The following is a 109,955-nucleotide window of genomic DNA, read 5'->3' on the forward strand; positions in this document are numbered from 1 at the left end:
TATGACACACACACATGTGATTAATGTGTGGTTTTGTGCATGTATGCATGCTTAAATATAAACAAAAATCACAAAATTGGTTTTACAAAAGCACTTCTGAAACATGAATCACCTAGCTTAAGAAATCACAGTAAAAGCAATTATATAAATTTTCCTCCAAGCTCCAGTTCAAGCTCAGAGAAGCCAAGTTGTACACTATTAGCTGGAAGAAAAACAACGTACTTGTATATTATTAGCAGGATGAAATTAATACCTTTTTTCCTACCTTATTTATTTTGATAACAGCTGTAAGAATAGTTTTAACCAATGTACATACATACATACCCTGAAGCTAACCTTGTGAATGTACCCTCTGCATTTGCATACAAGTTGTATACCATTTTTAGACACGGAAAAATATTCCAGGCCTTATTTCATTTCAAGGGATATTTGGTAAAGAGCTCTGCATAAATGCTGGGATGAAAGCTGCTCACCTTTCTGAATGGACAGTCAGTATGGCTGAAGGAAAATGGAGGACAGTGGGACGTGGCACACATCACCTAGTGTTATTTATTCAGGGAGACCTGCCTGACTCAGTGTGGCCTCACTGGCCCTAAAAGAACATTCCTGTTGCTCATGAGCAGCGATATCCCAGCCCATGAAAAGCTTTTAGCACCACACCCTGCTGCAATAGTGTGCTGACACAGCCCTCTGAGTGAATCAGGAGATCTTCCCTGGGTTCTGAATACCAGTGGTTGAAAATACATTGTAGGTTGAGCCATATTAGGTCAAAGACACATGAACAAACCCTCTTCAGCCATGCGAGCAAGTTCTCCTTCATACGTTACATCCTTCATGCTTTATCTTATCTTTATCGCTTTATCTTAACTTTGTACTCATCTTCAAGACCCTGAGACAGTTGCTTCTTGAGTAGGCAGAAGCTGAAAAATTCTAGACTCGCTCATTTTTCCTCTGCTTCATACCAGATCAGCTCTAATGGCATAGATGACAAAAAGAAAAACCAAGTACATGAACTTCTAATATATAAGCAATTCCTGTGAAATACTGCTTAATCTGGTACACGCTACTCTGTAGTTTCTCTTACATGGCTGTACACAGAGCACTTGAAAATAACAGACATTACAGAGGTGTTTGTAGGTATGACTGCTACATTGGGAAGGTCTATACAGCTTTGCTAAACCCACAAGGATTCCTTCCTCAGTTGTCATGGGCCTGGTTTAAGTGAAAATCATTTCCATGTTACAAGACAGATGCTCCCTGTGGGATGAAGATCTGGAAATACTATATTCTGCTTGAGAAATGTTCTTCTTTCTTTCCATACTAAAAAAGCTTTTTGACAGCAAGAGCTTTTCTAGTAACGGTCCTTTTTGGTCTCATAGAGCTAAATGCTCTTGCTATGAGTGCAGAACATGAGTATCATACAATGTACTGAGGTGGCTTTTGTTTAAAATATCCTCTGTGACAAACTCCTTAACAAAATAATCTCACTTTGCATCTGAGAGAGATGAAAACATCACTAATGTGAAGAGGTAGCAACAACATACCTGTAAATGTTACATCTGGTGCTTGGTCTCACGGATGAAGTGACTGAGATCTCCCAGGATGATGATCTGTTCTGAATAGCCAGTGTCTCCTAAAAGGGTGATCCAGCTCCTGCTTGTCCATCCTCCACTATATTTATGCCGCCTGTACACATTTAAGTTGTATTTCTCCATTTTATTTTATTTTATTTTATTAAGTCTCTACAGATATTCCCCGTCACTAAATACAACAGTACAAACTGCTGTGCTGCCATGACACTATCCAATCCACTCTTCAGCTACACACCATCAATAGCAGGCTTTTCCTGTATTAGACAAAAGACAAAGTTGCTTAGATTCCACACATCTGCAAGGAGAGGGAGGCTCAAACGAGGAAAAATCTGTGCTAAGAAAACATGAAATACCACAGAAGAGACACTCTAGAGGAGCAGAATGACTTTTTCATACGACCACTTGCTTGAGAGTTGGATATCATCATGGCTTAAATTCTGCCAAAAGATCTAAAGAGGACTGCGAGTTTTCTGCCACCAAATCATTCCATGTCCAAACCCTTCCCAAGAAAATTTAATCCTGGTAGCAATAAAACAATTTTGAAGATTTTTCATCTCTGTGAATAAGCAAAGTCATATAAAAATATAACTTTAAAACAACAGGAGTGGTGTGATTCCCTCAAAAGCGATGGTCCATTTTTTGTTTAATTCATGCAGGGCCTTCACTACGTATGTATGAGCAAAACGAAAATATCTCCAGCAAATTCACTCTGTGAAAACTTTTATGTCTCTCCTTAACGAACCATTTCCATGAAATAGTGTTGTGCACTCAAACTCTCCCTCACGAGCAGGTTTGTCCTTTGTTGAAACGATAATTCTGTGGGAGCCTCACATAAAAATCCCGGCAAGTAAACAATTCATTCTCCATTCTTAGCAGCTTTACAGGGATACAAAGCTTTACAAAGACGTGAAGACGCGTTCACCTTCGAGCACTGAAATAACACTCCTTTACTGCTGCTCTACACCCCGGCCCGACACGCGCTCCCTCACGCCCCAGCGCCGCCACGCACCGCCCGCCTCATGGCCGGTCCTCGCCTCAGCGCCTCACCTATGGCGGTGGCTTTGCAGCTCCTGATTGGCCAGCTGCAGAAAGACGCGCCCTCCGATTGGCTGTGCGCCTCGCTGCTGAGGGTGGGAGGCGTCAGCTCCCGCCTCCGCCGGCTGGTCTTCCAGCTCCTCCGCCCCGGCACCTCTCGCGCTGCATGGCTCGCACCGTGGGTGGGGCGCCGCGCGGGGCCTGGCGCCGCCCGCGCCATGCGCTCAGCCAGAACTAATCCTCAATAATCGCCTTATAAACACAGCCGGCTCGCTGCCAGAAAATCTGGGCCCGAGGAGGCAGACGCACGACTTCGTAACGCTACAAGAGCAGATAAGGATCTTAAGAGGTCTATTATCTGAAAAAAGCTCACCACAAGAATAGCAGTGTTCGGAAAAACGTTTATTAAGGCTGTAGTTGCTTTAGAATTGTTACACTTCATCAGTAAAAAGTTGTAACAAAACAAATACATCATTCTTGTGTCCCAGACACGAAATCTGGTCTGATTCAGCCCTGGTCCCTCAGCTGGTTGCTCAGTTCCTGGAGTTCAGCAATCAAGTTGTCCATAGTCGTCACCTCATCAGCGATCTCACTGCAAATCTCATGGCTTCCTACCTCTACAAAGCGTTGCTGTGCAACAGAGAGAAACGTTAGTTTAAACTACATTTATAGTTTCTCCGTTTCAGGGGAGAGAGCTTAGGAGCCTCCCCACCACTACTCCGCTGCCTTTCACACTGCTATTGCTCTCCCTGTGTTCATCCTGCGACTAATAAACAGAAGGTGCCTCAAAGGGACCAAATCCCTCTGAGGAGGGGAAGGTTGGGTCTCTGATCTGACTGCACTGCACACTGACTCCCAATTGCACGGAATGTTACGGATTTTGCTGTGAAACTCAAACCAAAAACAACTCCTCAGACTGCCAACTACAGCTTACCAATTCGCCTGCTGATTAAATATTATCTGTGGATTTTAGAGGCCATCTTCTCAGTGTCTCATACTGTTGTGTCATTTTCTCCAAAAACCCAAATAAAACTTGTGTATTTGGTGTCAAGACATGTATGAGCAGAGACATGCATCTGTGCATAATTATGTCATATAAGAGAAGACAAAATACTGACACATAATGAAAATAGTTTGTTCTTAAAGACTAAGACAATAAAGAACACAAACAGCACCTAACTCAGAAGCCATCATAAAATTCACATCTTTACAAGAAAACTAAGGGGGAGGTAGTCTGAAGCCTTGAGACACACAAGGTCTGAATGGAGATAAACCAGAATAAGTTGCTATTGCAAGACCAGAATCTGTCACTTGAGCAATATGGAGACTTTAAGAGCTATTGCTCCACATAAGCATAGCAGGGGGACCCAAACATATGTTTCTCCCTTATTATGTAAAAGGGAAGTGAATCATACTTCATCTGTCATAATAAGAAGCCAACATGTAGAGACAAAAACAAACCCAGAAAACAAAAGTTGTTGTGGAGTACATCTGTCATCGTTGTATCATCAAAACATAATGGAACAATACAGATATATATATCAAGTACTTTAAAAGCCTGAACCGAAGTCGTCAGTGTGTTTCAGAATGTTCCTTGGTTCAGTGACAGGACTATCTTCCACAAAAATAGGAACATGTTTCTGATACAAGTCCAGAGACTTCTCTGACTTTCAGCCCTCAAACCTCATGTGACAGAAAAGTTCGGTTCTTTCTGGCTAAAACAGCTCAGTAGAACAGAATGATACAATTATTTATTCTTTTTTCCCATGCAGTTAAAGCGTTCTATTCAACTAGACGCAGCCTGGGGAGACTTCATGCACCACTGCTCTTTGGGCTTGTGCCTCATCTTTTCCCACAACAGTACCCACATTTCATGCATTTACAATACAGCTCCAGGACCTCTCTCCTGTTGGAAGACCCTGCCTGTCAGATCTGAATGACGCATGGCGCCAAGGTGCAGAAGAGCGCCCAATGTGCTCTACTTCAAAGCATGCGACTGCCCAGAAAGCTCTTTTCAGAAAGGAGCCTGTTAACAACACATTTTCTAGGGGCAGCCTTTAGCAGAGTCTGGCTACATTATGGGAGCGGCATTAAGCTGGGACTGGATCCGCAGAGCTGGAGATCTAAGTAGAGGTCAGAAATCTGAGAAGCAGTGTTGTCTCACCAGTCCAAAACCTCCTAATATGGTCCACCTGCATGTCCTGACAATAACATTTTGGATTGTTGTTGTTTAAAGCCTACTTTCACTGCTCCTTCATTCTTTCTGAAATCGTAACTCCTGAGTCAGCTCTTAGCCTTTTTTGTGTGTTTTTCTCTCTTGAAAGAAAAAATTAAACACAAAACAATCACACACTGATGAGGTGGTGAGGCAGGAAAAGAGGACTCTAAAGCAGATTTTGAACACTCCTAAACACCTGTTCAACAGTTCACCTTACAGAAGATGGCTGAGTTTTCAAACCACAATCAACACAAACACACTTTAGAGATTCAGTTAGACTTCAAATAAAAAATGACATATCAGAAACTATGCAAACACAATTAAGTCACACTAACAGCTTTTTATTTAACATGTCAGCTTTCTGCAAAATGGCATAAAACTCAGAGACACCATTACCTGCCAACAACATAGAAGCACCTTCAGAAATTAAGAAAACAGTGCATTAGATTAAATTATTCTTAATCTTTCAAGACTGTGTTATGGTAAGAAAAACCACCAGTAGATCTTTTTATCATCTATGTCAAGTAAACTTGTTTCTTCTATAGTCATGGCCAATAATCAGACTTTTTTTTTTTTTTTTTTTTTCTTAAATAATGTTGTGAATCACAACACAACATATAAATCGTGACTTTTTTCCAATACATTCCTATGACTTACATATATTAGTATCTGTAAGCACAGTTAGTTATGGAGCTCACTTATGTCTGCTTTATATAGCTTTCCTAGGTCCTTATCCTTAAAATTGCAGGATTTAAAAGAAAGCAAGTGAAGTTTAACACACTGATGATGGATCAACACTTTGTAACCTAAGCACAGGTTATAAAACTTACACTCTGTAATTCACATTTATAAAACCCCACACACAGCCAGGAAGAATAAGATATTAAGTGTACTTTGAAAAAAATGTGTTCTGTATCAGACCTCAGTTAAACAACGGCAGTGTCTCATGTTGAGATACACTGTAAAATTAGGATAATAACGATGCAGAAACAGACTTGGCTCTTTGACTATGGAGGACAAGCTACAGCTCCAAAAGCTAAACATAATTCAAATGCAATAACCTTTTCTAAATAATTACTAGCTGAATTGATAAGACATCCATAAAAAACAAATTAAAATGAGTTTCTTCCTAAATAAATAACTGCGATACAAAGTAGTCTGGACACACTTCTCCCCCTTTTAGAGGCTTACAAGCCATTCCTTCTCAGACTGCTTCACTCCTCCCCATGATTACTCACACTAAGGAATAAGTCTTGAAAATGACTGATTTTTTCCAAACATTTCAGTCTGGATGCCCAACACTAAATAAAATTCTAACTCAGTCTGAAAGATAGCACTGAAATTTTATAATAGTAGGTTTATTTCAGTTAAATTGTAGTGGGAAGGTTAGTAAAAGTCTATGTACAAATGGAATCCTTAGCGTAGAAGTAAACATCTCTCTGATGACTGACCAAGACAGAAAGATATTATTTTGTCTGTAAATGACATAAAACCAAAAAATGGGTACCAGTAACTGAATAAAGATACATAATTCAAACATTCCTACCTTTGCTTTGGACGACAAGCCACGTAAGTTAAGCCGAGCTGAAGAAAGTATCTGCAAAGCCTCCTGATTATTGGATTTGTTCTGACTGCATTTTATAGCCACTAAAATTCAAACACAGAGGAGAAGGCCCCCAAAACAAAAACACATTACCTCAACAGCAATAATCCTTAAGCAACTGCAGTTATTAGAAGTACTTCAATATCATCTATACTTACTGGTTGCAGTATTCCTTTTTGGGATATTCAAAAAGAACACTAAGTAATTTTGGGAAAATCCAAAACCAGTAAGTCTGTAAAAGAATCCTTCTCAAATACATACTACAGCACAGTTTACTCTTACTGAGTATACATACAAGTACCTATCCTGGAGATGCTGGCATGGCACTGGCAATCAAATGTCATAATTTGAGAACTGAATTACTGACGCATTTACACTTGAGCTATACAATTGCTATAAGACATTGCATAAACTATAAGTGCTACAAGATATTGGAAAGCAAGGAATTATCATTTTACCATTCATGTTTGCTGACTCACGTAACACAATTTCTACCTTATTCCAAGTTTGGAATGTTCTATGTTAGAAGACTCCAAATAGTAGGAATAAACATAATAAATGAGGCAAAATTTTATTACTTTCCTTAATAAATACTGGCTACAGTCATCATGCATAAGCTCTTTTCAGGTAGGACATACCATATGCAATCTCTATGGCTCCTTTTGCTACTTCCTTAAAAGAAGAAACATCTTTCTCCCAGTCACTTGATTGAATTTCACATTTATGTGCCTTAGTAAGACACTGAAGTGACTGCAAGGAAGGAAAGAAAGGAAAATCAGTATTCATGAAAACAAACTAGAAGACTAATTTAGTTTTAAATGGCTATAAATTTGTTGATCAGTCAAGAAAATAAACATATCTTTACAGTGCTTAATTTTCTGCAAGTTGAAGTAGCATCCTTTTCTGCAATGGTAAGCACCAGCTGTAATACAGATGTTATTCACCAATATTGCATCTCAAGTATGACAAGCATATAAAGTAACATGTATCTCATTTTTATCTTCTAAAAATCTGTCTAGACTGATGGATGTGACCCATATTTGCTAAGGCATCATAATTGAATGCACATGAAAAGGAAAAAAGACTTGTACTCACACTGAATAGTAATTTTGTAACAATTAAATGCAGAACTGAATACATCAAAGCATTCTTTCTATGTATGTATTTTTGGTTAGTATTTTACAGACATGACTATTAGTTGCCATACTGTACCAGTTCTCAGTGTGAATAAAATAAACTGAGAATGTAAACAAACAACACTACAGGAGGGTTTCCCATTAAGAAAAAGCATCTAACAAGGAGCAGGAAGATGCATGGAGAGTAAAGGAAAACAATTGCTTTCTTCTAGCACAAGGACAAGGAAAAAAATCCACCAATTCATCTCATTATTGTAACTTCTGTTAACTTTTGATAACTAGAGAACAAATCTCGTAATGCTGTACTGGAATCAGTACCCCAGTACTCAGAAGAAGAAATAAGCAGTTCATGAATGAAATTAAAAGTTATGTTTGAATGTAAGGAGATTGTGAATTGAATGTAAGTCAGGACATACAGCTACTCCAAAACAATAAGCATTGAGCATTCATAGAAAAACCTAAAAAAATTTAGTGAATCTCTGAAATCTAAAAATCTACTTAACTAAACCAAAGCACATGGATCAGCAAGAAAAAAAAAAAGAAACAAATTCTTTTTTTTTTTTTTTTTTTTTTTTTTTTTTTTTTTTTTTTTTTTTGATCTTTCTACAGTGAAAGAAACACCAGAGACAAATACACGTGAAAAGATGCATGGCTTAGTTCAAAAACAACTCTTCAATCACTTATTTTTAAGAAGTCTAAGTATTATACAAAGGAAGAAAAAGCTGTCAGTGCAGTACATGTACAACAGCACAACAAAGCCTTCTGGCTGCTGAACAAGGATGGATGAAATTTAGGGACTGTCAGCCCAAAAGCTTCTGCCTTCTCTCTCCCAGCAAGAGTTCCAATCACTAGTGCCCAGGTGACTGAACTGCTCATGCTGAATGGCTGCAAGTGGCAATAAAGGTGCATAAAGTCAAACTAGTGCAGATTATTTCTTTTTTGGAACAACCTAGGTTCTAATTGCTGGTAGCACTAAGCAGCAGAAGGAAAAACTTCCAAGAGAACAGTTTTTACAGTAGCCTGATTTTAATCTTGTTGAATGTGTCTGAGTCAGAGCAACGAGCTAGAGCGTTTTGTTGTCAGAGATGGAAAAGAATTCAAAACCTTGTTGGTTGGTTGGTTGCACTTCTGGAACCTGAATTTATCCTGGAAGGAAAAGGTTCTGACCTACCCAAAGGTTATGGAATAAATTTTCAGAATCCAAGTAGGCAGCTTGGAGGTTGGAAAGAGTCCTTGGTGGGAAAGGTGTGTACTGGGTGTAGGGCAGCAAAGAAAGAAGTTCTCAATGAAGTGGCAAGTCAGCTACAAAAAGTCAACTACTTACAAAGTGTGAGTGTAAATATATTCTAGGTTAAAAAAAAAAAAAAAAAAGTTAATAGTTTTTACTCCTAACGCCCATCTCACTGATTCAATGTATATAAATAAACTGCTGTAAATCATAGCTGTAGATTCAAGTGATTCATGGTGTCAGATATGACAGCAGAACAGAAAGGTAAGCAAACAAACAAAAACCAACAACAAAATAACATCTCTACAATAGCCAGCCAGACATTATTTCAAATTAAGTTCTGGGAAAAACATAGGCTAAATATAATTAGATATGCACTAAATAAGGCATTACAATATGGAATAATGGTCAAACCTTACATTTGTAAGGAGAAACACAATCCTACGACAGATCTTTTCCCATCTCTTTGTTCTATGTTGCCACAAAACAGAAAATAATACCTTTTCAGAATCATGGACCTTTTGAACAATAAAAATGGGTTGAAAATTGCAACAATATATCTGGAATTCTTCTACATATAATTATATTAACTTAATATTTGACATTAAATGATACTTCTGGCAAATAAATACTCGTGTTTTTCACAGTTATACTTTATAATCTGATATCAAAGAAGCTACAAGTGACTATCTAGTATATTTAAATTGATTTTTATACTAGTTTGTGCTGTGACTGTAGACAGTTTTGCTTTTCCACGATTCATCTCTGTGCATCACACTAGAATACTTGGATTTACATGGGAGCATATCATAAGTATTTATAAACATGACTGCATTCTGCAGGGCAGGCTAGGCCGTATGTTCCATAACAAGTCTGATTAGGAAAACTCAGTTAAAGTCATGTCTACTCCACAAATTGAAACCATGTTTATAACTGGGTTAGTGAAGAACACTGTGATGTAACCAGATTCTGAAATGATTACATTTATAGTATAGACAGAGCCTCTCCTAGTTTGCATGTCTGAGTAAGAATCTGTGGATATATTACCGGATATTGCAGAGTCTGTATTTCTGAATTCTAAATAGGCCAAATCCCTTTTATTGTTTGGTAGTAAAGAAAAACAGGGAAGGAAAAAAAAGGAGAAGACCTGAAGTTATAATGAACTTGAGAAAGGACTAAACAAGGCATTTCACAGGCACAGCCTGAAAATGAAGACACTGAGCAAGGCCCAAGTAATTCCAATTTTAACTGTAAAGGCATACAATTTGTGGGCCCAACCATACGCATAATACACTTGACATCAAGTGACAAGCAACCTTCCAGACAGACATTTTTGCCCTGGCCAAAGACATACCCCCATTAGGAAACATATTCTGATTGCTGACCTTGTGTATTTTCAGCTGCAGTGAAGATCTCATAACCTGTAAGTATTTTTGGAGTATGCAAGGCTATTTGAATTTTGGAAATTCAACACCAAATGCAAAGTAGTTTCTTGCACACACAAAAGTAAACACTTGCAGCAATACTGAGTGGTTAATTTTGGAAATGAAATCAACTCAATTTCCTGGGAAATGAGAGGAAAAAGAGATGGAAGTTAACATAGCTAAACCATAGAGAGGTAATCGGGGGGGTCCAACAGTTTAACAGGTTAAGAATTACAAAATTGTATTAATTTCATTTTAAGCTGTGTAAGCGCAAAGCGCTCTTACACTGGACACTCTGAGTAACAGATGTTCTTAATGTTCATTTTCTCTTTGTGGATCCAAAGAAGAATTTAGATGGCTTATGTTGCCATTGGATCATGCCATTATGATACATTTTTTCCCAGAAGGCACTATTTTTTCTTTTCAGAATCAAAGATTTCTATTAAAAATAAAAATATAATATAGCTATCAGATTGCTGCCAAGAAAAATTTCAGACTACGAATCCAGGACAATGAACGTGTATTGTGTTAGGATGCTTTACAATGAAACACTGATAAAATAAATAATTTTTTTTAATTTAAAAATGATGTAAAATATCTTGCTTTTGTTGGATAATAAAATGCATGCTGTAGAAACACGATAAGCTTATTGGAACAACAGCATGTCTTATTATAGTACTTAATTTGCTGGAAAACAAAGTTTGTATAGTGTGCATCCATAACACAGAAATCAGAATACATTTACCTTTTCAATATCTTCACTGCTATCATTCTGTCCATTTCCATAAAGTCGGGCATAAAGTCTCCAGATTTCCCCATCATTTGTCACTCGTGAAGTCACTCTGCCCAACAGCTCTTGCAATTTCCCCTTCAATCCACTTGCTGCCTCTCCAGTGCGATCTGCCATTCCATCTACTACTGCCCTGACCAGAATAGCCAAAACCTTAAAAAAGCAACAGGAAAGAAGGTTTACTTCAATATAAATCAACATAAGCATCGGTATAAAAAAACAAATGAAGCACCACATAGCAAATACAGTATTTATTAGGGGAATAATTCAGCTAATTTAAACTTCATCTAAACTCCAACTCCATGGTTGGAGAAGATAAAAGGGTGAAAGAGCTAAGACACAAATGACGGGTTACACTGATAGGCTCATGTGAAAGAGAATGGCATAGAAAATTATGGCAGCATCATGAAGATGTTTTCACCTTACAATATAGCTGTAAAAAAGATCAGTTAACAGGCTGAACAGAGCAATGAGGTAATGGAAGACATTGTTATTTACAGGACCTCTGTTTAGTTGCCTTTATATATATGTACTGGATGAGATTGGAAACTGGAAAGCAACTCATGCTGCCCTGGAAATTTTGTTTAATGCATTTCTGATGAAGTCAGTCAGTTCAATGAAACTTTTTACAAGCACTCATTTGATGACTCTACTATCTGAGTCACTGACTTGAGAATGTGGGATCTGACCTGAAGAACTGCTGAACACTTGCACCTGCTGGTGAACTGGATGGGAGCTGCTCTTTTCATGTATGAAATGCTACCCTGTCCCAAAAGCAGAAAAACAACAAAACTTTGTGTTTTGAAGAGGTGGACACTCAGAATTAGAAGACAGTTTCACTGAATCGTGTTTCACAGGAAAACTGAAACAGCAAGTGTAAATCCATAAGTCACTGAATTAAATCAGAAGAAAATAAAACCTGTATAAGCTGTGGCTTACTGAGAGCTACTTTTCTTGTGTAGCACAGAAGAGAGAGCAACAAATAAAAATACATGAAAGTCTCCTAATGCATGCATTCATAAATGTAGGTAAAAAAAAAAAACCCACTCATTTCCCAACTTTAACACTCCCGAATTTTTACTTCTGAAAGTAAAATAAAAATTAGCACATCAGAGTATATTACACGTGAAATAAAACATGTGAAGTTTACTATGATACTTCATTGTTCTAATACAACTTTTTTTTTAAATTACTCAGTTAACTTATATTTTATGAAATAATTACTGACTTTAATGAAAAACAGACAAGAAAAACATTCTTATCAAATTGAAATAGCTGACAATGTTATGAAATAGATACATATATAACAGAAAGTAAAAAAGCAAAACAAAACAAAAAAACCTACAAGCACCATAAATATTTCCCCAGTTTTTTTCACAGGCATTACCAGAAATATCTGAACATCACCTAAAGGCAACCCTCACTCCCAAAGCAAAATAGCATATTCTTCATAAAATAAAGTTTTGAAACTCATATTGCATTTATGTTTCAGAAACTAAAGGAATAAATCCTATCATTAAATGTATCAGGTATTGTTTAAATATTTGCTAGAAAAACACCGAAAATATTGACATTTTCATTAGTATAACATAGAAGAGGTGTAAGAAGAAACATTGAATTGTGATCTGTTTTGAAAAGGAAGTAAAGCTGGCCCTGAGGATTCATATATGTAAGCATGACTTCTCAATCAATTTCTCAGTCCACAGTATCAGAATTGCTCCTCTAAATCATGAAAATTCAGGTATACATCACCCATGGTTAACAAGAGCTCTATAGACAGTATTTTATTTGGATGTGAAAAAAGTTTCCTCAGTCAGTAGGATTTAACAACTGAAAAGTAACTCTTATTCCCATAGAGTTAATGATTTGCTTTCACTTTAATCGTAATAATTTTTATCTTATTTTATTTTTGGTTATTCAGCATACAAGCATTAGCATCACAGCAGTTAAAATACAGCCAGTGTGAAATCCAAAATTACAGGGCACATTAAGTACTAATTAATGATTAACACTACTTGGCTGTGCCCAATTGTTAAACAAAGCTGTTAAGAATAGCAAGTGAATTGTGCTAATTGTCAAGAAGTATTAGCAGTCCAACACAGCTTTCCATTTTAGACACTTGCTTAAGTGTTAGATGTTAATTTATACCTTTGAGGGAGTTAAGCTGCCATTGGGCTGAACTAATGAAGCAATGCTCTGCTGCCCAGGATCCTACACAAGTAGTAGGGTTTGTTTCTTTTACCTCTGTTAATAAACTATGCCACACAGGATCAACCATGCAGAATATCTGTTTAGTATGTCACACCACTTATATTCTTCTTACTACTTTTCTTTTGTGAATGCTAAAGACACCATCTGGTCACACTAACAAATATAATTGTTTTTAAATGCTATGACTGGTATCAATCTTATTTCAGAATTGCTCTCCAAACAGTTCCTTTCATATAAAAATTCACTTTATCCAACTACTTCCGGAAGCTTAACTAATGCAAATAAGGATTGACAGCACTCAATAAAAACGGAACTCTCAGATACCAGATCCAAAATGACAATGAGCTCTCCCTTGTGCCCTCCCAATCCCCAAATTAAGGATTTAATATAAAGGACAAAGCATCAACTCCTGTTCTCTTTCCTCAGAATCCCCTTGAAACATGCCTTCGCAGCCTCTTATTAAAAAACAGTCTGACAATATGAAAAAAGGACAATATGTAATGGAAAAAGTAACAGAAAAACTTTTTGTCAGTTTCTCAAGAACACGAAATTGTGGAGGAACCACTTCTCCATATTTCTGAACTCATTTTTTTCACAGTGCAGGATGGAGATCTGGTTTCTGAAAGCAATGTAGGAAAACTGCTTTTCCACCTGCAAAACAACTTTGTTATTCGCAGAACTGCAGCTTTCCAAGTTAAAAAAAAAAAAAAAAAAAAAAAAAAGCCTTGGCTCCAAGAAAGGGCATGTGGTACAAAGCAACATCATTAGTAGTTGCAGAAATCTCTCAGCTGTATTTTACAGCTCAGACTAATAATTCAGAGGCTTAATTGACAGTTACAACAGGTAAGGCTTTTTCATCAGGTATTTTTCAGTGACTGATCCACCTGCTGAAGCTGCAAATAATTCAGCAAGTCTGTACGATTTATTGCATAACAATAAAAAGTGAAGTCTTCAAGTTTTATTTCTCAGTAAGTTCATGAATAAAAAAACAGTTAAAGAAATTCAAAGAATTTTAAGAACTAGTAAGAAAGGAAGGTAAAGAAGCATGCTTTAAATATTATAATGGATTATGAGGAAACAGGGACTTTTAAAGTACTTCCTCTGCCATAATCTTTTATTGTGGTGTTCAGGTTGTTCAAGCTTTTCCTTATTAAATTTTGTCTGCAGAATCTGAACATACATCAATTCATTTTCATGATATTTTAATCTTAGAATCTTTGCCACAATGATAACATCATTATTTAATAACTACAATAATTTATTCTCAAAGCTCCTTTCTGAATTCAGAAATCTGGTGGAAAAAGACAGCAATGATCCAACAGAAATCACAAAGATAGGAATGTGTTACTTTTAATAAAAGAAAGCAGTGATTTACAAATGATTGCTCTAACTACACTAACTGAGGACATTTCAAATTACAAATTCAGTTGCACACCCTTATTTGACGCATTCTGAGTTCTAGAAGAAACTCAGTTGAATAAGAGTATTTGTATACTTGCTTTCCAAATTCCAACCTTCTAATTTACTACTATATAGCTTAATAGCCTATCAGTTAAAATCTGTGACTACTACAAATAAGAAGTACAACCCAAGAGAAGATTGCTCTGTGTTGCATGGAAATCGAGGTGCATGCTTCCACTTACTCGAGTTCCTGATTGTACTTCATTAAAATACAATTGCACAAGAAGCTCACAGCGTATCTTTGCTTACAGAAGGCTAGTTGGCAAATGGGAGAGGCTCATAAATTGAGCTTTGTAAACAGTCTCAAAAGTTTTATGCACTTCATTTTTGATCTTGTTTTGTTATGGAAACATTCTTCTCTTTCTTGTGAAGACTACTGATTAAAGTCTTTCTAAAACTCTTAATCAGGCTCTCAGTTTTTCCTTGGCCAACAGTAAAATGCTTCAACATAAGTAAATTGTATTAGGAGCTATACTGGGAGTCATAAAGCATATCGCATAACAGCAGACAAAGTGAAAACCAGGTTATAATTAAAAAAATGTAGTATAGATAGTACGTCTATAATTCTGGGTAAAAATAGTAATGCAAGATTAGAAGTCTTAGGGAAAAGAGGTGAAAAAGTTACAGAACAAAACCAGAAATTAATTGGAAGCAATATCCCCAAATACTTTAATTAAATATCCTACATAAAACTTGATAATAACCACTTTAATAGGAGCATGTATCATCTCCAAATATCTAGAATGAGCAGAAACAGGATGCTTGATTCCTACTCAGACATCAACCAGAATAAAGAATAAAGATATAGTACACCACCTCTAAAACTATTTTTGAATTAGCACATAAGGAAACAAGCCATAAAAAGCATATTATTTATAAAATGTTCCCTGAATAATCACAGACCTCACAAGAATCACAATATGCTAAACAGACTAATCTTTACCTTATATGAGACTGCTTTTCATATATACTTTTTAATGCAAAGAGTTTCAGTGACCTTCAATGTTCAGCCGTACAAAACTCAAAATATTTAATTTATATATAATGCTATCCCATGTATGGTTGGCTTCATAACAGTACTGTACTCATGTACAACATACTCAACAGTAATCTGAAAGAAGCTTTAGTACTCCATCTCCCCGAGGCCTCCCAAACCCATGAACAAGCGATACATTTCTGCTATCAAAACTAGTCAGTTCCCTCTCCTCAAAACCGAACTCAACCACCCAAGATTTACAAACGCTCCTTTAAGTCACTTTATGGAAAAGAAAAGAGACATACCCCTGATTCCAAAGACCAGCTACAGCTGGATTCCCTAACCTTGGAGCTACAAATAAAATCCCTAAATGCTCATATGCAGTTCACTGATAATTCCTCAAGGCACTCTTCAGATTTCCTTTCAGATTCACCTTGCTGTTTTCACTGAGTGCACAGAACCCCGCTTAGATCAGAATCTGGTTTTAGGCCAGGTAATTTGTCACTGGCGACCGTTAAAGTAGGCTTTCTGGATTTTATCTAAAGCATTCATTTACAGACAAAGAAATTAACTGAACTACAAATGAAAGATGAGCAAAGTGCTGCCAATATTTTCCTTTGTTCCAGATAATTAAGAATCGATGTTCTACTAACGCATTCAATCCATTAAACATAACTTGCTTTCAGGTGACCTTCTGTAGAATTTTCAAACACATGGGAAAAGCTTGCCTTTCTGTATGCTAAATAATGTATACGATTTCTATGCGAGATATGCGACAACAGTGTGGACAGATGGCACCTTCGGTTTAGGAACAGACCTGAAAACTGCCAGTTTCACAGTTACCCTTCTATAAAACCTGAGGCAATCTGAGGATTTCCTGAGGAAAAAGCTTTCCTGATCATTTTTATTTTAAATACTTAAGTCTTACAGTGCAGATAAATTTAAATAGCTTGACTACATAACTTCATTGGTATGTGCACTATCATTACTGATACCAGTATCAGCAGTAATCTGTCTTACAAGAAAAAATATACAGAATGACTTAATGTGAAAACTTCCCCACCTGTGTGTCCTTATACTTTTCTCTTAAATCCATGAGCCGATGATAAGCTTTAATTGCTTCTGAAAACTCTCCAACATCTGTACTGGTGAGAAGATAATTCTCCCAAATTTGCCAATGCTCATAGTTGCATTTGAGTGCTTCCTGGAGGGTTCGAAATGCTTTGGTTCTAAACAAAAAAGAAGAATGTATACAAATACATTAACAACAGCTGGCACAGCATCAACTAAAAGGCTGTCTATTTAAAAAAAAAATCTGTTTAAAACCCAGTGTACAAGTTAGAGTGAATAATTTATAATATTGATACTTCCTCATTTTCTCTTGCCAATTTCCTTCTGGTCAGTTCACTCCTCAGTACGAAGTTTTCTTTATGTTAGCTCTCAAATACATTTTACTGAAATTATGTATTACAGAACACAAAAATTCAGTAAAATGCCACCTAAATATTTTTTTTTGAATTTTTAACTTAAGCCATGAGAAAAAAACCTTACAACAGTGACAGAGTACATTACAAAGAATTTAAAAAGCCAACTTCAGAATTCTTCTTTTCACAACTAAATTCATGGCAAGTACAGTTGACCCATTTTATCACATAAAAGCTACTTAAAAATAAAAGCTTTTATTTTTTGCACATGGCAAATGTAAATACTCATTGCACAGAATTCCAGTGTTTTTAATTATTTTTTCTTATGTTAGCTGGAAGCTTTACTTACACGCTCTATTTCCTTATGCTACTAAGTGCAATTTTGACAATGGCCTCAAACACTTTCAGCAGCCTTCACCAAACGTGCTGCTCACAGTGCACACTTTTTTAGAGGCAGGTCAAAGTACCGTGGAATAAAAGTGACCAGAATGCTTCCTGAAAAGTCAGTGTCAAGTCAAGAAGCATCTTCTACATAGCTTTTTTCCATATGGATCCACTCTAGGCAACTCTTTACCATTTCCCACTCAAGGAGAGAGAAATGATATTCTCTGCTGAGTAACATAAGACAGTTTGGCCAAATCAAGTGCATGAGTAGAAAGCTACTGACATGCAGTTTACAGAGGTTATGACCTCCTGCAGTAGATGTGGCCAATGCTGACAGAGGAGGAAGAAGGAATAAGAGGCCTTAGTACAACCTGAAGCATACGTCAGTACGGTCTGTGTGCCCACTTCAAAGCTTTATATGTATTGCCAAAAGTTTCAATAAATTTGAGATTTTAAGAAAACCTTTGCTAGAGACAGGATAATATGGTTCTTATGACGTTAAGAGATTGAAGCCTGCTTTCAGCTGGACGGTTGTAAAAAGCAGAAAAAGCACAAAGGAGTAATTTTCCTGAGATGAAAACCTGAGTAAAAAACCCGAGTAAAAAATCTTTGCGTATGACATAAATCTCTTTTTAATAAAGACCATATAAAGTTGGCTTATTATCAAAATTTGCAATTTGCTTGCTGTATCACTGAAGTTGCTAAAAGTTCTTTTTCTGAAGAATGACAGCTCAAAGAAACTGTTGGATGAGTTTCAAAATGAAGGTCCAGGGAAGTGTAAATATCCCAACCAGGAAAAAGGGCTGACTAACCAGTGGATCATGAAAAGTCTGGAGTGGCTCAATCAGGGAAAACTCTGAGGAAGTGCCAATCTAAATCCATTGTATGAAAAGACTGACTACTTACACCCAAGGAGAGCTGAGTGACAGGGCAAAATTGTTGAAGAAAAGCAGGCCATTTGTTTTGTAACAGCTAAGGCAAATTAGTCCATAGGCCAATGAAGTCCTCTACATTCTGTGCTTAAGATAACATATAAGGATGGAATGTCTTTATCCAGTGCATCACCTGAACTAGTTCACATCCAAACAGGAGCCAGAAGACAGCACCAGTTATCCTGTCTTGGAAACTCAAAATCTTTCACCAAAAAAGAGCAGAATGGTGAAACCATTCTGCTTTAAAGATATTTGAGATCTACATTTCGGAGACCTCCAAGCACTCAGAAAATTATCTGATGAACTGAATGGTAGAGCCTGCTTTCATCACAATTAATTTTTTCTTGAGGAAATTCAGAATACAGAAAACTTGCAAACTTTTCTTAAAAAGCAAAGAAAACCAAAACACAACAAACTCCCATTCATTTAGGTGTCAGCAACTTGTTTGCATACAGTCTTCAAAAAGACATATACGTTTTATATTTGCCTGTTGTGTGAGACTCTGCTAAGCCTTACCCAAATGCACAACTGAAAACTGATGGGACTGACTTAAGAGCCTGGCTGCAGCAAAAGCAAGTAATTAATTTTGGTATCTTTTTTTCCCCCCCTCCTTTTCTCAGTCTTCTCTCTCATCGTATTTTTCTTCTCTTCTTTATCAGGCTTGAACTATAAAAATCTAAGCTTTCATCCCCTCCAAAATAGATCATCCAACAAATATCCTCTGGTCTCAAAGTGGATTCAACAAAATCACAGTCTTCATCTGTAAGTGATTGCACAGCAAGTTTGGAGAAGCTATTGCACAGCAAATACAGGCTGCACTTCTCTATTAGCATATAATGCTGACTTTACACATACTCCTTTCCCACATGATTAATGGGGAAAACAAGCTCAAAAGTTACCCTCCTTTACCGTTTTAGATCAAAAAAATCAAATAGTTCGCAATTTTTTAATGCATTTCTCATGTTAAATCACAAGTAGGTTCACAATTATAAAATTAAATAAAAGTGAAACCAATCACCCGTTGGTTTATCAACCTCATAGTTGATGAATAGGCAGAAAAGCAGTTTGGATTTTATGTACATACTTATTTTACGTATAAGCCAATCCATTGAGCACTTATATCTCCTTTTGAACTTCACGCAAAAAAAAAAAAAAAAAAAAAGGAGCAATCTATTACATGCACTCTTAAGAAGAAACAGCTTCCAGTGAGGAGAGTTATTTTGGACTAAGTCATCTTATTTTTATAATCATCTTTTATATAATCTTGTTTTTACAAGGCTACAGAGAAATTAAAAGAAGAGTATTTTTATAATTAAATCATGCATTTTTAAGGCAGTGCTGAAGATGTGAGGAACTACTGAAAAGGTAAAAGAAGTTTTTTATTTCTACAACTCTTTCTGGTCATAAGCAGTCATTTAACCTTCACTTTCTCCTCCTTCCTGTTCCCATTTACATCTTGAATCATTCATTGAATTTACATACAATATTAGCTCCTCCACATGTTCCTTCTATGAAAAACTACTATTCTTTGTCACTTTTCTGTTTTTCCTCACAACTGCATGACTGTGTAAACTGTTACCAGATTTTGAGTAAGCTTTTTTAAAAAATATATATCCTATTTTATTATTTCATTCACTGGAGATAAGTTATAATGTGAAAACTTTTCTTAAATGCTAAGTTATTTCAGGTATTCCGTGTATGAGCAACTTCAATTATACTGAGTTGAAATGCAAAATAAGAAAGGCAGTACATTTAGGACAAAGCTTCTTGTACTAATGGTTGAATTAGCAGGAAAAGAACAAGTGAGCTTTCATGTGTGTAGATCTCCATCTGCTTTCATTACATTAAACTGCCTCTTTTTCCTTTAACTCTCCTGAGATTAATGTAGTATGAACTGACATATGTCTGAATATATGATTTGTCTGAAACGGATACGTCTTCTTAAAATAGGCAAATTAGCTTCCAAATTTAATATAAATGTTTTGCACCAGTTATAGATAGTACATCATAATACAGTGAACAAGAAAAAAATGTAGGGTGAGAAGTTGCTACTTTTATAAAGTTTATGAAAGTGCACTTCCTGCAAAATAAACTTATTAATGTTTCAACCCAGAAGAGAGAACTGAAAGGATATGAAAAATGAGTTATCCACATTGTAAGAATAAAAAAATCAATTTATTAAAAAAAAAGAAAAAGAAAAAACAAATATTTATTTTGGAAGCAGTATTTTCTAATTGTTTTGGAATACTTACTTCTGCTTTAATCTGATGTACGCAGTTGATAAATTGTTCCAGGCCTCAGCATTCTACAATGACAAGAAGAGAAAAAAAATACTATACTTGACAAAAATATGTAAATGAAGTGCTTCAGAGTATCATGCATATTATCACACATTAACATATCATATGTAATACATGGCAAGAGGCAAATATATACATTAAAATAAATATTACATAAACATAAATAAATATAACTGATTATCAAATGCTTTGGCTGAAAAGGATTACACAAAGCTCAATCATTCCTCTGGTAAAACCAGCAAAGCCACATGCTGAAGTAATACCTGCCCATCACCTTTCAATGCTGCCAATTTAAAGCCGCACCACTGATTTCCAATGGTAGAATCCAGGTATTGCAGTGAAATGTACTCTTGCTCAAAGGCTACCCTCAGAATTAGGAAGTATTTAAATAATCTTGGGAATGAAAATGGTCATGATGTTGTTGTAGATTACTGTATAGAGACAGGTTTCATCCCCTGTAACTAGGTGTCAGCTGAGCTTTACTCCTTTACTCCTTTACTCACAAAACCTGCACAGAAGTCAGTCAGCCTGCTCATAGGAACGCAGTCAAGTACAGGAGAAATAAGTGAACACAGTTGAGGAGTAAAATCTACCGTATCGAAACAAAAGTGCCAATACATGAAAAAGGCAAATTTCCAGTTAAATACAAGGTTATCTGCACTTTTTTTTCCAAGTTCTTTCAATTTTGTTAATAAACTACTCTATCACCATCTGTTGCTCTTTCGTTCTTTTCCCCAAGAAAAAAGAGTGCCTGCCATATAACCACTTATTTGACATTTTTTTCCCCACAAGAGCTTTTGATTACTTAAAGGATTAAGTATTTCTATTCAGTGTTTCCTCTCTTCTTACCTCTCCTTGTGTTCCATTCCTTTTTTTTTTTTTTTTTTTCTTCCTGCTACAGCAACGTATGGAAGCATACAGGAATTTTCTGCTCAAACTTATTTTAACTTTCACACACACATACTTGGACAAAGTATTAGGTAAGAATTTTTATGATGCCTGATGACAAAAATATATCCTTTATGCACAAGTTTAATTTATTTAGAGGGCTAAAGTTTAAAGAAGTTTTTCATTATTGCTCTGCTTGTTTATAATGCAAACATCCTTGTTGCTTTTAGATAAGCCATCTGAATCGCTTGTTGAAATGTACATACATCTGGTTCCAATGTGACACAGCGCTGAAATGCTTTGGCAGCACCTTCATAGCCTTCCAAAGCAATGTATGCGCAGCCCAAGGAAAACCATACACCTAGCTGGAGAGAAAAATGCATGATTACATATATACATATATATTTCTGCATGAAGTAAATCACTTTGCTTTGATGCCCAAATCCACACTATTCTTGGTGGTTTTACCTGATTTTCAGTTACAATATATTACATTGGAATAAACAATATCCCATACAGAGAACATAGATAAACTTTAGGTTCAAGTTTTTAATAAATATCGACAAACAAAAATGTTGACTATACTAAGACCACTTAACCATACATGAAGTGCTCCTTAACAACACATCTGCAAAAAGAATGGAACAGTTATTCAAAGGTTTGAATACTTTGCTTTATCTTATGAAGAATTCCTGATCACATTGTAGCATTACTAAGCCAAATGGCAAATACCAGGAAACTTATTTTGAGGAAACCACATTTTACAAGAAATACTATTTTTCTGATCAAGATGATAGCTCATATGATAGGACAAAGGGGAATGGTTTTGAACTAAGACAGGGGAGGTTTAGGTTAGATATTAGGAGGAAGTTTTTCACACAGAGGGTGGTGACGCACTGGAACAGGTTGCCCAAGGAGGTTGTGGATGCCCCATCCCTGGGCAGCCTGGTCTGGTGCTTGGGAACCCTGCACATAGCAGGGGGGCTGAAACTAGATGATCACTGTGATCCTTTTCAACCCAGGCCATTCTATGATTCTATGATCTGTAAGGCACTATTTACTTCTAAGAATAACTGTGACCTCTATGGCAGATATTTTATGCAACTCTCTCCAAATCAGTCTAATTTTACTGTCTTTCAGCCCCAACTTAAAATCAGTAAGAATGTCTGATTCAGCTGGATTAATCTGGGTTACTTGCTATGGAATTTATTGTTAATCTGGTTCAAAACCTAGCTGAGATCCCAGTATATAAATGTATTACACTCATCCTTGCCATATCTGGCACCCAGGTAGGCAATCTTCAACACATCAAGAAAAGAACTAAATAAGACTAGCAATAAACATCTTTTTGCATTCAGGAGTTTACGTGGGATGACCGATCCTTGAATCATGTGAATGCAGAGGTGGTTCTGCCAATTATTTCTCATCCGTGCAATCAGGAATATCTACTTTTCAGCATAGTCAGCCTGTTGCTTTTCTTTCCACAATCCTTAAACTCATCTGCATACGGATAAAAAACAAATTGTTTCCCAAATCTCAGAGGGCAAAATTAGAAGGAAATAAAATTAGTGCAGACTCATTTTTTTAGTCTCTTGTCCACTCAGTTTCCAGGAGACAGCACTGTCAATAGCTGCTACCTGGTTAACTCCCCTTTCTCTTCTTTCTAGATTGATAACTCCCTGGACATGAAAAGCAGAGTAAGAGAGTAGAATGATCAAAGCAAGGCAGAGTAAGGGAAACTTCATCCAAAGTTCAAAAAAGGTTTTGTCAAGACTTTGGAACTAGGTTAACGTTCTTTTTTGGAAATTAAAAAAAAAAAAAAAAAAAAAAAAGCATTGGCAAAACTGCTGATTGAAAAAACACATGAAAATGATCTGTGAAATTTTCTCCTTTTCAAGACTGAAGACAGTGACCAGCAGAGGAAGAAAATTTAAGCTTAGACTCTGTTAAAAGTAGTCATCAGGAATTTCCAGAAAAGTTTTTATTAAAGTCTATATGATTATGAAATTATTTAAGTCTAAATACTTCTCTTATATTAGTGGGAACACAGTTCCAAAACAACTGGTTAAAAGTATAACTGAATATTTTAAAAAAAAAAATCATTGTAAAGCAATTTCTACTATTTAGATAAGAAAAGTACATGCTTTTCTGTTCTGTTTTGTTTAGAAACTAATAAGTTCTTTATTATAATACTTGTATGTTGATATTAGCGTTAATTCAGAAACCATTTATCACCTGCAGAATGGAATTAGCTTTTTGAATTAGTAATTACAATTTTAAGAGCTCTAGTTGAGTGAAAGCCTACCTGAGTACCTTCTTAATTACTCAATTTTGGAAGTTTATCTGCCTTGTAATTTAGATTGCTTTGAATGCATCATGCTGACAGAACATACTGCAGTTTAAGAAAATACAGAGACTTGATTTTATCTTTTCCAATTAGAGATTCCAGCCAACTCTTCTTTCTGTTGCTTTTAATATTAGAAGAGAAATGAGAAAGAAACTTGTTGTGAATAAGGCTCAGCGAATTGTCCAAAGCTTTAAAATACCAGACACAGTTGATGGCAAGCTGATTTCTAAAATATGACTGTCTTCCCAAAATTGAGAGAAATCTCTTGTTTTGCCTCACACCCAGAAAATCATCCTGAGAATTTGTGAGCCAAATAGTCTAACACAGAATATGATTATTCTTTTCATGTAGACTGGAACACAGTGGAAAATAGTACGGACATAAAAAAGGTGCCATGAACGTGATTTCCAGAAAATTCAAGCGTGAATTGACCTGATATACAGAACCATACATTGTTCATTACAAAACCTAACAAATCTGTAATTTAACAATCTGTAAGCTTTGTTTTACACAGCCTTTCTTTCACATTTGGAGAACTCACTGCATGAGCTCTTTTATCTCCTTTCCCGTTCTCCTCCACTAACCCATTGGAATTGTCTCAGCCTATCCTTGTAAGATGCTCTTAGTGAAAGTGCAAGAGAAACACAGCTGTCACCTATTAGGCACACACAGAAACAAGTCATTCTGTGAGCAGCAGTGCTCATGAAGATGGGTTTCAGATATATTTGAACTGTGAGATTTTAATCCCTTTGTTGATTCTCCAAAGTCTAATATTGTGGTTGCCTCATATTGCAGAGACCTACCTCAGAGACCTCCACCAGTTTTGGTTGATAAAGAGTAGATAGGTTTAAAGGAAGTCTCACAGAATGGTTTATCCATCAGATATTCTGGGGAATCACATGCTACGGTTTAAAATGACTTCTTCCAAAAAGATTTCTGACAGCCATCCAAAAGAAAGTCTTTGTGACATAGAGTCCTTATTTTCCTTATAAATTATTCCCAAATCTTTAAACAATTAATGAATGAATTTTCCTAGTATTCCCTTGTAAGTTCTTGAATTTAAAATCACCTCCCTCTCTGCTCTTTGTGTACAAGACATTCCAGAACAGGAATCAACAATTCAAATCTCCACTGACAGAATATACATAGACTTTAGAAGACAGTGATATGCCAGTTCACACTAGTCGTTTACTCAACCTATTTGTCTGAAACAATTAATCTGAATTTTTAATAGATCCTTCCTTTAATAGAACTTCTGAATCTTTAATAGCTCTATTACCATGAGCAACAAGAGAAGGAAATGTTCACTTTTTTATATGGACTGGACTATTTGTCTTCCATTGCCTTTTACTTAAAACTTCCTTTGGATAAGACATAAAATAAAATTGCATCTTAGCAGAGTATTTCTCAGTTTTGAGCCCCACAGGCCAACTTCTGCAGCCCTTCATTCTCTGTGAGTCATCTTGATTTCAGTAAGTCTTGTATCTGAGTAATAGTACAGATTTGGTTAGCACTGGCATTTCCTGAGATATTTAGAGAAGCGGAAGATAAAGGAAGAATTTATGTTCATTTTGACGTCCATTCTAAAGGTGTTTTTATGTTATCTGAAGTTCATTTGAACAAGCACAAGACTGAGATTCATTGGAAAAAGACACTGAATTTAAATACCAAACAGGTTCTGGATATAACATTTTCAAGACTGAAAACCTTTAAAATTTTTCTAAAGTGGGAGTGTAGTAATTATGCGGAACACAAAACAGTCATTTTAACATTTTTTGCACAGAACTGCCTTTTTTAAAAGTGTAATCCTTCAAAACACACCAATGAAGATATAGCCATATCTGTATCATTTCCTGACCTGCATAGGGTTGATCTGCACGGAACGTTCAAAGCACTCTACACATTCCCTGAATTCCCGGTTGCGGAGATGGAGGAGGCCTTTAGAGCGTTGTGCACGGGCACTGCGGTGCCTGGAGAGCTCCCAGGCCTTGTCATAGCATTGGTGATCTTTAAGAACATCACCAAGCAAACAATATAATCCTGGTGTTTCTTTCTTCTCTAGCTCTCGCCTCAATATTTCCTCTGCCTGTTAAAGAACAAAGATAAATCAGTTAATTGCTGAAGAAATTTATTTTCAGTTTATCACTTATAGCAAATTCTATTTTAGTACCTTGTAATCATTAATTAAAAAATAAGAAATGGGAACAGTTGGGATATCTTGATCCAACATAGCATTAGAGGAAAAGTCTAGAGCGAACCAAGTTCCAAGCTGTCCTTCAAAAATACATAATAAAACCACAAACAAACACAAGACTCCTGTATCAACATAATATAGTGGCCTTTGGTTTAATGGTAAATCCTAATTTTCAATCTTATGTATCTATTCTCTCTCAAGACCAAATATCAGTCCAGGGCATCAGATTTACACTCACCATATGACAGTGCAGTATCACAGTTATTGAAGTATGTGCAATTCTGTTAGTTTATCATCTGCAATTATCATTGCAGTCTATAATCTGCAAAGGTTGTAATTCCTTTTTCTTAAATTACTCCTTTCTAATGACAGCTATTTCAATTCTGCAAGAACTGCTCCAAAAGTAATACCTCTTATTTTGTTACGTTGGCCCACACCATCAGAGGCAGATGTTGGTGGTATGGCAGTAGAGGTTGAGATTTCCAGCCAATACTTTGTTACATTTTGTTGCTAATATGACAGATGGCAGCAGAGAGGCAGTCTGACAGAATGGTGTCTGACCCAGAAGTGCACATGAAGCAAGGGTATGAAATTGAATTATTCCTCCATGCAGAAAAAATGGCACCCATTGACATTCACTGATACTTACTGAATGTTCATGGAGCCTAAACAGTGGATGTGAGCACAATTAGGTGGTGGATGAAGCTTTTCGGCAGAGTTGACAGCAACAGTGGGTCACTTGTGCTGGTGCAGATTTTTACTAGTGTGGCATGCAGGCTTTTGTTCATCACTGCTGAAAATGCAGAGCTAATGGTGGTGACTGTTAAAAAACAGAGCAAATTCTCAGCTCCGAACAGTATCAGATAGCGTTATCATGCTCTTTATATCTATCGAGTTTTCATGGAAATAAGAGGCATTACTTTTAGAGCAACCTACATATTATGTACTTTCATACTCTCATATAAGTATATAAATGCTTGAGATTAAGTATGTTGAAAATATGTACAGTATTACTGAAGAAAAGACAAGCTGGGTCTCCCAGACAATTTATTATGATCTGTAACCAATTTTCAAAAGCTCTTTATCTCAGTGTTGCTATCTCATTCTAACAATAAAATTATTGTTTCTCTTTTAAGAGAGAGTATGCTTTCTGTGGCTTTTTGAAAAGATAAATATGCTAGACAGATGATCTCTTGTTCAGTCCAAAATCTTACCTCAATCCTCCAGTGCAAAAATGTCACATGTAATTCAGCTCAGCACAGATTTTCTATTCAAAAAGATCTGTTTGAACCATATGAACCAAGAGCTTCAATACAGTCTGTCACTGAATTAGAGTTTGACATCGCAACACTTGTCATTTTTCTATCATAGCTAGTTTATCTAAAAGGAAAGCTGTGTTCATCCCTACATGGAAATTATTGCTTTTCTTGCTTTTATGAGAACTGTTTTATTTTCTATGCAGACGGGGTGTCAAAAAACAAATGTCTGCTATACAGTCTTCTACTCCTTCTCTTCCAATCAGTAAAATTGATTGATCCTGTCTGAAAAAAATCATCTTCAGAAAAATGACTTCTTCAAATGTTTTGTTTTTGAAGGCTTTAATGTATATTAATGATAACACTTCATTCTTAATGTATTTTTAAACTAGCTCAGTAGGAAAAGTCTGCAAATATTGGAAGTGTACAAAAAATGAAGGATTTGTAAAGGGATCTTTTGCTTGTATTCTATTCAGAAAATGGAATCACATTAAGAAGAAAATTAAGAAATGAACGCTAGAAAAATAACTTACTGATAAGTGTTTTTTTAATGACTTTGGAACAGTTTTCCCAAGAAAAGGAAATCTGATTACTCAAAATTTAGAATTAGCATTAGTAATAGCATTAGACAATCTAGACCTACAGGACTGCACTTGCAGAGAATGTGGTTAAAAGCCAGCTTACTCCCTCCTCTCTGCCTCCATTAATTGCCATGACAAGCATTAAGGAACTAACAAAAGATTTTTAAGACAACTTTTTTCTAGAGCAAACCAAACATTCGTTATTTGTTTGTTATGTATTTTGTTATACAGTAATCAAATTAGACACCAAAAGGTAAGGGTTTTCATTTCTTCAAATAAAGGAACAAGATCCTAATTCTACGGTGCGAACAGCAGCTGTGAGGTGAAAAGTGCATTGCATTCTGTTGCTTCAGTAGGGCACTCCCAAATTTAGATTGTTATTCTGTGGCCATGCCTAGTACTAATCACGCACTAGACTAGTAAGCCAACCATGCCCTAATTGCATTTCACATTTAAGAGCATAAAGACATCATGTTCTGGTCTAAGCTTACAAGAATTCATTGCCAATGTAAATATTTCAGTGCACAGATAAAGCAGAGAATTAAATAAGCAGAAGTCTGATTTTGTCTTCATCTTATTAGCTATCTGATCACCCCTCTGGCACGTTACAAACCTTTTAATTACTTAAATCTTTAAATGCTTATAAAAGGATCATAACTGCAAACTAGAAGTACCATTTTTTCACAACATTTATCATTTCTCTTCTATGAAAACAGATAATACCTCAGGATTTCTCTTTTTACTAAGAAAAAAATATTCCTTTCTTCTAACTTTATAGTAAACTATTTCAAAGAATGTACTTTTAATCTCTGATAAGAGCTTTGCTTTTGAAAAGAGCAAACATTGTCTTAACAATGAAGACAAGATCAAGGAACCTTTTTCATTCAGTACATGCAATGTACAGGAAAGAAATGTAGCCGTAAGATTTATTTTTACCCATTAAACAGATTAAAGTACTGAGATGCTTAATAACTGGATATTTTACCTAAAAAAAAAAAAAAAAAAAAAAAAAATCAAATCAGTTAAAAGCTACTAAAAAAGATCAAAAATTGAAGCTGCATAGCCCTTGCCAACTGAAGAGATTTAACTATAGTAGCACTGTTGTTCACAGAACGGTCTACACTGCAATGAATGGAAATGAAAACTCGGTTCTAAAGTCAGAGGATTTTCAGATGAGAAAGATTTGTGCTGTTATCTTACTTTCTGGACTACTACAGCATATACAGGCATTAAGTAGGAAATGCTTGAATAAAAATTCACAATCAATAAGGAGGGCTCTTGTTTAAACAAAATATTTGTATTTCTCACTACAGAGAAGCCTGGAAATCAAGCTCAAGATAAATCCTACATTTTGCTACCCAACCCCCCAACCCTAAACTTTCACATGCAATACCCTCCATGTGTTCCCTTTTTTTCTTTTTTTTTTTTTTGTGTTTTGTTTCCTAAAAGCCTCTATTAAGCCTCATTCATTACAAGGATCTACTAGTTCCATTATTTGACAATTCATTCCAAGTTCAAAGTATTTCCTAAAATGCTTTCATCTTTTCTGCTAGCACATTCTTCGCTAGGCTACCAGACAAGTATGAAGAGACAGAACAGATAAGCATGGAAATGAATGGGAAAAGGGATCCTGAGTTTTAATTTTGTCTTTACCTGCAACTTTATGAATGACCTTGGGTAAGCCTCTTTTTCTGTTTTGCAGCTGCATAGAAGGGATGCTTACCTGCCTTAAAGGTCTGCTATGACATATAATGAAAATCAGTCGAGATCTTGAACCATTCTTATGCACTAATCAGGGTAGTACTACTTACCTTTGCAAATAGTAAGCATTTTCTGAATTTAAAAGTAAGCTTCTAATATTATACTGTACATGTATTTCCTTGTTCAAATATTTTTAGAAATCATTCTCACGTTGTGACAAGAAAAATAGCTTTGCAGAAGGTGAATTGCTGGATATGTTGTCTCCAAATAGGCTTCATGCACTGTTTATTCTGATGAGACGATGGGGAAAAGGCTGAAAATGGGGCTGAAAGAATAACAGCTCTCTCGGTTTTACCATGGGGCAGCAGCTACAGCCCTCTAGAACTCCTGCAAGGGAGAAAGGCCCAATTCTACTGGAAGAACTGAAAATTTGCATCTCAAGGTCATCTTCCTTATTGTTTTAGCAGAGAAATAAAGCCACTTTCAGTGCGTTATTTCAGGTGATACTGGAGAGAACTCACCTAGACCGAATAAATTTGTTCAATGTAAGTAATACTTTTGAGATCTCTGGTTTCCTCTCAGAATAGAGAGAAGAGAGACATTTTTCAACATCACTTTTCATTACAAACATGGAAAGTAGTGTCTGTTTTTAAGTAGGTCTGTTAAAGGAATACAAGTGAAATTGTAGAAAGACAAGACAACAGTGGCCATCAATGTAGAATGCATTCAGATCTTATAATACCTTTTTCATTTGCTTTGTGCCCTGCTTTGCTCACTACTTGGCACTCTTTTGTTTGACTCGTTATCACTTTTTTTTTTTTTTTTTTTTTTTTTTTTACTAATTATGAAACAAGTGAATCTCCATCATATTTGAAAAGTCGTGGCTGTCAGGTGAGGTCCCGGATGACTGGAAGAAGGGTCACATCACTCCCATTTACAAGAAATGGAGCAAGGAGGACCCTGGGAACTACAGGCCAGTGAGTCTCACCTCTGTGCCTGGGAAGATCATGGAACAGATCATCCTGGATGACATGCTTGATCATATGAGGAATGAGTGTGTGATTTGAGACAGCCAGCACAGCTTCACCAGGGGAAGGTCATGCTTAACCAATCTGGTGGCCTTCCATGATGGAGTGACAGCATCGGTGGACAAGGGTAAGGTGACTGATGTCATTTACCGGGACTTGAGCAAGGTCTTTGACATGGTCCCCCACCACATCCTTATCTCCAAACTGGAGGGATGTGGATTTGATGAATGGACCAGTCAATGGATAAGAAATAGTTTGAAAGGCCGCAGACAGAGGGCAATCATCAATGGCTCTATGTCCAGGTGGAGGCTGGTAATGAGCAGCGTCCCCCAGGGGTCTGTCTTGGGACCGGTGCTCTTTAACATCTTTATCAATGACATTGATGATGGAATCAAGTGCACCCTCAGCAAGTTTGCTGACAACACCAAGCTGAGTGGTGCGGTTGACACGGTGGAAGGAAGGGATGCCATTCAGAGGGACCTCAAGAGGCTAGAAAGATGGGCCTGGATGAACCTGATGAGGTTCAACATGGCAAAGTGCAAAGTTTTGCACTTGGGATGGAGGAATCCCAGGCATCCATACAGACTGGAAGGAGAAGTCCTTGAGAGCAGCCCTGCAGAGAAGGACCTGGGGGTCTTGATAGATGTAAAGCTTAACATGAGTCAGCAGTGTGCCCCTGCAGCTTGGAAAGCAAATAGTACCCTGGGCTTCATCAAAAAAGGGGTGGCCAGCAGTGACAGGGAGATAATTGTCCCCCTCTACTCTGCTCTTGTGAGGTCTCATCTCCAGTACTGTGTCCAGATCTGGAGCCCCCAGTACAATAAAGACAGGGAGCTGCTGGAGAGGGTTCAGAGAGCCACAAAGATGATCAGGGGCCTGGAGCACCTCCCCTATGAAGACAGGCTGAGGGAGCTGGTCTTGTTCAGCCTGGAGAAAAGAAGGCTGCAGGGTAACCTCATTGCAGCCTTTCAATACCTAGAGGGAGCCTACAAACAGGAGGGGGAATCAACTCTTTAAAAGGGTAGACAACTGCAGGACAAGGGGAAATGGTTTGAAGTTGAGGGAGGGAAGATTTAGGTTGGATGTCAGGGGAAGCTCTTTACAGAGAGAGTGGTGAGGTGCTAGAACAGGCTGCCCAGAGAGGTTGCGGATGCCCCGTCCCTGGAGGAGTTCAAGGCCAGATTGGATGGGGCCCTGAGCAGCCTGGTCTGGTATTGAATGTGGAAGGTGGCGGCCCTGCATGTGGCAGGGGGTTGGAGATTCATGATCCTTGAGGTCCCTTCCAACCCTGGCCATTCTGCGATTCTGGGAATATAGAGCCATATCTAAAGAACAAGAAAGGATCCACAAAAACGTTTGCTAAATGTTAGTGATATCTTTCGCTGCAAAGTCTGTACTGCTATATTATTCTGTTAAAATTCTGAACTATGTATTTCCCCAGTGCATACTGTGGAGCTGTGCATTCCTTACCTATGTGCCTTAGTAGGTTTTGATTTTTTTTTCAGTGGAAAATTCTAAAGTAGAAGGAAGGAACACGCTACATTCGATGTCCAAGTATTCAGACTTATTGACATTGCTGATTTCTGTCAGTTTTGTTAGGTCTTCCAGTACTTAATGCTTTCTATACAAAAGCAGTTGTGAGCAAAAAATATTTGTATATTTACATGTCTACACATCTATTTAACCGTTTATTCTTTGAGGCACGTGTATATGAAGTTCTTCAAAAACATGTACATCTATCTTGCTTCATTATATTCACATAAAAGAAAAATTAAGCTGTTTAAAAACATAACGCTTTTGATAAATACAAACAGTTTACACAATTAAAGCTTTTTGATAAGCAGCACAAATAGTTATTCCCCTTGATGTATATGCAATGTTTCTAATTTCCTTTTTTTTTTGTTTTTTTGGAATCTGAAGCTGACTTTCTTCCTATCACTACTCTCAGTACTTGCATAACATTTTTTCAAAGCACAGCACAAACCCTCATTCTGAAAGCATTTCTAAGCAGTTTCCTGTGTCAGATATCCTGTCCTATTCTCTGAGTGCCATTTTCATAACTCCCTAAGGGTGGTTTGTGAATGTAACTGGGACAGAATGCATTTCCAGGAAATGGAAAGTATTGACCTCTACTTCTGCTCAGTACTGAAAAGATTGTGATATTAGCATACTGCCCCCAAGGCATGCATAATGTGACACAGAACTGACAGCAAAACATAACTGTTAGTTTATAACGAACGACATTTGGAATTGGTGAATAATTGAAAAAAAAAAAATCTGTTTTTTCTTTTTTGTGTGTGTGTGTTAAGTTATAGCTTTCTATCCAAAAAGCTTAATTAGTGTAAGCGCACATCTCTGTAAAGGCATACATACATTTATATACTTACACAATGTGCTAAACAGAGGAATAGAACAGAAAGGAAAAGAAACAAGATAATGGATATTTTGGTTCTGAAGGTAAATATTTCTGAAAGCTATATAAATTCTGAAAGCAATGCTTGATATCTTAACTTCCTCTTAATTACAGCCCCTCTGCCCAAGAGACTGTACCAGAAAGAGAATATAGCTACATTTCCATAAAAATAGGCATTGTTTCCAGGAATCACTGAAATCCTTCTACCACAGCTCCAATAGCAATAGTAAAACATTCAATAATAGGAAGGCTGCTACAGTTTGCATTTTTAAACAATTCTGTCATCTATACATTCAGTCAGATGATGGTTTTAAAGCTGTTTTTGCCAGGAGCTGACTGCATGTGACTAAAGCAGTTTTAAAGAAACAGAGAAGTTCAGAAAAATATTAACGCAGGCTTAAAAAATATAAGATAAAGCTGTCTATGTCATGTCTGAGATTCCATCGAGATATACTCCCCAAAGCGTATCCCTAGTTGTTGTAGCTGTTAATTTAATTTTCCTTTAATATTTTCAAAAATCACTCTCACAATCTTCTCTCTGAACGTAGACAAGAAGTTTTCTTGGCAGATTTTTTAACGTGTTAGACTTAACTGTCTTCTTCTTTCCTAAGTTATTTCTTATTCATTCATTTCTACTTCATGTAGTCATTCTCCCAAATCCCCCATTGTAGCACTCACAGGTCATAACAGATCTGCACATCCCGTGTCCTAAATGGACTTTCCTCACAATACCCCTATAGAAATGCATGTCATCAGTGAATTGACAGGTTAAATCAGACAGTCTTTCATATTTCAGATCTCACTGAAAGACTGCCATCTGTAAAAAACAGTTTTTCTTACCTTCCCATGCTGTCCTGCTCTTTCATAGCAGATTACTGCATCTTCCCACATTTCCAGCTCCTCATATATCTGTAAAGCAGAGCTGGTGCACCCAAGCTCAAAGAGTAAGCTTGCAAGCTGACGCTGGAAAAATAAGAAATGCCAAAATTGAAAATAGGTGCACACTATCCTTTACAGTTTTTTAAGATGTTAGAAGAATTTCTGACACCAACAAGAAGCAAAGAGAACATGAAATTACGCTCTTGAAACCCCTTGCTGGAGCCTCAGAAAATTTATGTACCTCAAAAAACCAAAACAACAGAAAATTAATTGCTTTGATTTGACTCCAGCTCATGCCAGTAACTCAACGACTTTGAATTAGTTTACAATAATATAAAAATTGAAACACGCATGTGAAGCATGAATTGAGAGAGAACTTCCACTCCTCAAGTGAAGCAAATGGGCTGTGTGGCTGGAGAGCAGCTGCAGCAGATGCTGTAAACACTGAGTGGGGGAAACTAAAACCTAAAGGAAGGCATTAAATCTGCATCTAGCAATGCCTGCCACAGTAATCTGTACCTGTGTAAATACAGATGGACGAAAGTTCTAAAGCAGCTTTGCTAGGTGCACTACTAGAGATCAGTTCACAAATAGCCACTGCAAACGGGCATTAGTTTTCAGTCAAATCAATACTGGATTTGAGCTCAGGATCAATTCCTTAGTTGAGTTTGCATCACTGATAAGCCAGCTTCTCTGTTATTTCAAATCCAGCTACTATTATTTCAATGCAGTTATGAAAATAAATGAGTAATTCCTTCAACTGAAAAATAAACAAGGTATGTTTTCACAACTTTGAAAGTTGGTCTTTTATTTATCTTTTTTTAAAGAAGAGATTAAGATTGCATATAGCTTTTCATCTTTGAAGAAAGAATGACTTATTTACTGTGTGTTAGAAATACACTATTTGGTTTCCAAAAACAAATGGGAGCGTTCTATAAAAGGACACCTCATTGTGCTATGAGATCCTGCACAGTGAACCTCTGCAGTGTTTTTGGTGATCCTGAATAGATTCGCTTAAGTTCTGCATAGATGTCATAGACTTCTCTTTATATAATTGGCTTCAGTATCAGTTGCAAATCTGAGGGATGATCCATATGTAAAAATAAATTGGTTAGTTGTAAAAACAAACAAACAAAAAAAGTTGGCTACAGTTTTTTCAAATAAATGCATAAACTGTGAAAATTTGTAACAAGGTGATTATTTGCTCATTTGATGCTATTTACTTTGAAAAATGCGACATTATCCACTATTAAGCAAGATTTAATTTTTACTAAATTTACAAAAACTAAGATTTGGTAAAATTTACACAGACAATGTCTCTTCATAACTTAAACTAAAAGACAACAGCCATCTTCCATTCTGAGACCCTATTTTAATATTTCTATCTTTGGCTTGGAAAATTGGCCTAGATTAAAAAGTGCCCCTTTGATATAATTTGAAAATATTAGAAGAAAATATAATTGGTAAGAACAAGATGCGTTTAGATTAGAAATTAAAGTGAAAGCAATAAAACATCGTTAAAAATAAAACATGCACACCTTTGGAGATTTGCAATGATGAATTTAGTAACTAATTTAAGAAAATATACGCATCACCAAATAAGACTGGTATAGAGAATTCTATTCTAGAATGGAGTTTACCTCCAATATAATTTCAGTTTTGGAAAAAATGCCCTTTCAACGCTGGTATAAAAGGGCATGTCAAGAAAATAAAGACTTTGTCAGCACTTTTGACTCTTACTTGGCTGCTTTGACCAGTCTGCTTCCTGAAAACAACTCAAAGTTAATGATCATTACACGGCAAACAAAAACGCAAGTAATAGTGATCTAAGAGTAATAAATAGTAACACAGTGGAAAATTATTTTCACTTAAGAAATGTTGGGAGCTTGAAAATTTGTCCATATTTTAAGGAAGTAAAATTGAAAAAGATGAAGCACGCTACAAGCAATTTCTTCCATCCCTCACAGAATAAGAGATATGAAAGCAAAATATAGTAGAACTTGATTTGTTTCCAGAAGTGTTTTAGGTTATGTCTTATTTCTACTATGTTTCAGTGCAAAGTCATAGTATTCTATCCCTGATTTTGAGTCATGCAGTATCAAAAATGTAAGAACCACAGACTTTAAAGTAAAGCTTCAAATGAGGTTACTTCACACCTGTATAGCCCAACGTGGAGGCACCTGACAACAGTAGAAAACCTTCATGCGTTCGGATACTGAAGTATTTGCATCCTCAAATTGGTCTGCAAGTGCCTGTAAATAAAAAGCACATTATCACTTAGAATTTACTTAATCAACACCAAAAAAAAAAAAAAAAAAAAAAGCTCTGAGGAGATTTAAAGTACATACAACAGGAATAAGAATCAAATTTACAATTTCAACCTCATCATTGCACAGGAAAAAAAGTGTGCCACATGTTAGTGCCTTGCCTAATGCATTTCAATTATCTGGTTCTATTTTCATGTCAAACACTGCACTGGTGTGCTTTAAACATGAAATTTCTTATTAAAAAGGAAAGGAAAACATTCTGAGCCATGCTTTTGGAAACACGCTTCTAATTTAGAATAAATTATTGAGGCTTGGAGTGCAATATAATTTAGGCTTTTCTGTTTTGGTGGAGCTCTGGATTTATGAGAAAGAAATGTTTTCTTCTGAAACCCTTTGAAAGAGAATAACATCTTGCACAGCAAAAGTGCAGTAACTTCAGCACGAACTTTTGCTCTGTAAATGTGCTATGAAGTTAGTTAAAGTAAAATTCAATAGCAAGAAAAGTAAAATGTTAAAACTGCTGAGGCCAGAAAGTTGGGTAGAAATTTAATTTAAGTATAAAGCTCTTTTTCAAAAGCCAGTCATCACAAAAACAGTAAATTTAATGCAAAAAATACAAATAAGGGAATATTAAATTGCTTGCATTCGTATGACTCATATTCAAGTCTTGCATATAACTCAAAAATTTATAGGAGGACAAATTCTCAGAATTTTCTCATCTTGGAAAATGGACACAAAGATTATCAAACAAAAGGAAAAATGGGATTGGATATGTCTAAATCAAATTTGATGACCAAGATGAGGTGGTTGAGTGTACCCTCAGCAAGTTTGCAGATGACACCAAGTTGGGTGGTGGTGTTGATTGGCCTGAGGGTAGGGAGGCCATTCAGAGGGATCTAGATAAGCTGGATCGCTGGGCTGAGGTGAATGGGATGAAATTCAACAAGGCTAACTGCTGGGTCCTGCGCTTTGGGCACAACAGCAGCATTATAGGCTTGGGGACGAGTGACTGGATGATTGTGAAGAGGAAAGGGACCTGGAGGTGTTGGTTGATGCTTGGCTGAACATGAGCTGACAGTGTGCCCAGGTGGTCAAAAGGGCCAAAGCAACCTGGCCTGCATTAGAAATAGTGTGGCCAGCAGGAGCAGGGATGTGATCATCCCCCTGTACTCAGCACTGGTGTGGCCATACCTCAAGTACTGTATTCAGTTTTGGGTCCCTCACTACAAGAAAGACATTGAGGCCCTGGAACGTGTCCAGAGAAGGGCAATGAAACTGGTGAGGGGTCTGGAGCACAAGTCTTATGAGGAGCAGCTGAGGGAGCAGGGATTGTTCAGTCTGGAGAAGAGGAGACTCAGGGGAGACCTCATTGCTCTCTACAACTTCCTGAAGGGAAGCTGTGGTGAAGACGGTTTTGGCTTCTTCGTCCCTGGAAACGAACAGGACCCACAGAAATGGCCACAAGTTGTACCAGAGGAGGTTTAGGTTAGACATGAGGATAAACTTTTTCTCTGAGAGAGTGGTCAGGCACTGGAATTGCTGCCCAGAGAAGTGATGGAGTCGCCGTCCCTGGCAGTGTTCAAGAGGCTACAAGATCTGCTTTAGTTTGTGGTAGCAATGGTAACGAGAAGATGGTTGGACTAGGTGATCTTACAGGTCGTTTCCAACCTTGTGATTCTATGATTCTATGAAATTTCTTTCTGAATTCAACCTATATAAGGAATGCAAATAATAGTTGTGAAAAATTAAAATAATCAGTTATGTGATTTAAAACACTAAAAATTTTCTAACTACTATTGATAGCAACATCATTAGGTGGTTTCATCCTTTTAGTAAGAAAAATAACAACAGGCAACAGCAGTTCAGGCTTTTAAACCTATGTTTAAGTTCCTAGCTTTAAATAGGTTTATTTTAAACATTTAATCTTATTCACAAGTCTCTCATGGAGTTTTCTCCAGAGACCTACCAGTTCCCAGAGACTACACAGATACCTACCCCAAGGAATTGGGGAAAGTGTATTTGTAAAAAATGGACAGACTAATAAAAATCACAATTCTGAGCCAATCCAAAAGGAATCAGATTCAATAAAGCTTTACAGTAATGATTCAATTACAACATTTTCTTGACTATGAACTATATTAAAAACATTCAACAGTTTTGTACAAACATGTTTTCTTATGCAATACTGCAACAAAAATTAAACTGAAAAATTTCTCAACTAATTATTTTATAAGATCAGACAATACAGTAAATTACAGTTTAAAATTTTAAAAACAATAATTATCCCAAGTCTCAACAAAGCCAGAAAATCATTTGACCTGTGAAATAACTTCTTTGAGGAGAACAGAAGATGGAAGGTGAAATATGTTCTAACTCAATCAGAATATTTTGTTCTTGTTTGAGCTTCTAGAAATAAATACATGGAATTATTAGTGCTTTGCATATTTTCTGTCCTGTTAATTAAATAACACATTAAAAAAAGCTCTTTAATAAGTACTTTAGTAGTTTATGGATACATAATTTCATTGAGTTCTTTTTGTAAACATACTGTACAAAAGCAACAAAGCAGATTCACAGTCCAGGCTACAACCTTGACAGAACAGCTCTATGCCAAGCCAAGAGCTCTTAAAACCAAGACCACTGGGACAAACCGAGACATAACCAAACCTCTGAAATCCAGTGGTCAAAATAACTTAGTCATTTAGTGAAGTAATGCCAGAAACTATGAAGCAATGAAAACAGATTTCATATAACAATGCAATGTAGTTCTGCAAAGTTCTGTTTAATAGGAGAAAATAATTTCTTGTTGATAAGTATGAATATAATGTGGAAAAAATTCAAACAACTGAGAAAACCTTGAGAAGGAAAGAATGACCAAATAATTAATACTTTTTTGGTTGCCAATTTTATCACTAGATAAAAAGTTGTAAGAGCAGTATATTTTTACTTACTATTGCACAGAACCATTATTCAGAACAGCACTTCGACATTTAAGACGATATTTTTGTTTACAAGATGAAATGCCTTAGAGAAAATAACGAGCAATTCTTTCAAAAAGTTCACAGATTTTTGAATGATATATTTCTATTAAGTGATGAAAATCACTGAACAGTCAAGAGCTAACACAAAGGAAAAGCTATTAAGCAAGGATGTATTTCAACATCAGCAAAGAACTCTTCCTCCTCCTATTTATCTAATTTTCTCAAAAGAATTATGACATCACAAACTTAAGGCAAGAAACAGGGAACACTTATAAACTGAGTTACAATTCATGGAAACTCAAAAGACATTCTTACACTGTGCAGAGATGACAAGATCTCCAAACAGGAGTACTTACTGGAGCTTTTACATTATTCAAAATTTGCAGAAGAATGAGTATGTTCTGTGAGAACTCTACAGAAGATAAATTCTTAAAGAGGCAGGAATCTTACCATATTTTTTTCCTCCTTCAAATATCTTAGAAACATTAAAATATGGTAGCTGTAATGACTTTACTATGTCATCCTTTCAATGAAACTATTGGTCAACAGGACTGATCTCATAAGCCTCAAGCACCACATACACTTAAACTGACTGGAGGACTACCCGTCACACTTCTCTGTAAGAATAATACTGCTTGATAGCTGCTTTAAAATTTCTTAAAGCTAACTTTAACTGCCTGAAGTTAACCTGAGAATAATGCAGTCCTCTCTGTGAGACAGACCCAGGTTTTTTTTTTTTCCTAAAATGTTTCAGATTTGATGCATTTGACACTTCTGCTGTTACTCCCTTTAAAAGCATGAGCAAATAAACTTTTTTAAAGTAAAGCTTGTGTCCAGTTTTCAGAAAAGAAAAATCTTGCCTGTAGCAAGCAAGAAGGGTCTGACTGACTTGAAGCCATATAACATTTATTGTTGTACTATGATTCTTTTCCCCTCTTGTGTCAGGTATTAAAATAAATTGCTACACAAAATAAATGATGCCAAATGTTCGTGGTTTGTAATGCAGAATAGGTGCATTCTTTAACAGATGTAGTTCTTCCATAGGAAAGCCACAAACATAAGATAGCCAAGCAGAACCCTTCAGCTTAATAATGTTTATATGCAGTATTTCATTGTTTATGTATGATACTCAAAAATATACGTGCCTCTTTATAAGCCATTTAAACCTACTCTGTCTTCCAACTGGAACGCCCTGTTCAAGAAGAATAATCTACTGGAAACACCCTGTACTTTTTCTCTTGCTGAATGACACAAGTTTACCTAACGTATACACACATTTGCTTTTCACCTACTTTAAGCTGCAGAAGAATATATGCACAAGCAATACAAAAGATAAGAATTTGTTAGTCTGAAGGCAGCAGAGGCCTCATTCAACTTAACCATAAAATAAAGCATAATGCTTCAAAATAAGCGTTTATGTATGTCACAAAAGTTTTAGTTAGAACTTAAAAATTACATGGTAATTTCTGTAGAATATAAACAACAAATACTTCAAATAAAGCAAAGACTTCCAGAGGGAAATTTCACATGACAATGTTATCAATTCCAAACATGTAAACATTTTCAGCTTCCTTCTACCTAAGGTAGAGATTGTATTCTGTTATACAAGTAGAAATCTTGAGAAACAAACAAAATTAAAAAAAAATAAATAAAAAAAATTGCCATTGTCTATAAATTATTCCTTATAGTTTTTTTTTACTCAGTCTATACAGGCATAATTATTACATATTACTTAGACATCCTCAGATGCCTGTAATGAAAAAAAAAATTGTTTCTTATCTTGATATCTGTAACCTATTATTATTTTTTAACCGTGAAGTGCTCTCTTGCTGAAATCTATTTCATCTGTTCTCATTCACTTGCAAATCTCAAGAACATCTTCAGTTCTTTGGTGAGGGAGGGAGACAGGAGTATGACAAGAAACTTATGTTCGGTCTCTTCTGTGACAAATTTTACAGAACATTTCACATAACACCTCAGAAAACTTGCTATTTTCCCTTCTTACAAAAAAATAAAAAAAATAAAAAATCATCTTCCTCAGAAAAGCTTCTCTATACAATGAAACCTTGACTGATGATACTCAGTAGTTTCTGTTGAAAAATTACTTGGCAGGAAAAACACATTCTTTCAGTAGTTGAGCCTGACCCAGCAACCGTAGAGTATATGATGGTAAGTACATTAGAAATATGACACATGGGCAAAGTGTTTAAACTTTAGCTATCCCAAAGAAATGCAATCACATATAAAGAAGTCTGTTTTCAATATATACATTTTCTTGAAAGACGTCCAATCCAGTTCTTCACATATTCCTGGAAAGCTCTCTATACATCAGGGAAAAACAAACAAAACCCCTATCATTCTGTGTTAATGATTGATCTACTCAACAAATAGAAAAATAAGCATCCTCAGCAACTGTTGGCTTGAAATCAATTCCATTTCAAGCAAAAATGGAAACACTCTGAATGCATTAAATATTCCATGCCTGACTGTATGACGCTTTCAAACAGAAGCACATCAAGCTCCCCACAAAAATAGAGTTCTTCCCAGAATCATAAAGCAGGATTGGGTACAGTCTGTTTGGTATGTAATCAATTAAAAACCAAACTAAAGCAAAATTTTCTTTCATCTGGACAAAGTTTTATGATCTGTGCTGGTCACTTGCACCAAACAGGTCGAGGGACTGACTGAAACTGGACACCAACACTTTTGCTGCTAAGGCTTCACAGAGCAGCAAGAAGAACTAAGCTTGGGCTCAAGATACTGAAAATCTTGCCCAATAGAACCAAGGGCTGCAGAAACAAAATGACAATCTGTCAGCACTCTTCAGTCTGTTAGCGGCCTTCAGTTGCTTAATTAAGGGTAATCATCTGTCAGTTCTAATGGTACCACTCTCACAAGGGAGAATTTGTGTTGATGATCTTCAGGAGGAACTAGTGTACTGCTGCCAGAGGAACTAATGCACTTAGCTTTCAGCTGCCCCTTTTTTACATGAGATACTCTAGTCAGGGCCAGAGGGAGAGGACTGGAGGGAGGATAAAAGGGACTTCTCCAGCAGGTGGCTATTGCCTACTTTCTGGGCAAATGGTGGATGCTCTGTCCCTGAATACATTCAAGGTCAGACTGGACACGGCTCTGTGTAACCTGATCTAGCTGTAGATGTTCATCCAGAGATTCACTGCAGAGGAGCTGGACTAGACCTTTAAGGATCCTTCCAATTAAAACAATTCAATGAAAATCCTAGGAGCAGGAGATTGTTAGGCCCATGGCAGTTCACCTAGCCCTTAGCCTGCACTTTTAGTGTGAAACCAGAGAAAGGAAGACAGACTTCAGGGCAGAGGAATTATCCTGGCAAGAAACAGGTTGAAGGCTCCTTAAATAGTTTGGTATTTTTTAACTTCTCAGTGTCTGAATTTGCAACATTAATCATGACCTTTATTTGCACACATTTTATACAGGGAAAAATGGGATAAAGGACAGATAGAGTTCTGTGGTAGAATCATTTACTACATTTCTATTTCTGGGCAACTTCAGTGTCTGTACAGATCTGCATCTGGAAAAATCAGCAGGTATAGCACAGCAACGCACGTAATAGTCACAAACAATATTATTTATACCATTTAAAATCTTGTTCAAGCATAGTAGGTCATATCTCTTACAAAAACAGCTCCACGTGTCAAAACATCCAAATCTTATCACAAAAGCACAGTGTTCTTATGTGCAATGATTTACAGTGCAATGATTTACAATGATCAGATAGTTACAAAGCAATACCATGAAGAAATTGGGAAGCTGCAAAAGCAAATGGAAATGAGGAAATGAGCCAATATCATATCATCATAGAAATCTCCATATACCAATCCAAATAATTATTTGAATCAGTGGGACCTAAATCAGTTTGGAAAATTCAAAAGCCAAATATATCCCTCTATTCACAACTATAACTGGAACAGAACATGCACAGAGTGAATTGAGCAGTTCTTCAGTCAGAAATTACATTCAGCCCACACTATTGTGCAAAGCTTATCTCCACTAGCAATGTTTCCATTCAACTGATCCTTTACATACCATAACACCAAATTTTCTGCCTTGAATTATATACAAATCACATACAGTGACCTTATCATATTATTATTATTATTATTATTATTAATAACCAACCTTCCACATAACATACCAGAGAGCAAAACCCCCGGTATGCTGGAAATTAGTTCTTGGTAGAAATAACTACCTGAAAAAGCACTCATCTCTCTCCACTAGAAAAACACAAACTAATTTAAAAGTATGATTATTTTCATCTTTTGAATTACTTCTGATTTTTGAAAATAACATAACCATCTAAAAAGTTATCATTTTACCTCACTAATTACACAGTAGTCGATTCTTTTTCTATTTTCTCTTTTTATAGTTCCCTGAAAGTGCATTTCTTCATTATTTCTAAATATATCTCACAAAGACCTGTCACCAATTCAGTTACCTTTCTTACAAGTCAGTTTCCCGCACTTACTGTCAAATCAGTACTCTGGGTCAGTGATCACCAATCTCTGAGGTTTACACTGCAGTCTGCTACGATCTCACTCTTAACTGGTGGTTAAGAGCCAAACCGCCTAGAACATTCCCTGTGATTATCTGTGGTGTTGACCTACGTAATAAAAGCAAAACGCTTCCAGTATAATATTCTAAGATCCTATCCCTGCTTGGCCATACAACTACTTTCTGACCCCTGCTTTAAAATTTGAGAGTGATTATTTTGAGGTTTTTAAAGATTTCCTACTGAAAATCTCCTCTGACAATAAATGCATGGGTTTCTACTGAAATCACAGCCTGAGCGCTCTGATGAACCGATAAAGTAAAACATTCTTTTTGCAGCAGGAGAAAAAGCCTTACTGACAAGACTGTTTTGTCTTTTTGATTGTTCTTAAGGGAGGACAAAACTACCAATTATTCCAATTCACAAAGCTGGCTCTGACTTATTACTTACTCCATTTTTTGAAGTATTGTAGCACCACCATTTCCATACGTTTTCCACCTTAAATCCTCCCAAAAATAAAAACAGCCTCTTGTTTCTCATTTCCTGAAACAGTTAAAACTGCAGCTAAGCACCTTCTAATGGAAGACATTTTCAGAACAATGCTGGATCGGTTTCTAAAAAACACGCAAACATTTGTCTCATTCTTATTGTTCTTATTCCCCAGTGACTGTTTTTGTAGTCTTCGCTTCATTTCACTAAATAAGGTCCTAACATGTATTAATTAATATTTTAAGATTGAATTAATCTTTATGACATTGAAGAACAAAGATCTCAAACAGTAGCCTATGCTTTTAAGGACTTCCAATCACAGCAAAATAACTTATTCACCTGGAAAGCTTAGCAGGGGAAGACTGAAGGTATATTCCTCAGGGAAAGTTTTAACAGGGGAAAGAGAAATGCCTCATGTACATAGTTCTAAAAGTAATGCCTCCTATTTCATTCCATGAAAACTACAGATACAAAGAACACAACACCTCTATTAGATAAAGCAAGTTCTCAGCTATGTAACATTACTTTTCAACACAGTCATAACCATTAGCTCTGCATTTCTGCCAGCAACGGGAGTTTTATGCTAAATGATGCTTTAAACATGTCTACAATAAATCCTCCTTATTTTGAAAAAATAAAAATAAAAATAAAATAGAAAAAAGGCTATGTGTAATTGAAAGGCAGTCTAATTCTTAATGTTGATGAAAATCATCTTTTAAAGAAAAAGTCACAAATGAAAGGAAAAAAGAAACACTTGAATCAAAATAGTTTGGCTGAATGAAATAACACTGAGGCATAACCATTTAAATTGCATGAACTTTTGTCATTTCCCTCTGGCTTCAGTATGCTTTATCTTCAAGGGAGGATGTCTTAAAACATAAAATTATTTGTTAAAATGTCTAAAAGCATTCTTCTCAAATTTTAGTAGCTTTCAGCAATAATAAAACTACACATGGAGCAAATATAGAACACCCTGATGATGATAGATTTGCGTATCTAATTTTAAAAAATTTAGATAATATTGAACGGCATTTCTCACATGCTAAATAAAACACCTTTAGACTTTCAGATCTCAGTGGAAGCGTGCTTGGCAAACACAGCAAGTGTATATTATACTATCAATTACACAACATCACAGGGCTTGTAACTAGAAAGACAATCAACTTGCATTTAAAACTTGCTCCTTTCTTAATGCAGAGTTAAAGGCAAACAAGAAAAACACTTATCAGCTCCCAAAGGCTTTCTAACTGAAAGAACTGGGTGTTGAGCTAGAAAAGAAAACAAACTTATAAACCTGCATGAATCTACAGATGCTGAAACCTGTTCTACTTCAATGTTCTTTCACTACAGATACTTTTCCAATGAATTTCTCCAGATAATGCATCTTTAAACTTCAATATCAAACATGTGCTGCTGATACAACAATTACTTATTATAAATGTGAGATTAATATATTTTGTAATAAAAGATCTATTTATCTAAAAATCAATTGGATTTACTAATTTTCCTCTATTCCTTACCTTATGACACAACTACAGGATTTTCAAATGTTGTTCTACAGGTAGTTGACTGCATCAAAAGATACTGCATGCATAAAGATTTTAGCACTATGTACTTAGCATAGAACAATGCAGCTAAATCTTCAATTTTCAGTAATTGCTCTACACTTTCTACTCAAAAATAGTTTTATCACTTCATGTTAATTTTATTCCAGAAAACTAGACAGAGCATTTTGATAAATTCTGCCACTTACCTTTAAAAGGTCTTCTATCTGTCTAATTCTATGTTCCTTTGTAAGGAATCTATGCAAAACTTATGGACAACCAAGACAGCCTTTTTTTTTTTCCTCCACATTAATTCAAATGAACTTTTAAGATACAGGAAGATGTTTAGGGTTAGATGTTACAGTTTTAAGACAAAGAAATATGCTGCAGTGGAAATTATTGATTAGGATGCTAGAACTGTGCATGTCTATTTTTCCTAAGATGACTCATGCACTAGATTCTTATTATGAATGTTTTTTTTTATTCTATCAGGACATAAATCCCTGCAAACATGTATCCCACTCTGAAAGCAGTAACGCCTAAGAAACAGTAACTGAAGCTGTCAGTACCAGTCTACTAAAAAAAATCTTCAGTTTCTTTATAATAGGGTGGGGAGGAAAAGCAGACAAGAGGAAATGAGTCCAACAAACCCAAATGAAATCTAAAGCATTTAGATTTATAAAAAAAGATAAAAATTAATACAAAAGAGGTAGAGATCATGATTAGAAGATAACTGAATTCATAAATGTCTGACATATTATTTCCTTTTCATTGAAGTACTATACTGTGCAACATAGAGCACTCCCTATGCAATTGTCATTTGGGATGTTCTGTTGTAGTCAAATATTACTACTAAGGGAAATACAGTGAAATAAATGAGGCATTCAGTACCACTACAGCATCACTCACTATCAAAATACAAGCTTGTTGGTCTGGGCAAATACTGAACCTAAAGTTACTGACTGCCAATGCTAATGGTACAGATTTCAGTCTTAAAGTCCATCAATGAGTTAAGACTCCAGAAAAATCCTCTTACAGAGGACACAAATGGTTTAGAAAAGTATTAGTAGTATTTTTATCTGTACAACATTTACTTGTGATTCTATCATTCCATAGTTATCTCATTGTCCTTATCAGACAAGCGTGGCTTCTTAAAAGAGATCTTTCACCTGCCACTTGTGTTACTCATTTTTATGACGTATTACAAATTGTAAGCAGAAATTCCCCTAAAATCTCTGGAAGTAGCGAGACTTGTAAGCTTATTTGTGAAGAACAGATTTAAGCTACAGGAGGCATTGCAATCACAAGTGCTTATCCTGCTGGGGGACTTCAACCACACAGATATCAGCTAGAAAAGTAGCACAGCGAGCTGTAGGAAATCCAAGAGGCTCCTGGAATGCACTGAGGATAACTTCCAGAGTCAAGTAATAGAAGGTTCCACCACGGGGGATGCAATTGTGGACTTGTTGCTCACCAATGCAAATGAACCAATTGATGACATCAGGATTGGAGACTGCCCGAGCTGTAGGGATCATACTACAGTTGAGTCCCTGCTCCAGAGGGATATGAGACTGGCAAAGAGTAAAATTAGGATGCTAAGTTTTAGGAAAGCTAACTTCCAGCTCTACAAGGAGTTAGTCAAGCCATCCAGAGGGATGTAGACAGGCTTGAGCAGCGGGTCCAGGTGAACCTTATGAGGTTCAACAAATCCAAATGCAAGACCTTGCACCTGGGTCGAGGCAACCCTCACTACCAGTACAAACTGAGGGATGACAGGATTCAGAGCCACACTTCCAAAAAAGACCTGGGAGTACTGGTGGCAGGAAGTTGAACACGAGCCAGCAATGCACCCTTGCAGCACAGACAGCAACTGCACATTGGGTTGCATCAAAAGAAGCGTGGCCAGCAGGCAGAGGGAAGTGATCCTGTCCCTTTATTTTGGGCTGGTAAAGCCTCACCTGGAGTACTGTTTCCAGATGTAGAGTCCTCAGTTCAGGAGAGATACAGACCTGTTGGAGCTCATCCAGAGGATGAGCAAAAGCTTAGGCAGAAAAATGTAAATGCTATGTCCTAGAATCTGTCAATATTAGTATTTTTCTTCGCAATTTGCTGTCATCATTTGGACAAAAAGCATAGTTTTACGCTTCAACATAGCTCAAGGAATGTCCTATCTGACATATTAGTCCTAATACCATCATTTTAGTTGTCAGGACAATAAATGGAGAGAGTGTAAAGGGAAAATGGTAAACACTTCCAGAGCCAAAATTCAGTGGCAACACTCAAAAAATGGGACACATACAATTTTTGGTATCTTTTTGGAAAGTGTACAACACAACAGTGGAACAGTTCAAGATTGAACACAATTCTTGAATGAGCAAAAAGACTTGTTTTTCAAAGTAATAACTGAGAAAAATATGAAAAAACTTTAGCAGAGAAAGAATGGTTACATTCTTTTCCCCACAGTAGTGAATGCCACTGATCCAAACTGGCAAATAGAACAGCATAGTAGAAAATTTATAGCCAGAAATCAGTACCTGGAAAATCATACTATTTAATATTCTCTTTTATGCTAGTGCTACAAAAAGAAAAACTTCAGTTATTCCTGAACCACACTTGGCAGACTGGATATGATTTTTGTTGCTTCTTGTTGTTTTTCCAACAGAAACCGTAATTACATAGTGGAAGAAAAACAGAGGGTGTCAAGCATCACTGTGCTAATTATTCTGAAGTGTGTTAATGTGCTCAGTGCATCCCCAGAACCACTCGTGCCATGTAACATCTTCAATCTGTCAAATTTGTCATCTGTTTAAGCAAAATAAAATGTTTTGAAAATGTGTGATTTGAAACTGAAATCATAACTATCAGCAAGAGTTCAGTCTCCCTTGCAATTGCCTTCTGAACTAATAACATTTATTTCTATGGTTCTGGAGACTTTCTGATCTTGTCTGGAGCTCATTAAGAAAAGCTTTTACAAGGCACCTGGCTTTCCTCCTCTTTCTGAAAACTTTTTGAAATGTGTTCTGTTAATAAATACAATTCAAAAGAGCTGAGAACTCTTGGGATATCCACGTGGGATCTCTACAGAACAGAAGAGAAGGTGGCTCTTCCACTTATTACTCTCCTAAAGAGTGAGCTAAATCTCTCTCAGTTCACCAGTGTATTTCTCAAATTCCATGAACTTTCTGTATAAATTTCAACATTCCATAAAACAAATTTACTGGCTAAATTTATCATTCATTTTTCTCCTTTTTCCTCTCTTCTCCCATTCAAAAGACAACTAAAGGCAATCATTAAAATCCTATGTAAAAGAGTACAAGACAGAGGTGAAAAAGAGGAACTCTTAGTATAGTTAGTATTTAAACTAAACAGACAAGTGTTGTCATTCTCCCAGTCACACTTAGAAGTCTCTCTACACTGCTCCAACCTTGGTTTTCAGATGTTTGAAGAGAAAGATACAGAGATGGGAAAAATCTGAGCCTCAAATTTCTCTAGATTAGATACCTAGTGGGAGGAAGACTACTCCCCTCTCTTTTTTGAGCTTTACCCTTAAAATGCTGAATTGATTTAATGTCAAACAACAGCCAAATAAAGCAAAGCACAGGGAGCAAGTTGGCAAGGAAGGGACAGTTTTGTTTTGAAAGGAAAGAGAATATATTTCTATGACAAATCACACAACTTTCTTGCATAACTATTTTAAGACCATCAGCGTGAAAGTAATGAAACTGCAGAGTTCTTCCATTTAGACAGGTTACACCTCACAGAGCACAAAATGCCAGTACCAGATCTATGCTGGCCTTCAAGGTACACTAACGTATTTTCAGAGTTGAATGAACTGAATAGCAACTACAACGTGTTTCTGGTAAGAACAATTTAAACCAAAAAAGTCAAGATTTCCCCTTTTGATACATACAGAAAAACATTAGTTGCTGGAGAAAATGACACTCTGAAGTACTATTTAAGTGAAAATTACAGAGCAGTTGACACAGAATTCCCAACCACATACATCTGTGTATGACTAAGGATATAAAACAAGCTCTCATGTGACCTTTCAATCTTAGACAAAATGATTGGCCTATAATATTGCTAGTCTGCTCCCTGCTCTCCTGAAGTCTTATTAAAAACACCCTTTACAAGACACATTTCTCTCCCACTAACGGGCAAATTCCTCTACTGCCAAGAAAAGCAAGAGAACCAGATGAAATATCACTGACATCGTATTGCATGTTGGGAAAAATCGAGCCATTGGCTTACAGGCTTGTTATCGCCAGGTGCAGCCAGCAGTAGAAAATACAATCAGAAAAGGGGCCATGTAACAAGCTGACAAAAGCTCCAGGCATCTAGGTAGCCTGTGTAACCACACAGATTAAGCAGCAGGAAGCAGCTGTAACAAGTCACTGTGGGATAGGCTTTAGTAGGCTACTGGTATACCAGGCACATAGCAGTTTAACCTCTTTTTACTGCCTGAGTAACAACGCTCTCATCACTTGCACACCCACCGTCCCCTGTATTCAGCACAGCACTTTAATTCTTTTTGCTTCATTCTTAAAAATATTTTAAAATTCACTGAGATGGAAGAGTGCTCTTGTTTTGAACATCAAGACACTACAATGGGATATTTTCCTTTACATGCTCTAATCTTGTTTATTTCTTTTAAAATCATCCTTCCTTTTTCTTTTCTCATTTTTTCATAATTCCTAGACCACTCAAAACTCCCTATTTCTCCCTCATCCTGTTACTTGAGCTCTGGCTGCACTTTCAGCAGTAATTTGTGGTTTAGCAGCTTATTCCAACCCATTTTCCATTATTAATCGTTTCTGAGTTACTTCCTTAGAATAGAAGGTAGCTGAAGATCCCAATACTGATGCACATGATGCAGAAATGGCAGAGTTCTACTTATACAAAGAGCTATTTATCAAAACCTAACAGTATTTCCTCCTGTTTTTTCTCCCAACTGTTCTTTCCTCTCTTACCATCTTAGTACTTAATCTTCCCCCATCTATACCCATATGGGGAAAAAAGAAAAACAAAACAAAAAAGAAACAACCATCTATTTTTATTTTAATTTAAATAAAAATCATGCTGTATCCAGACACATTTTACTTGGCAGCACCCTTGATCCAGACTTCAATATACACCATATTGGTCATGATTAAATATTCTAGTGGAACATTAAAGTACTCTGTTTAGCTCTTGAACAGTTTCCTTTTCTTAGAAAAATGGTTGAAAAAAAGTACTGACTTCAAAAACTTTTAACCTTATTTTTGTAGGCCCAAGCCTCATTTAGGCAAAAAATTGGATAGCAGCATTCAGAAAACGTTAAGAAAAAAAAATCTCTCCTCCTCACTTCCAGTTAGCTACTAGCTGACGTACCTTCCAAAGTACTCAGAATGATTATCTGAAAATCTGTGGTGGTTCCAAAGTCCATATTATCTGAAGTCCAGATTTTTAATGGAATCTGAAAGATTTTCAAAACAATCATTCCAATTCTCTTTGAAGATTTCCAGTTAGGATAGGTATTTAAAAACCATTTGATAACACCTTTTTTAACAAAGTAGGGATATATTGAATTCTTGGAGAACAGCAGCTATACTCAACCAATATACCCTTCTTTCAAAAATAGATGCAGTTATTTTGAAGTAATTAAAATAGGTTAGACAAACATAGGCCCATGAAACACAGTCAAAAAACATTATTTGGCACATCAACAAACGATGCCTGGCTTGCTTTATGCCTGAGAAACTGCATACATCTTACCAGTTGTATACTCATAATATAAAGATATTAATTCATTAAAAGGATGCTTAAATTCAGCACAAACAAAAGCTATAGTAGATATATGGAAGTGTGGGGGGAGAATGGAGGGATGGAGTGGAGAAGAAAAGGAGAAATAGACTGCTAAATAGACGAAGAACTAGCAAGCTCCTCAGGCACTGCTTACACATATTAATTAAAATGATGTATTTAATGTTCATTTATCATGATGTTCATTTAATGAGAGAATTCAATGGAAAGTTCATCAAGCATTAAGCCTATATTTTCCAATTCCTTAAAAAGTCTTTGAACTGTTAGAAACTACGATATTAAGAAATTCTAAACTTACAGAACTCAAGAATGAAAACCTTAAATGGAAAGTTATTCAAGTTATTTGACTAATTTAGCACAGATCAATCCTTATACAACTTTAACTATTTTTGGATATTGAGCTAAACAGCTTGATATGGTATCAAATCAACACAAATATATCATGATATTTCAAATATCTAGAAAATTCAGTGAAAGAAATTGAAAACATTAAGATTAAATATGATATTTTAAATCATATATTCAGTGTTTATAGTGCCTCCCAGAATGTCACAGTGTATGCTAATGAAATCTTTGCATTATGGTGGTTACAACAACAATGAATATAGATAAGTGTACTTAAAATGATAAGGCCTTCATGAGATTTCCATCATGAGAATGTCAAACTGTACAGCGTAACAGCTTCCAGGACTCAGGTTTATCAAGCTAGACAAAAATGTTGGAAACGCTCCAACTGCTTCACGGCTTAGGGCATTGAGAATCCTGAGATCATTCCCCAAATGCCACCAGATGCTACATCTTCTCCCAGACTTGGAATCCTGGCTTCCTTGACATCTCCTACTGACCCTAGGAAATTCCACTACAGCAACTCTGTGACCTCCCTCAGCAGAAGAAAAATGCAGCAACACATCCAAGCTGCACTTCTTCTAATATTCATGCATTAATAATGATTTGAAATGAAACATCAGCTTCTCAGGATTTAATTGTGGAGCACCATAATCATTAATTTTGTACATTCCTGGCCACTTTAGTCAGCAGGATTGTTGCCTGACAGACACATAGTAATGCCTGCTGTTCATGCGACAAGAAGACTAAACAGGATGAACATGACAGATGGCTAACAAAATGTCATATGAAGAAAAAAAATCTTTTATAAAGCCTACACAGTTTTCCTTCGAAAAATTTTTGTCTTAAATAAATCCCACTAGCTGATAAATTTCAGATGGATTTTTTTATTGTTACTATTTTTATTTGAAAACTGATCTACATTTGGAACAAGATTGTTTAATCACTACCTCGAACTTACAATGCAAATACTAATTACTGAGTAGCACATCAAACAGTAAATAAGAAGTGCAGTTTTAGTCACAAATGTATTTTCCTGTTCTTAACACTAGAGATCATTTTCAAGCTTCAGTTTTTTCTACAGATGATTTGTTTCAGTAAAAAATAATTTTAAATATCAGTAGCAGCTTTACATGCGTGAATCCTCACATGAAAAAGTTCCTCAGATATCAAATGAATCGGAAACTAAAGGTAGGAACATGGATTTTAATTTCAATCTTCAAAAACTTTACTATTTTATACATACGTGAGTTTGTCTGAGGATTGGCAGAAATGCATCTAATTGAGACATAATTAGAAACTTTGGCTCACTACAATTCAGAGAGGAAGCTGCTAACTCCGGCCTGTCTCCATTCTATACATAAAGAACCCATATTCATAACTCAGACATCTGGGTCACGTCAAGGGAGAAGCCTCACCTGTGTCTGCTTCATTGCTCGTTCCATTCTACGAGTGCTTCCTTTCTCAAGCTTGGTCCGAAGAAGTAAGGCTGAAGTTTGAATGGCCCAGAACTTTGGCTGAGAGAGCAAACACTGTAGAGAAAACAGCAGTTTAAACAATATGATAGTTCATTTTAAAAGATGCTGAAAAAAGTCAAGTTTTTAACACCATTCTCAAGCACAAATTCTGTCTCCTATTCTGAAAGTAAAATATATGGTTGCATTATTTATTAGATAAAACTAAGGCTGTAAAGATCACTTTTATTAATTTTCATTAGAAAAGAAGGCCATCAAATCAATTTTGTCCTACTGCAACACCGTGCACAGATATCCACATGGTGCACAATGAAGAAAAGTAGGGAATAAACTGCACAAATTGAAGCAGCTACTCACAATTAAAGAAATATAAAGAACTTCATACTGAGAAGTCTGGTTCAGCCTTCTCCACAGCTCACTACTGGATAGTTATAGACAGCACTGTTTCCTCTCCATAGCTTTTCCTATATTAAGGTTGAGAAAAACCATTCTCTCAACCTCTCCTCATACTCCAGGTACTTCAACATTTGCATTGACAGCATCTCTATGTTATATTAGCTGAACTTGCTAGGAATCTCAAGATTATTAATAAAGTTCAAGTGTGCCGTGACTTGAGAATAACAGCAAGCTTTTGATGTGATAGATGTACAGTGACTAGGTAAAAAGCTTTGCTAAAGATATGGGAAGTTCTGTCTTTGAATATCCTGCCTTATACCAAGAACTCAATGCCAATTCCAATGACTGATTTTTAGAAAAACTCGAGAATTATGTAGCCAGTATAACTTGATATTCCTTGACAATATGTAGGTAGTGTGAATTCTTTCCAGAATGGTTTCAAAGTATAACTTCTGTTAGATATTTACTTTGAAAAGGGAGACAGCAGGGAAACTTCCTTGCTAACTTTATTGACAATATAAATATGACCCAGCTTCTCTGAAAAATGAAATTTGTCTACAGATATTTGTAAACTGATGAAAGAGCCCCAGTGGTTTTATTCTTTCCCTTTAAAAGTCTCCTAAAACATTAAAAAATATGCTTATTTGTTTGAAATGTCTCACAAATTTCTGTCATATTGTAATCTATTTTCTTTTCCCCAGTGTTTTTGCAGGAAAGGAAGCAGAAAGAGACAATCTAAAACAAATTCTCTCCAAGCAAAACTACAGTGGGAAGTAAAAAAGGCAACAGCAAATGAAGTATAACAAAAACAGTATGAATGCATGTACCACCAGAAACTTTAACATCAACTGATCCTTCCTCTTCTGACCGACAAGCCCTGAACAAATTGTTTCATGATTTCTAGTTAGCATTATGGTAGTAAATACCCTTGGGCTTCCATACCATTCTAACTGTGCTGAGGACCTGAAAGAACAAGGCAGATGTAATTACAGTGTTCTATACTGCACAAAATTTTAAGTGCCCATTTAGAAATTATGATCAATAAATCTGTTGACTGCTCCATATCCCTCCTATCTCATCCACAGAACTTCAAACCCATATTTTGTTTGGTCTTGAGCCAAATCTCCACTGCAGGAAGCAAGCAAGGCATTCCTGACACAGGACCCAGATTTCTTCAGTGGCCCATTACAGGCAGCTGCTAAAATAAACCTAAAGGGGTTGTTTGGCCAAACATTTGAACAATGCTTATTTTAACTTTAAAGAAAAAGAAAAAGCTACTTTTGTGAGAAAGCTTCACTTTCCTCCAATTTTCTCCACTATTGACATTTTGTCAAATTATTGTTTTTCACTAAAAGGGAAGTTTTCCTCTGCTAAATGATTGTTAGACCTGAAGCGAGCACTGTGCCCTGCCAGTCCAAAGGGCCATCTGCACTCTGGGGTGCAGCAGGGCCAGCACTGCCACCAGGCGAGGGGAGCCACTGTGCAGCCTCACAGTCTTTCCTTTCCTGACTCCTGACCAAGGATCCTGGGCTGCAAAAGGTATTTATAAAATGAAATGCAAGGTATATCTGCTGTACAGTTATGAATGAATAAAATACAGAAGTTCTCTAATAATTCATTGCTATAAAAAAGCCTCTGCAATTGCCTGACAATGAGAAACGAACCTATTTTTCAGTTTAGAAAAGGCTGTAACTGTATTCACATTGAGTTTGGTTTTACATCAGAACTCCAATGCTCACATTTTCACAACATAATTATATGGTTTAAAACAGCACAGGCACAAAGAAAAGATCAAAAGCATAAATGTAAAGGATACAGAGTATTTACATTTGAGGACTTCTAAAGAATAATTTCAGAACCTGAACATGAAAATGAGTTTTCATTTTACATCCAACTTCTCCACATTTTCTAGACCATAAATGATCTGTCAGTTGCAAAGCTTTATATTTCCACTTTAATCTTAGACTTTATACTTTTTAAACACGTGAAACAAACAACAACAAAATCAAGATTATGCAAGTTTTGTCAACAGATTGAAGTTTATTGTCTTGTATCAAAGACCGATAAGAAAATAAATAACAAACAACATACTACTGAGAATCCTCAAAAGTAGATCTGTTCTTATTTTAAGGAAAGAACAATGAAATAAAGAAAAACAAAAGCAGGAAAAATACATGGAGTGAGAAAAAAGGAAAGATTTTCTGCACTGAATGGAATGTTTTTGCATGGGAAAATTCATGATTCCAATTCTTCCCCACATTTCTTTCCTACAAAAAAAAAAAGCCAAACGTTTACCTTCCTCCCCCATCATTTCAATGTGTAGAAAGGAGATACTACCAAAACATCATATAAAACTATTCCATTCAACGTATCATTCTTACCTGGTAAGTGAATGAAACAATATGAACTTCAGAGTCTTATGAAAAGTAGTTAGCAGTCTAATACTACATCATAACCTTCCTAATATCCTGGTTACCATGTAAGAAAAAAACAGCAGGTAGAATTGTGAGACAGGTGGTTATTACAAATGACATTAAGATCAAACTCAATTACAACAGCTTTGCAAAACCTGGATTAACTCTCAGGTACCATTATTCAGCCCCATCCTTATTCAGAGGTTAATCTAGGTATGACGCACTCTCTGATAACTCCTATAGCTTTCTGTTAAAGAAACAGAGAAAGAGTGTTTGTGGAAATTGCAATATCTGTACAAAATTCAGAGCAAGCTAGCAATAATCTTCAAGGAGGTTTGTGCCACCAATGTGTCATATATATCATAGAAACAAATGTACACAAGTACTAGTTGGAAAGTTAAAATCTTGGTTTTAAGGAAACTAAAAACAGAGAAAGCTGCTTAAAGCTGAAAACCAAGAATATAATGCATGTAAGGTGAAACAGAAAAGTAGACCTAAAGTCCACACCAAGAAGTGTCAGTCCCCCCACAATACTGTGTGGTCTATAGTTGACAAACCAAACAAAAACAGTCTTTTGACAGGCAGACAACTGCATTAGTCAGTCATAACATACAGAAGATTCAAGTTCTTCAGCGGAACACTTCTGCACGACTCTATTTCCAAACACAGGATTTCCTGTAGGAATTCATTCTGATATCTGAGCCAGGAACAGGGCTTGTTGGAGATGCTAGACAAGAAGCTGAAAGAACTGAAGTTGATTACTTTGTAACTGCAGTTCTAAACCATTTGAAAAATTTCTGATTTTTTTCCTCATTATTACAAATCTATGCTTTAAGCAAGCCCATTTTACTATTATTGTGACTTGCTCACTGATAAAACACTGATGAACACCTATTAAAAAAAAAAATCAGTAGCTTAGCAAACTATCATGGTTGCTATGACAGAGCTGTTATTTGAAAATTGGACTTTCAAACTCCAAATACTTAATTGCAACCAGTTGTGGAATTCCCAAAAGTCTGCACACCAGTCCACTGCAGAATCAAAAGCATTCTGCTTATTGCTCAAATTGTGAGGACGTGTTGAAATGACTTAGTTGAAGGCATTGGCAAGAAGCACCCTGATGGTTACTCCATTTCTTTGTCCTGTCATCCCTTCCAAAGAAATAGCCTTTAGTTTAGATTCAATCAGGTGTTTGCTGTGATATTTAAAATTACAAGCAAATAGAAAACAGTAGGACGGATTTAGGAAAAAAAAGAAAAAAGTCTAATTTCATTAATTACCCATTTCAGTTAACATAATTCATGACCTTTTTGTTCACCTTCCCCTCCTCTTTATCTAGTGAGGATGTATCAAGCTGTAGCCCAATACGTAGTATGAATTTACTTCCCAGAAGCCATACATAGGTTAGTTTCCAAATTACTTATATGGATTAATTAATAATTATTATCAATAATTCATCCTGTTTCATATACTCAAGGTTATTGTTGCAGCATAATTTTCAAGAAATCATCTAGATAATTAACACGGAAATATTAATTCTGGAACAGAACTAAGGGCAACACAACTTCAAAACTCGTTTTATGATTTCCTGAAAGAACAGAAAATATTGTGGCAGGACGGTTCAGCCTGTACTGCTATACCACCAACATCCACTTCTGAAGTTGCAGGCTAACATAATACAACAGGAGGCATTACTTTCGGAGCAGCAGCAATATATAATACTTGAGCATGTATGACATGCATTAGCAAAAGATCTGTATTTTTCCTCTATCAGGTCTTCTACTGATTTTACTGAGTTACATCAAAACAGCATGTTACAGAGTCAATTGTGTGACCACTTCTGATTTTTTTTTTTTAATGTCTCTTCAAATTATCACATTTTGAATGTTATCTTTTTACATATATTGTGTTTGACATCAGCTAAGTAAATTACAGAGACAGGCAGAAATCCCAGAAGTATTAAAGTGACAAAGTGGAAGATTTACTTTCTTGCACTGGCCAAAACATCAACATATGCCCAGTGCCATTTTCCAGCATTACTTTAATATTCCATATATATTTCAGTTGGTTTAGACCACACATTCAGTGTGCTTTTTCCAAAGTCTAAAGCTCCAGTGCATGGCAATGGTTTATTTTGGTCTATAAAACTAATCCTGGGACTGCACAACTAAAATAGCTTCTCACCAGAACAGGTGTTAGCTGATCGTGAGCAGAGCTGGGCTTACAGCTCTTAGCTGCAGCCATTAGAAATACCTTTCAATGTTTAAAAGTCAAGAGCAAGGCCAAAACACCATCAGTGATCCATACCAAAGGACTGGCTTAATTAGAATGTTATTTTTAACATTTACTTTGTCTAGTCTTGTCTGGTAGCCTCCACACTAATGCTGTAACATTACATCACTGTAAATACAGAGTACCTTTTGTGTAATTTGACTGACTCCCTCTGAAATTTATCATATCTGGAGGTAGACAGAATAAATGCATTATAGGAATAACTCAGTAGCTGGCATAATCAACTCAAGTTAAGAGACCAGCACAGTTCTCTATCTCTGAAATACTCCAATACTCTAGATGGGAAGGCTAACAATTTCACTTTAACTGCTTAATGATTCTTTTTTTTTTTTTATAAACTTTAGTATAACACTGTTCTGTAGCAAATAGGTAAGCTCCTGATAGCATTTACCCAATGGAACCCTCACATTCCATCTTTTCTATTACTCTAAATATATTTCTCCATGCTGACACTGCTTTTAAAAAGTTACTTTATTCCTTCTGATATCTACCTTTCAAAGAACAGCTCTCCCTCTGCCCCTTAACTGATGGGAGGTCAGCTTCTAAACTCTGATGGTTTTTGCGCTATTAGAATTCATACGAATTCAGGCAGGAAAGCCTTGAATTTAGCTCAAGTAAGTATTTTACGTAAGTGTTGGTAAGAGGAAGATTCCTGTAAAAGTTTGTTTTGAACAAGCATCAACTTCAGGTGCACCCTGAGTAAGACTATTACTATGCACTGGCATTATAAAAAAGACTAAGTTCCTAGCTAAAGCATCTAGGTTAAAAGCCCAGCTGAGGAACCTGAAGCCAACAAATCCTCTAGATGGGTCCTAAATAATTTTATCTTCCAGTCTCAGATATCATTTGGTTGTCTTAACCTTATCATGTGGCTGCAGACCCCTCTGGAATGATTGTTTCATCTGAATGGTGGAGAAGAGCATGCTCTGAAGAAAGACTTCCTGTGGATTTCAGGACGGGGAAAAAAACCACACACAAATCCTACCCCACTTCAGATGCATCTCACATACTAAAAACCATAGTAACAATGCAAGTGTTTATAGACACTGAAATATCAGTTTCAGATTTATGCAAGTAACAGATTTAAGTGAATATGAGTTACTAACCCCATTAATGAATTGAAACGTCTCCTTAAAAAGAGCAAACATCTGCATCGCATGCAATCCTTCATTTTGTTAGTAAGATAATCAATCATATTCCTGTAGATATCACTTCAAAAGTCACCCAAAGAAAGCCAAGAATATTTGCTATGAGAAGACTACACATTGCTGTACATATACTGAACATATTGGAAAGGGATACTGAAAAGAGTCACGCATTAAATTTTTTTCTTCAAAATCTGCTACTTGCAGCAAACACTAACAGCTCAACTCTGCAAAAACACTGCAGAGATTATCGTTTGTTAACTGCTCAAAATACTGTTACTAATTCATCACAGATATCAAGAAACTTCAGCACTTTTCTTCACCTATTTCTCATGCATAACCTTAAAAGGAAGTATTATCAAAGCAAAACACCACAGCTTCTTCCCAGCTATAAAATGAGGTTATTTCTTCTCTTTTGTCAAGTCAATACTCAAACTTTGCATACTTAAGTTGACAAAATCTCTTGAATTCACGATAAAGAAAAATAAAGCTTTCCCAAGAGAGAATATCCCCAAACTTCCAGCTTCTTGTTGTTCATCTTGTTTTTCTCCGAAAAAGACAACGCAGGGAACATTCAAGTAAAATACGGCTGCCTTACCTGGTCTTAGTTCTTGCAAGAATCATGAAAGAAAACAACCAAATTCCCTTTCCATTCTGCATGGATGTCTCATTCAGAACCTGAAGTCATCCCTGGCCTAGCTGTCTGCTGCACTGAATTTTAATTTTGAACAAAAAGCAACATATGAAAAGCCTATATCCTCTGCTTTTCCTACTAGATATAAATTTTGTTCTGCATCTTTCTTTTTTCCCCTCTTGGTTCCATATACACTTATTCAAATACAAGAAGAATATCAAAGAGACTTTCCTCTCCTCCCAAATGTACTTTTCAGTAATGTACAGGGAAATAGTTCAGCACTTGCTAGAACAATGTTTAAATCCAAAACTCAGTACGTATCTGTTTCTTCTTCTTCTACCTGCTAGTCTTTACATCTTCTGAATACACATCAAGAATTTCCTCAGCTTTTTCATAAGCTGGATGTTTCTATGAGTTCTCTTGGAAAATCTCCTGTCTTACTTCATATTCATAACCTTGAGATGCAAACATGCAAATATTGTCTCTAGCGAGAAAATGAAATTAAGAGAGTCATTTTACGTAGACATAAAATCTGATGCATCTAGTCAGAAGCAGAAGAAATACAAGGATGTGATTAATGCCATTCTAGCTAGCTCTGAATGCAATTAATAAATCAACTTATCTGATAAGGCACCAGGCAGAAGGAATTTATGCTACATTTCCGCAGTTAATACTCAGGTGAGTCCCACTCACATGTTACAGATTACACAGAAGAAAATGTCAAAGCAAAAGAGCATTATAGAAACATTCTCTTGCAAGGAATGCTTCATATGTTCCACAGAAAAAGTTGCATGAAAGGAGTGCAAGAATTTACACTTAGTGAAGAATTTTCAATGGAAATACTATAAGACTCAAAGTTTTGTCTGAATTTTAATGTAACAAACACAGAAAAGCAAGCTCACATTAGCTCATGTGGACTAAAAATAAACTGGGAGACACCTGATGAGCTATAACATGCTTATTTAATCCTGCGCAACAGTCCAACCTTTAACTCACACGCATACAGGCAGTAACATTCAGAGGAGCTTACGGAAGAAACAAAAACTACTCTTTAAATTCATTTTAGCTATCTGAAAAAATCAACTCAAATTGGGGTCTGCTAGAAAAAAATGTTTTTGTGTTTTCATTCTTTTTGGTCCTTCTATTAGAAGTCCAGTGGTATTATCTGAATTCTACTTACACATCCAAACTGTAAGATCTACCCCAGGTGACAGGAATTGTTTTAATTTTTTTCTATATTAATAGGCATCAGTGGGCTGATATTTATCAAGTCACCAAGAGCTTAACACTCTGCAACAATATCATGTGGTTTCAATATTCTAACCTCTTCCAAAAATTTTAAGGCAGTAGTTTTTTGTGTTCCTTAAGCTGTTTTTTGGTTTGTGTTTTGGTTCTTTTTGCTTTGAGACACACATTCAAGCTCAGAAGTAAGTTTTCCTTGGAGGCTCTCAATTTTATTTAAGAAAAGGAAGAAACTAGAAAAGGAAGTGTCATGAAGAAAGAAGATACTATTTAATAGAATCTGCTTGCAATGACTAGCAGAGGGTAAGCCACATAAGATGTGGCTCCTATTTTCACTTAGAATGAAGTCCAGCCATTTTACTGACACTTGCTGTATTGCGCCAAACCTATCACTTACGCTGAAAATAACTTCAGCCAGATTTGACTGTAGTAGCATTGTCTTTTTCAGGTTTGTGGTTTGGACCTACTCCTGAAATAGCATGAGTACAGACTTCCACACCACATCATAGTACTGCATTTATTTCCTAAGGCCCAATCTCAACAGCAATAAATCAGGTTTTTGGATTCAAATGGCTAGACCTTTAACTCTTTGGTAGTAGTGATAAGGGTTTCCTTACAATTTAAAAAATACTGAATTGCCCTTATCTATTCAGCTTTGGGATTTTCCTAGCCTGTGCCAATTTCTAAATACACCATGTGCTCTATTGACAATATCTTGAAAAAAGAAAACCATTAAAAAATTGCTCTCCGCACAGGTAATAGAAAAGTGAATTTGTCTTAAGTACTGGATGTGTTTCACAGATAGTTTCAAGACTATATGCAATTACATGCATTACATGGACTCAGACTCTGTTCAACCTCAATAAACAAAGCAAATAATTGAAAAAAAAAAAAAGTGGAAGATCAATCACTGTCAGTGAAGAATATTTCCTAATATGTTTGATGCAGATTGACAGTGAGGGAAAGGAACCACGCGACCCCTACAACAGGTATTCTCTTGGACACTAACACAGCAGGTGCTTAATTCCCTTGTGCTACTTGCTCCACTGAACTCCCAACTTTGCCCCTAATCTTACTGTGAACATCTTGGGAACAGGCAGCGTAACAATTTATCTGCTGCTGATTGGAATTTATTCCTCAGAGTCAGTTATAAATTTTCATTCTTGTATTTCCAGTATTGCTGCCTTTGTCTACAGTCTGGAATCATGATTTGTCAATGCTTTCAACGTTTTTAATCCTATTCATTTTTAATCGTATTCTTAATTTTGTTTTAAACACTTCAAAAAAATCAGTCCTACCTAACTCAGCAAAATAACAATGAGAGTGCACATTAAGGTTCCTGTTGATTTTTTTTCCTGCTTATTTGCCTCTTTGAGCTGTTGAGGGGAAAATCCAAAGCTCTCTGGGCCACCAGAAAATCCTTCAGGCCTGACAGAACCTACATCCTCCTTATGTAACTCCCCAGAGTAGTGGGATTTGTCTGCGCTCCCCCCACCTACTCATATTCATGAACTCACCACTCTTTTTTCCATAGCCTGTCAATAATAATTCCTGTTCATTTGGTGTGGAAGACCTGGAAGAGTAGTGCTTTATGAACTGCTGCTGGTTAATATACTGTACATATTCAAACTTTCACCTTTACTTTTGCAGTGACAACTTCAGGACAAATATCATTTGCTACAATTATCCTTAAGATACTTTAACTGAGTATCTTCTGCCAGACTGGAAGGCGGGGGTAGCAAAAACACTAATTCTCAGATAGATCTCTAGTTCAATCATAAGAATGATACAATACAAGGGAGCCTTAGAAGTTCTTCAGATCCCTCAGTAAAAGGCATACAATTATCATCTCGTAAAGAGCCAACTTAAATGTTTCCCTAATTTCAAAACTTTCAGATTAGCCAGTGGCATAGCAGGAATACTCTGATAGTCACATACGGCTTCTGCATTCCAAAAACGTTATATGTGAAGTCACCCTATAATGATATTAACTAGTCAAAATCAGCTATTACTTTTTTGTTCCTGTGACAAGACAGACAAGAAAACTTAGTAAGAATGACTTATTTAATCAGTGATTTATAGTAAGTCTTACACTGACTTTACTATTAAGCTATATCAGAGCAATATATCAAGTGTTATGTACACACGTGTGTGTGTGTGTATATATATATATATAAAAAAAAAATCAGTTCGGAAAACAGCTGTGTGTAGGGGAACGGTGAGGCACAGCAGAGGAAAATCCACATATTGCCAGACAGGATTCTACAGAGTGTGCCATATCTGGTTTTCCCATTTTGGATGCCAGCATCCACCACAGGAATTTTGTCTACAACAGTCTCTGTAATTCACAGGTCTATGTATTGCAAGACTTGGGGTTCGCAAATAAGCATTATGTTGAAAGCAAGAGGCATGCCTCAATTACTGTTTGGTGGGTTACACTGCTATATTTGGAGTCTGGAAGCGACAATTTCTGTGGGTGTTCTAGGGCAGTCTCAGCAGTTTCCCAGAAAAAGATAATGTTAACAAGTCTCCAAATCCATTAAAAATATTTGGGTTCTGATTCCTTCCAGTTCCTGACTTCACCACTAGAAGTGTTCTGTCTCATTAAAGAACTACTGTTCCCACTATGGGCAAGAGGATCAAGTTGCTGGAGGTCATCAGCAGTTTGGCATTAAACTTTATATGCAAAAGTTGAGTTTCCAGAAGCAAAACAAAGTTGCAGCCACCTTCCTTTCTGAGTCTGAAGACAAAATGACCCTGAAAATAGACCGACTCCTTAAACAGTACACAAAAACCAAGAAGCAAAGGAGTAGAAGTAGGGGCATATAAGAAGGGAAGGAACTAGGAATGATGAGTGCAAAAGTGAAGGTCAGATATACAAATGGGAAGCGAGAGCTGACAAAGCTTAACTGAGGGGAATATGGCCTGCTGAAGAAAGAACAGCTAAAGAAAGTGGGAAGCTGCCACTGGCAAACATTAACACTGGAAAAAATGAGCGAGACTGTTAGAAGCATGAAAGAAAAACTTGTCTTAGTGTGCAAAACACTCAGTAACATTCCTAAATCTGACAAGGTTACGTAGAGAGTTGCTGTACTCTAAATATATTTACCTAGAGACCAAAGGTAAAGACCATGTCTGGGTTAAGTTTAGACTTGAAAGAAGTAAAAAGCATGAGCTGTAATGGACTGAGATGCAAGGAAAGTCTAGTACCTGCTCAGCTGTACTATGCATATAAACAACAGTAGTTTGTTAAAATAATTACGACAAGTGAGTGAAGAAGCTATGAATGTTTTCTTCAATATGTAAGTCACACCCTTTTTAGTTAAGAACCCCTAAACTTTTCATTTTCACAGTTCTGTAGAGATTCAATAGACATAACTATGTCTATTATTAGGTAGGGGAAAGATACAGGAAAATAAATACATTCACTGCAATTCTCAGAGAATAATCTGTAGGATAAGAAACAGTCTTATTTCAGCATTTAACCATCTTATTTGCTTTCTGAGTCTTACTAATGAGCTACTGAACAGCTTAAAATCAATAAAAGCAATTTGCTAAGTATTCTTTCCTTTATTCTAAAAGTGAAAGAGTTTCTACTGACATTACTGACATGTATTAAAATAACAAACAAGTGTTCAGTTTTAGCCAATAATAAACTGAAACGGAATACAATATTAATTTGAGGAAATTGCAAATACATGTGCTGTTTCTCTTTGAATGTTTTAGTTCTGAAATCAAGCACCTCATTTTACAATGCTTCTAGGAGCGAGAGAGCAGAAAGATCTTTCACAGTCCATTTTTAGCTAACTGTAAAAGTTCACTCTCATCTTTTGTCTAGACTATGATAGAAGTCATTACTGAATGTGTTGGCCAACATACACTGACAAATGTACTTAAAATCCAGCTGACAAGATATGAAGTCTTCCAGGAAAAAGTGCCAAAGATCCAACTTAACTTGCTTAGGGATTATACAGGCAGGGAAGTGAAGTCTTCCCAAACACATCAAAAACATACTGATATCCAGCTCCATGATTTTTATTTCAGTTTGGAAAAGGTTTCAAATCTCAGCTTCACAGATAAAAAGCATTAACAAGTGATGCATTTAAGCATTTTACTAACACTTATTGGAACAGTCTTCATAACTAACAGCCCCACTTGCCATGATCAAGGCAGCCAATCCAAACACATCAGAAGCATTTATGCCATATCATCGCATCATATCTACTACTCATATCAATTTTACAGAGTAAAAAAAGTCTGAGTTTTTACACAGTAATCATGATGCCCATTTGTGGTATACATCAGGAACCCATAAAATACATTGGCATCATTTTTATTTCCTGACGCAGTGATCTAATAGGCACTTTATGCAAACTAGTTTCTGAAATTTTCTTGCATATGTGCTGTCACAAATCATTTTTCTAAATAACCATTTGCATATCAATATGACAATTATCCTAGTAAAATACGTTTACATACGAAGCATACTGGCAGAATACAGGCTTTTCTTTTCCCTTTTAGTCATAATACGCAGTTTAGTACATGATCAGTACTAGAATTCATGTGTTAAATAAACACAAGTAAAATAAACGTATATAAAACCTATGTCCATATGGATTTAAAAGTTCTACAAATTAAATTGAACATCTTAATGTCTGGTCATCCACACTTGAAAATTCCCTTTAACTATTTAAACTACCTGCTTTAAATAAAAGAAATAAAAGGACATACTGTAAAAATATGAGAATTGGCACTGCTTAAACTTCGTCCTTATGCAAGGTAGCAAGTACCATGCTTTTCCACCATGTACTCAAGTTAACTAAATACTTCTACAAGGACAGCACACTGTGAAAACACATGCCATAGCCAAGACCCATATGGGATATGCAGGACTCAAATGTGGATAATATAAGCACATAAATGGATACTTCCCTAAATCTAAGCTGTAAGAATTTGTTTAGGAACTTTTTCCTAAAATTTATAAAAAAATGAACTTTCCCCTTTAATTCTCCTCTCCTAACTAGACCAATGGATTTAGAACTTAAATGCTTTTTCCCCATAACATTCTTTAATTGCTCAATGAATCCTCACAAGAAAATGCCACCTGAAAATCTTTTCCAGTCTTTTGGCAACCTAAAATCTTACAACGTTGAAAGAAAAACAAGAAGGAAATAGCATTATGGTCATTTTCATACAGAAGCAGATACAGACAGATTTATGCCTTATTAAGTTCATCTTATATTTTTCCTGAAGTAGTCAAGATGAAAAAATACATCTCACCATACTTTTTTTTTTTTTTTTTTTAAAGTGACATTTTAACTATGAAAATGAATCAAAACCAAAACATGATCGAAACACTTCAGACTTTTGTGGGGGAAAGAAAAAAACTACATATTTCATGACTGCTATTAAGGGCTATAACTTTCTAATCAAACTTGTCCTAAATTGTCTAATATACCAAAAAAATCTGTTACTTTTTTTTGGATTTCATTTTAAGACAGAACAAAGACTGTCTGGGCATTGATACAAAACATGCTCTACTTCTAGTTCAAACTACAGACATGATAGGATCAGAGTAAATTAAACTCTGTTGCTTAGATACAGTAATAACTGACCAGTGAACAAGAACTCAGACATCGATTTTTCAGATGTTACCAGAACAAGGAAGATTAGAGTAATGTTTGATATGTTGGGTTAGGAATGGAACAAATAAAGGGACTATGCCAGAAATAGGCAGAGGAGATGAGGGCAATACATAGGCTAAGTAAACTTTAAAAATAATTCTTCCTCATACAGTAAAAAAAGAAAACCAGGTTTAATTTCAAAAACCAAAGACTTGGATTACTCCTTATTTGGTTCTTCTCTTCTCTCTCCATCCAAACAGGCAGATCTGTAATGTATACACCACCACCTCAAAAAGAGAAATGAATACCAGCAGTGATAACCTCTGAATTGAGCTGATTATCAGAATACTGTCATCAAGGGAAGATAAACTGAACAGAGCAGCAAGAATGTCATAATCCCTTCACATGATACACCAAACAGCATTTTCTCAAATGGGGGGTATAATTTCATAGACTCATAGAATAGCTTGGGTTGAAAGAGACCTCAAGGATCATTAAGTTCCAACCCCTGTGCCACAGAGAGCGTTGCCAGCCACCAGATCAAGTACTAGATGAGATCACCTAGGCCCCATCCAACCTGGCCTTGAACACCTCCAGAGATGGCGCATCCTCAACTTCTCTGACAACCTGTTTCAGTGCCTCACCACCCTCTGTGAAAAACTTCCATTTTTTCCTTTTTCTTTCTTTTTTTTTTTTTGACTAAATTCTAATAATTACAACTGATGAAGTACATGAGAAGGGGAAGGGAAGCCTGCGAGATGTCAAAACAGCTGTCAGAAGCTGCTAGAAATAATAAGTGAGCTGCTGATAGATAAAGATGAAGGAGGAGAGGGAGAAGAAAGGCTGCCATGGGAAAAAATGTTACTGTCATCACATTTGCCTGCTAAACTTTGCAGACTCCTGGACAAGCAAATAATCTACTAATAATTAAACACGATTTTCATGGTGTTTTTAACCACTGCAGTTTCAGTGAGACAACTGAAATCTATTGCTTGAATAGATCTGTACAAATTACAGCTCTATCTGCACAAAAGAGCAGACTATTCTAAAAAGGAAGGGCTATTCCAAATTTCTTCCTGCTCAGAGATGCAAACAATAAATCAGGAATCATCTCCTGTAAGAGATGATGCAAGCAGAGCTGTGGATTCCATGGATTCAGGGAAGAATGCAGACCACAGAGGAGAACAAAGTTGAAGGAGATGAAAGTGTCAATTATGTTGAAATCTGATACTCAGTAAAATAAAACGACTTCAAACAGAATGTTACATAATCCCAGTTTTGGGATGGAATGCAGACTTCCCCCTTGCCCTGAAACACATGCACTACAGCACCTAGTTATTTCACCCTGCAATACCTAAGCACACACAACACAGGAGAAATAACTAAAAACACACCAGGTTATTTTTCTATTCACAGCACACTGTAAACAAAGCCCCAGATGCTTTGTGAGTCAGCATCCAACAAACTGAGTTGAGCCTCTGCACATGACGCTTTCATGGAAAGGAGCAATTCCCTTTTGCTTTATTCACTCAGATTTCCCAGTAACTCACAATAGATTTGAAAACATACATGCATTAAATTAACAGCATTGGGATTGTGACATTACTAGAAAATGATTCAGACTTCTGAATAAGAGAGCTTAGAAAACAAAGCAAAACCTAAAGAAAAAGAATACAATAGCTTTTAGTTCCTTAACCTAAAGAAAAATAAGTCTTACTAGCACTACTACCAGGGCTTTGCAGCGAGAAAGTCTTTGCAGTGAGTGTAATAAACTTGTAACCAACAGAGTCTACTCAAAATGAACAACACTGCTTAGAAAAGAAGGAAATAGACTTTTTATAAAGCCACAAAAATTACAGCAGTAGAGACACATGGCAATCTTAATGAGCTTTTCAATACTCTTGCTGGTTATAAAACAAAGAAAACTGCAGCCATTTTCTCAGCAGAGAAAAATGCACTGCTTTTATTTAAGCTATATAAACAACTTCTCTTTAGAAACCAAATTGGCATGTTAGTTTTAGAGAGATTTTAATAGGAAGACTTAACATTAAAAATCTCATGTGCTGTGATTTGATTGCTCCCTAGTTCCACATTAATATCGCAAATGCAATACAAAAGATGACACAAACAATGCATTTCCATTTCCAACCTCTCTCCTCCCAAAACTCCTTTCTTAGTGGAAAGCAGAAAAAAAATTCATAAATGTACACACATACAAGTGTGCACTGTTACTCTTTACCATGATTTTCAAAGGTATCACACACCATTACTTTCTATTCCACTCAATAAATACCCACCTTTGAAAAAAAAAAAAAAAACAAAAAAAACCCATCCAACTGTTTCAAATTTCTTAGTTAAAAAAAAATAAAGGCATTTCTTATGGAATAAGTTGCTCAACACAGCAACTAACTAGAAAAACAAAGAAAATTAAGCATTTCCCTCTGGCCCATCTTTGGAATACACTGTATTCCTTGCATTTTAACAGACTACTCCACATCCTCTATGTCCTTAATCAGACATTCATATTCTTTATGGCATTAAAGGAATAATTTTAGAATTTTCAGGTATTTGTTAATTTATGTTCTCTGAGTGAAATAAAAACTATTACAATTTTTTCCTCTCTAAGAAAGACATCCGTGGCTGTTCTCCGACCAGTTTTTATCATATTAAAAAGAAACCCAGTTCTCTACTCTTCATAAATGACAAGAAATCTCAGGAGAAAAGCGAACTTAATAACACAATTAAGTTTCCCATGATCCCCATTTTTTCCCTTCTCATCTTGCATAAAGAATACAAATACGGGGCTAAGATACAAGAAGCATAGTAGAAGAGGTTCTGTTTCCAAGCTTTTTCTTGCTTTTTCTCCTCTGTCCGCTATAGCTTAAAATGCTGCTGCCACACCAAATCACTTGATTGTAACACACCAAGAAGAGAAAAAAAGCCATATTCCCATACCACAGGCTCAGTGCACTTCACGTTTACCACACAGCTCATCAGCCCTGGACAAGGCAATGTCCAGTGGTAATGTTAAGGACCAGCTGCAGCTCATTAATCATGGATGTTCTGCTGGAGTGTTCTATCAGATGACAAAACCACTAAACTGCTTCTCCTGTACGCAAACTCTAAGCTGCAGCATAAACCTTAAGATCTTGTATTGTGGAATATAGTCTTGAACATCAGGGCTTTTTTTTTTTTTTTTTTTTTTTTATAAACACTTTTCTCCTGTGTAAGGAAAAAAAAAAAGCACCACCACCTAGTAGTTATTCCTTCCCAGAATTCCCAGAGTTCTAGGAGTAAACTAAGCTAGAAAACCCATGTGTGAAAACGTAGGTTTTTTATTATTTGATTACTAGCATAATATACTTCCCATTTCCTACACAGAAGGCTCTGGGGAAAAAAATAAATAAATAAATAAAAAATAAAGGTTACCGTTAAGTAAAACACCAGTAAATCTCACAGAGAAGCACTGGATTTCAGAACTGAGATAGTGTTTTTCTTTACCTTTCTTGAAAATGGCTTTTCAACACAACATACAGTAAGCTAAACAGAAATTTTGCTGGGTATCATATGCAAAACTGTGTCTCTGAGTGAGTTTTTGTATGGTATTTGATCTCTAAATTTTTTGCGTTCTTCAAAATTCCAGTGTGTTATCTTCATTATCTTAATTCCATTAAAATCATTAAAAATCTTTCCCTAAACTCTTCAATATGAAAATAGTAATTCTCTTTAAAATCAAACGTAATTATGTTTATTCTTATGTACGTGAGAGCTTGTAAAGATATCAAATTAACAATTTAAGCAGGAAACAAACCCAAATTTAACTAGTCCAGATATAGCTTAATGGCTTAAAGCTAAAATATTAAGCTGATGACTAGTGAACAGATTTGACTAGAACACTTCAAGCACTGAAGTTCAAATTACTTAACTAAAAGGAGCTAGCCCAGCAAAAGAGTTTACATATAGAAGTAAACAGGATTTGACACACCCCCACACCTTGCTGTAAAAGGTAGCAATAACAACTCTTAGTTAAAGAAATCAGTACTTTAGGACAAAGTTCCCAAGTGACTTCAATAAACGAACTGCATCAATGTCATCCTTTTGTATTTGACTGCAGTCACCAAGCAGCTCTCAACAGCTTTATCTTTAGGTCTTTATGTAGTTTAAAATACATATATATCTTTAAGGATTAGTAATTTTCAACTGGTGCTGATATAAAAGGGAGTCCAGAATGCTTGCTTCCTAAATTACACTTAATATGAGGTAGGACTATATCATCTACTATAATTCACTTATACCTTCCCCCTCATACTACCTGAAAATTAAAGAGTCTGAAGATCACATGCATTTGTTTTACAATATCCAGAGAGGATCACATCCAGATCCAGAGAGGATCAATATCCAGAGGAGAACACAATCTCCTGATGATCCACTGATCTGCTGTAAGAGCTGTAAGTGCCTTAAAATTTCGCAAGAGTTCCTTTGAAATGACTTCCTTTCTTCAGGAAAGATAAATTTCAGCAGTTATCAGATGAATGCATGACAACCATCTAACCAGCCTGCAGATTTAGGAATCCACATGTAGGCTGAGAAGATGCCTGCTCACACACGCACACACGCAGAGCAGCTTAAATGATGCTAAAGAAGTTACTGTGGGCAGCACTGATAGAAGGCTCGTTTGCCTGTTTCACTAGGTAACACAAAAGCTTGAAAAATATCTTAAATAATATTTCAGTGGCACTTACTTATTCAGCTAGCAGACACCATAGCAACCACGCTTGTGTTAACATTCATATACATTATCAAAAAGAACTTACATAAGCTCATACCTGATTTCTGATTTCAGTATACAGGAAAGATTCCGTGTAACAGTGTTAGAATTCACGCTATTTAATAGCATATGTATTTAATAGCATAGACCAGATCAAGAGAAAACTTAAGATTGAATTGTGTTGCCTACAGCTAGATAATGAGCAAACTTTAAGCACAAATTTAAAAGAATGTTATTCTGACACTGAAGTTTATTATTGACTCTGAATTTTTTAGGTTACTAGCTACATTTCTAAGTCACTGTTCTACATTCAATTCTGTGCTAGTAGAGATCTACATTCTTGGGGTTTTTTTTGTTTGTTTTTTTACAGATTCTGTGCTTTTTTTTTTTGTTATTTTATTTTTGTCTTGTTTTTTTTTTTGTTTTTTGTTTTTTGTTTTTTGTTTTTTTGTAGGAGCACAAATTGATAGGGAGACCTATAAATATTTCTCACCTGCATCTCTGTAGATCTGTCCTGGATGCAGTAATTACTAAAGGAATTAATTCATCAGCTCTCGTGATTTTTGAGTAATCAACCACTAGATGGCAGAAAAATGCAGTTTAATTTTCATACTATAGATAATGCACCAAACAAATCTTGTCTATCAGATGTCAAGTAATATGACGCCTCAATGTCAGATAAACGATCTGAATAAAGCTGATTATTTTTATCTAGTATATGTGCTACCTTGACTTTTCTCCTCTGCTGTTAAAACTGAAGAGTGTTTTAAATATTTGAATACTCAAGTGTTAAATAAAACTCTCTCTGAATCTCATCATTTTGGAATGTACATGAGGAGAATAATAGCAATCTCATTAAAAATACTTTGTTATCACAATATCACCCCATTTATTATTAAAAAGATAGATTACGTGGAGAAATTAATTTAGTATCTAAGTGTTTCTTGGCCACTTTTCTACTCAAGAGTTAGACAGTTAGGTAGTGGGAAGAATGAAGCAGAGAATATAAAAAACTCTAGAAAGTTTGGCAGGAAATAAGAGAGAAGTAAAATTCTCAGTTTTCATAGCTGACTGGCCCTCAACTAAAACCATACACTAATGAAAGAAAAAAAAAAATCAGCAAAGATTGTTGTAATAAAATTATATGCACATTAGGAAAGTGTTTGCATCTCTATAACCTTATTTTTGTAAAATAAAATCCTGTTTCACTATTTTTTCAACAATTTGCAATAATAGGTTAACCAGTTTTCTTCAATCCCACTGTCTTTTCTTTGTATTTCCTTATCTATTTTTTTTTCCAGCTATTTCCATTTTTCCAAAAACTAAAACAAAATGGTTTAAAAATAAAACATGAGAAAATATAAGGATATGATCAGAAAGGATAATAATTATCATAGCAAATAAGAGAAATAATAGAAATCAAACTGTTTTACAATCATCCCCTTTGTTTCCTCCTTCTGATCTTACATGTTCTGTATTAGTATGCATACCCCTAAACAAGCATTAATTTAAAAATCAACCTGATAAAAAGATAAGGTTTTTTTTTTTCAGACTTATTTTTAGGACCATGTTTAAACTTATTTTAGTGTCTTTATTTATATAATTACAATTTCTAGTCATAAAATTCTAACTCAATTGAAATCTACGGGATTTTTGTTGAAATCCTATTTGCCAACTCTAACAAGAACTTACTGTTTCAGATGGCACATGGCACTACTGAGAAAAAAACCTGTAAGACTGCAAAATCTGGATAGGAGAGCAAGCACCATATATTGTACAAAAGCTGAATTCTAACACAGTACAAGGAAAGCAAAAAAAAGGCAATAAAATTATTAGCCTTTTTCCCTCTGTCTCTCAAATAAATTGCTGTTAAAAAAAAAAAAAGAAACAGAAATTGCTGTTGAGAAAAACAGAAGACATGGAGAAAGGAGGCACATCGTATTTTATCTTGACCCAAAAAATACATTTTCAAAATAGGGAGCTAGAAATCTCAAGTCTGCTTCGGAAGTTACAGAACTGTTCTGCAGCACCAGGTAAATCAGCCATTGATCTGGGAAGAAACAAGCTTGTGTAGAACATTTGATTCTTAAACTGAATAAATCTGGTAGAAGAACTTTGCAGCTTCTTTTGAACTCCCATTACAAAATACTGTTAAAGGAAGAGATCAAGTTTTCCGATGTCAGTCTTGCCCTACACAAGGATGACTCAAAATGGAGAATTTTAGCATCTTTTTAGATTCTTGAAATAAAAAAATATATTGAAACAATTGAATATTAAAACAAATTTGCTTCATGGTTTCATGATTAATGCAATGGTCAAATTACTGCTTGGTACATAACTTAATACCTAAGTGAAAACATATTTAGAAGAAAGCTTCAGATAAGTTACTTACTGAAGTAAAAGCCAGCAGTTCCTCTTCAGTTAATTTGTGTATTGGATTGTTCTTTTGGAAGTCTATACTGCAAAAAAATGGAAAAAGAATATAAAATAATGCTGATTTATTCTTTAGCACATAGCTATGTGGAACACATCTCTCAAACTTGCAGAAATCTAAAGGATGTTCTAGAAAAGAGTTACAAATACAAATTGTAGTGCATAGTTGTAATGCTGTAACGTGATGGAAAACACAGTGATACTAGCAGGGTGGCAAAGTCCTAGGCTGCGGCAAGTGAGGATAAGCCCAAACGCAGCAGCCATGGACACAGAAACAAAGGAAAAAAGCTGCTCACTCTTGAAAGGCCTCAAGGTAGGCAAGGACCTCCAGCAAGATACACTGACTTCCACTGCCAACCCTTAAAAATGAGGTCTGGGAAAGCAAGGATCCTGGCTCCACTCCTTCTGGTCATTCAGGGGCACTGCATGCACCTGAGCCTCCCTGGTTTGTTCTGCCTGTCCAGCAGGTGTTCAATCACTGGTTCAAGCCATGACATAGCATTTCCCCTATGGCACTGTGCACATACAGAAAGAAGGTGGCCAACACTTCAGAGCAGTCACAGAGGAAAAGAATCATTTCACAGGACAAGGATACTTAACGGTGCCTTTCCCAGGACATACCAACCTGAAATGTCTTACTACGTTCACATTTACAGGATTAAATTTTAGGTATTCTAAACAGTTTTAAATCCATTCCCTATTTTTACAGAGATCTGTTTTCAGTTAAAATTCAAAGGCTAACTGAACACAGATTCTGTAAAGCAAAAACACACTAATGCTCAAAAAGCGATGAAGGATAATCTCATACACCCTCTGGTCATTCAAGGAATATAACCACAGGAGTACACCTCTCAACTAACTGACATTACTAACTTTTTGTACAGCAAGGGGAACCCAAGAGAATACAGATGAGAATCAGAACTTTTTTTTCCCAGTTGGACGTTACTGTACTGATAATAAAGAAATTTGGTTTACAGCTCTATATGGGTGTACTGTCTTCTCTGACAACAGCCCATCAACACCTACAAAAATACTATGAGATACCTGCAAGCAGCAGAAAGAGAAGCAGCAAGGTTACAATTCAAGTTCCTTGTGAAAACAAAGGATACAAAGTGAAGATACATCCTAAATCATCCTAAATCGTACCACAGAGTATAATCAAACCAATACAATGGCTACGTACGCACACTTAAAATCAGGATTTTTTTTTTTTTTTTTTTTTAAAAAACACACTTTGTGGAGAAGACTTTGCTGCAATCTAACTTTATTCTTGCTATACAGTTAACTCTTTATAGATAATTACCATTGCTGTCTAACGAGTTTACCCAGTCTTTATACTTAACTATATTTAGCAAGACTATATATAAAGTGAGAAAAGACAACCAGACTGCCCAATGTGTTTTATTTATTCCTCTAAAGAAAATGTATGACAAAGTAGTAAGAAGTAATTCTAAGAGAATGAAGTGAAGCACTCAAGATAGGAAAACAATTGACATCATTCAAGCACTCATATTTTTACATGCCCAGAAGAAAATTAATCATATGTGTAGCAAAGAGCCAAAAGTGCTTCCTGATGGCATAAGTCTCTTGCACATTCCACCTCCATTAAATGGAGGACTGAGGAAAAAAAAGTTCTCATGAGAGTGCTGCTTCAGCATTTCTGAAACTGCTATTCTTTAGGTACCACTAATAAACATCCCACTAGAGCAACCTAGGAATGAATGCAGATGAGGCGTTCAGGAAATTAAGCTATTTAACTGAAATACATTTCATTCTGACGAACCAAATGGTCATTTGTTCATAGGACTTCAGCCAAATAAAGGTATGCTGAGAGACTGCAAATCCATGATTAGGCCCACTTTGGAGATTCAATTTCCTATTTCTATTAGAAGACAAAGATCCTTCTTCTCTTCATCCTTTGCAACTCAATAAATCTATCATTCAGTAGTTCTTTTCTTCATGTTTCATTACTGAACTTTCCTTAAACTCAAGAGACAATACAAAATCCCAAAATAAACTGAAATGTGTGCTCCACTTTCAAAGTTTTTTTTTTTTTACTAGCTATTACAGAATCTAAGGAGTGTATGGGAGCTGCTTTCTCATTTTGTTGATTAAACACTAACATTTAAAAGTGTTACATAAACTAAAATAGAGAATCTAGAAGAATACCAGGTTTAGAGCTGATAATTATTCAATCCAACATGAGGCAAAAGAATGAGCTGCTCAAGCTCAAATTGTAATTATCTAACTGCAGTCCTTCAGAGTTAATAATGTCATTAAAATTTCTTTTGTTAGTAACAACAAGAGACCTCTGATCAATTGATCAAATAGTTCTATCCTATAACAACACAAACACCTAATAAAGCACACTGTGTGGAATGGTGAAAGAGAATGGGCATTACTGATGAGAATTTTTTGAGAAAGATACCCACAACTTTCCTACACGTCTGTAAGGAATAACATTAGTGGAGTAGTTGAAAGATGATTTACACACACATTCGGGTAAATGTTTGTCCACTGACTCTTTCTTAAAGACCTCCCATGCCAGATATTCCACACCTTCTCCATGCAACTTATGGTGATGTTTCACAACATCTGGTACTAGAAGTACGATTGCAGCCACAAGGAAATACCAACTATGCTTTTGGTAGAATGGTGATGAGTAGGGGTTTAGAACAACAAGCAAAGGTTTGGCCGAGTCTTGTCACTTCCATGTGTATTAGCTACTACATTAATGAAGCTTTCCCCTTCTTCCCACATAAAACAGGTGTGTTATCAATTATTTATTTTCAAGTGTTAGACTGGAAAGCAACCTGCCATATATTACTTTTTCTCTCTTTGAGATTTTTTTTTCCCCCATGGAAACAGGGAAATAATACAGAATTCTTGTATATCATAAAAATACATTGATTCAGACAGAAAGGTTTCCTTATTCTAGAACAGATTTTTGTCACAGTTCTTTGAAGCGTATAGATGGACATCTTCCAGCTCAAAGCCATTATAAAATGGTTTTAATTTCCATTTCTGCCAAATCCATGTTCAATTCTTTAAGACACATAAATGCGATAAAGCAACCTTGAAAGATAAAGAATGAAATTGTTCTAATGATTTTCCACACCAAGCCAAATCTAAAGCTATTTTTTTTTTTATCTGAATCTATATAAAGAGTGGAAATGTAGCTGTGACTTAAGCATTTATGACAATCAGAAATGAACATTCTTTAGGCAGATAAAGAATCTTGGAGTAAGTTCTACTCCACAGCAAGAAAAGTATTTGCTCAGCAAATCAGTAAAAGCTAGACTGCCAGTAGTTTGGAGCTTACAACCAATTATTTAATCCGATTAGTCAGACTTACAAAAGCAGCACAATGGATAAAATTGGGAAGGCGAGATACTACAGTCTGAATATAAAACAATGCTGTGTTAGAAAATGAACCAGACATGAAAATGTTTCTCATGAAGCAGATTATTCACCATCCCACTCTTTACTCCTCTCTTTTTCTCTCCAAATTGGATCTAGATGTGGCCTTGAATAGAAAGAAAGCTTAAATCTCTGGAAATAAAGACAATGAAAATAAAGAAAATACAAAGTCACAGTGCATACTCATGATGTTTTTTCACTGCAGTGAGTGGGCTGAATGGTTAAAGGCCATAGCTGAAACCAGAGATGCAAAACTTTACGCTTCACTTGAATCTAGCCAAGCAAACGTCTGGGCCTTCATAAAGCTGCAGTCTGAGAAATGGGTATTAAAAAGAAAACAACTTCCTCTCCTCTAATAATTTTCAGCGCACTTTATGAAACAAGAAGGGGAGAAATAGTTGGAAACTCTGATAAGAGAGTGGGAAAAGTTGGACAGGGTTGGAAGGCATCAAGATTATAACTTGAGCTACAGAACAAGCAAGAACACACTACAAAGGAAAAATCATCAATTTCTGGGTTGCTAGCTGAAGCCACTGAATTCCCTCACTGCCCTTTGGCTCGCCTGTTACTGCTGTTATAATATATAACAAAGATGTATCTTAAAACATCCATGTGCATAGAGAAAATAGGTCTGTCTGAGACTCAGGACCTTGAATTCTCTCACTGTTCTACCTCCAGCCTTCTTTTGGGCTTGACGAGGTATTTCAGCAGTACTGAGATTCTACTGTTTTGCAAGATACAGATCAGAAAATTGCTTTTAGTGATAAGAATGATCATTAATAGTGATCATTGTAACAAAGTGACTATTTTTAGTTTGCCACACGAATACTTTTGAAACAATCACACAGAAAAAAGTATGATAAAAACTTTCTCCAACTTAGTAGGCACTTGTTTATCTATGAGAAAACCAGGGTATTCACTGACAGCTAGCTTCCTATTTTCTAAGCTCAGACTGCTTTTACTCTTTTGTGCCACTTCTAAAACCACACAATGCAGAACTCCTTTAAATCAGGAAAAGAAAATGCAAGCACAAAACTAGAGGAACTTTGTGTTACAGCTTGTAACTGGCAGCAGACATTCTGAATCTGTACATGTACTCCCACTGTACTGAAAAGAGGGGGCAGAGTTTTTCTTGAAAGGTATAGATGATTTTCACAGCAAGATAAGCATTATAGACTCTGAAAGATATCCTCAAAATTTAAGAAATGTCATCATTTGAAAGATGATTAAGCTCAGACACAAAGGAAAAGAGCCTTTCTCCAGGATAAAAGAATGATTTAGTCATTCATGAAACATTGCTGAAAATCTCTTCTGGAGATTAACATTTACTCTGAAGAAACTTGAACTGTGTTCTTATTTTTCATTTTTTAAGCTTTTTGGACACACTGTACAAAGAAAGGAAAAAAAACATCCCACCAGCTTCCCACTTTGTTATTTCCTTACCACAAAGATTCGTATGAAGGGAGGCTGGGAGGTGTATTTATTTATTTCTAAAATGTAATTAAAGAATTAACTTACCAAATTCCGAGGATTACAGCCAGCTCTTCTGCACACAGATCAGGTATGTGGTACTGATCAGCATCCGCTAATTTTATCTCATTAAGCACTGTATCATCATTTAAATCACAATTCTGTTGAAGGAGAAAAATACTTTTAAAACTAAAAACAGTTGTGAAATACGATAAAAAGTAGTTTCAAATAAATGCATGCCTTTAAAATTTGAAAAAAGTTTTTTTCTGAAAAAAGGTAACATCACCATCATAAAATGACTTAAGTGGAAAGAAATTTGTAATCATCTTGAAACCTACCCTATCATGATTATTCCACTTACTGAGACAATGGAAGAAAGCATAATTAAAACCATCTTTGCTACAAGTATGTTCATTGTTATGTAAAAGGCCAGTGAGTTACAGCATTCAGGGACACTTTAAGGTTACCTGAATATTCTTAAATAACAGCTGAAGGAGAATTCACATTTCAAATGGTTGCACACAGTATTATTTATAACCACCTTCTCCAGTATACATAATCAGTTTTGTCTTGTCTATGTGTCATTAAAGAATTTCTTAACACACAGGTGTTCAGGTTAGCATTCACAGACTGCACTCTAGGACTTATGGATTTATTTTTAAGTCTCAGCAAACTATAACCACGTAAAGCCTACTGCCAGTAGAAGGGAATTCTTTACCCTGGGAACAGTTTCTCCCTTCTTTTTGCTTTTAAGAGTTTTAAAAATGAAACAAACAAATGACCCACAGAACTAGAACCTTCAGAACCTCTACTTTTTGCTAGTGAAGTCAAAATGAGCGCCCACAGGAGATTTAAAAATGAACAGGAAGGCTTTGAAGTGGATTATTAGCACTCAACACCAGGATTTTTATCACCTTATAGATGTAACTAATCACAATTTGACAGAGAATGCTCTGATTGTCACTGTTTTATTTTTAAGAGGAAATAAGAGATTCCCAATCAAAACATTATATATTTAACAACACTGCCATTTGCTTCTCTTAATCCTTGCCTATGCTATACAGTGGTATCTACCACTTCCAGAGGCAAATGATTTTAGAACGGAACGCTATACTAGTATAATGGCATGACTTTATCAGATGTATCAGAAATTACGATTTATAAAGCTATTAGTTATTTCCAGCTTCTGGTCTACATAACTTTTAAATTCCAGCCCGTATAAATAACATGATTTCTACTTCTAGATTAAAAATAAAAATCAAATCTTATCCTAAAAACATAACAACAGATCTGAGTAGGGTAAAACTAATCAAATGCTTTTTGTTATTTTTTTAAGTACTATCTCATATCAGGTGTCCACATGCAATACCTCAAAGGCCTGAGGTCTTTTCTTATACAGAAACAATGTCATTTTAACTGAATGTGCACTTCCAGATCTTAAGAAAGCTGATCTGTGAGCCAAACTTTGAATTTATCATCTCAAGTATTTGTTCTGCAACACCATAGTTTTCCTTCTAGTGCAATCTGAGATATTTTAGCTGCTCAGCACTAGGGGCAAGAAGTAAATTCTTGGCCAGACAACAGTCCGCTAAGTGGTCACATTGCTATACTGCAATTTCTGACAGTTTAATTGCAAAATAACCTGTTCAGTCATCTTCCTGAACGTTAACAGAGGACAAGCTTTAGAACTAAGAACTCCATGACAGGAAATGAAAATGAGAAGGTGTGAGTAGCCTCAGCTTGGCCCTTATACAAACTGACAGAGACAATTACAGAATCACAAGGTTGGAAATGACCTGCAAGATCATCTAGTCCAACCACCCTCCCATTCCTATTAGTACCACAAGCACTAAACCAATTCTATCAGGAAATTCTCCACTAATCCAGGGCAATTCCTATTCTGTAGAAAAATACAATATTTTACTTTATCTGCAAATAGTACATGTAAAATAAGATTAGTGAAAAGGGAAAGACAATTCCTCCAATAACTATTCAGCATTCTGTACACCTTCCATAAACTTTTAAAAGAAAGTCTACAAGGTACACTAAACAACTAGGCTAAAACTGAAGCAATGCTACTGTCAGTAGCTGTTGGCAAGCATAAAATAGCATTAACTCCAATTTTGCCTAACAGGTCTTCAAGGTACATCCAGAGCTGACTAATTTGCAGCCAGACAAAAAAAAAGGCTGGAGCTCACTGTTACAGATTACAATTATAATACAGAATACAGATTACATGAAGTAACATTCTGATAATGAGTTATCAGTAAATATATGGTAGAAAATGGAAAAACAAAAACATAAATTAGTAATTCAAGGCACATATGAACTGGAAAGTCAAGCCTGGTCTCATACCTCTGACATGACAACACTAATAAAATGCGTGAACTTGAAATACCTTAGGCTTTCTTCAAAGCAACACATGGTTCTACTAATACTATTTTGTAGGATTTCTAGCATACAATGTAAATGCACAAATAAAAGGCTTAATTTTTATTTTTTTTTTTATTTTTTTTTTTTTTAAGTAAACCATGCAAAAGGGAACATTTAACTTCTTTTTAGGCAGCTTAAATACTTTAAGACAAAATTTCTTAATAATTTCTCAGATTTGCACAAAACTCAACTCCCTTCCTGAAGCCAAAAGCACTCAAGTAATATTTAATGCTGCATTTCTACTTTTCAGAAAGAGAATATATGCTCATTTATCCTATCTTTATTTTGAACAACATGTTTTCAATTTAGAAATACAGACATTGTTAAATTATTTTGCTTAACAATCAGTCTGTCACGGCATAACCTCTTTATAAAGACTGCAGCTTGAAGAATATAGACACTGCCTCTCATCTTTTTCCCAAAACTTCTAGAAATTGTACGTTTCTTCTAGGCACCATACACTTTCCTCTTGTAAACACCCAAGAAAAAAAATCTTAAAAACATTTTCATTACAATAAGTTAAAAATTCTGAATGCACTTTAAGAAATAAGAAAAACAATTCTTCTCAAATACGTACCATAGTTAAGTTTTCTAGAGGAGTAGGTGCTGGGGTTAGCTCACTATGACGAGGGATACATTCCTCTGACCTTTGGACATCCAATATAAGCTGTGCTACATATTTTTCCTGAAATCGTGTTCTCTTTCCCAAAGCACCTACAGAAAATTAATACAAGTTTATACTAGTGACCACTAAAAAAAGCAGTAATCCCATTGTATTCCCTGAAAAGAAACATATTGTGAACATGTAATACTTATCAGTGTTTTAACTCTGCTTGATTTGTTCACAATAAACCATGTGTTTTAACCACTAGCCACAACATATTAAAAAACCAGGCATTACAAATATATTAATGTATCTAGATGTGTCCTGCAAGTCCAGTTTTAGGTAAAGTCCCCACAATCCACTACACCCACAGTCATCCAAATTCAACAATTCCCTACTCTAAAATACTAGCAATAAGCTGCAAATAATTGTTCAATTTGCCTAACAAACATTGATGAAAACACAGAAACATTCAGGAAAATAAAAATCTTGTAACATCTTACAAGAAGACAACATTTCCAAATGGAAACAGTTAATAGAGTCTGACTGCCTCTTTCGATTTGTAGAGCCTTTGTAAAAAATGATCACAAACTGTATTTTCCAAAGCCCATAAATTTCATTTCCAGGTCTATGTCAACATTTAAGGACAACACTTAGATGCCTGAACCAAATATGATGGATAGAAGAAAAATAGGGAAGGAATCAAATTGGTTGGTTTTTTTTTTTTTTTCCCCTTCAGAGTTGCACCTTTTCCATGCTCTTTTTTATCCTTTTCATCTACATTTAATGCACTAAGTAGCGCCTGGCAAATTCAAGGATAAAATTATTCTGGGAGTTATAGAAACCTCTTGAAAGAAATGCAGTCATTAGTAACAGCCAACAAGTACACAAGAGGGAAGATCTGCTTAAACTTATACTCCTTTTGTGACAAGGTTGTCACCTAAGTTGATCAACTTTATGTAATCTTTCTGGATTTCAGCCAAGCTTTTGGTGCTGTTTTACATAACATCGTTCTGAACTAAACATCCAGTATACAGCTAGGCAATAACACAGTGCTGTGGGTGAACAGCTGGCTGATAGGCCAAGTTCAAAGGGTTCTAATAAACAGTTACATCACACTGGTGGCGAGTCACTAGTGGGATTCCACAGAGATTCTTTAACATTTTCACAAACAAATTGGCTAAAGACAAAATGAGAACATTTGCAGATGACAATAATTTGTGAAGAGCTACTGACTCCCTCGAGGCTAGAGAGACCTTGAAAAAAGGGCTAGGCAATAACCAGCTTCGTGAAGAATGGCTGAAGTCACTTGGCTCAATCATCCTAGAGAAGGCAAAAGAGAGGGAAGGCACCATGGTGGTCTTCATGGTGGCTTCCCCACAAGAGAAGCAGAAGAGGAGGCACTGATCTCTGCTTTCTGATGACAGTGACAGGATCTGAGGGGACAGCATGGAGCTGCATCACAAGAGGGTCATGTTGGGTGTTAAGAAAAGGTTCTTCACCAGAGGGTGGTGGGGCCCTGGAACAGGCTGCCCACAGCAGTGGTCATGGCCCCAAACTGCTGGAATTCAAGCAGCATTTTAACAACACTCTCAGACAATGGGTTTGAATTTTGGGTGGTCCTGTGTGGAGTCAGGAGTTGAACTTGATAATCACTGTAGATCCCTTCCAATGAGGGCTGTTCTAGGATAGCCCACAGTTTATTTATTTGTTTAGGAAAATACCTTAGTTGATGCTATTATTATAGTATACATATAATTTAGAGACATAAATGTAGTTCACATGACATTTTCTTAATTATGTTTTACAGGCACAGATCATCATTTTAAATATTTCGACTGCATGAAAGTAATCTTAAACTTGATTGTTTCTTGAGTTCTTTATTAGACACTGAGACAACTTTTACTAGCTTTTAGGATGGCAACTGACATTTACACCAAGTTGAAAGAAAAAACATAGCTGCAGTTGCTCTTCCATTAGAAACCTGTTTCTAAGCTGCAATCAGAGAGCTTTAGAACTTAAAATAACAAAATCCTACAAAGCTAATACCTACAAAAACTGGAATTTGCTTGTTGACTGTTATACACTGCTCAGGTAATGTAAGACATAAGAAAAGGAGAAGAGAACACTGTCCCACTGTTCTTTTTGCAGAGCCAACTGAGATTAAATTCAAGTTTTAAGTTTTGTAATAGTTTTGAAAATTTGCAGAGTATTAAAAGACAACTGAATGTTCATCTGTTTAGTGGATAAAGGCCAGGGGATGAGGCCATCATCTGTAAGATGATCTGGCACAAACACTGTAATAGCAGTCATCCCTTTTCTTCCTTGAGGCGGAAAGAGAGCATCAGGGAAATTAGTAATTAAACAGATCACTCCTTTTCTGCCAAACACTCCTTTTAATGGAAAGCCCTGTGTTAAAAGTTCAGGAAGTAATGAAAAAGGTCCTAAAAATATCACCTTCTAATCACATTGTGGAGGGAACCAGATGGAAAGAGAGAGACTAGCCAGCAATTCATATTATTTTTACACAGTAGCACTCAATTCATAATTTTAATAATGTTTGTAAGCCTTTATGCTGTAATTCACTTCCTCTCACACCTTACTGTTTAAGCCACTAAATAAAACACTAGCAAAGCTAGCCATGTTACTGTTAAATTTACTTATCACCTAGAAGTTGTGATTTTTTTTTTTAATGTTTGAGACAGCTACCCCTCCATGCCTTCTTTTTTCCCGCCAAGCAAAGAATTCCTTGTTATTACAGGGAAAACACTTATCTATTTTCTAGATTAAAACAAATATCACATGTATTTATGTTGACAAAAAAAAGTGCTTGCTTTTTACTACCAGAAAGAATCACAAAACATAGGGAATCGAAATATCAGAGATTTTACTGTCCCATATTAGAAATTTCCACAGATAGACTAGAGGGCATGAAAATAATATGTGGATTTCAGGCTGTAGCACTATCAATTTTTCATATCAGATGATCTTCAATTTATTTTGGATTACCAGTCTTCCACTTCACAGTAAGATTCTTATGTGAGAAGGACCACAGCCTTCTTTCATTAGGAACTGTTTCATGGAGTTATTGATGACAGCGACTCATTGTGAGGGACAGAAAGATGCTTTTTAATAAATGATGAATATAGGACAGACATGGATTAATGGAACTAAAATTCACCTGATTTTAAAATAACACTAGAGAAATACTAATACTGAATTGTTTTTTAAGAACAGCATAAGTTTCCATGCCATAATAAATTACTCAGCCACTAAGGATTACAGCCATTAAAGAACAAAATACTCAAAAATCTTTCCTAAAAAGGAAATTCCTTCCAAAACTCTTAAAAGTATCTTTACTATAGGCTGAATTTCTACATTAAAGCAAAGTCTTTTTTGATGATGTCATATTCCATGTGCTTAGCCAAAATGTGCATGTCAAATTAATTTGTCTAGAATGCCAGCAATTCCCACATGTTCAGTTCATTTCATTTGCCTTCAGGTTAGACATCCTTCATAATAAGTCTAATAGATTTATGGAGATAAACCATACAACTTTTAGGAGTTCCACAACAATATTTTTCCAAGAGACTTTATCATTGCAATCTCTCTGTGGGACTTGCATATATTCTTGGAACAGTCATAAAAATAAAAAACAATTCCAAAGCATCCAGACTTGTTGTGTGCACCCTCCCTCTTCTCCCCCCCCTCCCCTCCCCCTCCCCCTCCAAACTCTTCAAACAACAGCTTTTTTACTAATTTAGATTTAGGGAAATTACTCATAAAAAAACCTAATTATCTCATTTAAGGACTGCAAGTTGAGGAATATCAGTGAATAGCCATCTGGCACCTTGATTTTACCTGTTCTTAGTTAATTAAATTTTATAGTTCAAATATCATGAAAAGCACTGATGTTTTTAATAAAAATCAAGGAAAATGTGCCTTTTTTTTTTTCTTTTTCAAGAAACACAATTTTACTTGTCACACATGCAGTACATATTGCACCGTGGAAAGAATAGGATCAACTGAAATAAAATTCATTTGAACAAGGAGATGAAAATTACTCCTATGTTTTAGACAGATACCACCAAATATATTCAACTCAATCACAGTTACACAAAAACATGATGTCACAAGATTTTCATTACAGATTTTTAAAGCCTTAGAATAAATGAGCATGGAGTTCTACAACAATTATATTATTTTTAATTAAAGTATTAAATTGACAAAAGATCTACACGCGGGTAGGAACAGCTCCAATCTAAGCATAAAGAAACAGTAAGCTTTGTGGCATAATAGATTCAGAGGCTGCAAGTTTCAGTTCCTCCCATTAACAAATCTATAGAAAAAGAAATGGGTACAAAGGCTTTTCCATTTCTTCCCACAAATGCTCACAGGCCCTCACACTGAAAAATGGTGAGCTTTGCGACATTTTGTTTACTTCACAGAGCCAGGTAGAAAAATCATCTTTTATCTATATATGTAATTTTAAATAAAGTTACAAGTGCAGTAATCTGATCTTCCTGACTCCAAAGAAGTGATACTGAAAGGATGATTATATGGTCTCTATAGCGATTTTGTGATATGTCTGGTGTGAGTAATGTGAGTTTTTCCTACTTATTTCCTGCTGTAACAACAGTCCTGAAAGAAATGTTTAAAAGTTACTTACATGGAGGTCTAGACTAACGGCAAGAAAGGTGAAAGACTGAATCATACCATCATTCTGAGGTCTTTAAAACCACCCCTACTAACACAGAGATGCATCCATCACCACACCAATCAGATTTAGGAGTCCCCTAAAAGAGACAACCAGACCTAGACTTTGACTGATAATGAAATGCAACAAGGATCGTAATACTATAGGATCAGACCCCCACGTTAAGGATGACACTGTAACTCGATGGTATATTTTTCTTCTTTTTTCAAAGCAATGCTAATTCTTAGAAAACAAGCAAGTCCTACCTGCTTAGAAGTCAAGAATTGTCAAGATGTATTACTTTTTTTCAGACATATTTAAAAAAAAAAAAAATCAACTGTAAGTTAAGTAGGTCCAACCACTTTGATAGACTGCGCATGCAAACTTACCTGTTAGATTAATCTTCAGTTTTGCAATGTCTTTAGCCGTACTGAAACATTGTTTAGCTTTTTTGTACTCATAGTAATACAAAAATGTATAGGCACACTCAAGATTGAACTGAACTGCTAAGTGCCAGCCTTCATCACCTGTGAACAAAGCTTCTGCTTCAGTCACTACAAACCAAGAAGAGGAAAAAAAGCTATCAGGACACAAATACTACAGAATGATATTTTGAAATTATATTTAAAATAGTAAGAGAGGAAGTCTGTCATGATTAAAGTTAACCTTCATACATTTAAAAACAGAGTGTATAAAAGACACACCTGTTAAAAGCATTTTTAAAAGTCTTGTATCTCAAGGCTACAACTAGAATAAGAACTAAAGTTTTAATATTCACTTGTATTTTACAGTAAAGCTGAGCTAAGATGTTGGTTTTTGAGAAAATATATAACTCTATTGTTCAAGGACATGGCAAAGCACAATAATAAAGCCTGTTGAAGTACAACAAATACCCGCCCTTAGTTAGTACACTTTAAATGAGAAAGTTGAAGTTTGGCCAGTAGATTGAGGACTGAATTGGGACTGCAGACTCTTTGGTCTGTTTTTTTTTTTGTTTGTTTTTGGTTTTTTTTTTTGTTTTTTTTTTTTTGCAATTACAGATTTGCTCAGTGATAACAATCATATTCTCCACCTGAAAAGCAGACAATACCTTGGGAAATGAATCTGAAAACTTCAGAAAAGATAACTTCATATTTTTTCATCCCTCACAAAATGCAAACACATTAAAAACACATCTAAGTAATGCATATTACAAAATCATCTGAGTCTTAAATATTTTTGTCCACATTATTAAGCTTCTTTTTTTTGTTTTTCTTTAAAGAGAGAATGCCAAAAAGACCATAATATCTTTCCAGGAAAGGCTTTTTTCACTCATTTTATAAAAAAATATATGTTTCAGTAAACAGTTTAGGACATCAGTCATATTTACCTGCTTCCCACACATTCTAAATACCATTCTGACAGTTCTGAAGGAAAAAAATTGTTTTCTATGAGGTATCATGAAAAAAAGAAAATGGAAATTAAATTTTTATTTTTATTCAAATTTAAGTGTAGATTTGCACTGATCTTTTAAAACACTTTGAGTGACTAAGTCCTGAAAGTCTATTGTCAGTGCAAAAGAGCTTGCAGGATAATGGATGTGCATGTGCACACATGGAAATGTCACAAGAACGCAACTTCAAATGATTTTGATTCAATTTCAAATAAAAAAGCAGGTTATGGCCTACAGTAAGACATTACTTCTTCATTTTTCAATAGCTAACAAATTTTAATAATTTGAATATAAAATTAATTGTGCTAAAAGCACATATATGATACAATGAACTAAAAAAAAAATGCATCAATGTTTTTAAATACTTGGAACATTCACTATGGTTGCTATGACAACTAACCTGTGATTTCTGACTGCAAAAAATCCACAACCTTAAAAATTGCTCAACTTTATCAGTATTTATGATTTCGTACTAAAGTAATGTATTGATAAGTGCTCTTACACTCTTGATGTAAATACCATATATTTAAAACGATAACAAAGCTTGATAAGTTTAGGCGTTTGAAACTTCAGAAACCTTTGTGGGAAGCTTCACACCACTACTTGTATAAATGAGCTGCAAAAATCATCTCTCTGCCAACCCGTGCCACATTTTAGCATAGAACACTGATGAATGGAAAGCAGCATTAAACACTCCAGGTTTTGCACAACAGCTGCTGCAGAACAGGAGGGAATCACCACAGCTGTCTTATATCTAGGTGATAATGCTGAACTTACATTTGAGAGCAACATTTTAAATGGCTTCCCTCACAAATGTCAACTTCTCTTTTTTAAAAAAGAGCAAACAGTCTCCCAGTCAAGCTGATTCAGCAAATAAGTTATTTAAGCCATAATCAAAAACTATTTTGAAGGCTTAGTAATTATTTTATGGAATATAAACAAGGCACTTGTTTGAAGACCCAGATGGCTTTAATGAATTAGAAGTTTAATAAACTGCATCTAGAAGCTACGGGAAGCAAAGCCAGCCTGGAAAAGCTCATTATGCATCCAAGTGTACTTTACATCATCATCTCTGAAAACCAAAGACTTGTCATCAGAAACAGATATCTTGGTATTTATGCAGTATCATAGTTGCACAAACTATTATATTTCTCTACTCCAGCCAGTACCATCTAATCAGTGAATTTAAAGCAACTTTAAGATTCCTTCTCTTTTAGTTTCAAGTTTTTCAGTATTTCCAAGAAGGAAATGTAACAATCAGGTAACTACCACTGATCAGCCTACTACAGATTCCGTTTTATCTGCTACTTCACAAAACCAGAAAACATTTTCATGTGTTCTATACCCTTCAGCAAAGCTAACATAACAAAACCATTTCTTCAAACAATAACCGCAGTACTCAAATAGAACTGCAAAACCCCTGGCATCTAAGTATCTTCGATGCTGGACATCTAAGAAACATACATTCAAAACAACAAAAAAACTGTTCTGGATATGAGTAGGATGAGACTATATACAGTCTCTTTTTTTTTTTTTTTAAATGTTACAAACATGTCTCTCTAACCTTCTTTACCTGAATGAAGCACACCAGCATCGTTTGTTTCATAGCATAGAATTCATAGATAATTTTATGCAGCTATTCAGAAAATATACATTCTGAACATACCAAGTGATCAAGCCTCAATACATGAAAACTGAGCAGCAATAATTTTGTTTCACCCAGCTCATTCCCATCCATCAATATAATCCTCTCTGGAACAGTTAACTATCTACCATGATGTAATTATAACTATTGATTATTTTTTAGTCTATGCATCAGCAATACTCCCAGCCTTCTATGAATAAAAATTCTGAAGTTTGACTAAAAAAAATACTCAGCAGAATTTAATCTAAGATTCTCATACCAATGCTAGATAACACTAGGCATTAGTTCAACATTCTCTAATGAACTAATAAAGAAACCCCACAGTTTACATCAAATGAAAGAAAACCCTTCCATTCCAGTGTTTTCATCATCAACTAAGAGAATTAACTCATTCCTTTCTTTGCTACAAAGGACCCAATAAAACCTCCTGTTCCATTCCATTACTATACTAACAACATTTTTGTTACTTATTTGGAAGTCTTCCAAGGGCTAAAAACCACTCCATTTTTTATGTCAATTGCATGTCTTGAGCCTATGTACGGTTCAGATTTAAAAAAAAAAAAAAAACTCCATTAAGGTGTGGTAGAAGCAGGGAGGCTTGAAACTTTAACAATTAAGCTTCTTTCATGAAAGTAAATATATAGGACAACTCATTTCTAAATGCAAAAAATATTTCTTAAAATGCTCTCGATTGGAAATCTCAGGTTTAGAAAGTTAAATTAAAATCTTCAGCTAACAAATTAATTGTTGAGGGGCAAACAAGCAAAAAGCTTTATCATTTGCTGTAGGAAATGACATTAACCTGCCTATACAAGTGTTTGTTTCTCTTAGAAAAATAAGTGTCAAGTGTATATAATTACATTTGACATTTTTATGTTCTATTTAATGCATTTGTAAACATCAATATTTATTAGCTAATTTAGTTTTGACATTGTCTATTCTCTCTGCATGCAGTGCAAAGTGGTAATAAACCTCCAAATTTCTGTTGAGATGCAGTGAACAGGAAAAGAAACTCTCATGAAAACACAGAATTAGAAAATAAAGACATTCACTTCATAACCAAGTAAGATCAGTTAAATAAAGCCATCCTGTGCAGTTTTCATTCCTGAAGTTAGTTTGTGATAAGTTAACAATCTAAGCATGGGGAAGGAAAACCTTAGTCTGCAATCTCATATTCTCATACTCATTGTATAGTCTCAAAATCAGCACGTATCACACAAATACTTGTCAATTTAAGTAAATTCTTGTCCATCTCTATTCTCTGTAGTTACATATACATCCCACAAGCTTCATATTGCAAAAGTTACATCTATAAATTCTTATCCCCCAACACATCTTACAACTAATGCTGTAAAGTCAACAAACCAAGTCACCAGAAACATACTTTGTCTTATACACGCCTGGGCAAGAGTAAATAGCTCAGGTGATCTTTCCTCTAACAACTGCTGGTGAATATTCACACATCTTAGAGTCCACCAAGGTAAGGTCTGAAAGAAAATAAGGATACTTCAAGTGAAGAAATTTTTTAAAATTGAAAGAAATAAATGGCTTTCAAATATAAACTACCTACTGCATTGTTATTTCTAAGCATATACATATATGCACAAAAAAAAGTGAGCATAGGCCTAGCATAAAGATGATTATATAAACAGCTCGTCAATGCTAACAGAATTTGATGTGCTCTGCTTCTATTCATTTCTTGAACAACTCTTCGAATCCAGCAAATCTCTAGGACTACTATCTGGTAGGAAACTCCATAAACAGGAGATAAAAGAAATACCTGCATGCTTTTTTTGGACCATCCACTTACTACTCTGATATTCCTAGCTATTGTAACAGAAAAAGACAATACTAAATAAAAAGCTGTACCCTACTTCTCTACTTCTACATCATATTCTCAATTTTAATAAACAGCTATGAACTCACTCTTCAGTAATCTTTTCAGACTACTTAGTCACTTTTTATGTGGAAGCCACTGAATACGTCTGGCCACCCAGCATAGCCTTTGTATGCATTTCTTCTTTTCTACCTAACCTCATATTTTATTAGATGGGGGTAGAAAGGAGACTAAGAAGAACTGCAGTTATACAAACATTTTGCAATCAATTGAAATTATTCATGTTTGTATGTAGAATTTGAAAAAGACAAATACATCACTGAGCCAAGTAATCATCCTACACGGAACTGTACCTAGATCGCAGCTCAAGAAATGCCTGATCTTAGGATGCTGTGTGCACAAAAATTCCCCGGCTTTTTGTAGTAGGCTTTTCCCTTTCTCTCTGCACCAAATGGAAATATGTGGAAAAGCTAACTGATAATATTCTACTCTCATAATCATACCTAAGATAATCATCTGTAAATGCCCACTGGTCAAACCTAAGTGCTAAACACTATTCAAGGAAAGTCATCTAAACCAATCACATATAGTTGACTGTAGTGCCCTTAGAAAGGAACCACCAAAAGGAATAATAGTATCTATTGCAAAAAGTAATGAAAGAATTTCTGATATCAAACTGAACAAAGCAAAGGAACAGAAAGAGACTTCGTGGAAAAAAAAAAAAAAAAGTCACAGCCCAATATTTTATCACATACTTACAAGCTTAAAGGCAATTTAAATAAGTTTCAAACGACTTCAGCTTACATTTATATAAAGAAATACTTGTTTTCCAAGCAATTGAGTGCTCAGTTCAATGAGACAATTTCCTGAGGACAAATGATTGCCATTCAAAAATTTTAGAGTTACAGAGAACGTGTTTATAAAAGTTGCAAGCAAGTCATCTGAACTCTTTCCATTATTCTATAAGCAATGTTATTTTGGGGGAGCTGCATTAAGAATATTTTTGATGACTTACAAATATTTAATTAGCTATATAAAATACATACATATTTTATAAAGTGTTAACATAGGCTCGTGTATAATCAAGATGCTATAATTGCAATATAGTTGTTTAATCAACAGATATCAAGATGTTGTAATCACAATATAATCGAGAGAATCAAGCAAGGTAGACAATGATCACAAAGAGAATAAGCGGAAGAGCTTACCCTTCGGCTGAGCTCACCAGAAGACACCAAGAGAGGGGATCTCCAGAAGAGATCCTTCCCCTCTGGTAGCCAGCTCTTAAATAGGTCTAGGAGGGGTGGAGCCTGGCTCCACCCCTTCCGGCAGCACAGGTGAATTGCCTTCACCTGTGCTCCTCTGGCTGACTCATGGCTCGCCTCAGGTGATTAATCAGAGGTTCAGGCCGTGACTCAGCAGTTCCCATACAGGCTCGTTTTGATAAAACAGATTTCAGAGTATACTCTCCTAATTTAAATTTATGTTAACTAATCTTAAGAATAAAAGGCATTAAGAAGATTTTCTCTGAATAAGGATGAAATGAGAAAGAATGGCAAAGTTCAGTTGTTACACTGACCTGTTGAAGAATGCAGTTTTTAATCAGCTGCTACCATTGGACTACTAGTCAAACTTGTAGCCAGAAGTAATTGAATGCCCAGTGGGTAGAAGGAGGCCCATAATTACATCAGTCTGAGGGGAGGCAGCATGGGAATTCCCTAAACAAAGTACATCTCTTCCCTCTCTGACTGACTCAGTTGCTGAAATTCAACAACATTCATCTGTGAATAACAGGGAAAACGATGGAAGAGCTTGGCTTCCAGAAATACCATACAGTCAACATCTGCCAAACAGTTTAAGTCATCATTCATACAAAGACCCAGCTGGGAATGGACGTTGTCAGCCAAGCGTAAAGAGGGACCATGTGGCATTTTGTTCTCCAGCCAAATTCTGTTAAACCAGAATGCAATAAAGAGAAGCTGCTGCTGTTAAGTCCTCCACTTCCAAAGGCTACCAACCTGCTTACTGCTGAGCTACGAGAAAGGCAATGCCAAAAACCCACTCAAGAAGAGATATGAATCTCTTTTAAATGTATGAACACGAGAGAATTAAGGTAATTCCCACATGGATGCCTGTGAAAGATGTTGAGGACAATGAGAAAAAAAAATTACAATTACATCTAGAATTCATGGCTTCGAATCTGTACAGTAGTAGTTAATGGCATCCCAAATCTTGTCAAAAAGGCCATAGAGTACTTTTTATTGGACATTCGGGTTCTCTTCCCCATTCTTCAATATTGACAGAAAGTAGATGCCTTTTCAAAAGGTTCTTTTCTATTCAATTTTTTTTTTTTTTTTTTTTTTTTTAAGATAATGTAGGGATTTTTCTTTTTTGAGGACTACAGTGAGATAATAGGTCATCTTTAAGGAGGAGATACTTGTGTAAAACTGTAATGACTCTCAACTATTTCTTAGAAGAACGAACCTCAGAGTAGCAGAAAAAGAACTGTAAGAAGTAATGGGGACTTAATGAAGCATGAAAAATAAAGAATGAAAAAACACAATTAATGAATACTGCACAGTCAATTATTTGTCACATATTCCTTACCTGAAGAGATGAGAGTTTGTGTCTTGAATTCACAAGGATTACCCTAGCTATGAGCAGCAAGATAGGATGAGAAGTCAAGGTATACACTGATTCAGCATCTAGAACCAACATCTTCAGAATTGTGGCATGCAGCATTTTTGGCTGAAACATAAACAAGGAAAGTGTCAAGGAAATGAAACTTAAGTTTATGAACAAACTCAAAGAATTAGAGAAAATTACAATTTACATGTTTAAGGAGAAAAGGTCTGCTCAAAAGTATCACGATGTTTGGAATTCCAGCTGCTTCGTAAGTCGCAATGAATTCTACCTTGCCTCTTGCTAGAAAGACAGATCAATGGGATCTGAAACACTCAGATTCCTCCCACCTGAAATCCATGTCCTTTTAATGTTAGTCCCATTTAATACTTTCCAGTATGTAACTCTTCCCATAATCTAAGAAGAAAAGCTTCCGATAAATAAAAGCCACATAGCTTGGCATATCAGAAATAAATTAATTTGTTAATAAATTTAGTCCGACAGTACTCAAATACACTACATATTCCTCCAAGCTACATCAATGTGCATTAACTTCCTCTCTCACCAGAAGGAATTTCCTGTTTGAGTGACATCAGGGTAGCAACATTGGAGCCATTTTTCTATTTGTCCAATCAAAAAGACCTCTCTGTTTTGGATGCTTTTATGTATGACATTCTCTACAGTAATTATTTTTCTAATGGGCTTGAAGTAGCTCTCCAGGAAACCAGTTTCTTGGTGATGACCATTAGATGACAGTCATGTATTCTTCTCTCCCTTTTAATGTAATGAAAGCATTCAAGCAGTTAATCTTCAGATTTGGGCAGATGTCAGTTTACCACTTAACATTTGGTTCTCATATGTGGAGGTTTCTTTTGCAAACTAAATAAAGTATGGCTTTTGTTGTCAAATGGCATGAAAGGGAAAAAAAAAAAAAAAAAAAAAAAAGAATGGAACAAAAGAGAAAGCAAGAAGGTTAAATGACACACTGAAGTCACTTGTCTGAGAAAGATTTTTATTCTGTCTACACAAACAGGACAGAAGCTACTTAAGTCACAATTCAACTTTTTAAACTAAACTGGTAACATAATTCCTCAGATCTCTGAAACTCTTCTCAGCACCTTTACCAATAGATTACTCTTAATAAACTGTTAAGCCACATTATTGCCCTAGTTCACTTTCTAATAATCACTACTTCTCCTTACAGTAATTTTCAGGCTTTTTTTTTCTGATTTGCTTAAGTTTTTTAAAACTGTTTAACATGTGTTATCATTGAAAATTACCACTGACTTCTTGCATGACCTCACTGCAACCATTTCAATTCTAACATTAAAAACCAAATTTACAATGGTCTCACAAGCCACTTGGGAAGAAAGAAACTACCCACTGGATGTATATTAGATGCAACCTACCTCCAGTGATCTAAAAATGGAATAGCCTTACCAACATCTCTAACTATTCTTAGTCTTGAAAAGTGATAACTTGGTGCTTCTACAGATTCATTTTGGAAATGCACGTCATAGCACACTTCACATAAATTCAGTTTAAAATAAACTTGTTTTCCTCTCATTTATTTTGAGTCACTTTAGAATCAAAGTACACCACATTAAATACCCACTGGGAAAGCAAAGAAGCTACAAACTTTCTAAAGCCTTATAAACCTACTATAGTAACATGCACTTATCTCATTTACGCACCGTAGCAACCAGTAATGTCAAATTCACATTTCAAAGCCTTTCATTAGCTCAGTCCAGCTAGTTTAACATCGGAAGGAAGAGCAAGAAAGGGAAAAGGGAAAAAACGTGTCACAGACTAGCAAATAAGCCAACAAGTCTCAGAGCCAAAGAACTGTTATGAGTTTTAACAAAACAGTGTTCTTTTCCACAAAGCAAGTATCTTTTTACTAAGAAAGTTTAAACCAATATCTTTTCATTCAACTTATGCTCTAAGACTACATTATCAGTGTGTATTTCTACCATCAGAATTCACTATTCTAAGGTAATCTTTCAGGTGAGAGAACAGCTACATATAAAAAGAGGTGGACTTCAAAGTTTTCACAACTTGAAGGATTGAAATGTCTGCATTGAAATTCAAAACACTGGCAGAGTAAAAGGAAATTGGGAACTTGTCTTCTTGTGTCTAAATGCTTAAGTTAGACAGCTTCCATATTTATCTCACATCTCAGAAACCTCATCTGTTTCAAAACAGACACAATTTAACACAGTGCTTCAGACCTCAATTAGATGGTTGAGTCTTTCCTTCCTTAAGCAAACTTGCAATAAAAAACTACAATTACTTTATTTAGGCTGCCTCTTGATGAGCCCAACCAGCAACAGGTAGGCAATGCAGAGCTAAGGTACGTATTGAAGAAAACAAAGGTAAGGAAGCACAAACAAATCTTCCCAGAGAGCACTTCAAGTGGAAGTACTTCGTTATCAATGTTCTTGCTTGCATTGCCCGTACTTCGTTATCAATGTTCTTGCTTGCATTGCCCGTAAGGCCTACTTTTGCTCCACTGTTAACTAAAGAAGTATTTTTCAAGTGGCTACATTACATACGTATAAGCAATGTAACGCAGAGCCAAACTGTAGGCTATCTTAGCAGACCACCTTCACTCACAAGATTTAATCTCCTCATTTAGCTTTTACCATCCCATCTCATACAGCCGAGGAAGAAATTCTAAAAAAAAGAAATTTCAAAAAATAAAAAATTAAAATCTTCAGAACCTTCATCATGTTAGGGCCTGGTATTCAAGCAGCACAACAGTCAACTTCAATTCCAGTTCTCTTCAGTATGGCTAGCTCATGCTAAAAGAAGCTAAGCCAAGCACACAGGTCTAGATCAAAAGAAACTTCCAACAATTTGGGCTGGCAAGGGTAGGGAATCATACTGGATTTGAGACAGTAGTGGCACGTATTACACTGGTGTTTTTCACAACTGTTTGTATCTACAGAAATCTGGTAGCAGTTCAATTCCTTTCAGTAAAAGAATCAAATCATGCATAAAAGCAGCATTAATACAAGCATAAAGAAAAAGATTTACTCAAATGTCAAAACTCATTATTTGAAACCAACCTGGAAGCTATAAAAGGCCAACAAGAGCTGTTCATATATCTATTTGGAAAATTCCTAAGCTATTTACACGTGTTACCCATTCACACATTCAGATCTTCTTCCAGATGGAGTTTCTGTTATCAAATGTATCCTGCTTGTGTATACAAAATTAGAGAATAAAAAACAAAAGCAGCTCAAAACTCACAACAGCCTAACAGTTTTAATCTTACTAATGTTTTGTCCAGTTCATCAACTGAATTCAATTTTATCAGTTAATGCTCTGTATCTCTGAAAGACAAAGCAGGATAAACATGCTGCAATCTAAACAATTCTGTACCTTTCATTTCTTTACATGCAGACAGACAGTGACAATCCTTAAAGACGCAAGGAGCCAATCCCACTTATTATTAAAGCTCGGTAAGAATGTTTTACTTCAATCCCTGCAAATTCAAAGGCAGAACTGAAAGTCTGTTTTAACTTTTTTTTTTTTTTTCTTCTTTAAATCTAACTTAAGTCAATTACTATGAAAAATACAAAAAATACTCCAGGATGAATCAGGGAGACTTTTTAATTGGCGTGGTAAAGTCCTGAAGATATTTTAGAAAAATGAAAAAACCGAAAACACCAGGTGTTTTTCTGTTTAGAAAGTACTCAGTTGGTTTTATGGAGGACTCACAAACAAAAAGCACAAGCCAGTTCTGCAGGATTTGGTGGTAGTGGATGGTTGAACTAGATAACCTTAGAGGTCCTTTCCAACCTTAATGAGTCTGTGACCTAAAAATAAATCCTAATGAAGTACATGCATTTAAACATAATTCAGAGAAATCTGGCATCTATTTGGAGGATGGGAAATAACATGCACGTATTTATGAATACTGTTCATAGACAATAAACAAGAAGCCCCACCAGCAACTTATCTAAAATAGACTGTTTCATGATTTGTTCTTCATTGAAATTAATTAATCTAATGCAGTCTTAATGTACTAATAAGAAAATAAAATTAGAGATGCATTCAACAGTTGTCTGGGAGCAAAAATGAAACTGTGCCACTGACTCAGAGGATAAACTTTCAAGGGACAGAAGTGACAGCAGTAATATAGCCTGAAAGGCATAAAGTTAAGATGAATTCAATAAAGTATTCTGAAAGTAAGTTTTGAAAATATTCCTGAAATAAATGAGACACTGGAAGGTTCAAAGTCAGTAACACTATCTACAGCAGACTAAGAGAAATGTGTCTTTTTTTTTTTAAGCCTTGACATGAGAAGATCATTTCAGTCTGAAAACTTGAAAAATTGAAGGTCTGTTAAAAAAGAAATAGTTCCAGCACTGACAACATACTATGAAAGATTATACTAGCAGAGAGAAAGAAAAGTAGAGCTATATTTTGATACACTATTCCTGAATACCTGTGAATGCAAGAGAGAAAATGCTGGATTAAAAGGAGCATGAAAATGTCAGTTTGTTGAGACGCTCATTTTTACACAGTGTTTATATACTAACAATTCTTGAAAAGTATATACAGAAAGATAATTCAAAGCATATAAAAGTGTGTGGAACAACACACTTAAAGAAGTGGATATTATATTTTAGCACATAACTGTCTTGAGCTCTTGGAAAAAAACAACTTCTCAGAAAAAGATGCTATACATAGCTGTAATACACATAAAGCTAATAAATAGCTGAAGCTTCCAGCAATATTGAAGTCTCTTCAACATATATTCAGCACTCCTTAGAAACCAAGTATGCTCACATCCATTTTCTTTTACTACTGATTTAGTTTCTGGAATACGAACACCACAAAAGCAAACACCTGTCAATGCGCTGCATTCACTGCCGTAACTAAGCTGGAAACTTTTATTCCCTCTATTTAGCAGAAAATGCATCCCATTTGTCTATTAACACAGACAACAAACAGGATGGCTGATAGAAGTTAAGAACATTGTGTTTTACAGGTATAGACACTGTTGATGATAGCCATTCTATGACTACCATCACAGGCTGCAGCCTCTGTGTTCGACTGCAGCCTGTAGGTACACACTAATAGAAAGTGTAAGCATTCTTCAATAAAGAGATAAGCATAATACTAAGCTAACTGGACTATAATATTATGTTTATAATACATAATCTTAAAGATTAAAACCAAAGAGAATGGAAGAAATGAGTTTGTATTTCTTATTTTTCACTGTAAAGAAAAACTGAACACTTTTCCCTCTCACATTTCCTACTAACTCATTTCTTACTTTCAAAGGTTTAGTACCCTTGATTTCCACTGTTCTTTCTTATTTAACCAATAGAAGACCACATTTGACTTACAGTATCAAAAACAGAGCAAAAAATAAGCCTATACACATACACACACACACCATGCCATTCCTGAAATATAACACAGATAGATATCTATGCTAAAGAAAATGGAATAGATACTGTATCTGAATTAAGTAATTTAGAAATACAGCTTTGCAAATGAAGCTAGAGGAAGACTTCATCAGCTATGGAATTCCTGCAAAAACATACCACAATAATGCAACACAAACCCAAAGGTTTTAAGTGAACTTGCTTACGTACTTGTCAAACTTCCCCTTGCTCCACAATTTACAGCAATTACACTGCTCATGGCTTATGCCTTATTCACAGTCAAATTCTAAACTCAAAATCTCATGTAGCTTTAGCGTTAGCAGAGAATAGTGCATGTGCTTCCCTGACGTGCTGCAGTAGTCAGTATCTTACCACAGCTTTAATTCAAGGGGAAAAATAATGCTTGAGAAGCTGTGCTGAACCACAGATACAGGAGTCAGTACAGTACTGCCATGAGAAACACAAATAAACTAGTATTATTTGTGTAAAAAGATTTCGAAGTAAATAAAATTGACAATCTTCCGCTTCACCACCTATATTCTTCTCTTCTAAAAGCTCTATCTGAGTTACTTAAAAAAAGCAACTCATTTGGCCAGGATACTGATACCGAAACCTCAAGAAAGCCTACCTTACTCTAAGGCAGGAACATTTCTAAGCCATTTATAATTATCTCTCTGATCCAGCTAAAGACGCATTCCTAAATATAAAGCTTATTGGATGCTGAAGTCCTTCAAGAAATACTACTCTACAATAAAAGTATTTCCTATCCAAAAGGATAGGAGATTTCCAGCAGGAAATCTCTAACACTGAAGCAGACCAATCCTGTAAGTACTTTCAGTATATTTAGTATATATTTAAGAAACCATATAGTTGATGATGTGATGGCAGCCAGCATGATCAGCAACGAAGGCAATTTGTTCTAGCCCTGCACCTCGTTGATGTGTCTTCTCTGGGTATATGGGTTATTCATGAATAGAAGTCATTGTAGAAGAACAGCTTATTAAAATTCAAGTATACCTCAAGACATTTCTGTAACAATGCAGATGGTAAAAAGTCCTGCAGCTGTAAGTGAACAGGAGGCCCAGTCCAATTGCTTTGAATGAAGAGCTGCAAACTGCCCACACCGAGTAGAAACATCAGCCTCTGCCTGTAATATAAATAAGAGAAACACTTAGCAATAGATCAAATTTGTAATTAAGATTACAAGATCTGATTCATTTCCCACTAATTCAAAAGTTTAAAGCCTTAAAAATTACCCTATTGTTAGGAAAATGTAATTGATGTAGTATTTAAAATACTCACAGGGAACTAAAAGGTTTGGAAACACATTTGCTCCGAGAAATGAGAAACAATTTACAAACATAGTTTGTATGTTTTAAAATTTACAGCTGTATCTAACTATCAGGTATCAGTAGAAGATAAGCATAGGACAAAGATTATCACATATTTGCCTAATGTACTGTTGTGTTTTCTTAACATGTAAGCCTCAACATTTTCAGAGAACAGATACAGTGTTAGCATACATTCCAAAACAGCATTTGTATTGTTTCTTTGACACAGCTCTTTAATTTCGTTCTCTGTAAGAACAAAAGAACAAAACGAGCACCAAAAAAGTTCAGAAGCATCATTCTAGAGCTGACCTGTGTAATGTAGCAGCAAATGTCATCTCAATCAATCGTGCCTTTGGTTTTCAATCATAACATTTTATTCAAAAATGGAATTATGAGAGTGTTGCAGTCCTGCAATTGAGTATGGCAAATTTTTCTTATTTACAAGACTATACTCTGCTAACACCATTATGATATTACCTCTTTATGCACCCACAGTAAGAAACACCCTATATTGTCTGCAGAAGGCAGGGAAGAAAGATACAGAACTACAAATGCTTACCTCCCAAATACTGCCTGAAAACAGCTCTTCTGTGCTACCTGTAAAGCAACAGAGATGCTGCTGCCAGTGTCCCATTTATTATGGTGACCTACATAGTTTCATCTTTTTCTTCTATTTCCTTAGTTCTAGGGCTATATCCATCCATTTTGCTCATCATTTCTCTAAGCTTTTTTTTTTTTTTTTTTTAAAACACTTTAGATTAAGTCCAGATCCATGATGTAAAGTAAGATGCTTACATATATACCACTGTAACATACCTGCTGTTTTACCCACAACTGCTCAAATTCAGAATAAAAACGCAATATATTTTCAAATACACATGCTCTATTTGCATAATGCTAGAATTTACAAATAAAAAAGTGAGAAATATGAATAGCCAGACTATGCTTTAGATAAAATTACATTACAGATTGCGGTTATTATTATTATTATTTTTTTTTTTAAATAAACTTGAAGCCAAAAATTAAAGAAGTCAAAAATCACAGTCACTGAACAGTCATTCTTTGAATTCAAATGCATAAAGCAAGTTGCAGAAGCAGCAAGAATTTCTTCACTTTTATTTTTCATTACATATTTTACAGTTAACAACCATCAGTTGCCCCAAGAGAAGCATCAAAAATACAAGCTGGGAAATCAAAACAAGTCATGGAGGAGAGTGTTAAAGAGAACCCTACGAAGGAATGCTGCAGAGCACCACCAGTCACAGAGTAGATGTATCAGAAATTTAAAAAAAAAAAAAAAAAAAAAAAAAAAACAAAACCAACCACTATTCTTTTTCCTAAGTTAATTGTAAAAGAATACTTGGAGACTTCATTTTTAAGCCATTCCAACCACCACACTGAAAAAACATCTGGGGCAGAGGAAGGATGAAAGCAGAATAGAAAAAGTTGCAGTAAGCTTTGAAATACTGTTAAGTATTTGCCTTACAAAACCATGGATTTCCAAGTGGAAAAGTACACAGGCTATTTCCAAACAAATTACATTCTAGATTTTAATTTTCAGATGTTTTGCCCTCAAGCATCTCCCTTTTAGCTTCAGAAAAAGAACCTCTTAAGAATTCTTCTCACACTATTGTAAAACCATACTTTGTACAGTATTCGTATTGTGTTAAAAGAATAAGGTTAGCATCATCCAACTTTCTGTTTCCGACTGAATTCAGCTCCCACTGAGTTTTTTTAATCTCCAGAATTACAGCTTTCAGTTCAACAAAAAAACCCATGTATTTGAAGTAAGACCGATCTACCAGAAGTCACAAGAAAGCCAAAGTCTCACTGAATTATCCAAGCTAGAACTTCCTTTGAATCATTCAATAAGAAAAAAAAAAAATAACACCCCCAAATAAATAAATAAAACATTTTTACCATAGACAATAAAAGGTCAACAGTGTGCAAAACTTGCTTTAATTCCTACTACAAAGCAGTAGCAGGGATCAGAAAAACATCTATGTAACACATTTAACACAGAAAGTCTTCCAGAATCATTGGACAGATATAAGTGCTACAAGCAGGGCCTACATCTTAAATAAGAAGTTATCTGTCTTCTAGTAGACATTTTTCTGTTAGGATTAACTTAATTTTTTTTTTTCCCCTATTATATAATGGCACAATTTTGAAAAGTACAGCTTTTTAGTTTTGAATAAAAATCTAACAAACTCTTTTGTCTTAAAGGTTGAACATAGTTCTGCCTCCTTATCTTCAGGCAAAGAGGAACAAGGAAAACTGTAATACCAAAGTATTGGAGAATGAGCAACCAAGGAACAAACTGCTTTGCTGTCTGTAGGAGGACAGCAGCAGACAAAAATGGAATACAGGCCAATAAAAACTCACAAGGAGAACAGAAGATGACACATCACCGTGATAAGGATGCGTGTGAGCTGACTGAATGCGTAATACAGAACGTGATCATCGTTAAAAAGCTGAACTATTCATAAAAGCTAACTCTTTCACAGTCAGCAACACATTTCAATCAATGATCAATATTAGGATTGAGTTCACATATTTGGTCTGTTTCAAGCCCCCAAAGATTTTTCTTCAATTGTTGAATAATTCAGAGTAAAATACTCCAAGAAGACAGAAGGCAACAATGCTGAAAACTGTTCAGACTACGTCACTATCTAAACTACAGGCAGTATTTCACACCAAGAGCACGACAAAGTAAGAAAAAGGAGAAAAGCCACCTAGAGACAAAATGCACAGAAACAATCCCTATGCATTCCCAGATCAGAAAACAGTCTGAACAGCCTAGCACATCATATGATACATAACACACCAGCAGATAATCTTTTGGCACTAACAGATCTCAGCTCAGCATTTTAGAGGTGCCAACTATCAGTTTCTTTCTGGCATTTTAGCAAAAACTTGCATTTTCATGCCTCTCACACCAAAAGACAAGCACTTATATTGAAATAAGAAGGTAATCTATTGAGCCATGTTTACTTCCTTTTTACCCTCACACACTCTTACCTTTAGCTAAAACTTGTTCCTACACTCATCTTTTGAATACACATAGCTATGTATATGTACAGCTTTCTGCTTCTATTCTCCCTAATTTCTGCTTCTACTATCCCCAGATTTTAGCTTAGTTGCTATTTACTTTGAGAACTGTAAACACTAAAGTCAGATTCACTAAAAGCAAGAATTATTATACACAGTGCAGTTTGAGTAAAACTGTCTTAGAGTCTTATGAAGTAAATAATTAATCCACAAACACAGGCCAGTTATCTTCATGGCTTCATTTTATATCAAGATCAGAACAATCTTACTGTAAATCAGACTTGAAAAGGTAGACATTGCTTTTATAGTAACATTGCTCGGTACTTCAATTATTTACATTAACATAACAACGCATTTCGGAGAGAAAACCGTTAATAATAAAAATACAGTAAAACCACCAAACGTATATTTAAGTCTTTATGCCTGCAGCTTCAGAGGTGGTCACCACAAATAAGGCCAGTATTTTCAACAAACTCTCATCAAAACAGTATCCAGAAACCAGAAACAACGATAACCAACAAACGCAACAGGAAAGCGTGGGAACAACCTGAGAAATCTGTTTTCTACTTTGGAGGCCCTGTGTCCCATGTTACAAAATTAAAAAAATACCCTTTGTAGAATGAAATATTGCCTCTACTCATCTTCCATATAGTAAATAATCATTTTCACCTTTCCACGTTATCAGCCTCCATAGAACCATCCAGGTACATTAGAATCTGCTTCTCCAAGTAACCTTCAATGTCCTCCTCTGCCACAGAAGATGCACTGAAAACATTCTGGATAGTTGAATTTGAAAATATTGCCTCATATTTCCCATCAAAAATCAACTGCAATACTGATCCACTTTCTGGAAAAAATGAAAATTAAAAAAAAAAAAAAAAAAAAAAAAAAAAATCAGTGTTAATTTGGAAACAATTCCATCTTATAAGAGATATTCCAACCAAAACATATTCATCTCCCCTTCCAAATAATAAATCCTCATTTACGTTGCAAGATGCAGGATAAGTGCAGTTGCACTGAAACAGAAAAACAGCAGCAGTCACCAGCAAATCAAATTTTACAGAACTTGTATTAATGTTACAATAAAACACAAACAGGTGAATTAAAGCACGAAACTTGCACAGAAATCTCAGTGCAAAGATGTTAGTGGTCTTACACATACATTAAAGATATTGAAGAACATAATTTTCACAAGGTTTTCTTCCTCACTTTTACATTACTTTATCACAGTCATGTTCTACAGACAAGACAGTGAATTCAAATGACTTGAGGGCCATTTTAGGGAAATTACAATAACCAATAGGCCAATACTTAGATTTCAATGAATGCCCGTGTAAAACAACATAAATTACAGTCTTTCTTTTCTTTTTACAGTCTTTTTTCTTTTCAGTGTACAGTTTTTCTTTTTAGATGGTTAGTATTATCAGTACCTGTCAACACCCCAAGTGCAGCTCATGTAGATGTACCAACTAGTTTTAAACTAGCTAATGCAGATATTGATAATGGTGTACCTGAGGAAATGCAGAGAACTGCACAGGATGTGTGTCTTAATATTAACTTGCAATTAATTCTCAATTCCACCCGGGGACTGCAGCTCCTGTGCATTCAGTGTTACCATAGCTACCCTAATACTAGTACAAAAGCCAGTTGATTTAATACTAGCACAGGTATACATCCACACAAGTTACAGCCATGCAAGGGAGAGAACCAAACACCAATGCCAAGCTCAACCAACAAAAACTACACTACTAACACTGGATGTATCTAAAGACTGAGTGCAGAACTTCAGTAGCAGTGATGATTTGGCAGAAAAGAATGATAGACATCCATTCCTTATCTCTATAGACCATGCTGCTGACCACAATCTAATTTCGTTCTTTGCAACAGTGATCAGCCATCCAATGCGAGAAATCCTCTGCAGCAAATGAGTTGCAAATCCTTTAAGCAGTGCGTGGAAGGGCATACACAAAATAATAGTTATGCTGTTGGAGCCCTACTGACACGATACCCTTGCAGAGAGCGTAAATAACAGGAAAACCTCCCATGTATGCCTTGGGCTTTAGGAAGAACTTCTTCCGCACAAAAAAGAAGATGACTTATTTATATTTGTTTACAGCTGCCCAGATGGGCATTTTGTATAATAACCATGGGATCTTAGGACACTAATGAAGAATATTGAGGGTTTTCCTTCAAGTAAGACTCCAACATAACTGTCCGTAAGCACGTAAAATTAGTTCACTGTTTAACTTCTAATACACGACAGCACTCAAATCCAAGGTCCTTGACCTCAGAGAAGCACAGGATTCGTTAGGAGGGACCTTAATACCCATCTGGCTCCAACCAAATTTCAGGTAGGGCCCACCTCAGCGATGACCAAAACATACTTTACGTTGCTTCCTGAAGCACCCCCGAGCAATAAGCATACTGAAGGGCTAGCTCACGTCACGCTTTCTCCACAGCGATTTCACGGCGCGTGGAAGCCGAGGAAAGCAGCGCGACGAGGAATCCCGGAGCACCGACGCCGATAGCCCATGGCCACAGCGACAGCAGCCGCAGCGCCAGCCGAGGCAGCGGGACACACAGCAGAGGGCCCGGCCGCCTCCTCTCCTCTGGGCTGATGAGGCAAAGGACCTCCCCAGCCCGGACACGGCCGCTCTCGGAGCGGAGAGCCGCCACCGCGGCTTCGGCTCGTCCCACCCCTCACCTGTCGCCGAGATTTCGCCCTGCTTCCATTTCTGAGACTCCGCCGCGCTGAGGAAGCCCCGCAGCAGGGAGCGCTCGAGGGCCAGCATAGCGCTGCCGCCCTCCCCGCGCTCCGCCTCACTCGCGCCAACGGCCACGCTCTGCCGGCGTCCCCTCAGCCCATGTGCGGGAAGCGGCCGCAGGAAGCCGCCATGACACTCCCGCCGAGCACGCCGGGAGGACGCAAGGCGCAGGCGCGGCACGGTCTCACGGTCCAGGCACCCGGCCGCGCGAGGAACGAGAGAGCGCGAGGTGGCGCGTGCGCGCAGCGGGCGGGAAAGGATGGGGACACGAGCGCACATGAGGAGGGGCGGGGGGCAGGAGGAGGAGGAGCTGGAGCTCTGAGCCCCGCCCCCTCACGGCGCCCCACCCTCTGGAGGCGCTGCGCCCTCGCGCTGTCCGGCCCCGGACACTGCCTTGTGCCGGGCTTCGTGTTGCGAGTTCTCTCAGGACGCCTTTGCGCTGAGTGTGGAGGTCCGAGAGTACAGTTAACAGTATTACTGTGTTAGCTGCGCAGGTGAGAATAGGGACTTAATTGCTGCACCTCCAGCGCTGTGTTCAGTTCTGCCCCCCACCCCCCTCCACTGCAAGAAAGGCACTGAAGGGCAACGAAGCTGTGAGGGGTCTGGAGGCTGACTGGCTGAGGGAGGGAACTAGGATTGTTCAGTCTGAAGAGGGGGCTCAGAGAGAGCTCTCTACAGCTGCCTCAAGGAAGGCTGTGGTGAGGTGGAGGTCCTTTAAAAAAAATAATCCTATCTTAACAATTAGAACTTGAGAAGGACCTAGTACAGCTTATTTACTTATTTATTTGAAACTTCTAGTTTCAAATGTTATCAGATTTCGTAGAATGATAGAATATTCCTCGTTGGAAGTGACCCGCAGTGTCCAGCTCCTGGCTCCACACCAGGTCAGCCCAAAATAAGAACAGATTACCAAAAGCAAAATGTGGTTAAATAAAAATTTCAACTTATTTTCTGACCTGGAACTCCCCAGTTAATATCAGTTTTCACAGAAAAAATAAAAACATATTTGTGTAGTTAATAGAGGGAGTAGCAGACTATAGAAATTAGTAAAATATAGCAAAGAATTAGGTTTCCATGTACTATGTTAGAAAAGTTCATGACATTCATTAAGCTCATTTTATGAACGTGAGCATTAAAAAAATAACTGTCTGAAATCAAAATGTTGCCTGCTTTCTCTTAGTATCTGTAGCAATACAGAGGTAATCTGAGCACTGGTTTCCATTTGGCAGCTGATTTGTATATGATATCACACGTGAGGTTTTACTGCTGCAGTGGGACCCATTAGTCAAAATATGATATCTTCATATGTTGTTTTGTGTGCTGTCTTATCACAGCTTCATTCTACAATTCAGTCGGTTGACAACTTTTTTTAAGGGTGAATGTAGAAAATTCAACTGCTCCTAACTGCGTGGTTACTGTGCAGTTCTTTCTGTGTATTTCTGACTATGATTCTGCATTAAAAATACAGTAGTCAGGAATTAGGCTATTTCTTTGTGTTTAACTAACTTCTGCTAAAAGAAACTTCCACATAGTCGGTCTTCATTAAATGTGCACAGATTTTCCAAAATGAAGTGGATGAATTCTAAAGAGAGGTTTAATTAAAGAGTAAAACAACATCCTCTGTTTGTTTGTTTTTCTTTTTCTGGCAACAAATAGTGTGTAAACAATTTCTTTAAACAAAAATGTATTCCTCATACTCAATTTGGTTTTTTTTCTTTTTTTTTTTTTTTTAATTTTCTCCCACACAGTTCAGTTTTGGGAGGCACCCAGAAGCTGTAACAGGTAAATAGGCAGGAGTAGCACCAGCAGGAATCAGTACACTCATTGGAATTTGGAAGTTTATTTGTTGCTATTTTGTCACAGCCTTACTGAAATCTGCTGCTTAAACTTATTTCCCTAAATGACTTCAAGTGAGTGTATATATGCATGTAGTGTCTACCTATCTATCTATCTATCTATCTATGTGTGTATCTATCAGTGAATATCTTTTCCAAGACTGAGGGAAAATAGTATGATGTGTTGTGTTGTCTGTGTTATCTGAAGTAGAACATTTAAAGTCAAGTTGCAAATTATCTGTGTTATTGTGTTGATAAAATGCTCATCTTCTGTTGCAGGATTCTCTTCTAAAGAATTTTGAAACAGATTATCTCTTGTGGACAACAAAATACTACCTGGTCACTCAAAGCCATTACCTGTGGGTGGGGAAAAAAGATTTGGTAAGTGTAGAGTTCTTATTATCAGATAGACATTTATTATTATGTTTTTAACAACAAGCTGCTTTTTGTAAAAATTGCTATTACATGAACTTAAAATTCATCCTCAATTCAATATGCCACGTCTCTGGTGTTGGTGAAGAAGAATGCAGCTGTGTTGTGTGCCATTTTTGGAGAGCAGTTCATTTCTGTCCACAGAGGTGAGGAGGGAGTTGCTATTGCCAAGAAGAAAAGACACTTCGTATAGCAGGATGAAAACTTGTAAGATTATCTAGCCACTGTTCTGCAATGTTTAGGAAGGTGTTCAATGTCTGCTGAGAGGAGAGAAGCTGCAAAGTTTGTATTGGGGAATTCAATTAGCTTTTCTTTGGCTTGATTAGTTCAGCTAAGTTACTTCTCAGTAACCAATTATTTTATAACGTCTGGTAACATCTTATTTGACGTTACAGTGTCAGAAATGCACCTCAAGCTAGTTGAAAGATCAGCAGCCCCCAAAAGACATCAGCTAAATGTTCAAAATATTCTTCAAAATAACTTCTTGAACATTAATGGCAAAATGTTACCCTGAGGCAGGGAAATTGACTGCAAATGTTAGAAGTTGCAAATAAGAAGGTTTTAGCAAAATAAATGACCATATTGTTGTGGAGGGAA

General features: G+C 36.0%; 1 protein-coding gene across 1 annotated transcript; it reads right to left on the minus strand.

Moving 5' to 3' along the window:
* Positions 1-3,134: 3,134 nt before the first annotated feature.
* TTC27 (tetratricopeptide repeat domain 27) lies at positions 3,135-107,118 on the minus strand (the record flags this gene model as incomplete). Its single annotated transcript, XM_079549923.1, has 20 exons — positions 3,135-3,257; positions 6,392-6,492; positions 7,087-7,198; positions 10,982-11,179; positions 16,738-16,903; positions 20,667-20,719; positions 21,869-21,967; positions 25,808-26,035; positions 33,963-34,085; positions 36,158-36,253; positions 53,376-53,489; positions 74,340-74,406; positions 79,319-79,431; positions 82,281-82,417; positions 87,393-87,557; positions 91,465-91,567; positions 94,525-94,665; positions 100,962-101,091; positions 104,996-105,173; positions 107,031-107,118. The coding sequence occupies 20 exons, from the start codon at positions 107,116-107,118 to the stop codon at positions 3,135-3,137; spliced, it is 2,535 nt and encodes an 844-aa protein (XP_079406049.1).
* Positions 107,119-109,955: the final 2,837 nt, after the last annotated feature.

This window comes from Tetrao urogallus (assembly GCF_951394365.1).
Source record: "Tetrao urogallus genome assembly, chromosome: 2".
Lineage (NCBI taxonomy): Eukaryota > Metazoa > Chordata > Aves > Galliformes > Phasianidae > Tetrao > Tetrao urogallus.